The sequence below is a fragment of the Sesamum indicum genome, linkage group LG5 (assembly GCF_026168435.1).
Source record: "Sesamum indicum cultivar Baizhima isolate 11 linkage group LG5, ASM2616843v1, whole genome shotgun sequence".
NCBI lineage: Eukaryota > Viridiplantae > Streptophyta > Magnoliopsida > Lamiales > Pedaliaceae > Sesamum > Sesamum indicum.
Genome location: NC_142661.1, coordinates 2,747,330 through 2,869,703, shown reverse-complemented (window position 1 = coordinate 2,869,703; position 122,374 = coordinate 2,747,330). Strand labels below are relative to the sequence as shown.

General features: G+C 44.3%; 3 protein-coding genes, 2 long non-coding RNA genes and 10 pseudogenes across 9 annotated transcripts; 7 read left to right on the top strand and 8 right to left on the bottom strand.

Moving 5' to 3' along the window:
* Positions 1-7,381: 7,381 nt before the first annotated feature.
* On the top strand, positions 7,382-7,882 carry LOC148788007 (uncharacterized). The gene has a single exon (XM_088880705.1). The coding sequence runs from the start codon at positions 7,382-7,384 to the stop codon at positions 7,880-7,882; it is 501 nt and encodes a 166-aa protein (XP_088736831.1).
* An 8,577-nt stretch (positions 7,883-16,459) lies between these two features.
* On the bottom strand, positions 16,460-17,206 carry LOC148788006 (25S ribosomal RNA; annotated as a pseudogene; the record flags this gene model as incomplete).
* Positions 17,207-31,306: 14,100 nt separating this feature from the next.
* LOC148788005 (uncharacterized) lies at positions 31,307-34,796 on the bottom strand. Its single transcript, XR_016065505.1, has 3 exons — positions 33,081-34,796; positions 32,349-32,415; positions 31,307-31,611 (listed from the first exon to the last, which is right to left on the bottom strand). It is a non-coding gene; the product is annotated as an uncharacterized LOC148788005 (long non-coding RNA).
* A 3,908-nt stretch (positions 34,797-38,704) lies between these two features.
* Positions 38,705-40,129, bottom strand: LOC148788004 (25S ribosomal RNA; annotated as a pseudogene).
* LOC148788003 (uncharacterized) lies at positions 39,200-43,651 on the top strand (annotated as a pseudogene).
* A 352-nt stretch (positions 43,652-44,003) lies between these two features.
* Positions 44,004-45,494, top strand: LOC148788002 (protein ROOT PRIMORDIUM DEFECTIVE 1-like; annotated as a pseudogene).
* Positions 45,495-46,902: 1,408 nt separating this feature from the next.
* LOC148788001 (protein ROOT PRIMORDIUM DEFECTIVE 1-like) lies at positions 46,903-50,833 on the bottom strand (annotated as a pseudogene). The gene is made up of 2 exons (XR_016065504.1): positions 50,544-50,833; positions 46,903-48,605 (listed from the first exon to the last, which is right to left on the bottom strand). The product of XR_016065504.1 is annotated as a protein ROOT PRIMORDIUM DEFECTIVE 1-like (transcript).
* Positions 50,834-60,237: 9,404 nt separating this feature from the next.
* Positions 60,238-66,848, top strand: LOC105178954 (protein ROOT PRIMORDIUM DEFECTIVE 1-like). Of its 2 annotated transcripts, XM_088880593.1 has the most exons (5): positions 60,238-60,529; positions 62,468-63,874; positions 63,957-64,286; positions 64,593-65,563; positions 66,336-66,848. In XM_088880593.1, exon 2 carries the CDS (start codon positions 62,476-62,478, stop codon positions 63,676-63,678), a length of 1,203 nt encoding a protein of 400 aa, XP_088736719.1. In that variant the 5' UTR covers positions 60,238-60,529; positions 62,468-62,475; the 3' UTR covers positions 63,679-63,874; positions 63,957-64,286; positions 64,593-65,563; positions 66,336-66,848. The 2 variants fall into 2 exon arrangements, with proteins under 2 accessions (XP_088736719.1, XP_088736718.1); XM_088880592.1 differs by having other exon boundaries at positions 64,593-66,848.
* An 8,366-nt stretch (positions 66,849-75,214) lies between these two features.
* LOC148788000 (uncharacterized) lies at positions 75,215-75,715 on the top strand. The gene has a single exon (XM_088880704.1). The coding sequence runs from the start codon at positions 75,215-75,217 to the stop codon at positions 75,713-75,715; it is 501 nt and encodes a 166-aa protein (XP_088736830.1).
* An 8,577-nt stretch (positions 75,716-84,292) lies between these two features.
* On the bottom strand, positions 84,293-85,040 carry LOC148787999 (25S ribosomal RNA; annotated as a pseudogene; the record flags this gene model as incomplete).
* A 14,166-nt stretch (positions 85,041-99,206) lies between these two features.
* On the bottom strand, positions 99,207-102,628 carry LOC148787998 (uncharacterized). 2 transcript variants are annotated; one of them, XR_016065509.1, is made up of 3 exons: positions 100,913-102,628; positions 100,181-100,247; positions 99,207-99,443 (listed from the first exon to the last, which is right to left on the bottom strand). It is a non-coding gene; the product is annotated as an uncharacterized LOC148787998 (long non-coding RNA). The 2 variants fall into 2 exon arrangements; XR_016065508.1 differs by lacking the exon at positions 100,913-102,628 and having other exon boundaries at positions 100,181-100,876.
* A 3,908-nt stretch (positions 102,629-106,536) lies between these two features.
* LOC148787997 (25S ribosomal RNA) lies at positions 106,537-107,961 on the bottom strand (annotated as a pseudogene).
* Positions 107,032-111,483, top strand: LOC148787996 (uncharacterized; annotated as a pseudogene).
* Positions 111,484-111,829: 346 nt separating this feature from the next.
* Positions 111,830-113,325, top strand: LOC148787995 (protein ROOT PRIMORDIUM DEFECTIVE 1-like; annotated as a pseudogene).
* Positions 113,326-114,733: 1,408 nt separating this feature from the next.
* Positions 114,734-118,664, bottom strand: LOC148787994 (protein ROOT PRIMORDIUM DEFECTIVE 1-like; annotated as a pseudogene). The gene is made up of 2 exons (XR_016065507.1): positions 118,375-118,664; positions 114,734-116,436 (listed from the first exon to the last, which is right to left on the bottom strand). The product of XR_016065507.1 is annotated as a protein ROOT PRIMORDIUM DEFECTIVE 1-like (transcript).
* Between the last annotated feature and the right edge of the window lie 3,710 nt (positions 118,665-122,374).

The window sequence follows — 122,374 nt, the reverse complement described above, 5'->3', positions numbered from 1 at the left end:
ATGCGTGCGGTCTTGATTGATGAGAAGGGCCCTACACTGGTTTTTTCGAATACGGAGACCGAAACCCTTGCAGCTCCTTTCCGATTGGCACTGGTTGGGAAATTGTGACGTCTATAGAATTTTTCACGTAATTGGGAGACTAATTGATAATTATTAGGAATTTAAATTTAATTAATAAATAAATTATAGATTGAATTTGGGATATAATAAAATTTGAACGGATTAAATTGGAGTTCGTGATAATATTTGGGGACAAATTATATTAGGAGGGACGTGAAAGGTATTTTAGAAAAAGTTTAAAACTAAATATAATAATAATAATAATAACAATAATAATAATAATAATAATAATAATAATATGTAAATATATGTACATAATATATAAAAGAGGGGGGGGGGGGGGAGGTGGCACCGCCTCAACCCCCCCACTTAAAAAAATATATACATGTGTGTGTGTGAATTCATATTCACACACATACTTTTGCATAACCAGCTCTGCAATATTTCCGCAATATTTCAGGTATGAAATATTGATTTTAATTTATATTAATTATGTAATTATATTATTTAATTAGTTCATTTATTAAATGTTGATTATATATCAAATCGAATATAAAAATGATATCGTTGGTTAATTAGATTATTAAATTTATTAGATTTGAATGTTGCTATAGCCAATTTATATAATTCCATCGGAATTGTTAACCAAATACGCAATTCTACGTATTGTTATTTAATTAAATTATATAATAGCGAGAAATTGATAACAAATTCGTAGGAATATTCTGAAAACTATACTTAAGATATAATATATTGTTAAAGAGGAAGAATGATGTTTTAATGATAATTTAATTTAAGGATGTTATTAAAAATGATAGTTATAAATGTATAAGGGGTTACGTTAAATAAATTCCTATGAATCACTTGATAAATTATAAATATTTTTATGAAGCCTATAGTGTCTAGTTATTGAGAAGAACTAGAACGAAGATTTATATTTCGATAGAAGTGGAATATTAAAGAATTATTGAAAATCGTACGAATAAGATTTAATATTATATTTAAAAGAAATTACGATATTCTCGATATATTAATGGTATGTGGTATAACTCATTATAGGATATGGGGGTGAGGTGAAAGGACTGACAATTAGCGATTGAGTAGAAAGAAACGTTGTGAGGTTGAGGTAAGTAAATAATTAGTATTATCTATATATGTTCCATTTATTTGTGATATTACTGTTATATAAATTTGTGGTTCATGCTGATGTTGGTTTATCTGAAAATATATGAATAGTGAATGATTTAATTTGATTGACGATATTGTGTACGTGGAATGCGAAGACACGTTGAAATATTATGTTTGTTGTATGATGTGTTGTGGGTGTCTGAAAATGAGAATATAATGATATATTATTTTACGTTACTAGTTGCTTACAAAAATGGTGATATGTGGATATGATGGAGTGGTGGAAATTGAATATAATTGTGGCGTGAATAACCCTTGATGTGTTGAAAAGCCTATAAGGCGAAATGAAATGAAAAGAGCTTTAATGCGATATGAGAAAGAAATGAAATGAAAAGAGATTTGATGCGATATGAAAAAGATGTGATGTGAAAAGAGCTATGATGCGAAATAAAAGAGCTATGATGCGAAATGAGATTGATGAGCCAGCTGTCAAGGGGATTCACTTAAATTTATATAACGGTGAGACTGAGTTAACGGGAAAAACACGATATCACCTTCTGGTAAACAAATTAGGAAAAAAGAGGTTTAATTGATTATTTTATTGTGAGATAGCTATGTGGTGTACTACAATTATATTGGAGTTAAATTGACTGTAATTCATGCATGTTGCCTACTTGTCTTGTTTGGGCTGTGTTTGATATACATATATAGATAGGGCTGATTATTTACCTACTAAGTGGCAGACACATCCCTCTGTTCACATTTTCTTTCAGGAGTAGACTTTGAGGTGTCTGATAGTTGAAGAATAGGTCTACGCACTATACTCAGGCATGTCGGGCCAGTATGCTGTTTTCTCCTCTTGTCAGCTAGAGTACAAATCTTATTTTGTTTGTATAAAGAGAACATAGACGTAGCGATCAACTGTGGTGGATCACCTGTGGTGTTTGATTTGTATATATGTGATTTTGTGGGTTGACTATGTCGTTATGATGTTGTGACTACGTATGCATATTGATAGATGATTATGTGCATATATATATATAAACACAGGGATTATTATAAGTATGACGTTTAGGATAGATATAGCCCTTGTAGCGAAGGGGGTGCTACGTAAATTCTCTCATGAAAAACCTCAATTCCGACACCTGCATCGCCTTATTGCCGGACTGGGAGTCAAAGGCGCATTTACCGTCAGTATGCTTAATGCCAAGCATGTACTTATTCGTCTCTCCAACGAATCCGACTTCTCCTATCTTTGGCTGAGAAGAATTTGACACATTCAAGGATTTTCGATGCGCATTTTCAAATGGACACCATCATTCACACCGGCTCAGGAATCCTCTATTATTCCGGTTTGGGTACGTTTTCCTGAACTCCCAACTCATTTGTTTCATAAGGATGCTCTATTTGCGGTAGCAAACATGATAGGAATACCACTTCAAATCGACGACTGCACGTTGAATCAATCCAAGCTCTCTAATGCTACATTGAGATTGATCTTACCAAACCACTTGTGGAGGGTTTTAACCTACAAATCAATGGAGCCACAATTCATCAGAAAGTGGAATATGAGCAACTTCCAAAATATTGCAACCTTTGTAAACACGTCGGTCACGACAACTTGGAGTGTTACACAATGGGCAATGCTCCCCGCCCTCCTCCACGAGCCAAGAAGTCAAATGGAAAGGAGACAATGGGAACGGAGGAACAGGTGGTGCCTGGGAAAGCTAAGGCACTCGAGAGGGGTGAATGCTCCAAAAGCAGGTACTCTACTAACCTCTCTAATGACAATGTTGATAGTGGTAAACATGGTAAGCATGATGAGCATGATGATAATATTGTGGAGAATGATGAGCATGTGGATAATGATAACTATACTGCACACGGTGAAAACATTATGGAGACTGATCTGCTTGCCGATAATCTTGCTGTTGGTGCTGTGTATTGTCCTATTGGGGGATGAAAATCCAAACGAGGAAGCAATGGATTAACCTCAAACAGGCCTCTAAACTCTTCAAAGGTCTTAAAACTTTTGGAGTAATTGTTCGACAACTGAATGTTTGGGATGACACGGATGAATCAGAAGGGGAAGACGATGATGTCGACCCGAGTAGCCCACGGCCGGTGAAGATTCAGGATCCAGTGTGCTCGCTGAACCTTAATCCGGCTGAGACAGACGATGGAGAGCAGTTCCTTGTTCTCTCTCCAACTCCGCCTGAAAGAAACAGACGTCGCATCAGGCAATTTTGATGCTATGCCACTGCAACCGCATTACTCCTTTTAACTTTTTCTTGTATCACAATGTAAAGGAGTAGTACCCCTCCTTTTATATTTTGCTGCTTTTACTTTGTAATGCTGCTTGTTTTTTTTTCTAAATGAAGATGGGACGGAGACCACGAAAAGCCTCCCCCACCCTCGGGTGTTTATCCAAATAAAAAAAAAAAACCCTAAACCCTAAACCAAACCAACCACACTTTGCCAAATTCTCTCAACATCTCACTACAAGTGTGTGAGATTTAACACACTAATTCTTCCACCACCAACCACCACCAAACCACCACTTGTTCAGCCTCACCACCACCTCCAACAGACAGCCAACATCCTCCTCCACCGCGGCGTCACCGCCGCCGGCCGGTCGCCGAAAATTTCCGACGGTGAGTGAAGCCACACGCGCACCACCATTGGATGCGTCTCATGAAACCCGTCACAATGGTGCTGGTTGTGCAGTGATTGGACTCCGGACGCCGCCGGACGCGCCTTCCAAAGCTGCCTGAATCGCGCCATTTTCGCCCTTGATTCGCCGGCGACTTCTCTTTAAAATACCAGCCGTTTTTCGGCGAGTTGCCGGACGTACCATACACCATTTTGCTCGCCTTGATGAGCTCTACAATTCCCCTCGATCAATTTCACGATTCCTCCACGCATGAAGATGGGCTTCGACCTCGACCGCCGCTAGCCTCCGCCGTCGATTCGCCGTCGTCAGGGCCACCCACGGTCGCGGACCACTAGCGTTCGAATCCTCTTTTCAGTGCGAGTCGTTTGAGACTAGGCTCGCCCAATTTCATGGCCGGAGTGAAGAAATCTTGCAATTCCCGTCCGTGCGTCGTCGCTAACGATCGGGCCGCCGTATCTCCGCCGTCCGACGTCGTTTCAGTGGCGGACCACCACCATTGGCCTCGCCTGGTCACGGCGCAGCCAATCGTCCGGTCAGAAACAGCCACCGGAGAACGGACAGAAGCTCCTCCACCGGCTGTTGACCCGCCGTTGACCGAGTTGACTCGGTCAACCCAGTCAACCCAACAAATCCAGCAGTCTGCTTCCTCGATCCCGACGCTGATCCTTCCGAAGAAATCATTTGCTGAAGTTGTGGCGCCTCCACTGGCCTCAAAAACTGCAAAATCAGCACATCACAAATATTTCCCTACGGACTCGCCACCGGCCGCTTTCGGAATAGTTTTGACAGGAGACAATGGTCCAACATTGCAGTTTACAGATGCCGAGATTGAAATCCTTGCAACTCAATTCAGATTCGCGCTCGTCGGAAAATTTTCGCATGGAGCACCCTCGTACAGCATGCTGCACAAACTGATCGCGGGAACTGACATAAAAAACAAATTCACGGTTAGTATGCTGAACAACAGACATGTCTTAATTTCCTTATCTTGTGAAGCAGATTATACTCGTCTGTGGTTGCGGCGCATTTGGTATATCCAGGGGTACCTGATGCGCATCTTCAAGTGGACTCCTACTTTCACTCCGTCTCAGGAGTCATCAATTGTACCTGTTTGGGTTAGTTTCCCGAGCTGCCAGCACATCTGTTCCGCAAGGAAGTTCTATTCACGGTGGCGAGCATGATTGGAACTCCTCTGCAGATTGACGATGCCACACTCAATCAGTCCAAGCTCTCCAAGGCAAGGGCATGCATTGAATTGGATCTTCTCGAACCGCGCCTTGAGGATTTTCAAATCCAGATTTGTGGGGCAACTATTGTTCAGCGTATTGAGTACGAGGATATCCCAAACTTCTACTCCTTATGCAAACATGTTGGACATCGGGATTCAGACTGCTATTCAGAAGGCGATGCTCCCAAGCCACCTCCCCGGAAGCAGAGGAAGAGGGTTGCTGTGGAAGTGGAGCGGGGCAAAGCAGTTGTTCAGGAAGTTGGTGAGAGTTCAAAGACGAGGGACCAGTCAGAACAGCTTCAGCTTGCTAAGGACACCAGGTACCACACTGAGCACCAAACTGAAACTTTGACTAGCGTCAATGAACTTTCTGTTCCTGCTGATGAAGTTAATATTCCCTGTGAGGCTGGAAAAATGGGTGATTTGCCTGCAGATAATCTTGTTGTTAGTTTTGTGGAAAACATTATGGAGACTAATTTGCCTTCCGATAATCTGGTTATTGGTGCTGTGTATCCTCCGATTGGGGGGTGGAAATCCAAAGGAGGAAGAAACGGGTTAACCTTTCACAGGCCTCTGAAGTGTTCAGAAATCTGAAACTTTTTGGAATGACTACTCCACCACTAGAGGAATGGGATGAAACTGATGAATCAGAAGGGGAAGACGATGATGTTAACCCGGGTAGCCCACGGCCGGTGAAGATCCAGGATCCAGTTTGCTCGCTGAACCTTAATCCGGCTGAGATCGAGGAAGGAGAACAGTTCTTTGCTTCTCCAACCCCGCCACGAAAATACAGACATCGTTGCACGCACTGGATCACTACAACCACTACAACCACTTAGAAACTTTTAACTATATTCTGTTTCACAATGTTAAGGAGTAGTACTCCTCTGGTTTCTTAAGTGTTTTGTAAGACATCTGTTATTTCCTTTTTAATGAAGATGGGATGGGGACCCCGATAAGCATCCTCCACCTTTGGGTGTTTTAACTAAAAAAAAAAAAACACTAAACCCTAAACCCAAAATCCAAAACCCAAAACCCTAAACCCTAAACCCTAAACCCTAAACCTTAACCCTAAACCAAAACCAAACCCTAAACCCTAAACCAATTCTCTCAACTTCTCACTACAAGTATGTGAGATTTAACACACTAAACCTTCCACCCCCAACCACCACCAAACCACCAACCTTTCAGCCTCACCACCACCACCAACAGACAGCCCACCTCTTCCTCCACCGCGGCGTCGCCGCCGCCGGCCGATCGCCGGAAATATTCACCGACGCGTAGAGCCACACGCGCACCACCACCAGATGCGCCGTTGGAAGACCGTCACAACCATGGTGGTATCGCACTGAACGGCCACCAGATGCCGCCGTACGCGCCCTCCAAAGTTGCCTGAATCGTGCCCAAATCGCCCCAGATTCGCCGTCTCCTTATCTCTAAACATTCGGCCGTTTCCTGGAGAGTTTCCGGTCGTGCCATACACCGATAGACTCGCCTTGATGACTAGAAGCTTTTCCCTCAAGCAATTTCAGGTTTCATCCATTGTAGACGATGCGCTAAGTCCAAGACTGCCGCCTCGTTTTTCCGTCAATTCGCCGCCGGTGAGCTGACCCACGGTCGCGGACTGCCACCTTCCACTTCCTCTCCTCAATGCGAATCTTTTGAGACCTATCTCGTCAAATTTCATCACCGGTACGAGAAGATCTTGCAATTCTCCCGTTTCCGCCATGGCCGGCCTTCGGACCGCCGTAGCGCCGCCGTCACACCTCCGTTCGCCGGCGGACCACCACCGTTCGCCTCGCCTCGTCATGGCGCATCCACCTATCCGCTCTGTTTTAGCCATCGGAGCCACGCCTGAAACGCCTCTTCCGGCCAACGGCGACAGTTAACCTGAGCTGTTGACTGAGTTGACTCGGTCAACCCCTCATTTGATCGGGTCAACTCGGTCAACTCAGTCAACCGAACAGCTTCAGCAGCCGCCTTCATCAATTCCGACGCCGAACCTCTCGAAAAAATCATTCGCTGAAGTGGTTGCACCGTCTCGGGCTTCGAAAACCGCAAATACGACACCTCATAAATACTTTTTTGCGGACTCGCCACCGACCGCTGTCGGTACAATTTTGGCTGGCGACAAAGGTCCAACATTGCTGTTTACAGATGCCGAGACCGAAGTCCTCGCAGCTCCATTTAGATTTGCACTAGTAGGAAAATTTTCGCATGGAGCACCCTCGTACAGCATGCTGCACAAACTGATCGCGGGAACTGGCATAAAAAATAAATTCACGGTTAGTATGCTAAATAACAGGCATGTCTTAATTTCCTTATCTTGTGAAGCAGATTATACTCGCTTGTGGCTGCGGCGTATTTGGTATATCCAGGGGTACCCAATGCGCGTCTTCAAGTGGACTCCTACTTTCACACCGTCTAAGGAGTCATCAATTGTACCGGTGTGGGTTAGTTTTTCGGAGCTACCAGCACATCTGTTCCGCAAGGAAGTTCTATTCATGGTGGCGAGCATGATTGGAACTCCTCTGCAAATTGATGATGCGACACTCAATCAGTCCAAGCTCTCCAAGGCAAGGGCATGCATTGAATTGGATCTTCTCAAACCGCGCCTTGAAGACTTTCAAATCCAGATTTGTGGGGCTACTATTGTGCAGCGTATTGAGTACGAGGATATCCCACACTATTACTCGTTGTGCAAACATGTTGGGCATCGAGACTCAGACTGCTATACGGAAGGGGATGCTCCCAAACCACCCCCAGAAGCCGAGCAATCGGGCTGTCACTGAGAAAATGAAAGGAAAGAAAGTTGCTGAAGAGGTCGGGCGGGACAAAGCAGTAGCAAAGGAACAGGTTGCGATTGAGACAGCCAAGGCATTTGAGAGAGGTGAATCAAGCAGGTACCCTACTAATCCCTCTAATGATGATGTTGATAGTGATAAACGTGGTACTGATATTGCTGATATCGAGACGTCGGATGTTAACTATGACTCGAATATGGAAAATGAAATGCATGTTGATAATGCTAACTGGTCAGCACACGAGCCTGCCGATAATCTTGTTGTGGGTGAGAACCACGTGGTTGTGCATGATAACATTGTGTCTGTTTTATCGCTAACACTACCTACGATGATGGAAAAATGGGTGAGGAGAATTCGGAAAATAAAATGGCTGAAGGAAATTGGATATAAGTGGGAAATGCGACCATGCTTTTACAACAGAATTCAGATAAGGTGGAGACTTTGGTTAGTGATGCGACACCATTAAAGATCTGTGAACCACCTTGCTTGACCAATTGCAACCCTGCAGACTCGATTGAGCAGCTGTTACTGGAGCTGGCATCCCCGGACAAACTGCCTAGAAATGATTTCATCGTAGAGAGGTTACCGGAATACTTGGTCAAAAATACATCGTTGAAATTTCGAGTGATGAAACAGAGGAGTACCCCATGCGGTCCAATTTATTTTCAATGAAGAAGGGATGGAGACCCCGAAAAGTTTCCCCCACCTTCAGGTGTTTATCTATAAAAAAAAAAAAACCCTAAACCCTTAACCCTAACTACCAACCACGACCAAACCACCACTTGTTCAGCCTCACCACCACCTCCAACAGACAGCCCACCTCCTCCTCCACCGCGGCGTCACCGCCGCGCCGCCGTCGGCCGGTCGCTGGAAATTTCCACCGACGAGTGAAGCCACACGCGCACCACCATTGGATGCGTCTCGTAAAACCTGTCACAATGGTGCTGGTTGTGCAGTGATCGAACTCCGGACGCCGCCGGATGCGCCTTCCAAAGCTGCCTGAATCGCGCCATTTTCGCCCTTGATTCGCCGGCGACTTCTCTCTAAAATTTCGGCCGTTTTCCGGCAAGTTGCCGGCCGTACCATACACCATTTTGCTCGCCTTGACGAGCTCTACAATTCCTCTCCATCAATTTCACGATTCCTCCACGCATGAAGATGGGCTTCGACCTCGACCGCCGCTAGCCTCCGCCGTCGATTCGCCGTCGTCAGGGCGACCCACGGTCGAGGACCACCAGCGTTCGAATCCTCTTCTCAGTGCGAGTTGTTTGAAACTAGGCTCGCCCAATTTCATGGCCAGAGTGAAGAGATCTTACAATTCCCGTCCGTGCGCCGTCGCCAACGATCGGGCCGCCGTATCTCCGCCGTCCGACGTCGTTTCAATGGCGGACCACCACCATTGGCCTCGCCTGTCAAGGCGCAGCCAACCGTCCGGTCAGAAACAGCCACCGGAGAACGGCCAGAAGCTCCTCCACCAGCTGTTGACCGAGTTGACTCGGTCAACCCAATCAACCCAACAAATCCAACAGCCTGCTTCCTCGATCCCGACGCCGATCCTTCCGAAGAAATCATTTGCTGAAGTTGTGGCGCCTCCAAAGGCCTCGAAAACTGCAAAATCGGCACATCACAAATATTTCCCTACGGACTCGCCACCGGCCTCTTTCGGAACAGTTTTAACAGGAGACAATGGTCCAACATTGCAGTTTACAGAAGCCGAGACCGAAATCCTTGCAGCTCCAATCAGATTCGCGCTCGTCGGAAAATTTTCGCATGGAGCACACTCGTACAGCATGCTGCACAAACTGATCACGGGAACTGGCATAAAAAAATAAATTCACGGTTAGTATGCTGAACAACAGACATGTCTTAGTTTCCTTATCTTGTGAAGTAGATTATACTCGTCTGTGGTTGCGGCGCATTTGGTATATCCAGGGGTACCTGATGCGCATCTTCAAGTGGACTCCTACTTTCACTCCGTCTCAAGAGTCATCAATTGTACCGGTTTGGGTTAGTTTCCCGGAGCTGCCAGCACATCTGTTCCGCAAGGAAGTTCTATTCACGGTGGCGAGCATGATTGGAACTCCTCTGCAGATTGACGATGCCACACTCAATCAGTCCAAGCTCTCCAAGGCAAGGGCATCCATTGAATTGGATCTTCTCAAACCACGCCTTGAGGATTTTCAAATCCAGATTTGTGGGGCAACTATTGTTCAGCGTATTGCGTACGAGGATATCCCAAACTTCTGCTCCTTATGCAAACATGTTGGACACCGGGATTCAGACTGTTATTTAAAAGGCGATGCTCCCAAGCCACCTCCTCGGAAGCAGAGGAAGAGGGCTGCTGTGGAAGTGGAGCGGGGCAAAGCAGTTGTTCAGGAAGTTGGTGAGAGTTCAAAGACGAGGGACCAACCAGAACAACTTCAGCCTGCTAAGGACACCAGGTACCATACTGAGCACCAAACTGAAACTATGACTAGCGTCAATGAACTTTCTGTTCTTGCTGATGAAGTTAATATTCCCTGTGAGGCTGGAAAAATGGGTGATTTGCCTGCAGATAATCTTGTTGTTAGTTTTGTGGAAAACATTGTGGAGACTAATTTGCCTTCCGATAATTTGGTTATTGGTGCTGTGTATACTCTTATTGGGGGGGTGGAAATCCAAAGGAGGAAGAAACGGGTTAACCCAGGTAGCCCACGGCCAGTGAAGATCCAGGATCCAGTTTGCTCGTTGAACCTTAATCCGTCTGAGATCGAGGAAGGAGAACAGTTCTTTGCTTCTCCAACCCCGCCACGAAAATACAGACATCGTTGCACGCACTGGATCACTACAACCACTACAACCACTTAGAAACTTTTAAATATATTCTGTTTCACAATGTTAAGGAGTAGTACTCCTCTGGTTTCTTAAATATTTTGTAAGACATCTGTTATTTATTTTTTAATGAAGATGGGATGGGGACCCCGATAAGCATCCCCCACCTTGGGGTGTTTTGACTAAAAAAACAAAAAACCCTAAACCGTAAACCCTAAACCGACAGTCACATTCTCCATTCATTCAGCAGCTTCACGCAAGAGGCCGATGCCGTCGTAGCTTACCAGTGAACCAGAAGATATGGCGATAGTACCTGCCGTAAACGAGGGAGAAAAGGTTCACAACGCTGTGTTGCTTTTCAACCGCTGGTCCTACGATGAAGTTCAGATTAGTGATATCTCAGTGGAAGACTACATCACTGCTACGGGAGCCAAGCATCCAACATAGATGCCTCACACAGCTGGGAGGTACCAAGCAAAGCGATTCAGGAAGGCTCAATGCCCAATTGTTGAGAGGTTGACCAACTCCCTGATGATGCATGGGAGGAACAATGGGAAGAAGCTCATGGCAGTTCGAATTGTTAAGCATGCCATGGAGATAATTCATTTGTTTACTGACTTGAGCCCCATTCAAGTCATTGTTGATGCTGTTATCAATAGTGGGCTAAGGGAAGACAGTGATGGCCCCTAACACGATTGACTTTCCTACACTCAAAGCTTCATTGGGCTGAGTCAACTCAGCTGAGTCAACTCGCTCGTCTGACAAGAAGCAACCCTCAGTTGCTGAAGCACAAACACCTCCACCATCTACCAAATCATTTGCTGAAGCACTCGCAAACCCCTCTCTACACCGCACCCGTGTCTCTACTGCGGCGGACCTGCACAAGTATTTTCTTGCCAACTCGACTCCAGCGAACGTTGGGAAGCAAGCCACACTTGAGGGGCGACAGACTCTCATTTTCTCTGATACTGAGACACTTTCATTTGTAGCGGCCTATCGTTTTGCTCTTGTTGGTAAATTCTCATATGGAGCACCGCAATATCGCAACCTTCACCGACTGGTGGCTGGGCTTGGAATCCATGGTGCTTTTACGGTTAGTATGATCAATGCTAAGCATGTTCTCATATCCATGTCAAATGAAACAGATTTCTCACGTCTCTGGTTAAGACGAATTTGGTACATACAAGGATATCCGATGCGGGTATTCAAATGGACCCCGACATTTACTCCTGCTCAAGAATCCTCTGTTGTTCCAATCTGGGTTAGCTTCCCCGAACTCCCAGCTCACTTATTCCATAAAGATGCTCTTTATGCAGTTGCTAGTATGATTGGAACACCACTGCAAATTGATGACTTCACTTTCAACCAGTCCAAGCTTTCAAAAGCAAGAGTCTGCATTGAAATCGATCTGCTTACACCGCTCATTCAGAAATTTGATATCCAAATCAATGGTATTTCGATTGTACAGAAAGTCGAGTATGAACAAGTGCCGGAATGCTGCACTTTATGTAAACATGTTGGCCACCAGGACTTGGAATGCTACTCCAAAGGGAACAACCCGAAACCAGCACCTCGTCGTTGAAATGAGGAGAGGAAGGAGCCTACTGCTGCAACGAAGAAAGGCAAGGAAAAAAAAGGGAAAGAAGCTACCAACACACCTACCAAAGCACTTGATGGAAAGGCAGAAAAGAGTAGCAGACGGACTGAGAGAGGTGAATGTTCGTATACCCAGGTACCGAATGCTGAACCCCAATCTTTTGCTATCAACGATATTAATTTACATGTTCATAATGATGAGATATTAACTGTTGGTAATGATACTATTGATAATATGCCTGTGGTTTGTGATAGAAATGCATCAAGTATGTATAATGTGCATGAGTTAAATTCTATTGTTGAGGAATTGAGAGATGATGATATTGTTGGGCATTGTGAGGGGGTAGCAAAGGAGGCTCCCCTCCAATGTGTTGCTCTTATTCCCTTTTCCCCAACCCATTTGCTATGCTTATTAAGAAGAATGAGGAGCAAGTGCTCAAAATGAATCAACCTGATCAACAACAAGGTGATGACGATCAGAGAATCTCTAGAAATCAGCAACAGACCTATACCCTTAACCAAGCTGCTAACGAACTTCCCTCACCGCCTGAGAATTACTATGATTTTGAAATTGAACTCGTTGAAGAAAAGGAAGAGGAATCAGCGCATATGGAGCAGATTCAAGATGGAAAATGCAAAACCGATTGGAACGCCATTGGGAAATCAGTTCAAACTATCCAACAGTGATTCGCCCAGACTGACTCCGAACGTGCAAAGATGAGAGTCACACCGTATGCCTCAGTAATTGGGAGCCTGATGTATGCTATGATCTGTACTCGACCGGATATAGCACATGCAGTGGGAGTAGTTAGCCGTTTTATGAGCAATCCAGGAGTGATGCACTGGGAAGCTGTGAAATGGATTTTTAGGTACCTAAGGGGTACTAAGGACCGAGCATTGGTGTTTGGTAAGGGCAAGCTTACCTTGTTTGGGTTTGTTGACGCTGATTTTGCAGGGAGTGACTATGACAGAAGGAGGAGCACTACAGGGTACGTGTTCACATATGACGGTACAGCCGTATCCTGGGTCTCAAAGCTGCAGAAGGTTGTCACACTGTCCACAACGGAAGCTGAGTACGTGGCAGTTACTGAGGCGGCTAAGGAGCTCATTTGGCTGCAACACTTCTTGGTGAATTAGGGAAACCTCAGGCAGATGTGATTCTTCATAGCGATAGCCAGAGTGCGATCCATCTAGCAAAGAATCCCGCGTTCCATTCGCGGACAAAGCACATCGAGATTGAATACCATTTCATCCGACAACTTCTGGAGAAGAAGGCACTGCAGTTGGAGAAGATCCAAGGAGAAAAGAACCCTGCGGACATGCTGACCAAGGCGGTTGCTATGGAGAAGTTGAAGCTGTGTACGGCTTCGACTAGCCTTGATGACTAGAGTGGACAAACCCGGCGGTACCAAGAAAGAAGTGGAGAAAAGCTAATCAATCTTCAAGTGGGAGATTGTTAAGTTGTGAAGATTGATTTGGAGAAGGAGAAGGATAACCCAATTCAACTTAGAAATCCCAAGTTGAGTTGGAGAAGGATAACCCGATTCAACTTAGAAATCCCAAGTTGAGTTGGAAAAGGATAAGTCATGGCTATAAATACTACTCTTATTGGCATTGTTTTGAAAAGCAGAGTAGAGAGAAAAGAAAGAGTTAGACGAGAGTGAGTGTTGTCTTTCACATGTGGTGAAGACTTACATACTGGTGTGTGTTGTACTCCTAAATTTTCCTCCTTTTTGAGTGTTTTCTCCTAGCTTGGTATCGCCCCCAGACGTAGGATTTATATCTGAACTGGGTTAACAAATTCGTGTCTTTTATCGCCTTCATATTCCAGCTGTTGTGCATCTTGACCCGATCTATTTCCTAACAGTTGTCGTAACCCGAGCAGGGATCCAACATGCCAAGACACGCCAATCACCACTCACGCGCCCATTACGTACGCAATGCCCGAGTACACAAACCAACGCCCGCCGTCCCACGACGCTTTCAAGCGTCGCGGCAGGCGAACTGCAGCAAGCACGCCCAAACACGCCCCGGTAGGCACAAAGATTCGGGATGAAACACGAGTTGGGAACCGAGGAGCACAAACCTAGGGACCTGAGCGGCTTGCTTGTGCGGACCGTCGTCGCCTGCCCCTCAACGCCTCCACTTCCGCAGGCGACGGGCTACTAGCAAGCGCACTCAAAAGCATACCCCAGCTCCCGAGCGGGAGCCTTGCAAGCTGGGATTGTCGACGTTTGCCCACCACAAGCTACTAATTTCAGCGTTGCAAGCCACAAGCGGCGACAAGCACCCCCGACCGTCGGATCCCGAAAACACCCACATCGGTCCGCTTATGCGAGGGGAGGCCGACCAACCTTGCTTGGACGGAGCTCGTGTTGGCCATGTTTTAGCAAATCGCAATCGAAGCTCACCCCCAACGATTTGCCGTTGCTGACGTGATGGCGTTCGGCGCACACGATACAAATGGGCATCGGCCGCACGCAACACCATAGATTCCCGCTCGAGCGCCCCGCCGGAAAAGCTCGCTGGACTCTTGCCGCCAAAATAGGGCCAACACAAGCCACACCCAAGCCATGAGGGCGGCCAAGGCTTAGGGGCTGCGGGGTGGCCGCCTTGCCCCTGCCCGTCCCCAGCGCCGAGACCCCCCTCAAACACCCTCCTCCCCCTATAATAGGCTTAAAAAAAAAGCTTTGTGACACGACTAGACATTGAAAAAGATGAGGAAGGCACTTTTTTGCCATTTTTGAATCATTTTACCGTATTTTTGCATGAAAATTTGCATGTCACCCTAAAATCACATGATTAATTCATTTTTCTTCAAATAATTTATTTTTAAGTTATGAAAATATTTATTTAATTATTAAAAAAATAATAAATAAAAGAAAAAAATTGAAAAAAATATGAAGACACATTCGACAAGTGAGAGAAATATGTGGAATAATATTTTTATTTTTTATTCACATATTCTTATCGCGAAATATTTACTTTATTATCGATCGGTCATATTATGCGTCCAAAAAGTTTGAAAAAGATTCGGAAAAAATTGGAGGGTGCACTTTCAAATTCCTTGTTTTCCAATAAAATCATTATGTATACATAAGCAGTGCGTCTTCACGAGCACTTCCGTGCAAGTTATCAGATGGAGCAACATCGATGTTTTTCCGGAATGCACTTTCAATTGTCTTCCCACAATCATCAACATCGGACAAACAAGCTTCGGGATGTCTCGAGACCTGACAAATAAGTCGTGGGCAAGATGTCTTTACATTCTAATGTCATCGTCGGAAGTGATCGAAGGCGACGGCCACGAGAGCAGTGCCGGACGGCAGCAGACGCGCCAGCGCCCACAGGCCGATGGCAGCAGACAGTGCAGACAACGCCTGCTGATGTGCGCGGGTGCAGGCAGACGAAAGCAGATGGTGTAGGCAGCCCCTGCTGACGTGCGCGCGTGTAGGAGGACGGCAGCACACGCGACCTGGCCGACCACTACCGACATGCGCGCGTGCGCCTGGAGCCTCTGTTATCAATGTGCGCGCGCGCCTGTGCACACACTGACGACGCGTGCACTCAGACAGACGTCAGTAGGCGGGCGCCTATGCAGGAAGCCCCTGCCGACCTGCGCGGGGGCGCCTGGAGGCTCTGTTGCCGACGTGTGCGCGCGCCTAAAGCCTCTGCTGTCGACTTACGAGCGCGCCTGTGGGGATAGTGCCGACATGCGTGCGCAGGCAGACGGCAGCAGACGGGCGCCCGTGCAGGCAGCCCTTGTTGGCCTGCGCGCGCACCTGCCCGGCCACTACCGACGTGCGGGCAGGCCTGGGCAGACCCCTGCAGTCTCCCGCCCGCGAGCAGGCAGACGGCAGTAGATGGGCGTGTGCGCAGGCCTTGCCAACCACTGCCAAAGTGCGTGAGCGCCTCGAGCCTCTACACTGCCGACGAGCGCGCGCGCCTGGGCCGGCCCCTGCCGATGTCTCTGGACTCCCTAACGTTGCCGTCAACTGCCGCGTCCCAGTTCAGGAAATTTAACCCGATTCCCTCTTGGAGCACGCGCTGAACGCACTGTCTGTCGGGCTTCCCCCGACCCTTAGGATTGACTAACTCATGTGCAAGTGTCGTTCATATGGAACCTTTCCTATCTTCGGCCTTCCAACCTAGCGACCGCCACGATCGCCGCGCCCTCCTACTCATCGGGGCCTGGGCCTTGCCCCGACGGTCGAGTATAGGTCGCGCGCATGAACGCCATCCATTTTTGGGACTAGTTGATTCGGCAGGTGAGTTGTTACACACTCCTTAGCGGATTTTGACTTCCATGACCACCGTCCTGCTATCTTAATTGACCAACACCCTTTGTGGGATATAGGTTAGCGCGCAGTTGGGTACCGTAACTCGGCTTTCGGTTCATCCTGCATCGCCAGTTCTACTGATAAAAAATGGCCCACTTGGAGCTCTCGATTCCCTGGCACGGCTCAACAGAGCAACCGTGCCATCCTACTTATTTAACGTTTGAGAATAGGTCGAGGGCATTGCCCCTCCCCCCCCCCCCCGATGCCTCTAATCATTGGCTTTACCCGATAGAACTCGCGCTCGAGCTCCAGCTATCCTGAGGGAAACTTTAGAGGGAATCAGCTACTAGATGGTTTGATTAGTCTTTATCCCCTATACCCAAGTCAGACGAACGATTTGCACGTCAGTATTGCTGCGGGCTTCCACCAGAGTTTCCTCTGGCTTCGCCGCGCTCAGGCATAGTTCACCATCTTTCGGGTCCCGACAAGTATGCTCACTCGAACCCTTCTCAGAAGATCAAGGTCGGTCGGCGTTGCACCCCTCGGGGGAAATCACGCCGGTCAGCTTCCTTACGCCTTACGGATTTGCTCGCCCGTTGACTCTCACACATCTCAGACTCCCTGGTTCGTCTTTCAAGATGGGTTGAATAGGGACCCCGCTGGCCAGCACCAGGAGTGCGCAATTGTCGAAGCACGCCGGAGGCGCCCACTGTACGCCGCTATCGGGGCGACGGCATTCCGCGGGTATATCGACTGCCCGGGCTTTGGCCGCCGCCTCAATTCGCGCTGGTCCGCACCCCGAGTCGATCGACGGATCGGCTCTCGCCGTTCCACATCCGACCAGGGCACATCGCTGGCCCCCATCCGCTTCTCTCTCGACAATTTCAAGCACTCTTTGACTCTCTTTTCAAAGTCCTTTTCATCCCTCACGGTACTTGTTCGCTATCTATCTCTTGCCCGTATTTAGCCACGGACATAATTTACAGCCCGATTAGGGTTGCATTCCCAAACAACCCAACTCGCTGACAACGCCTCGTGGTGCGACAGGGTCCAGGCACGACGGCGCTCTCACCCTCTCCGACGCCCCTTTCCAGGGGACTTGGGCCCGGTCCGCCGCTGAGGACGCTTCTCTAGACTACAATTCCGACAGGGAAGCCGCCCGATTCTCAAGTTGGGCTATTCCCGGTTTGCTCGTTGTTACTAGGGGAATCCTTGTAAGTTTCTTTTCCTCCGCTTATTGATATGCTTAAACTCATAGGGGATGTTGTCACTGCCCGAGCAGGGATCCAACATGCCCATACACGCCAATAACCACACACGGGCCCATTACGTATGCAATGATCGCCATCCCACGACGCATTCAAGCGTCTCGGCAGGTGAACGGCAGCAAGCACGCCCAAGCATGCCCCGATAGGCACGAAGATTCGGGACGAAACATGACTTGGGAACCGAGCACAAACCTAGGGACCGGAGCGACTAGCTTATTTGGGCAATCGTCGGCTGCTTCCCGACGCCTCCACTTTCGCAGGCAACGGGCTACTAGCAAGCGCACCCAAAAGCATACCCAGCTCCCGAGCGGGAGCCTTGCATGTCGGGATTTCTGACTTTGGCCACCCACATGCTACTGATTTCGGGGTCGCGGTGTCACGGGCTGCCCGCACACTAGGCCCCCGTGACGCGCACTTCGGCCACTCAACCGTTCTACATGGCCGACCACTCAGCCTTCATCGACAGACGACGGACACCCAACTGTGTTAGAGTCTTAGGTGTAGGCCTTTTATTGCTTTGTTATTGCTTTGTTATTTGCTTTATGTTGTTTAGATTCCTCAAGGGGACGTTACGCCTCTTGAGTTGCAAATTTCAGCTTTCCTAGTGTCTAGTGTAGGCAATAGGATTTATTTTTTTAAGCCTATTATAGGGGGGAATGAGTTCAAGAAGCTTGGTTTAGTGACGTGTTGGAGTCCCCCTCAAGGCGAACCCCTTGCTCTAGCATCGTTGATCATTGTATACGCATTTTCAGTTCAATGCAATTTGGTTTTCTGAATCCGCGTGCGCAATTTACTGTTTTGTGATTGTTCCTCCCGACTCTGATATATTCGGCGCGCTGCATTAGTGCCGAGCGGAGGTATTGGCGGACGTAGTCAGCGGACTACTAGCCACACGACGCGTTGTGTGATAGGCGCCTCGTGAGAGGTGGTATCAGAGCCTCGTGCCACGATGGGGCCGAGGCGGACCGCTACTGTTGCGAGGGCATCGGGGCAAGATCCGGAAAGCCCGCGACATGCCGCAGCTTCAACCAGCGAGAGAGCTGAGAACCCGGAGGACGGACACTCCCGGTTGGTGGAATTGGAGACGAAGGTCTCTTCTCTAGAATCTGAGATCACGGTGCTGAATTCGGAGTTGGACGAGTGTCGGCACGTGATTCAGGAGATGGCTGGCGTATTCGGAAACGACAGCATTGCCGATATGCGGCGTGACATGGAGCAGATGTCCATTCAGATTGGACTGCTCCAGCGTGCAGTGGGTAGCACGCCTATGGTTGCTCACGACCCCGGTGCTAGGCTTCGAATACCAGAACCGAAGGCCTATAGCGGTGAGCGTGATGCGAAGGAGGTCGAGAACTTCCTCTTTGACATGGAACAGTACTTCCTTGCGGCAGACGTGCGGGACGAGGCAAGGAAGGTTGCGACTGCGACCATGTACCTGACTGGTGACGCAAAGCTGTGGTGGCGGACCAAGTTTGCGGAAATCCAGGCTCATCAAATACAGCTCGACACGTGGGCTCTTCTACGGGAGGCGATCAGAGAGCAGTTCTTCCCCGAGAATGTGGAGTACAATGCCAGGAGGGCATTGCGAAAGCTTGAACATACAGGTTCCGTGCGGGAATATGTCAAAGCTTTCTCAGCGCTGATGCTGAACATCCGAGACATGTCGGAGGCAGACAAGCTGTTCACTTTCATGGAAGGCTTGAAACAGTGGGCGAGAAACGAGTTGCAGAGGCAACGAGTGACTGATTTGAGTTCGGCTATCATCGCGGCCGAACGCCTGGCAGATTTCAACCAAGAGACTCGGAAGGATAGGCAGGCGACGCCTGGTCCTGCACAGAATAAGTCGAATGGGATGAAATCGTTCAGGAATATCTTCAACAGAGGTGGGGGAGACCAGAAACCCCACGCTCAGAATGGCTCGCAGGGCGGTTCAGACAGGAACAGGCCCCAAGAGAACAAGCAGGGAGCACCCGAGAGGAGGAGAGGGTGTTTCTTCTGCGATGGTCCGCATGGGTATCGGGATTGCCCGAAGAGACGGGTGTTGAATGCATTGGCAACGACCTTTGCCGACAATGCGTCATCCTCAAAGAGTGTGGAGCCACAAGCAGAGGCAGGTGGTGAGAAAGACACGGAGGAGGATGAGGACAACTTGGGGGCCGTATCCCAATGGTGCAACACAGTCTCTATGGTGGCGGCGAAGAGAGTTGTGCCACCCCTTGCGAAAAAGACTGTCCCGGCTCTTACTGTGGAACAGCCGGAACTGAAAGAAGAAGAAGTTCAGCCCCGGATTCCTAGGAAGAAAGGGTTGATGTTCGTTGATGTGAAGATTCATGGCAAGCCGATTCGAGCCATGATCGACACTGGAGCCTCTCACAACTACCTTGCGAGCGCCGAAGTGGCGAGACTCGGGCTCGTGCTGGAGAAGGGAGTTGGGCGTGTGAAGGCGATCAACTCGGCTGCACAACCCATTGCCGGTGTAGCCAAGTCTGTGCAGATTAAGGTTGGTGCTTATGAAGGAAAGACCAATCTTTCGGTTGTGGTAATGGACGATTTCAAGCTTATCCTCGGGCTTGAATTTCTACGGGATACACGCACAGCTGTTCTACCCCATGTCGACTCGCTGATGATGATGGGAGCGAAACCGTGTGTCATCCCTACCTTGGCCGGACGTACTGGAGAGAGGAATTTGTCGGCCATGCAGTTTGAGAAGGGTCGCAAGCGGAATGAACCATCCTACTTGTGCACTCTTTGCCTTGATGAAATAGAAGAGGTGTCAGGGCCCATCCCGGGCGGCATTAAGAAACTGTTGATGGAGTTTGAAGACGTGATGCCAGGCGAGCTGCCTCGGAAGCTACCGTCGAAGAGGGCAGTGGATCACGAGATTGAGTTGGTGCCTGGCACGAGGCCGCCCGCCAGGGCACCGTACAGAATGTCGCAACCTGAGCTTGTGGAGCTTAGGAAGCAGTTGAAGGATATGTTGGAGAGCGGAATCATCAAACCCGCGAAGTCACCGTATGGAGCGCCGGTCCTGTTTCAGAAGAAGGCCGACGGCTCCCTACGCCTGTGTTGTGACTATCGGGCACTGAACAAGATCACTGTGAAGAACAAGTACCCGATACCGTTGGTGGCAGACTGCTTCGACCGTTTGAGTGGAGCGAACTACTTCACGAAGATAGACTTGAGGTCGGGCTATTGGCAGGTCCGAGTCAAGGAGGGTGATGAGGCGAAGACGACAGTTGTCACGAGGTACGGAGCTTTCGAGTTTCTTGTCATGCCTTTCGGCCTAACTAATGCTCCCGCAACCTTCAGCACCTTGATGAACCAGGTACTTCACGGTTTTCTTGATGAGTTTGTGGTGGTGTACCTGGACGACATTGTGATATACAGCAGAACCTTGGCCGAGCACGAGGACCATTTGCGGCAGGTTCTGACGAGACTCCGCGAGCACGAGCTGTACGTGAAGGTGTCGAAGTGCTCGTTTGCTCGGGAGACTATCAGTTTCTTGGGACACATCGTGGAGAGAGGACGCATTCGGATGGATCCCAAGAAAGTACAGGCTATCGAGGAGTGGAGACCGCCGAGCGATGTTCATGACTTGCGCTCATTTCTTGGCTTGGCGAACTATTATCGGCGTTTCGTGAAGGACTACTCCACGATCGCACGGCCTTTGACAGACTTACTGAAGAAGACGGAGACTTGGAATTGGACACCCCAATGCCAAGTAGCCTTCGATGATTTGAAGAGAGCGATGATGACAGATCCTGTGTTGGCCTTACCAGATATGTCAAAGCCATTCTTGGTGGAGACAGACGCTTCAGACTTTGCTTTAGGAGGAGTTCTGATGCAAGATGGCCATCCAGTTGCCTTTGAGAGCAGAAAGTTGAAGGATGCTGAACGACGTTATTCAGTGCACGAGAAGGAGTTGTTGGCCGTAGTTCATTGCGTTCGACTATGGCGACACTATTTGTTAGGCTCTCCCTTCGTGGTCAGGACGGATAACACTGCAGTGAGTCATTTCATGTCGCAGCCGAAGCTGACCAGTAGGCAGGCACGTTGGCAGGAGTTGTTGTCAGAGTTTCACTTCGTGTTGGAGTACCGGGCCGGCTCCAGCAACCACGCAGCTGACGCCTTGAGCCGCAGGGCGGACTTGGCGAACTTGGAGTCGATAGCAGCGCTCTCCTCTAGCGCGGCTGCTATCTCTGTGAAGGATCAGGTGCGGGAGTTACTACCGAGGGATCCCGCAGCGCAAGGCCTGATTCGGCTTGTCGAGCAGGGCAAGGCTCGACACTTTTGGATCGAGGATGGATTGTTGATGACCAAGGGAAACCGCGTATATATTCCGAGAGGCGGGGACCTACGGAAATCACTTCTTTCCGAATGCCACGACACACTTTGGGCGGGACACCAAGGACAGGAGCGCACGTTTGCCTTGGTGAAGAGGGCCTACTATTGGCCACAACTGCGGGACGATGTCGAGACGTATGTCCGCACTTGCTTGATTTGTCAGCAGGACAAGGCAGACCATCAGAAGAAGGCTGGTTTGCTACAACCACTTCCCATCCCAAAGCGTCCATGGGAGAGCGTCTCCATGGATTACATCTCTGGATTGCCTAAAGTCGGGGACTTAGGCTCTATTATTGTCGTGGTCGATCGTTTGTCAAAATATGCTACATTCATCGCAGCACCCAAACACGTTACAGCAGAAGGGACGGCTCATCTCTTCTTCAAGCACATCGTCAAACATTGGGGACTGCCAAAAGATATTGTCAGTGATCGTGACTCCCGTTTCACTGGCGTCTTCTGGACCGAGTTGTTCAAACTCCTCGGGTCCACACTTTCCATGAGCTCGAGCTATCATCCACAGTCCGATGGTCAGACAGAACGCTTTAATTCTATGTTGGAGGACTACCTTCGGCACTTTGTGCGAGGTACGCAGAAGGATTGGGTGAAGCTCCTGGATGTCGCTCAGCTGTGTTTCAATGCTCAAAAGAGCTCTTCGACTAACAAGAGCGCTTTTGAAATCGTCACTGGGCAGCAGCCGCTCCTTCCTCACACTCTTGACATCCCACAAAGTGTGAGATCCCCTCTTGCTCGAAGTTTCTCCCAGGAGTGGAAGCAGAATGTTGATATCGCTAAAAGTTGCCTGGAGACAGCTCAGAAGCGGATGAAGAAGTATGCAGATCAGAATCGCCGCTTCGTTGAGTTCAATGCGGGAGACCTGGTGCTGGTGAAGGTCCCGGATCCGAGATTGTCAAAGTCATCAAGGGGGAGAGATCCTCGGTTGATGCAGAAATATGTTGGTCCTTTGCCGGTCCTTAGGCGTATTGGGACGGTAGCATACAAGGTGGAGCTGCCGCCGTGGTGGAAGATCCACAACGTCTTCCATGTCAGCCAATTGAAGAAGTACTCAGCAGACAGGGAAGACGATACCCGCAATCAACCCAGCCGCCCACAACTCGAATTGAAGAAGATGAAGGAGAAGGTGGCTGAAGCGATCCTAGATCACCGAGTGACGAGTACCGCGAAGAAAGACCACACAGAGTACTTGGTGAAATGGAGGGGATGCAGCAGCGAGGAGAACACTTGGGAGCGAGTGACGAACCTAAAGGCGTTTCTACCCCTTGTCGAAGCGTACCGTGCTTCCGTAGCGCCGGGGACGTCGCTATCTCAGGTGGGGGAGAATGTCACGGGCTGCCCGCACACTAGGCCCCCGTGACGCGCACTTCGGCCACTCAACCGTTCTACATGGCCGACCACTCAGCCTTCATCGACAGACGACGGACACCCAACTGTGTTAGAGTCTTAGGTGTAGGCCTTTTATTGCTTTGTTACTGCTTTGTTATTTGCTTTATGTTGTTTAGATTCCTCAAGGGGACGTTACGCCTCTTGAGTTGCAAATTTCAGCTTTCCTAGTGTCTAGTGTATGCAATAGGATTTATTTTTTTAAGCCTATTATAGGGGGGAATGAGTTCAAGAAGCTTGGTTTAGTGACGTGTTGGAGTCCCCCTCAAGGCGAACCCCTTGCTCTAGCATCGTTGATCATTGTATACGCATTTTCAGTTCAATGCAATTTGGTTTTCTGAATCCGCGTGCGCAATTTACTGTTTTGTGATTGTTCCTCCCGACTCTGATATATTCGGCGCGCTGCATTAGTGCCGAGCGGAGGTATTGGCGGACGTAGTCAGCGGACTACTAGCCACACGACGCGTTGTGTGATAGGCGCCTCGTGAGACGCGGGCAACAGACAACGACAAGCACACCCAAGCTGTGTGGGTGCTACCGGAAGTCGACAGGCGGGGGTGCAAGCCGTCGCCGGCCGCCCTTGACGCCTCAATTTTTGCAGGCAACGGGCTACTAGCAAGCGCACCCAAAAGCATACCCCAGCTCCTGAGCGGGAGCCTTGCATGCCGGGATTTCCGACGTTTGCACACCACAAGCTACTAATTTCAACGTCACAAGCCACAAGCGGCGACAAGCACCCCCGATCGTCGGATCCCGACTGCACCCACATCGGTCTGCTTATGCGAGGGGAGGCCGACAAGCATTAGCGGACTGACCAACCTTGCTTGGACGGAGCTCGTGTTGGCCATGTTTTAGCAAATCGCAATGGAAGCTCGCCCCAGACGGTTTGCCGTTGCGGACGTGATGGCGTTCGGCGCACACAATGCAAATGGGCATTGGCCGCTCACAACACCGTACACCGGAAAAGCTCGTCGGACTCTCGCCGCCAAAACAAGGCCAACACAAGCCACGCACAAGTCATGAGGGCGGCCGAGGCTTGGGGGCTGCGGGGGGGCGCCTTGCCCCTGCCCGCCCCCAGCGCCCAGACCCCCCTCAAGCACCCTCCTCCCCCTATAATAGGCTTAAAAAAAAAAGTCTTGTGACAAGACTAGACATTGAAAAGGCTGATGAAGGCACTTTTTTGCCCTTTTTGAAGCATTTTAGCGTATTTTTGTATGAAACTTTGCACATCACCTCAAAATCACATGATTAATTCATTTTTGTTGAAATAATTTAATTTTGACTTATAAAAATATTTATTTAATTATTTTATTTATTAAAAAATAATAAATAAAAGGGAAAAATGGGAAACATATGAAGACACATGTGACAAGTGAGAAATATGTGGAATAATATTTTTATTTTTTATGCATCGTATTTGTATCGCGAAATATTTATTTTATTATATTCAGTTATATTATGTGTCCCAAAAGTTTGAAAAAGCAGCGAAAAAAATTTGAGGGTTCACATTCAAATCCCTTGTTGTCCAACAAAAATATTATGTATACATGAGCATTGCGTCTTCATGAGCACTTCCATACGAGTTATCAGATGGAGCAACATCGATGTTTTTCGGGAACACCCTGTCAATTGTCTTCCCACAATCATCAAAATCGGACAAATAAGCTTCGGGATATTTCGAGACCTGACAAATAATCGATGGGCAAGATGTCTTTACATTCTAATGTCATCATTGGGATGAGTGTTGCAAAGGTTTATGAAAAACAGCATGATGGAAGGCGATGAGCACGAGAGCAGTGCCGGACAGGAGCAGACGCCCCAACGCTCACTGGCCGACGGCAGTAGACGGTGTACGCAGCCGCTGCCAACGTCTTACAGGCTTGCTCTTCTTTCTCGCAGCGGAATGTAATTCTGATATACTTTTCCCCTGTGCGGCCTCAAAAGTGACGCCTTACCTTTGATAGGTCTTCGCACATATCAGAGTATAGGCACAGTCCGTCGCGTGTCTTTGACACTGAAACTCGCTAGCGCAACATCTGAACGCCTCCCATTGCTGCACCGCGTGCCCTTGCGCTCGTCTATCCAGAATGCCCATACTCGCTGAGGCTCTCGGCACTCGTGCCTTAACATACAATCTCGAAACCTGTCGACGTATTGCTTAATGGGAAGGAGCATCCTCGCTCCGCCTCGGCATTATGGCACTACGCTTGCGCCGGCGACGCCCATCTCATGCCCAATACTCACTTGGTTCATCCTAGGCGCTCGCCCTCGTCATGGCCGCCTTCCATGCGTTGCCCAAGTAGGACCGGATCATAAGTCCGAGGCGCAATCGCTATGCCGACATCTTGCCATTATCTCGCACGGCATGCCCAACATGCCTCCTTGCCTTTCAGCTTTGGCTTCATAATATGCCCACAGTGCGGCATCATCCCACGATCGCTCATCTTTAGCTAAAGGACCCCCATGGACTGCTTGAACTTAATAGCGCATTCCATGAGTTGGATCACGAGGTCTTCGAATGATTGCCTCGATCACCCATTCGCACCTGATCTATCGCAGCCTGCGGGGCAACCTTTCACATCACACGAGCCTCTCGGCAGTCTCGGCGCCCAACATAAGCCATCCTGGCCCTACGTTGCCAGTCAGGTTTCCAAGCCCTACGGGGACTCTAGCGTTCCTCTCATGAGCTGCCTAGAGCCGGCTCTTGAAGGCCCCCATCATGCCCCCAAGAGATGCTCATTTATTGCAGACGTCTTCTAAAGCTACTGCCGTCGTGCACGGGTAGGGCTGGCTGGAGCTCACCACTACATGCCCCCCCTTATAATAGGCTTAAGAAAATAATCTCTTGTTCCAAGAGTAGAACACTCAAAAGGCTGAGGAGTGCACTTTTCCAGCATCTCCAAGGATAAAGCACTCTGTTTCACACATTAAGCTCCTACTCGCGCCTAAGGTTGCGCTCCATCATTGCTGCGTGCTGGCTGACATCCCCTAGTCACCTGCACGTCCGCCACAAGTGTTACAGCCAACCTCTAGCACAAGGTGCGGCCTGTGACACCCTCACCCACTCGTTCTGTTGACATCCTCGTCAACACATACACGAAGGATTGATGTGTATGCGGTGCCCAATACTCTCTCTCAGTATCTCGCGACACCAGACCGACCTCCTGCTCTTTCGAGCGCTCCATCGTGAAGTGCCTCTCCAGCACAACACGTTATCTCCCACAACGATGCCTCTGCTGCACTCGAGGTGATCAACTCAACCCAAACGAAAGTCTGTGTGCTCGTCTACACCTTCGTCCTAAATCGGTTGCTAAGCTCCCCCACAAAACATAGTGTCTCTCATGCACTCATTTAATACTAAAATTGAACGGAAGTATGCGCTTCTCTCTGCACTCTCTTCCAAAGGTGGCAGGTAACTCTCAACAAACAATGCCTCAGATACACTGCCTGATAGCCTCAAGCAGGTAGTCTGTGTACTCGTCTACACTCTCTTCCACAATATCGCTCACATTAGAAGTTTGTGCCTTTCTCTAGACTCACTTCTCAATGTAACTTGCTGAAGTCGGAAGTTCGTGCCTCGCTCTACACTCTCTTCCCAACCGTCGCTCACATTACAAGTCTGTGCCTTTCTCTACAGTCTCTTCTCAATGTAGCCTGCTGAAGTCGGAAGTCTGTGCCTGGCTCTACGCTGTCTTCGGAAGTCTATGCCTCTCTACACTCTTTAGAAGTCTGTGCCTAGCTCTACACTCTCTTCCCAATTCTCTCAACTATGCTCAAAATCTTGTGAAGTGCGCCTCTGAAATATCCGATGCTCCTCAAGATACTGCCTCCAATACATTCGAATTGATCTGGAATGAAAGGAGTGTCTGATGTTCCTCAAGATAGTGCCTCATATACACTCGAATTAATATGGAATGACGTGCGAAGTGGGAGTCTATGTGCACTCTTCGCACTCCCTCACCCACACGAGGTGTTGCCGCCCTCGGCAAACACGCAAACCCGCCCCTTTGGTAGACCACACTTAGACACTTGCAAACACCTAATGGGCCAAATGCCCAACTGTCGGGACCGCGCCGCTCGTAGACCGAACGTCTCTACAAAGGGTTCTCGCTCAACCCAATGTGAAAATGAGACCCCTGCCCCGAGTCTGGTTGACGACCAAGCTCAAATCCTACTCGACCGCAAAACTCAATCTCATTGCCTTGGCCCAAGCGCTTGACTGCAACTGCAAGGATAGGATCTATGAATTCCCATCTAGCAGTAAACTCCAAACGCTAGTCTCGCATCTGTCCAATCACTAACAAGAATGGGATGTTCAACTCCTGTCTCGACTGCACTAACAAGGTTGGGGTTTCTCGCTCCCAATCCCTGCCCTAATATCACGTTCAAATCTGGCTTGCGCGAAAGTCAAACTCAAGCGCCTCAAACTCAAATTTAACTCTAAGCCCGACCGACCCGGCCGCACCATGCCGTACATGGTGCCGATGGAGCTTGATGCTCCCCTCGCGATTCTCAACTCGGTAATCCCCGTCGAAAATCCTTAGACCAAAGAGCCCAAAATATGGTGTCAGAATCCCGTCGAGGAACCTTCTCAATTCAGCTCAAACTCGTGCTCCTGGCGAGCACCCAACACATGGATTAGTGGGCTGCTCCCACTCAAACTCCACACAAGTTATCTTTCTCACTTAACTGATGCCTATGCTCCTTGGTTCTTGAAGCGTGCCGTCTCTCTCTCTAGACGCACCCTCACCTACCACAATAGCACTTCATCACATAATTCTCGGCCACACACGGCTCGCACTGAATACTGCCCACAACGAAAAGGGTCTCAACGTCCACTCCTCGCAACCCCAAGGGTGGCTTGTTCCACGCACCTCATGTGCAACTGTGATTCGGCTCCTGCATATTCAGCACATCCTCCTCTGCTAGAAACTCTTCATACTAATGAGAAGGTGGCCCTTCATCCACCACTCTCAACTCAAGGTGGTATCTCGCCCACCAAAATGGCCTCGTTGCAACGACCGCCTCCTGGCTTACGGCAATCAGCACACATGGTTGCTACACTCACTCACAAACATGGCTCTCGCAGTCAACCCAACTCATTGGCATGTCCCGCTCTCGCTCAGGGAAGTCAAGTGAACTCTGAAATCTGAATATCAATCTGCCGAAAAGCTTTGAACCACGGTTGACAGCTCGCCCAACACATCTGCGGCACCCACACACCTGCCAACTAACAACAATGAAGTTGGACCGTAGCCACTTGCTCTCTGAAGCAACCTAAATGCGCATAAAGGACTCTACCCAACATGATCTCTGGAGTAAACGTCCCCCAAAATCATATGATGTCTCTCAGAATCACAACGATATGATTTTGTCTCAACTGATGGTCTCAACTGATGCCAACTCGCCTCTACCTGACGTAGAGCTCATATGCCATTCATCAACCGGGAGGTCTCGTCCTCCAGGCTCGAAATTCACCTTGGCCCATGAAGGCAACGAGGCTCTGATACCAAGTCTCACAGGCGTGCTCTTCTTTCTCGCAACGGAATGTAATTTTAATATATTTTTCGCCTGTGCAGCCTCAAAGGTGACGCCTAACCTTCGACCGACCTTCGCACATATCAGAGTATAGCGACAGTCAGTCGCGTGTCCTCGACACTGAAACTCGCTAGCACGACATCTGAACGCCTCCCAGCGCTGAACCGCGTGCTCTTGCGCTCGCCTATCCAGAATGCCCATACTCGTTGAGGCTCTCGACACTAGTACCTTAGCGTCTCGCCCACAATCTCGGAACCTGCCGACGCACTGCTTAATGGCAAGGAGCATCCCCGCTCCACCTCTGCATTACGGCACTACGCTTGCGCCCGCAACGCCTATCTCATGCCCAACACTCACTCGGTACATCCTACGCGCTCGCCCTCATCATGACCGCTTTCCATGCCTTGCCCGAGTAGGACCGCATCATAAGTCCGAGGCGCAATCGCTATGGCGACATCTTGCCGTTATCTCGCACGGCATGCCCAACAGCCTTTCAGCTTTGGTTTCATAATATGCCCACAATGTGGTGATCAGCCTTTCAGCCATGGACTGCTTGAACTTAATAGCGCATTCCATGAGTTGGATCACGAGGTCTTCGAATGATTGCCTCGATCACCCATTCGCACCTGATCTATCGCAGCCTGCGGGGCAACCTTTCACATCACACGAGCCTCTTGGCAGTCTCGGCAGTCTCGGCGCCCAACATAGGCCATCTTGGCCCTACGTTGCCAGTCAGGTTTCCAAGCCCTACGGGGACTCTAGCGCTCCTCTCATGAGCTGCCTAGAGCCAGCTCTTGAAGGCCCCCATCATGCCCCCAAGAGATGCTCATTTAGTGCAGACATCTTCTAAAGCTACTGTCGTCGTGCACGGGGAGGCCTGGGTGGAGCTCACCACTACATGCCCCCTCTTATAATAGGCTTAAGAAAATAATCTCTTTTCCAAGAGTAGAACACTTAAAAGGCTGAGGAGTGCACTTTTCCCGCATCTCCAAGGATAAAGCACTCTGCTTCACACATAAAGCTCCTACTCGCGCCCAAGGTTGCGCTCCATCATCGCTGCGTGCTGGCTGACATTCCCTAGTCGCCCGCACGTTCGCCACAAGTGTTACAGCCGACCTCTAGTCCAAGGTGCAGCCTGTGACACCCTCACCCACTCGTTCTGTTGACGTCCTCGTCAACACATACACGAAGGATTGATGTGTATGCGGTGCCCAATACTCTCTCTCAGTATCTTGCGACACCAGACCGACCTCCTGCTCTTTCGAGCGCTCCATCGTGAAGTACCTCTCCAGCACAACACGTTATTTCCCACAACGATGCCTCTGCTGCACCCGAGGTGATCAACTCAACCCAAATGGAAGTATGTGTGCTCGTCTACACCTTCGTCCTAAATCGGTTGCTAGGCTCCCCCACAAAATATAATGTCTCTCATGTACTCATTCAACACTAAAATAGAACGGAAGTCTGCGCCTCTCTCTGCACTCTCTTCCAAAGGTGGCGGGTAACTCTCAACAAACAGTGCCTCAGATACACTGCCTGATCGCCTCAAGCAGGAAGTATGTGTACTCGTCTACACTTTCTTCCCCAATGTCGCTCACATTAGAAGTCTGTGCCTTTCCCTAGACTCTCTTCTCAATGTAGCTTGCTGAAGTCGGAAGTTTGTGCCTCGCTTTACACTCTCTTCCCAACAGTCGCTCACATTAGAAGTCTGTGCCTTTCTCTACACTCTCTTCTCAATGTAGCCTGCTGAAGTCGGAAGTCTGTGCCTCGCTCTACACTCTCTTCCCGACTGTTGTTCACTGAAGTTGAAAGTTTGTGCCTGGCTCTACACTCTCTTTGGAAGTCTGTGCCTCTCTACACTATCTTCGGAAGTCTGTGCCTCTCTACGCTCTCTTCGGAAATCTATGCCTGGCTCTACACTCTCTTCCCGATTCTCTCAACTGTGTTCCAAGTCTTGTGAAGTGCGCCTCTGAAATCTCCGATGCTCCTCGCAACCCCAAGGGTGGCTTGTTGCACGCACCTCATGTGCAACTGTGCTTCGGCTCCTGAATATTCAGCAGATCCTCCTCTGCTAGAAGGTCTTCAGACTAATGAGAAGGTGGCCCTTCATCCACCACTCTCAACTCAAGGTGGTATTGTAGCACCCCCTTTGCTACAAGGGCTATACCTACCCTAAACGTCATACTTATTGTAATCCCTGTGTTTATATATATAAATGCACATAATAATTTAATCCATGTGTATACGTAACCCCAACGTCATAATAGGTATTATCAACCCACAACATTATATATATATATACATATCACACACCACAAGGTGATTCGTCACAAGTAATCCGTACGCTTATATTCTCTCTGTACAAGCAAAATGTAGTTTGTACTCTAACTGACAAAGAGGAGAAAACTGCATACTGGCCCGACCTGCCTGGGTATAGCGCGTTGACCTATTCTTCAACAGTCAGATACCTCAAAGTCTATTCCTGAAAGAAAATGTCAGCAGGGAAATGAGCCTGTCACTCAGTAAGCAAATAACCAGTCCTATCTATATATGCATGTCAACCATAGCCCAAACAAGATAAACAAGCAACACGAATGGAATACAATCAATTTAATTCCAACATAATCAACTTTATTATACCACATAACTATCTCATAATGAGACAACTAACCAAACTCCATTTTTCCTAGTTTGCTTACCAGAAGGTGATATTGTGTTTTTCCCACCAACTCAATCTCACCGTTATATAAATTTAAGTGAATCCCCTTGACAGCCGGCTCATCAATCTCATTTCGCACATAGCATTTTCATTTTGCATCAAAGCTCTTTCATTGCGCACATAGCTTTTTCTTTTCGCACATAGCACTTTCTTTTCGCACATAGCATTTTCAACACGTCAAGGGGTATTCACACCACAATTATATTCAATTTCCACCACTCCCTCATTTCCACATATCACCATTCTTGTAAGCAACTAGCAATGTAAAACCATATATCAATACATTCTCATTCTCAGACACTCACAACACATCAAACAACAAACATAATATTTCAACGTACTTTCTCATTCCACGTACACATTATCGTCAATCAAATTACATCATTCACCACTCATATATATTTTCAGATAAATCAAAGTCAGCTTAAACCAAAAAATCATATAACAGTAATACCACAAATAAAGAGGACATATATAGATAATACTAATTATTTACTTACCTCGACCTTACAACGTTTCTTTCTACTCAATCGCTAATTGTCAGTCCTTTCACTTCACCACCGTAGCCTATAATGAGTTATACCATATACAATTAATATATCGAGAATATCATAATTTCTTTTAAATATAATATTAAATCTCTTTTGTACGATTTCCAATAATTCTTTAATACTCCACTTTTATCAAAATATAAATCTTCGTCCTAGTTCTCAATAACTAGACACTATAGGCTTCATAAAAATATTTATAATTTATCAAGTGATTCATAGAAATTTATTTAACGAAACCCCTTATATATTTATAGCTATCATTTTTAATAACATCCGTAAATTATATTACCACTGAAACCCCATTTTCTCTCTTTCACAACATAATATTCTTTAAGTATAACTTTTCGAAACATTTCTATGAATTTTCTGTCAATTTATTGTTGCTATACAATTTAATTAAGCAATAATACATAGAATTACATATTTGGTTAATCATTTCGATGGAATTGTGTAAATTAGCTATAATAATAATTAAAGCTAACAAATCTAATATTTTAATTACCCAACTATATCATTTTTATAGCAATTGTGATATTTAATACGATACTAATTTAAATAGCCAAACTCGTAAAATACTCCAATTAAATAGTACATCACTTAGTATAAATAATATTTAATGAATGAACTAATTAAATAATATAATTATATAAATTAATAAAAATTAAAATTATATTTTCGTACCTCGGTTTCTCTCTTCGGTTTTCGGCCGAACAATTGCAATTTCCACTACTTGTATTGTGTGTGTGTGTAATGTGTATGCGTGTAGTGTATGTATTTTAAAATGAAATTGGGTGAAGAGAGAGGCCCCACCGCCTCCATTTCAAACTCTCTCTCTCCTCACTTATTACACACAGATATATATACTATTTATATATATAAAGTATTATTATTATTATTATATATATTTAATTAAACTTTTCTTAAAATACCAATCACGTCCTTTTTAATTTTCTTAATTACTATAATTTGTTCTCAAATGTTATAACGAGCTCCAATTTAATTCATTCAAGTGTTATTATATTCCAATTATGGCCCATAATTTATTTACTAATTAACTAAGTTTTATAAAAAATTACCAATTAATCTCCCAACTATATATTATAATTTTTGGGGCGTCACAGGTATCTCGCCCATCAAAACAGCCTCGTTGGGACGACAGCCTCCTGGCTTGCGGCAATCCGCACACATGGTTGCTACACTCACTCACAAACATGGCTCTCGCAGTCCACCCGACGATCGGCATGTCCCCCTCTCGCTCAGGGAAGCCAAGTGAACTCTGAAATCTGAATATCAATCTGCCGAAAAGCTTTGAACCACGGTTGACAGCTCGCCCGACACATGTACGGCACCCACACACCTGCCAACCAATAACAATGAAGTTGGGCGGTAGCCACTTGCTCTCCAAAGCAGCCTAAATGCGCACAAAGGATTCTACCCAACATGATCTCTGCAGTAGACGTCCCCCAAAATCATATGATGTCTCTCAAAATCACAACGATATGATTTTGTCTCAACTGATGCCAACTCGCCTCAACCTAACGTAGAGCTCATATGCCATTCGTCAACCGGGAGGTCTCGTCCTCCAAGCTCGCAATTACCTCGCCCCATGTAGGGAACGAGGCTTTGATACGAACTCGCACAGGCGTGCTCTTCTTTCTCGCAGCGGAATGTAATTCTCATATATTTTTCACCTGTGCGGCCTTAAAGGTAACGCCTAACCTTCGACCGGCCTTCGCACATATCAGTATAGCGACAGTCCGTCGCGTGTCCTCGACACTGAAACTCGCTAGAGCGATATCTGAACACCTCCTAGCACTGCACCGCTTGCCCTTGCGCTCGCCTATCCAGAATGCCCATACTCGCTAAGGCTCTCGGCACTCGTGCCTTAGCGTCTCTCCCACAATCTCGGAACCTGACGACGCATTGCTTAATGGCAAGGAGCATCCTCGCTCCGTCTCGGCATTACGACACTACGCATGCGCCCGCAACGCCCATCTCATGCCCAACACTCACTCGGTACATCCTAGGCCCTCGCACTCATCATGGCCACCTTCCATGCCTCGCCCAAGTAGGACCGCATCATAAGTCCGAAGCCCAATCGCTATGCTGACATCTTGCCATTGTCTCGCACGGCATTCCTGACATGCCTTCTTGCCTTTCCGCTTTGGCTTCACAATATGCCCACAGTGCGGCGTCGTCCCAACCCCGCTCATCTTTAGGCAATGGACCCCCATTGACGGTTAGAAATCGATAGCGCATTCCATGAGTTGGATCACGAGGTTTTCGAATGATTGGCTCGATTACCCATTCGCACGAGAGGTGCTGCCCCTGATATCTCGCAGCCCAAGGGCAACCCTGCACATCACATAAAACTTCTCGGCCGTCTCGGCGCCCAACGTAGGCCATCCTGGCCCTACGCTGCTCGTCAGGTTTCCAAGCCCTTCGGGGACTCTAGCGCTCCTCTCATGAGCTGCTTAGAGCTGGCTCTTGAAGGCTCCCCATCATACCCACAAGAGATGCTCATTTACTGTAGACGTCTTCTCAAGCTACTGCCGTCGTGCACAAGGAGGGCTGGATGGAGCTCACCACTGCATGCCCCGCTTATAATAGGCTTAACGCTAAGGAGTGCACTTTTCTCGCATCTCCAAGGATAAAGCACTCTCCTTCACACATTAAGCTCTTACTCGCGCCCAAGGTTGCGCTCCATCGTCGCTGCGTGCTGGCCGACATCCCCTAGTTGCCCGCTCATGTTACAACCGACCTTTAGCCCAAGGTGCAGCCTGTGACACGACGACAGTACACGGTGCGGACAGCCCCTGCCGACATGCACGCGTGCAGGCAGACGGCAGCCGACGCCACCTGGCCGACCACTGCCAACGTGCACGCGCGCGACTGTGCACACACTGCCGACGCGCGCGCGCAAGTAGACGGCAGCAGACGGGCGCCCGTTCATGACGTCTGCACTAAATGAGCATCTCTTAGGGGCATGATGGGGGCCCTCAAGAGCCAGCTCTAGGCAGCTCATGAGAGGAGCGTTAGAGTCCCCGAAGGGCTTGGAGACCTGACGGGCAGCGTAGGGCCAGGATGGCCTACGTTGGGCTCCGAGACTGCAGAGAGGCTCCGTGTGACGTGTAAGGTTGCCCTGCGGGCTGCGAGATATCTGGGGCAACGCCTCTCGTGCGAATGGGTGATCGAGGCAAGCATTACAAGACTTCGTGATCCAACTAATGAATGGGTGACCTACAACTGAAGCGGCTTGGGGGGATGTTGTCGTTGCCCGAGCAGGGATCCAACATGCCCACAAACGCCAATCACCACTGACGCGCCCATTACGTACGCAATGCCCGAGCACACAAGCCAATGCCTGCCGTCCCACGATGCATTTAAGCGTCGCGGCAGGCGAACGATAGCAAGCACGCCCAAGCATGCCGCTGTAGGCACGAAGATTCGGGACGATTCACGAGTTGGGAACCGAGGAGCACAAATATAGGGACCGGAGCGGCTTGCTTGTGCGGGCCGTCTCTGGCTGCCCCCGACGCCTCCATTTTCGCAGGCAACGGGCTACTAGCAATCGCACCCAAAAGCATACCCCAGCTCCCGAGTGGGAGCCTTGCATGCCGGGATTGCCGACGTTTGCCCACCACAAGCTACTAATTTTAGCATCGCAAGCCACAGGTGGCGCCAAGCACCCCCGACCGTGGGATTCCGACGGCACCCACATCGCTCTGCTTATGCGAGGGGAGGCCCACCCCTCGCATAAGCGGACCGACCAACCTTGCTTCGATGGAGCTCGTGTGCGATATGTTCTAGCAAATCGCAATTGAAGCTCACCCCCGACGGTTTGCCATTGTGGACGTGATGGCGTTCGGCGCACATGATGCAAATGGGCATCGGCCGTTCGCAATACCGTAGACCCCTGCTCAAGCGCCCCGCCGGAAAAGCTCGTCGGACTCTCGCCGCCAAAACAAGTCCAACACAAGCCATACCCAAGCGATGAGGGCAGCCGAGACTTGGGGGCTGCGGGGGGGCCGCCTTACCCCTGCCCGCCCCCAGCGCCCAGACCCCCCTCAAGCACCCACCTCCCCCTATAAGAGGCTTAAAAAAAAAGCCTTGTGACAGGACTAGACATTGAAAAGGCTGAGTAAGGCACTTTTTTGCCGTTTTTTTAAGCTTTCTACCGTATTTTTGCATGAAAATTTGCATGTCACCCCAAAATCACATGATTAATTTAATTTTCTTGAAATAATTTATTTTTGAGTAATGAAAATATTTATTTAATTATTTTAATTATTAAAAAAATTATAAATAAAAGGAAAAAATGGGAAAAATATGAAGACACATTGGACAAGTGAGAAAAATATGTGGGATAATATTTTTATTTTTAATGCTCATATTTGTATCGCGAAATATTTACTTTAATATCGATCAGTCATATTATACGTCCCAAAAGTTTGAAAAAGCATCGGAAAAAATTAGATGAGTCACTTTCAAATCCCTTGTTTTCCAACAAAAACATTATGTATACATGAGAATTGCCTCTTCATGAGCACTTCCGTGCTAGTTATCAGATGGAGCAACATCGATGTTTTTGGATAATGCACTGTCAATTGTCTTCCCACAATCATCAAAATCAGACAAACAAGCTTCAGGATGTTTCGAGACCTGACAAATAAGCCGTGGGCAAGATGTCTTTACATTCTAATGTCATAATTAGAATGAGTGTTGCAAAGGTTGCCAAAAAACGGAGTGATAGAAGGCGACGGCCACGATAGCAGTGTTGGACGGCAGCAGACGGTGCAGACAACACCTGCCAACGTGCGTGTGTGCAGGCGGACGGTAGCGGATAATGCAGGCAGCCCCTGCCGAAGTGCGCGCATGTGCCCCAGGCCAACCACTGCCGACGTGCGCGCGCATGCCTAGAGCCTCTACTACACTGCCGACGTGCGCGTGCAGGCAAACGAGAGCCCGTGTAGGAAGCCCCTGCCGACCTACGCGTGCGCACCTGGCTGACCACTACCGACATGCGCGTGCCCCTGTGCAGACAGTGCCGACCCGCGCGTACAGGCAGACGGGTGCTCGTGCGAGTAGCCCCTGCCGGGCTGTGCAGACACAGCCGACGGGCGCGCACAAGTAGAGGACTGCAAACGGGCGCCCGCACAAGCAGCCCCTACCGGCCCTTCCCACGGGCGCGTTCAAGCAAACGACAGCAGATGGGCGCTCGTGCAGACAGCCCCCGCCGGCCTGCCACTGCCGTCGTGCGCGCAGGCCTGGCCGACTACTGCCGAACGTGTGCACAAGCTTGGGCCAACCAGTGCCGACGTGCGCACAGCGCGCAGGCCTGGCCTACCACTGCCGACATGCGCGCGCGCGCCTTGGCCGACCATTGTCGACTTGCGCGTGCGCCTGGAGCCTCTGCACTCCATTGTCGACGTTCGGCAGTTGTAGCCAAGGACAACGCCTATTTCCACTGGGCTATAGGGCACATTCTCGGGGACGCAGACGGCGAGCAAGGGAACGGGCAGGCACGCCCGTGAGCAGGTAGACGGGCGCGCGCGCAGGCAGCCCCTGCCGACCTGAGCGCGCGCTCCTTGGCCGACCACTGCCGACGTGCGCGCAGGCCTGGGCAGACCGCTGCCTACGCAAGCTCGCGAGCGGGCAGGCGGCATCAGACGGGCGCGCGCCTGGGCCGATCACTGCCAACGTGCGCGCAGGCCTGGCCGACCACTGCCGATGCACGCGTAGGCCTGGGCCGACCACTGCCGACGTGCGCGGAAGCTTGGTCGACCACTGCCGACATGCGCGGAGGCCTGGCCGACCACTGCCGACGTGCGCACAGGCTTGAGTAGGCCCCTGCCGACGTGGGCACGTTGGGGCGGACGGCAGCAGGCGCCGCAGCGCTTGCGGGCAACGTCCGGCCGACCTACGGCCGTGCACTTGACGTTCGGCGGCTGTAGCCTTGGACAACGCCCGTTTCCACCGGGCTGTCCGGCACATTCTCGGGGACGCGGACGGCGAGCAAGGCCACGGGCACGGATGACATGCGCCACACGCCGAAGGACATGGACGACCCGATCGATGCGCACGTGTTGGATTTTCGTTATTTCACGCAAGGTACCATCTCTTTCGTGCGGAAGCGCGCACACGCTCGCCCTGTGGGGGTCGAGCGACGGTCCAGTTTTGATCCGGGACTTGGCCATTTTTTCAGGACTCAGGCGAAACAAGGCACACGAGCCGGGGGTAGCCTCCTGGCTGTCTCGGGCAAAAGAATGAGGATTAGAGGGGACATGGAGGAGGGGGGGAGGGACGAATCGAAACGACAAATGGCTGAATCTCAGCAGATCGTGGCAGCAAGGGCACTCTGCCGCTTACAATACCCCGTCGCGTATTTAAGTCATCTGCAAAGGATTCTACCCGCCGCTCGATGGGAATTGTACTTCAAAGCGGCCAGCGCGGCTCGTCCGCCGCGATGGCTTGGCCAACGACACGTACCCTTGGGGGCCCGGGGGCCCCTACTGCGGGTCGGCAAGCGAATGGCGGGCGTACGCATCGCTTCTAGCCCGGATTCTGACTTAGAGGCGTTCAGTCATAATCCAGTGCACGGTAGCTTCGCGCCACTGGCTTTTCAACCAAGCACGATGACCAATTGTGCGAATCAACGGTTCCTCTCGTACTAGGTTGAATTACTATTGCGATACTGTCATAAGTAGGGTAAAACTAACCTGTCTCACGACGGTCTAAACCCAGCTCACGTCCCCTATTGGTGGGTGAACAATCCAACACTTGGTGAATTCTGCTTCACAATGATAGGAAGAGCCGACATCGAAGGATAAAAAAGCAACGTCGCTGTGAACGCTTGGCTGCCACAAGCCAGTTATCCCTATGGTAACTTTTCTGACACCTCTAGCTTCAAATTCTGAAGGTCTAAAGGATCGTTAGGCCACGCTTTCACGGTTCATATTCGTACCAGAAATCATAATCAAATGAGCTTTTACCCTTTTGTTCCATACGAGATTTCTGTTCTCGTTGATCTCATCTTAGGACACCTGCGTTATCTTTTAACATATGTGCCGCCCCAGCCAAACTCCCCACCTGACAATGATCGGCCCGCCGGAGCGCGCTTTGTGTCCAAAAAGAGGGGCGTGCCCCACCTCCAATTCACGGAATAAGTAAAATAACGTTAAAAGTAGTGGTATTTTACTTTCGCCTTTCGGCTCCCACTTATCCTACATCTCACAAGTAATTTCACAAAGTCGGACTAGAGTCAAGCTTAACAGGGTCTTCTTTCCCCGTTGATTCCGCCAAGCCCGTCCCCTTGGCTGTGGTTTCGCTGGATAGTAGACAGAGACAGTGGGAATCTCGTTAATCCATTCATGCGCGTCACTAATTAGATGATGAGGTATTTGGCTACCTTAAGAGAGTCATAGTTACTCCCACCGTTTACCCGCGCTTGGTTGAATTTCTTCACTTTGACATTCAGACCACCGGGTAGTTATCACATTGCATGAGAATCCGTAGGGACCATACAGTCGGATTCCCCTTGTCCATACCAGTTTTGAGTCGGTTGTTCGACGCCCGGGGAAGGCGTCCGAGGGAGCCGTTCCCAATGTGGATCCATGTGGATAGTCCCTATGTGGATCCATTTCATAGTAATAGTTACTTCTTCTCTAAGCTTACTCAATTCTTCAAGAATTTCTTCTTTAGGAATTAATTGCATCTCCATCACATTACCAGTAAGTTTCATAGGTATAGCAAACTCACCTGAACTTACTTTGTAGATTGTGTGATGCTTCCTTTGGCCAGTCCTATCTGGTTCAGGACTTTCCTAATTCCTCCAATCCTAAATACATCGTATGGGCTGAGGTTGGAATCCTGCCGCATGATTCTTTCCATGATTTTGTTTGACATCATCATTTTGGAAAAGAATCCTGATAGGCTTTTAGAAGTTTAAAGCCTATCTCCTTCGTTGTAATTATTCTAACTCGGTTGAAGATCTATCAGAATCAGTCTCTATTTCTTCTTCATAAACGCTTTCGTCTGAAGGAAGATCTTCGAATTGATAGATAGGTACCAAATCGCCATAGTATATTGCATCTAAGATATCATCTGTGGCTTCAGATTTTCTCGATTCACCACATTTCTGCGGGCAATCGGGAGATATATGTCCTTTTGCTCCACAAGTCCAGCAATTGCAATTTTTGAAACTTTCATTGGCTCAGCTATGGGCCTGTCTGAAACTTTCAGTGGATCTTGCATCGGTTTGTCTAGATCCTTGGGATGAAACCCTTGTTGGTCCTATTTTCTGTCCAGATTTGTATGTTCTGGCTTTGGACTTAGACCACCATGATCTCTGCTGGGAAAAGGTTCTTCTGGAACTCCTAGAGTAGGAGTCACTATTATGTTTCCTCCTTTTCCTTGGCTCACTTGATTCTCCTATAATAGTTGAAAAATCATTGTTATCACAACAAAGAGGGGTTCGCTTGATTTTACCTCTCAGTCTTTTTATATTGTTCTGGATGGATGTTTTATAACACCAATCCTTCAGTTTGTCTTTAAGGAAAGACATTCTTTACGCCACTGAATCTAGCTGTCCTTCAGGTACTTTGTATGACTGGATCAACATTTTCCTCCATGGAATGCATATCTTTGCGAAGAACATTGGAGCTGCTACTTCCGTTGCTACTCCTCTCTGGAAGAAATACTTACGAAACCAATAGATGTATTCATCTACTGCGCAAATACTTCTAAGTTCAAAGCTGAAGAGAGCCTGTGCATATTCTCTAGCCTTTTCTGCTCTACTTCCTTCTAAGTATCCATCTCCGATGAAGTGTATCTTGATAAATCTTCCTAGCCGGGTCTACTATGGCACCTTTTGAATCTCTGGCAAGGATGCTGGCTTTGGTATCTTCTGAGGTATTATCCCATCTGATCTTTACAGATCCCTCTAAGCTCAACTCCACAAGCTTTATGAAGTTTTCTTTGTCAAGCTCTAGGGTAGTTGATGTTATCTTGATTGTCGTAACCCATTCGTCTATCAATTTCTTGGTATTTCAGAAATCGATAATATCCAGATTCAATATAGCGCCATATGGATGTAAAGGCTGCAGCATGGTCCTTGCCCAAGGTGTATTCTCCGTCACTCTTTTTGGATTTCTTCCTGGATTTTCCTTTAGCCTAGTTCCCACAAACGTTGGAGTGGCATTAGTGTGGAAACTCGCACTTTCTCTCATCGATTGATCCTGTGGAGGATCATTAGAACATGTACTTCCCTCCGGCGGTGGTAGTGTTGGAGTGATTTCATTTGTCTGGATATTAACTAAATCCACAATTCCCAGTTGGAAAAAGAATTCTGCCAATTCTTATAGATCTGATAGATCCGCTCTTGTTACCTCCATTATTTTATTGATCTGATAGATGCGATAATCAGACCTTCTCTGGACTTCGACTTTGGAATCTCAGAGGCCTTCCCCTTTTTGTGTAGAAGAGGTATTGTTCCAAGGGCGTCCCTGATTCGCTCCTGTCTGGATCTAGATGTCTCAGGGCTCTCCGTTGATTTCTTTTCATATCTGTAAGACCCTTATGTAGATCGGGAAGGATCTTAAAGACCTCGTCCACCTTTCGGCTTAAAGATTCTATTTTCATAGGTATATATATTAACCTATGTCCATAGTCTTGAACCGTCTTTTGTATCTCTCTCAGACCTTGAGAGATCTTTGATGTATCCGGCTCGAGTTTCTTCCAATCAGTCATAATTTTTATCACTGAAATTATGTAGGAATTTACCCATTCCCCTTCTCCTGGTGGGGATTCTACCATGGACTTCAGTGGTGTGTAGACGCCTCACTGCATTTCCTGGTAGCACTTGTCGGACTTCGAAATTTCTCAGCCATTCTTTTTCCTCTTCCGGAGTGAGAAGTCTTGGATCAATCCTCTTGGGACTGCTGTAACACTTGTCAAGAATTTCCATAAGAAATTTTGTTCTCTGTACCAAAATCTGAAAATATTCCCTATTTTCAGAGTAACTCGAACTTTCGTTCGGTTCCATTTCTCTCAAAGAGTCTCCTCCATTAGTGGATTGATAATATCAAAATATAATATAATCATATATTTTTTCAATAAATCTAGGCTCTGATACCATTCTAGGCGAGCATGGGTAAAAAATGCATAAACATGCAAGAATAGTGAATAATGGACTAAAATTCGCTCTTGAAAGTAGTTCAGGGGTAAAATGGTCCAAAATTTAGCCCAGCTCCGCGCATATTCCTTTTAGATTCTGTCGGGGGACCAAATTGAGTGGTTTTGAAAAGTTACGGGACTAAAATGAGAACGCAAAAGTTAAAGGACTAAAACGAGTAGCCAAAGTTAGGGGACTATTTTTGTCTTTAATCCTAATATTTATGTAATGATAATTACCATGCTTTAAGTCCATGAGTTACATGTAATTATGTGATAAGGATTAAGAATATTTAGTGTGAAGAGTGTAACTATTTTTGTTGATGGGAGGAAACAATAAAGACAAAGGAATATGAGAGATCCCTAGCCTAGAGTTGTATATATATGTGAGTTTGTGAAGGATATTTCCATCATACAGAGTACAAGCATAAGAGTCTCTTAGGTTATAAAACACTCTTGAAAAATAAGAAAAATAAGTGAAGGACAAACAAGTGGTGTTAAAGACTCTCTTTCTCAAGAGTTGTCAAATAATAATAAAACTTGAACAAATATGATCGGAGTTAATATTCTATGTAATTTTTTTATACATCCATATAGTAGTTTTATGCTTGCTAGATGATGTATTGCTCCTCAGAGGATTGTAGTTGCTAATTTTGCGAGTGTGTTTTGCCCCACTAATCACCTGAATTTTGGATTTGAAATGAGTAGCACTAGTGTAGACACACTCCATTCCAGTAGCATGTCCATACACGGAGTTTGAAAAATACACAAATTCTGGGGTGTGTTGGTAAAAGTGCAAGACTAATTTGACCCATGATGTTTTAACTTTGATGTGTCTAGCCTTGATGATATTAAAAGACTAATTGGTTTCTTGGTTTTGTTGAAAGTAAATACTAGAATTCCATGCATGTATTTTGTTGGTTTCATTAAAAAGGGTTAAAGTCTTTTATTTTATGGATATATGTTTTTAGTCTAGATTTATTTATGTATTTCGTCCCACCTTTTATATGACTTAACTCGTTTTTAGGATTGAATGAGAAGGAAGAAAGAACATGTTAGTTTTGCCAAATCACTACAAAACACACCAAACATTGAGTTTTTATTAATAGTAACACTATTGATTTTAGTAATTAAAAGACTTTTCTTGAAGGTCCCATTTCTAATTTATTTACTTTAATTATAAAGTTTCATTTGATTAACTATTATTTGTATAAAAATTAATTTCTCTGTTAAAACTATTTCATTAAAAATTTAAATGCACATGTTTCTTATTATCTATACTAATTATAAAAAGAAAGCATCTTTCGTGTCTAGAATGGAAGTTCTTTTAGGTATTTTATAAAATTTAGCCTTCGCTTTTGCATAATTTGTTTCTATATTTCTTTCTACAAAGTGAAATCTATAATTTGTGGAGGGCAAAAATAGAAATTCAATATAATAGTGGTAGTTCTCACATTATCTAATTATTTACGTGTCGAGAATAATTTGGTATCATGATTTATTAATAGGTTAATATTTGACTTCTAAGAGAGTATTATAATATATTTATATATAATCATAATACATAAAATTTTATTTATTTATGAAGGCATAGGATTATTTTTGTCCATAAAGAAACAACACTGAAATTTGAACCCCTGCAGGCTGTGCTATGGCGGCCCACATCTTTAAGAAAATCCGCCCGGCCGGCGCCACCGCCGTCCTCCGCCGCACTAAAACCACCTCAGCCCAATATGTGGACTCAAGATTCCGGGACCCTACATTCGAAAAGTTGATGGAGAAATACAAAAATCTGCTAAAAGTCATATCCATACAAGACCTCATCCTCGCCTCAAACTCCACTCCACCTTCCGTCTCCCTCGACTTTCTCCACCGCGTCTCCCAGAGGCTCCACCTGAACCGCGGCCCCGCCGCCTTCCTCCGCAAGTATCCCCACATATTCAATCACCCCGTCAAGCTCCAACCCTTCTGCACCCTCACCCTTGCCGCCCTCAAAATCGTCCGCCAAGAATCCATGCTATAGATAACTCGCTGCCACTTGTAGTAACCCGATTGGTCAAGCTTCTATCGATGTTCGTCTCCAAGAAGTTGCCGCTTCGAGCCATTTTCAAGGTCTGGAGAGAATTGGGACTGCCAGATAACTTCGAGGACTATGTTATTTCAAGCAATTCTGACATTTTCTTGCTTCAAGATGGAAATGAACCCAATACTCATTTTTTGGTGCTCAATGATGGTGAAGCATTTAAGGATTGTTTGATTCATGCGGTTGAGAATTGGAGGATCGTGGAGTGTTGTAAGGAGGATTGCAGTGTGGATAGGACCGACCTCAGGTATAGCTTTAAGCAGGGGTTTCCACCGGGGATGCGATTAAAGAAGAATTTCAAGGCGAAAGTTAAGTAATGGCAGAGATTGCCATATGTTGGACCGTATGAGGAGCTGGGGCTGGAGGAAATGAGGAGGACTAAGAGTAGGATGATGAGAATGGAGTAAAGGGCAGTGGGGATTGTCTATGAGTTTTTTAGCTTGACTGTGGAGAAGATGGTGGAGGTGGAGAAGATGGTGGAGGTGGAGAAGATTAGTCATTTTAGGAAGTGGTTTGGAATTGATTTGAATGTGAGGGATTTGTTCTTGGACCATCCAGGGATGTTTTATCTGTCAACCAAAGGAAAGAAGCACGCAGTGTTTTTTAGGGAGGCATATGAGAGAGGATGCTTGATCGAGTCAAATCCGATTTATGAGGCTCGGAGGAAGCTTCTTGATCTTGTTCTTCTGGGCTGTCGTGGGTTGGAAAGAGGTGATGATAACTCCAATAGTGTGGATCAGAGTGAAGAAAATGAAGTGGAAGAGATGTACAAAGATTGAGGTGTGTTGTCGGGTTAAGCTCTTCCTCACTGTGGCGTTGCAAAGTTGGGAGGTAGAATTAAGTTGAGGTTCGCAGATCATATCTAGAAAGTACATTAAGCACAATGCAACATGTATTGGAATGAATGCTTCTGGTGTTGTTTGCTAGTTATGAATCATCCGTAGCTTAAACATTCAAGTGGAGAGTTCACACAAGGTAACTATGTCTCTACTTCATCACGTCACCTCCATATTGTTGGAATATATGACATTGTTATATGCTTGTTTGCTTGCTTAGATGATTGATGTTGTCGTTAAAAATTGCACAGAGGGAATAGAATATGATGACAAGAGATTAAGACTTGAAAATTGACAAATTAAGTTATTCGAAACTCAAACTAAAAGATTTTGTCTTCATTCGTAAGTGCTTGAGTGGCTTGATGATGTAGTCAAATATTCGTGTTTTCTTTGTACACAAGAGGACATATTCATGTTTTCCTTGATGTGAATAAATTTGCATTTTGATACACTTATATTTCTTCCTCTGGACCTAATCTTTTAGGCAAATGGATATACATTGAAGTGATGAGTAAAGGACTTAATTTCTTTAATTACGCAAAGTAGTAACAGAGTTATAGTAGATTAAGTTGTTCAATGTGATAAGCTTTTCTCAAGACTGTTTCTTTACTTCAATGCTCTTTCTTCTCATGATTTATAATTTGCTAAAATTGAGTGGTTCATATAGCTTGAGTTGCATATCAAGGGATAATGTGATAAGCTTTTTTGTTGCGGCAGGCGAACGGCAGCAAGCACGCCCAAGCATGCCCCGGTAGGCACGAAGATTGGGGACGAAGCACGAGTTGGGAACTGAGGAGCACAAACCTAGGGACCGGAGCGGCTTGCCTGTGCGGGTCGTCGTCGGCTGCCCCCCGACGCCTCCACTTTCGCAGGCGACGGGCTACTAGCAATCCCAGCATGCAAGGCTCCCGCTCGGGAGCTGGGGTATGCTTATGCAAGGCTCCCGCTCGGGAGCTGGGGTATGCTTTTGGGTCCGCTTGCTAGTAGCCCGTCGCCTGCGAACATGGAGGCGTCGGGGGGCGGCCAAGGGCTTCCCGCACAGGCAAGCCGCTCCGATCCCTAGGTTTGTGCTCCTCAGTTCCCAACTCGTGCCTTGTCCCCAATCTTCGTGCCTACCGGGGCATGCTTGGGCGTGCTTGCTGCCGTTCGCCTGCCGCAACAAAAAAGCTTATCACATTATCCCTTGATATGCAACTCAAGCTATGTGAACCACTCAATTTTAGCAAATTATAAACCATGAGAAGAAAGAGCATTGAAGTAAAGAAACAGTCTTGAGAAAAGCTTATCACATTGAACAACTTAATCTACTATAACTCTGTTACTACTTTGCGTAATTAAAGAAATTAAGTCCTTTACTCATCACTTCAATGTATATCCATTTGCCTAAAAGATTAGGTCCAGAGGAAGAAATATAAGTGTATCAAAATGCAAATTTATTCACATCAAGGAAAACATGAATATGTCCTCTTGTGTACAAAGAAAACACGAATATTTGACATCATCAAGCCACTCAAGCACTTACAAAATGAAAACAAAATCTTTTACTTTGAGTTTCGAATAACTTAATTTGTCAATTTTCAAGTCTCCATCTCTTGTCATCATATTCTATTCCCTCTGTGCAATTTCTAGCGACAACATCAATAATCTAAGCAAACAAACAAACATATAACAATGTCATATATTCCAACAATATGGAGGTGACGTGATGAAGTAGAGACATAGTTACCTTGTTTGAACTCTCCACTTGAATGTTTAAGCTACGGATGATTCATAACCAGCAAACAACACCAGAAGCATTCATTCCAATACATGTTGCATTGTACATAATGTACTTTCTAGATATGATCTGCGAACCTCAACTTAATTCTACCTCCCAACTTTGCAACGCCACAGTGAGGAAGAGCTTAACCCGACAACACACCTCAATCTTTGTACATCTCTTCCACTTCATTTTCTTCACTCTGATCCACACTATTGGAGTTATCATCACCTCTTCCCAACCCACGACAGCCCAGAAGAACAAGATCAAGAAGCTTCCTCCGAGCCTCATAAATCGGATTTGACTCGATCAAGCATCCTCTCTCATATGCCTCCCTCAAAAACACTGTGTGCTTCTTTCCTTTGGTTGACAGATAAAACATCCCTGGATGGTCCAAGAACAAATCCCTCACATTCAAATCAATTCCAAACCACTTCCTAAAATGACTAATCTTCTCCACCTCCACCATCTTCTCCACAGTCAAGCTCAAAAACTCATGGACAATCCCCTTTGCCCTTTTCTCCATTCTCATCATCCTACTCTTAGTCCTCCTCATTTCCTCCAGCTCCACCTCCTCATACGGTCCAACATATGGCAATCTCTGCCATTCCTTAACTTTCGCCTTGAAATTCTTCTTTAATCGCATCCCCGGTGGAAACCCCTGCTTAAAGCTATATCTGAGGTCGGTCCTATCCACACTGCAATCCTTCTTACAACACTCCATGATCCTCCAATTCTCAACAGCAGGAATCAAACAATCCTTAAATGCTTCACCATCATTGAGCACCAAAAATGGAGTATTGGGTTCATATCCAAGCAAGAAAATGTCAGAATTGCTTGAAATAACATAGTCCTCGAAGTTATCTGGCAGTCCCAATTCTCTCCAGACCTTGAAAATGGCTCGAAGCGGCAACTTCCTGGAGACGGACATCGATAGAAGCTTGACCAATCGGGTTACTACAAGTGGCAGCGAGTTATCTATAGCATGGATTCTTGGCGGACGATTTTGAGGGCGGCAAGGGTGAGGGTGCAGAAGGGTTGGAGCTTGACGGGGTGATTGAATATGTGGGGATACTTGCGGAGGAAGGCGGCGGGGCCGCGGTTCAGGTGGAGCCTCTGGGAGACGCGGTGGAGAAAGTCGAGGGAGACGGAAGGTGGAGTGGAGTTTGAGGCGAGGATGAGGTCTTGTATGGATATGACTTTTAGCAGATTTTTGTATTTCTCCATCAACTTTTCGAATGTAGGGTCCCGAAATCTTGAGTCCACATATTGGGCTGAGGTGGTTTTAGTGCGGCGGAGGACGGCGGTGGCGCCGGCCGGGCGGATTTTCTTGAAGATGTGGGCCGCCATAGCACAGCCTGCAGGGGTTCAAATTTCAGTGTTGTTTCTTTATGGACAAAAATAACCCTATGCCTTCATAAATAAATAAAATTTTATGTATTATGATTATATATAAATATATTATAATACTCTCTTAGAAGTCAAATATTAACCTATTAATAAATCATGATAACAAATTATTCTCGACACGTAAATAATTAGATAATGTGAGAACTACCACTATTATATTGAATTTCTATTTTTGCCCTCCACAAATTACAGATTTCACTTTGTAGAAAGAAATATAGAAACAAATTATGCAAAAGCGAAGGCTAAATTTTATAAAATACCTAAAAGAACTTCCATTCTAGACACGAAAGATGCTTTCTTTTTATAATTAGTATAGATAATAAGAAACATGTGCATTTAAATTTTTAATGAAATAGTTTTAACAGAGAAATTAATTTTTATACAAATAATAGTTAATCAAATGAAACTTTATAATTAAAGTAAATAAATTAGAAATGGGACCTTCAAGAAAAGTCTTTTAATTACTAAAATCAATAGTGTTACTATTAATAAAAACTCAATGTTTGGTGTGTTTTGTAGTGCTTTGGCAAAACTAACATGTTCTTTCTTCCTTCTCATTCAATACTAAAAACGAGTTAAGTCATATAAAAGGTGGGACGAAATACATAAATAAATCTAGACTAAAAACATATATCCATAAAATAAAAGACTTTAACCCTTTTTAACGAAACCAACAAAATACATGCATGGAATTCTAGTGCATGGACCTTCAACAAAATACATGCATGGAATTTTTATACAAATAATAGTTAATCAAAGTTTTATCAAAACACACATATTGATCTTCAATTGCCTTTAGAAAGTCTTTTACTTTAGTGCATTTTGGATTAAACCTCAACTACCTTTGTTGATATGCTTCTTTATGAGCATCAAACTTAAACCGTTAGACCACTCCCACTGCTCATAAGAAGCTGTCTCAGTAGGCGTAATTTTGAAGATCAAGATTTTTTTTCTACTGATATAAGAAATAGGAATAAATGATCTCAGATTAGGCCTAATTATAACATTTAAATAGTTTACTAAAATCATTCTCCCACTAAATGTAATAAAATCATTCACTGTGTTCGTGTTGTGACAGTGAAAATATAAAATTAAGTATTACTTCACTTTCAATTAAGATTAGGTATCATCACTCAATTTAATTAAAACTTAGACATTTGGACAACTATTTGTATACGTAGATATATTATCTCCTTCCTTTGTCTTTTCCAAAACCTTTTAAATTGCCTTCCAATTTTTAAACACATTCAAATATGGAAATCAACATTGTGACCACACCTACACTCAAATTTGTGTTGGTAAGACAATTGTGCCAACTGAAACTTGACCCCAATCTATTCTCATAATTCCAATTGATAGAGAATGAGAACCAGCCTGCTATGTTTAAGGGTCCAAGCCTAACAAATTACCATTACTTCTGGACTGTACAACCGCCTCACCACCATGTACACCTCTTGCTTCATACACACAGAATCACACACACACACTGCTCTCCCACAACCCATCACGCCTTCAACTGTTGTATTTTTGACTAACACAAAGCACACGCACTCCCACCCACTTATTTTCACTGTCACAACACGAAACATCAGCTCCACTTCACTCAAACCCCAATTTCTCATCATTAACCTCAAGAACAACAATTACACAACGACTAAAATTGCAGAAATTGCAGAAATTTCACACAGAGGGAGGGAAATTGCAGAAATTTCACACAACGACTAGAATTTTTCAGAAATTGCAGAAATTTTCCAGAAATTACAACATTACATACAACATTAGATACAAAATTTTTCAGAAATTTTGCTGAAAACAAGATGCTAAAAACACACCCAAACCCAAAAAAAAGAAGAATAAGTAAAATGCAACAAAGAAATAAGGATTACCTGGAGAATCCTCGCTCTTCGCCTTCCTCGTTGCCGATTTACCGTCCTTGTTGCCGTGAGTTTAGGGCTAGGGTTCTAAGAGATGGGTTTGTAGAAAAAATGAGAGGAGAAAGATGGAAGCCGTCCTCGTCCCCGTCCTCGTTGCCGACCTGCCTCCTTGTTGCCGTGAGTTTGGAGTTAGGGTTCTAAGACATGGGTTTGAGGAAGAAATGGAGATGGGTTTGGGGAAGAAATGAGAGAGGAGAAGGAATGGAAAAGAAAGACAAGTGAGAAAGAACAAGGAAGAAAAACGATAAGAGAGAGAAAGAGATGAGTTTTTTATTTTTAACTTTTTGTATAATTATTATTATTATTAATATATTATTATTATTATTATTATTAGTATTATTAGTATTTGTATTATTATTAGTATTTGTATTATTATTATTGTTACTGTTGTTATTATTATTATTATTATTATTATTATGAAATACTTTTTAAATATAAAAAATTAAATAATAAATGTACACTTACTAAATCTATACATAAAATAAATGAAAAAATTTTAATGGCAACCAAATAAATGAATTTTAGATTGTATCCTAAAATTTGTAAATCTTTTCTTTTGAATAAAGACAAATAATTTTACACTTATACATATTTTAATATAAATATTTTCTTATATGGTAAAATAAATTACAAAGAGACATGAGAGAATTGTGTTTCAAAAAATTAAATAAATTAAATGTTATAATGTAACAATGACCAATTGATAAAAAATAAAATTTTATATGATAAAATAAATATTAATGGATATAAAAGTAAATTTCTTGGAGGGCCTCAATATTTATATATTATTATATATATAGACCAGCAACGGCAACAGTTACATGCAGTCTCTGCGCGTATTACTCAACTGAACGCAACTTAAAATTACTCTCAATTTTCCGACTGTCCATATTTTATAATTAATTAGAAAATAAGACAACATATTAATGTTTGGATGTATACTAAAGCATATATATAATTCATTTTTATACACAAATTGCACCATTGTCTAACAATGGTATTACGTAAAACAAATAATATTCCAATTTATATCAAGTCAAATAGTAAATACTATAAAAAAGAAAATTAGTACCATTCAAAATAAAAAAAAAATATTTATATCTTAAATAAAATCAAAATTTATAATGTTAATTTTATAATATAAGACGTAGGAATTATGAATAGGACTCAAGCGGCCATGACAGAGTAAGCATTTGTGCCCTTAAAATGTGGTTGAGGCTAAGAAAGAGGTCCCATAAACAAGTTCGAAGCCATAGATTTAAGTCCCATTAAATGTATGTGTGTTTATTCACTTTATGTATGTTACCATAATTTTTATTAGTCATCCTGATATATTGGTTGAATCAATATAATCTATTAATTATTATTCTTAGTCATATTAATATAATGACTGAATTAATATATCACCCCCCCCCCCCAAAAAAATCCCTTTTCTTTATGTAAAGTGATTTAATTTTCTTGAGTAAAAAATACAATTTAGTCCCACGTGATATTGCAAATATCCAAATTATCCCCTATAAAAAGATTAGCAATTTATCCCCTTGTATTTTTTAAAATGTAGCAATTTACCCCTTTATGTTTTTTCAAATTAAGTAATTTACCTCCCTAGATAGGGGGATAAATTAGTATTATTTTTTTATAAAGGGATAATTTTCTCATTTGTAATATCACAGAATAAATTGTATTAAACCCATTCAATTCGTTGACGTGTCGGACATATTTCTATCAATCTCAGTCAATTTTAGATGGGACAAAATAATAAAATAATTTAAGAGAATCAATGAAAATCTATTAAGCGTCGAAAATTCCGTATTAAGAAAATTATTAACTCATAATTTCAACATGTCTTTTATTTGCAAATAAAATACACATAAGACATATTAAGACAAAATAATTATTTATTTTTGGACTATTTTGATATTTTTGTTTTCAAGTAGTTGTAATCTTCTTACATTTCCTCTTTCTGTCTCCAAACTACAAGAAAATTTAATTTATTACCAACAATATAATTAATTATGATCAAATAAAATTAAATTAAAAAATTTAACTTCTTTTCATAATTGATCAATATTTATCATGATTTTTAGTTGTATATGATCAAAACATTAACTATGATTTTAACTATGAATAGTATTTGTTTCATTTGCAAAAATACGATTAATAGCCATCGTGCAGTCATAGGTAATTTTATTTGCCATGATTTTTTTTAATTATAATAATTAATTATAATGAAAATTCATATGATTTTTGGTGCCAATTTTAAATTTTATTTTTCGTACAAAATTTTAATACTAGGTGATAAAATGCTTAAAAAAGGAGAAAATTGTAATTTCGGTTCCAAAATATTAGGATAATTTACAAAATTAGTCACATACTTTTTAAAATACCCAACATTAGTCACACACTTTAAAAAATATTACAAAGTTAGTCCTATATTTTGTAATATTAGTTCCACATTTTGAGAAAATATATAAAAATTAGTTCCACACTTTAGAAAAATATTGCAAAGTTAGTTCCAATTATTAATTTTTCAACGTTTTTCCTAAAATATGGGACTAATTTTGCCATATTTTTTTAAAGTGTGGGACTAATATTGCAAACCACTTTATATTTTAGAACCAGAATTGCAATTTTCTCGCTAACAGAGTGTTGGAAAGTTGATCAGGGGGAAATCGCTCCAACAAAAACATTTCAAGGGGCAATAGTGCATTTTCTTACTTTGTAGGGGGCTGGAGTAATTATCAAAATATAATTTCTTGAGGGAGTTAAGTGCAATTCGCAGTATTATTTTATATACTTTAGCACCGCCCCCCGACGCCGCGCCACCGTCATCAGCATCATCACTTCCGAGAAACGTTCCAGTATATCTGCAATCTCCGGCGCCACCTCTCAAGTTCCGTCCCATTCTAATCCAACAATCCGACGGTGCAGAATCAAAACGAGTCCTCCGCACATGTGCATGCCTTTAGATTTACGTTTTCAGCCCAACATAAATCAGATTTTAAAATGCGATTTTCTTACGTGGATGGATTGAAATGCTTTTAAGTAGACTTATTTATTTCAATAAATAATCATTTTTAAATAATTAAAAATTTATCGATATTTTTTTTTCATGCATTTTTGGGGAAATAATGTCATATAATAAAATTAAAATTAATTACTATTTTATAAAATATAATTCAAAATCATAATTAAAAAATTATATAAATAAATTTAAATAATTGGAAACATTTCACTCCCTTCCCTGATATAATTACGTGTAAACTACTTGTGGTTAGAAAAATTATATATAGTACCCACGAGGTTTGCTTTCATCTAATTAATATGTCACTCGTTAGTCAAAATTTATTGAATTTGTCAATATTAATAAAAAAATTGAAAGACAATTGATTTTCACCTTGATTGATTTATTACTAACTTATTGCAGGTCAAATAATTTATTTTTACTAAACTACCCTTAACGTGTGAAGGGTATAAGGGTAATTTGATCATAAAAATATCTATTTGATTTGCAATAAATCAGTAACAAATCAATTAAGGATAAGTATGAATTTTTATCAAGTATTATTGTTAATTTTAACTAATTCGGTGAACTTTGGCTAATTGGGGAACTAATTTTAACAATTTTCTCATTTTTTTAGCATTTTATCACCTAGTATTAAAATTTTGTACGAAAAATAAATTTAAAATTGGCACCAAAAATCATATGAATTTTCACTATAATTAATTATTATAATTAAAAAAAATTATGGCAAATAAAATTACCTATGACTGCACGATGGCTATTAATCGTATTTTTGCAAATAAAACAAATACTATTCATAGTTAAAATCATAGTTAATGTTTTGACCATATACAGCTAAAAATCATAATAAATATGATCGAAAAAAAGTTAAAATTTTTAATTTAATTTTATTTGATCATAATTAATTATATTGTTGGTAATAAATTAAATTTTCTTGTAGTGTGGAGACAGAAAGAGGAAATGTAAGAAGATTACAACTACTTAAAAACAAAAAATATCAAAATAGTCCTAAAATAAATAATTATTTGTCTTAATATGTCTTATGTGTATTTTATTTGCAAATAAAAGACATGTTGAAATTATGAGTTAATGATTTTCTTAATACGGAATTTTCGAGGCTTAATAGATTTTCATTGATTCTCTTAAATTTCCACAAAGGGATAAATTGCTAAAATCCTTTTTATAAAGGATAATTTGGACATTTGCAATATCACATGGGACTAAATTGTATTTTTTCTCCACGAAAATTAAGTCATTTTACATAAAAAAAAAAGGGATTTTTTTTTGGGGGGGGGAGTAATATATTAATTCAGTCATTATATTAATATGACTAAGAATAATAATTAAAATAATAATTAATATTACTACCAATTGCCTTGTTAATTTCTCTGGAGAAAAAGTTCAAATACCATAAACCAACATAATTAAAATGTTTCTTTTGAGACTTAACTCCACACATACTTTTTTCGGTTAAGGAAGGAATAACAATTCTTATTGTAGGAAATATTGAAATTAATAGAAGAAATAATTTGTTCTTGTTGTCTTATGCTACTATTTAATTTAAATTTCATTCTGGTCAACTTATAAGTTTTTCGAAACATCTTATAAGACGTTGTAAAGCCTTCGATAATTTCTCTATAAAACGAACTTGTAAGATCAATAAATAAGATGTCAGAAGCTTTTAAGCGTAAAAGTAAGGAATAAACGTGTTTGGCCCGTTATTAGCCTGCTCCAAGTGAATCGGTGTACGACCAAAAAATGGAGCCATGGAAATGTTAGAGAATATTTTTTCAATACTTAGAAAAACATATATATATTGCAATACTTGAGAATTGAATATTTTTATTTTTAACAAAGTAGGATAATTATATAAATAGTTGTTGAGATTTAATTATGTAATCTTCTGGGCTTTTGAAATTACAGACAAACATGTCTATTAATCTTGTGCAGTTCAAAGATTCCTCCTATCAAATTTTCCAAATCAAAATCTGTTCATGTCAGCCCAAAAAAAAGACAGAAGGTATATTTTTGTTAATTAATTTCTTTATTTTTTGCTTTTTTGAAAGATTATAATTTATTTTTAACCATTGTTATTAAGATTTAATAATGTAAATAATAATTTATTAACTCAGTGCATACGTATTTAGTTTTTAAAAAATATATGTTTCTATCTATAAATAGGATGATTTTTAATTTATAACTAATTTTTAATTAACTAATTATTTAAAAATAACTCAGTAATTAATGGACTATTTTATTTTATTTTAAACTAAAATAAATAGATAATATATATATATATATATATATTTTTTTTGTCTTCTTCCTCATTATTTCTCTCCCCAACTCACCTACCTATCATCCTTAAACATAAATGCAACGGTCCCTTGTTTGAGTTCTACAATTAAATTATTGTGAGTTCAATTTCTACAAACATAGCTATTTACTAAACATAAATATAATAAAATTTTTGGATTTTTTGTTTGAAAAATAATGAATACCGTTTGTTGTTTAAAAAAAATATAAAAATTCCTTAAATAAAAAATAATTGTACAATCTTTATACGGTGAGGTGGAAATTAATACTTTACTGTTATTGAATTTTTCTTTTCTCTTAAAAAAATATGAAAATAAGTAAAGTAAAAGTATATTACTTTACAAAAAGATATTTTAAAAATTTTAAATTATATAAAATTAAAATTCATAATTTAAAAATATATTTTAATTAATTTATTTAAAAATTAAATAAAAACTAATAAAGTTTAATTATTAGGATATTGGAATAGACCTCCATCATCCTTCCCTTTTGAGGCCCACTGCAGAAACCTACGGCAGAAGTTGTCGGGTGACTCTCCCTCTTACAGAACACAGTACATAGTACAGACATATCAAGGACAAAAATAAATATATGACGTGTTAATGCATACAATGAATGCCTCCATCTTGATGTGACACTTGAAAAATTATATCTAATACTCTTGAAATTTATTTTTATACAGCAAATAAGTTTATCTATTAGTCAAAATTTATTAAATTTGTTAATATTAACAAAAAAGACATGAATTAAAATTAGTATTTACCTTCGATTTACTTATTGCAGGTCAAGCAAATTTTTTTATAACTAAATTATCCTTAAAACTGTGAAGGTATACTTCACGTGCATTAATGCGTGAAGATGTATAATGGTAATAATTTGATCATAAAAAGATTTATTTAACTTGCAATAAGTCAATCGGCGATAAATACGAATTTTTATCCGATTTCTTTCGTTAATATCATCGAATTTGATGAATTTTAACTAATTGAGAAATTTATCTGATAGACAGAAGCAAACCTCGTGGATATTAAATATAATTTTTCAGACCACATGGGGTCTACGTAAAACTACATCAAACCTAATGAGAGGAGAGTGTAATTACCCCTTAGAAATAATAATTTCAAATTTCGAATTACAAGTTAATTAGGAATAATTGCACTCTCTTTCCTCCAAGTTTGATGTTATTAAAATCTACATCTTTTGAGGTTTGAAAAATTAAATTTAGTATTTTTTTAAGTTTGCTTTCATTTAACAAATAAGTCTCTTATTAACCAAAGTTCACCGAATTAGTTAAAATTAACAATAATATTTGATAAAAATTCATACTTACCCTTAATTGATTTGTTACTGATTTATTGCAAATCAAATAGATATTTTTATGATCAAATTACCCTTATACCCTTCATACGTTAATGCATGTAGAAGTATATTTTCACCTTTATAAGGGTAGTTTAGTAAAAATAAATTATTTGACCTGCAATAAGTTAGTAATAAATCAATCAAGGTGAAAATCAATTGTCTTTCAATTTTTTTATTAATATTGATAAATTCAATAAATTTTAACTAACGAGTGACATAATAGTTAAATGAAAGCAAATCTCGTGAGTACTATATGTAATTTTTCTAACCACAAGTAGTTTACATGTAATTATATTAGGGAAGGGAGTGAAAATTTTCCAATTATTTAAATTTATTTATATAATTTTTTAATTATGATTTTGAATTATATTTTATAAAAGAGTAATTAATTTTAATTTTATTATATGACATTATTTCCCCAAAAATGCATGAAAAAAAATATCGATAAATTTTTAATTATTTAAAAATGATTATTTATTGAAATAAATAAGTCTACTTAAAAGCATTTCAATCCATCCACGTAAGAAAATCGCATTTTAAAATCTGATTTATGTTGGGCTGAAAACGTATATCTAAAGGCATGCACATGTGCGGAGGACTCGTTTTGATTCTGCACCGTCGGATTGTTGGATTAGATTGGGACGGAACTTGAGAGGTGGCGCCGGAGATTGCAGATATACTGGAACGTTTCTCGGAAGTGATGATGCTGATGACGGTGGCGCGGCGTCGGGGGGCGGTGCTAAAGTATATAAAATAATACTGCGAATTGCATTTAACACCCTCAAGAAATTATATTTTGATAATTAGTCCAGCCCCACAAAGTAAGAAAATGCACTATTGCCCCTTGAAATGTTTTTGTTGGAGCGATTTCCCCCTGATCAACTTTCCAACACTCTGTTAGCGAGAAAATTGCAATTCTGGTTCTAAAATATAAAGTGGTTTGCAATATTAGTCCCACACTTTAAAAAAATATGGCAAGTAGTCCCATATTTTAGGAAAAACGTTGAAAAATTAATGATTGAAACTAACTTTGGAACATTTTTCTAAAGTGTGGAACTAATTTTTTTATATTTTCTCAAAGTGTGGAACTAATATTATAAAATATAGGACTAACTTTGTAATATTTTTTAAAGTGTGTGACTAATGTTGGGTATTTTAAAAAGTATGTGACTAATTTTGTAAATTATCCTATATTTTGGAACCGAAATTACAATTTTCTCATTTTTTTAGCATTTTATCACCTAGTATTAAAATTTTGTACGAAAAATAAAATTTAAAATTGGCACCAAAAATCATATGAATTTTCACTATAATTAATTATTATAATTAAAAAAAATTATGGCAAATAAAATTACCTATGACTGCACGATGGCTATTAATCGTATTTTTGCAAATAAAACAAATACTATTCATAATTAAAATCATAGTTAATATTTTGACCATATACAGCTAAAAATCATAATAAATATGATTGAAAAAAAGTTAAAATTTTTAATTTAATTTTATTTTATCATAATTAATTATATTGTTGGTAATAAATTAAATTTTCTTGTAGTGTGGAGACAGAAAGAGGAAATGTAAGAAGATTACAACTACTTGAAAACAAAAAATATCAAAATAGTCCTAAAATAAATAATTATTTTGTCTTAATATGTCTTATGTGTATTTTATTTGCAAATAAAAGACATGTTGAAATTATGAGTTAATGATTTTCTTAATACGGAATTTTCGACGCTTAATAGATTTTCATTGATTCTCTTAAATTATTTTATTATTTTGTCCCATCTAAAATTGACTGAGATTGATAGAAATATGTCCGACACGTCAACGAATTGAATGGGTTTAATACAATTTATTCTGTGATATTACAAATGAGAAAATAATCCCTTTATAAAAAAATAATACTAATTTATCCCCCTATCTAGGGAGGTAAATTACTTAATTTGAAAAAACATAAAGGGGTAAATTGCTTCATTTTAAAAAATACAAGGTGATAAATTGCTAATCTTTTTATAGGGGATAATTTGGATATTTGCAATATCACATGGGGTTAAATTGTATTTTTTACTCAAGAAAATTAAATCACTTTACATAAAGAAAAGGGATTTTTTTTTTTGGGGGGGGGAGTAATATCTCTCACAAGCTTCCGGATCAATTTAAAATCCAATCGAACTCCTGCAATCCATGAGACATAAACAGCTATTTGTATCAGATTTTCTTCTTCTCCATTCAAAACATAAAAATTAAACGAAATCAGACGTAGCCACAGACAGATTAGAGATGGAAAAAACGTGCAAGAAGCCGAGCTCCAACTCACTCTAGATAATGACAAATGCATGCAATGCAATAAATGTATTTGCTCGTCCGAACAAGATGCTTGTGTGCGTGTGTGTGTGTTTATGACACATAGAGAGAGAGAGAGAGAGAGAGAGAGAGATTCATACGAGCTTTCAGTGGCTGAAATTGGTGGAAGGCTAAAGGAACAGGGGAAGCTGTTTGATTGATCTCTCCAAGGTATACGAATCAGACCTATCGCTGTTATTTGCTCCTTCATCCTTCTAGTTTACGTAAATTATACTTTTGCCCCATTATTGTTATATATAGATATATACTACTATATTATATTATAAACTAGTTAGTACCATGTGTCCAGATATGGGATAACTGTATTTTTTAAATATACTTAAATAAATTATAAACACTTTTTCAATATAAAAAAAGTAATAAATAAATTAAAATTAAATTAATCAATAAGTATAAAAACTACAAAAATATATTTATAATATTTTACTAACTATTTACCTAAAAAAGTGAGTGAATCTTTTGGACAGAAACAAACAAATAATTATACAAATACAAATACTAATAATAATAATAATATATTAATAATAATAATAATTATACAAAAAGTCAAAAATCAAAAACTCATCTCTTTCTCTCTCTTCTTATCGTTTTTCTTCCTTGTTGTTCCTCACTTGTCTTTCTTTTCCATTCCTTCTCCTCTCTCATTTCTTCCCCAAACCCATCTCCATTTCTTCCTCAAACCCATGTCTTAGAACCCTAACTCCAAACTCACGGCAACAAGGAGGCAGGTCGGCAACGAGGACGGGGACGAGGACGGCTTCCATCTTTCTCCTCTCATTTTTTCTACAAACCCATCTCTTAGAACCCTAGCCCTAAACTCACGGCAACAAGGACGGTAAATCGGCAACGAGGAAGGCGAAGAGCGAGGATTCTCCAGGTAATCCTTATTTCTTTGTTGCATTTTACTTATTCTTCTTTTTTTTGGGTTTGGGTGTGTTTTTAGCATCTTGTTTTCAGCAAAATTTCTGAAAAATTTTGTATCTAATGTTGTATGTAATGTTGTAATTTCTGGAAAATTTCTGCAATTTCTGAAAAATTCTAGTCGTTGTGTGAAATTTCTGCAATTTCCCTCCCTCTGTGTGAAATTTCTGCAATTTCTGCAATTTTAGTCGTTGTGTAATTGTTGTTCTTGAGGTTAATGATGAGAAATTGGGGTTTGAGTGAAGTGGAGCTGATGTTTCGTGTTGTGACAGTGAAAATAAGTGGGTGGGAGTGCGTGTGCTTTGTGTTAGTCAAAAATACAACAGTTGAAGGCGTGATGGGTTGTGGGAGAGCAGTGTGTGTGTGTGATTCTGTGTGTATGAAGCAAGAGGTGTACATGGTGGTGAGGCGGTTGTACAGTCCAGAAGTAATGGTAATTTGTTAGGCTTGGACCCTTAAACATAGCAGGCTGGTTCTCATTCTCTATCAATTGGAATTATGAGAATAGATTGGGGTCAAGTTTCAGTTGGCACAATTGTCTTACCAACACAAATTTGAGTGTAGGTGTGGTCACAATGTTGATTTCCATATTTGAATGTGTTTAAAAATTGGAAGGCAATTTAAAAGGTTTTGGAAAAGACAAAGGAAGGAGATAATATATCTACGTATACAAATAGTTGTCCAAATGTCTAAGTTTTAATTAAATTGAGTGATGATACCTAATCTTAATTGAAAGTGAAGTAATACTTAATTTTATATTTTCACTGTCACAACACGAACACAGTGAATGATTTTATTACATTTAGTGGGAGAATGATTTTAGTAAACTATTTAAATGTTATAATTAGGCCTAATCTGAGATCATTTATTCCTATTTCTTATATCAGTAGAAAAAAAATCTTGATCTTCAAAATTACGCCTACTGAGACAGCTTCTTATGAGCAGTGGGAGTGGTCTAACGGTTTAAGTTTGATGCTCATAAAGAAGCATATCAACAAAGGTAGTTGAGGTTTAATCCAAAATGCACTAAAGTAAAAGACTTTCTAAAGGCAATTGAAGATCAATATGTGTGTTTTGATAAAACTTTGATTAACTATTATTTGTATAAAAATTCCATGCATGTATTTTGTTGAAGGTCCATGCACTAGAATTCCATGCATGTATTTTGTTGGTTTCGTTAAAAAGGGTTAAAGTCTTTTATTTTATGGATATATGTTTTTAGTCTAGATTTATTTATGTATTTCGTCCCACCTTTTATATGACTTAACTCGTTTTTAGTATTGAATGAGAAGGAAGAAAGAACATGTTAGTTTTGCCAAAGCACTACAAAACACACCAAACATTGAGTTTTTATTAATAGTAACACTATTGATTTTAGTAATTAAAAGACTTTTCTTGAAGGTCCCATTTCTAATTTATTTACTTTAATTATAAAGTTTCATTTGATTAACTATTATTTGTATAAAAATTAATTTCTCTGTTAAAACTATTTCATTAAAAATTTAAATGCACATGTTTCTTATTATCTATACTAATTATAAAAAGAAAGCATCTTTCGTGTCTAGAATGGAAGTTCTTTTAGGTATTTTATAAAATTTAGCCTTCGCTTTTGCATAATTTGTTTCTATATTTCTTTCTACAAAGTGAAATCTGTAATTTGTGGAGGGCAAAAATAGAAATTCAATATAATAGTGGTAGTTCTCACATTATCTAATTATTTACGTGTCGAGAATAATTTGTTATCATGATTTATTAATAGGTTAATATTTGACTTCTAAGAGAGTATTATAATATATTTATATATAATCATAATACATAAAATTTTATTTATTTATGAAGGCATAGGGTTATTTTTGTCCATAAAGAAACAACACTGAAATTTGAACCCCTGCAGGCTGTGCTATGGCGGCCCACATCTTCAAGAAAATCCGCCCGGCCGGCGCCACCGCCGTCCTCCGCCGCACAAAAACCACCTCAGCCCAATATGTGGACTCAAGATTTCGGGACCCTACATTCGAAAAGTTGATGGAGAAATACAAAAATCTGCTAAAAGTCATATCCATACAAGACCTCATCCTCGCCTCAAACTCCACTCCACCTTCCGTCTCCCTCGACTTTCTCCACCGCGTCTCCCAGAGGCTCCACCTGAACCGCGGCCCCGCCGCCTTCCTCCGCAAGTATCCCCACATATTCCACATTTTCAATCACCCCGTCAAGCTCCAACCCTTCTGCACCCTCACCCCGGCCGCCCTCAAAATCGTCCGCCAAGAATCCATGGCTATAGATAACTCGCTGCCACTTGTAGTAACCCGATTGGTCAAGCTTCTATCGATGTCCGTCTCCAGGAAGTTGCCGCTTCGAGCCATTTTCAAGGTCTGGAGAGAATTGGGACTGCCAGATAACTTCGAGGACTATGTTATTTCAAGCAATTCTGACATTTTCTTGCTTCAAGATGGAAATGAACCCAATACTCATTTTTTGGTGCTCAATGATGGTGAAGCATTTAAGGATTGTTTGATTCCTGCTGTTGAGAATTGGAGGATCGTGGAGTGTTGTAAGGAGGATTGCAGTGTGGATAGGACCGACCTCAGGTATAGCTTTAAGCAGGGGTTTCCACCGGGGATGCGAGTAAAGAAGAATTTCAAGGCGAAAGTTAAGGAATGGCAGAGATTGCCATATGTTGGACCGTATGAGGAGCTGTGGCTGGAGGAAATGAGGAGGACTAAGAGTAGGATGATGAGAATGGAGAAAAGGGCAGTGGGGATTGTCCATGAGTTTTTGAGCTTGACTGTGGAGAAGATGGTGGAGGTGGAGAAGATTAGTCATTTTAGGAAGTGGTTTGGAATTGATTTGAATGTGAGGGATTTGTTCTTGGACCATCCAGGGATGTTTTATCTGTCAACCAAAGGAAAGAAGCACACAGTGTTTTTGAGGGAGGCATATGAGAGAGGATGCTTGATCGAGTCAAATCCGATTTATGAGGCTCGGAGGAAGCTTCTTGATCTTGTTCTTCTGGGCTGTCGTGGGTTGGGAAGAGGTGATGATAACTCCAATAGTGTGGATCAGAGTGAAGAAAATGAAGTGGAAGAGATGTACAAAGATTGAGGTGTGTTGTCGGGTTAAGCTCTTCCTCACTGTGGCGTTGCAAAGTTGGGAGGTAGAATTAAGTTGAGGTTCGTTGATCTTAGCTGGAAAGTACATTATGCACAATGCAACATGTATTGGAATGAATGCTTCTGGTGTTGTTTGCTGGTTATGAATCATCCGTAGCTTAAACATTCAAGTGGAGAGTTCACACAAGGTAACTATGTCTCTACTTCGTCACGTCACCTCCATATTGTTGGGATATATGACATTGATTATATGCTTGTTTGCTTGCTTAGATGATTGATGTTGTCGGTATACTATAAGAACAATACTACTATCAGGGGGGTGGAAACCCAAATAAGGAAGAAACGGATTAACCTCCAACAGGCATCTAAACTCTTCAAAAGCTTGAAATGTTTTGGAGTGGTTGCTCGACAACTAAGGGATTGGGATGACACCGATGAATCAGAAGGGGAAGACGATGATGGCAATCCGGTTAGCCCACAACCATTGAAGATTCAGGACCCTATTTGCTCGCAGAACAGTAATCCAACCGACACAGAGGAAAGAGAGCAGTTCCTAGTTCCCGCTCCTACCCCGCCAGACAAAAACAGACGTCGCTACAGGCAATTCTGATACTGTTCTTTTAAACCTTTTGTTGTTTATTAATGTAAAGGAGTAGTATTCCTCCCTTTATGCTTTCCTGTTTTATTTGTAATGTTAACTATTGCTCTTTTTATGAAGATGGGATGGGGACCCCGATAAGCCTCCCCCACCTTCGGGTGTTTTGATAAAAAAAAATAAAAAATAAAAAATAAAACCCTAAACCCTAAACCCTAAACCCTAAAGGTCACTGGACACTACAACACATGCTATTTCATATCAACCTATTCCTAAAGCAAGTGGAGTTTCGGATTACTCATATCTATCAGGAAGGAAATATGGCGGCAGACCACTTGGCCAACCTTGCTTGTACAACCAAATCAGCTGAAGTTTACCGGGGGGATGAACTACATGGACACATTACTGGTATCATTAAATGCGACGGCTTGGGAATCCCATATATTCGAGCAAAATGAGAAAGAGTCTGCCGTATCAATGTCTGCAGCTGCTGCTGTTATTACTGTTGCTGATGCCGTCTCTTTGGTGTAGCATGAACAACAGGACAGAATTTTCAGGGAGTATCCTTGTCTATTGTGAATTCAAATATTTTTTAACAGTTGCTTGTCTCAGTTCCTTGCTACAGCAGCAGACGGTGCACGAAGGAGTCCCACAGCCTCTCTGCTGCTGCTGCTGCTGTCCTTCTCTGCTGCAGCGCTTCCGTCGCTGCTGCTTTTTGCTCCAGACAATCACCTCCTGCTGCTGCAAGTTCCGTACTGAAGCAGCACTCTGTTTGCTGCTCTGCTGCAAGGCTTCGTTGGCTGCAGAGTAGCAGCTGTTTCTTTGCTGCTATTGCTGCTGTTATGCTGCTACTGCTGCTGTGCTTCGCTGCTGCTGTTATGCTGCTACTGCTTTGCTGCTGTGCTTCGCCGCTGTTGCATCACTGCGCTGCTACTGCTGCTGTCTTTTGCTGCTGTTGCTGTGCTGTTCATCCACACTGCAGCTGTTCTTTGGCTCTGTGGCAGCAGCTGTTGGTGTGGCTGCAGCAAGCAATTTCAAGGGGCAATTATGCGAGGATTATTGATCTCACTTCAGGGAGTTTTCTTAACCTCTCCTATCATCTTGCTAGGCTATCAATTAACTCTGCTTTTCTGTTGCAGAACCATGGCACTGTGACAGCAGCTGCTTTTTGCTGCAACGACCTTGCTTTTACTGCTGCCATGCCACTTGTTGTTGTGGCTGCAGCAAGCAACTTCAGGGGGCATTTATGCAAAGATGATTCATCTCACTTCAGGAATTCATGGTAATAACTCTGTTGCTGCAGATACTGCTTTTGATTTTTGGAACCAATATGCACATCCCCAGCCCTTGATCAACCTTGATGTACTCACCTCTCGTACACTCAAGTGTTTCTTTGGCCTCTTCTCATTCCTTGAACAACTGAAAGGTTTGCTCTTGTGCAATCTGTCATCCAAAAAGCTGGGGTCTTGGAACGTTTGCCTCCTTCCCTCACATCTCTTCACTTCATCTTTCAACTTACACAACCTTGAACTAACTCTCCTAATTATCAACGAGCACGCCTTGCTTCACTTGCACAATCACTTGAGCACTAACCATTTTTTGTCTTATTGTGACCACCACTCAAAGTACATAATTTTCCTCCACACCCCCTTTTGTTTCTTGGCAACAAACTGTCTCATTGAAGTTTCTCGGCTCTTCATAGTCCTTGGTGCAAAATTCATTTTGTGTTGGTTTCAATTAGTTGAAGTGTTTCAACCCCGTTTCAACTTCTCAAAATTAGCACGTCTTTCCTTTGATGCTTTTGGTTTTTCAATTGTTGGTCTTGTGTACTTGTGTTCTTATCTTTTAGAGCGTCTTTTCCCCTCACTTATTTGGGAGATTGAATAGGGATTTTTCCTTGTAGGCTTGATTTTGTATGCATTTCTTTTCCTCATTTTTCAATTCTCTAAAATTTGGGCTGATTTTATTTTGTTTCATTTTTTGGATTGTGTCTATTTTTCATTCATAGACTTGGGCTTGTTTTGTTTTGTTGAATTGGGTTGAACACTCTTCAGTTTTTTGGACTCAACTCCCTTGGACCGTCCAAGCTGGAAACCCATTCCTTTGGGTGCACCTAACTCCAGACTGTTTCTTTTGGGCCTAAAATTCTCGCTGGGCCGAAACTCTCAACTGGACCGTCCAACTCTTTGGTCTGCACCACCTGATTGTATACTTGCTGGACTATGCATTGCAAGTGGGCTGCGCTCAGACTGGGCTGCACGCATTCTGGACTGAGGAGGCAGACTGGCCTCACTGGGCTGCACTGCTACTGGTCTGTGAGACTGGGCTGAACCAAGGACTGCTGCATTGGGCTCTTTCTGGACCACCTCGCGGGCTACCTCTGCTGGACATTAAACCCGGGCCTCCGATCCAATTGGGCAATTTGACATTGAAATTTCATTTTGCAGCTGCCAAGATTTTTGGGCTTCTTTTTGTATAGCCCAAACACTATTTTTTGGGGTTCTTTCTTGATATTTTTTGTGGGTTTGAATTTTATGTACAAAACGTTAAGTACATTTTAATTGTTATCTAGAAGGGATGGGGATCCCGACAATTCCCCTATTTCTTAAAAACAAAAAAAAAACCCTAAACCCTAAACCCTAAACCTTGGCCATTTTTTCTCCACATCTCACTACAATTGTGTGAGATTTTCACACACTTGCACTTCCACCTCTCACCACCACCAAACCACCACTCTTTCAGCCTCACCACCACCACCGATAGACAGCCCATCTCCAGCTCTGTCGCGGCGGCGGCGCCGTGCCATCACTGGTCGCCGGTCGGAAAATCTCGCCGGCGCGTTCGAGGTCACGGCCACCACCGTCAGGCTCGCCTCGTCGAGTACTGTCCAACCATGGTGCGTGTGGCCTGAACGGAGCACGGACGCGCCCTCACCGGCCGATCGAAAATTGCAGATTCGCCCTCAAAGTCGCCGGAATCTTCTCTCTAAGATTCTGGCGCCGTCTCGTCGAATTACCGGCCGTGCTATATACCAAAAGAATCGCCTTGATGAGTAGAGTATTTCCCCCCAAACAATTTGAAGTTTCGTGCACTTGGGACGATGGGCTAACTCCTCCACCGCTGAACGCTTCCACCGTCGTTTCGTCGCCGGTGAGCCGACCCACGGTCACGGACCAGTACCGTCGTCTTCCTCTCTTCATGGCGAATCGTTTGGGACCAATCTCGTCCAATTTCATTGCCTGTACGAAAAGATCTTTTTCTTCTCCTACTCGCGCCGTCGCCGCCACTCGTCGTGCTGTTCCGCCGCCGTCCGGCCACCGTTCGCAAGCGGACCACCACCACTTGACTCGCGCTGGGATGACGAAGCCGACCATCCGTTCAGATCATGGTTCCGTTCAGTCGCCGGAATCTCCAACTCCGGCGGTAGGTGGCGGTCAAATGGGTTTGACCGAGTTGACTCCAAAAAGAACGTTCACTGAAGTCATTGCACCCTCAAAAGTGCCACAAACAGCTTCGTAGAAATTTTTCTTTGCAAATTCGCCACCGCCCTCCATCGATGCGTGCGGTCTTGATTGATGAGAAGGGCCCTACACTGGTTTTTTCGAATACGGAGACCGAAACCCTTGCAGCTCCTTTCCGATTGGCACTGGTTGGGAAATTGTGACGTCTATAGAATTTTTCACGTAATTGGGAGACTAATTGATAATTATTAGGAATTTAAATTTAATTAATAAATAAATTATAGATTGAATTTGGGATATAATAAAATTTGAACGGATTAAATTGGAGTTCGTGATAATATTTGGGGACAAATTATATTAGGAGGGACGTGAAAGGTATTTTAGAAAAAGTTTAAAACTAAATATAATAATAATAATAATAACAATAATAATAATAATAATAATAATAATATGTAAATATATGTACATAATATATAAAAGAGGGGGGGGGGGGGAGGTGGCACCGCCTCAACCCCCCCACTTAAAAAAATATATACATGTGTGTGTGTGAATTCATATTCACACACATACTTTTGCATAACCAGCTCTGCAATATTTCCGCAATATTTCAGGTATGAAATATTGATTTTAATTTATATTAATTATGTAATTATATTATTTAATTAGTTCATTTATTAAATGTTGATTATATATCAAATCGAATATAAAAATGATATCGTTGGTTAATTAGATTATTAAATTTATTAGATTTGAATGTTGCTATAGCCAATTTATATAATTCCATCGGAATTGTTAACCAAATACGCAATTCTACGTATTGTTATTTAATTAAATTATATAATAGCGAGAAATTGATAACAAATTCGTAGGAATATTCTGAAAACTATACTTAAGATATAATATATTGTTAAAGAGGAAGAATGATGTTTTAATGATAATTTAATTTAAGGATGTTATTAAAAATGATAGTTATAAATGTATAAGGGGTTACGTTAAATAAATTCCTATGAATCACTTGATAAATTATAAATATTTTTATGAAGCCTATAGTGTCTAGTTATTGAGAAGAACTAGAACGAAGATTTATATTTCGATAGAAGTGGAATATTAAAGAATTATTGAAAATCGTACGAATAAGATTTAATATTATATTTAAAAGAAATTACGATATTCTCGATATATTAATGGTATGTGGTATAACTCATTATAGGATATGGGGGTGAGGTGAAAGGACTGACAATTAGCGATTGAGTAGAAAGAAACGTTGTGAGGTTGAGGTAAGTAAATAATTAGTATTATCTATATATGTTCCATTTATTTGTGATATTACTGTTATATAAATTTGTGGTTCATGCTGATGTTGGTTTATCTGAAAATATATGAATAGTGAATGATTTAATTTGATTGACGATATTGTGTACGTGGAATGCGAAGACACGTTGAAATATTATGTTTGTTGTATGATGTGTTGTGGGTGTCTGAAAATGAGAATATAATGATATATTATTTTACGTTACTAGTTGCTTACAAAAATGGTGATATGTGGATATGATGGAGTGGTGGAAATTGAATATAATTGTGGCGTGAATAACCCTTGATGTGTTGAAAAGCCTATAAGGCGAAATGAAATGAAAAGAGCTTTAATGCGATATGAGAAAGAAATGAAATGAAAAGAGATTTGATGCGATATGAAAAAGATGTGATGTGAAAAGAGCTATGATGCGAAATAAAAGAGCTATGATGCGAAATGAGATTGATGAGCCAGCTGTCAAGGGGATTCACTTAAATTTATATAACGGTGAGACTGAGTTAACGGGAAAAACACGATATCACCTTCTGGTAAACAAATTAGGAAAAAAGAGGTTTAATTGATTATTTTATTGTGAGATAGCTATGTGGTGTACTACAATTATATTGGAGTTAAATTGACTGTAATTCATGCATGTTGCCTACTTGTCTTGTTTGGGCTGTGTTTGATATACATATATAGATAGGGCTGATTATTTACCTACTAAGTGGCAGACACATCCCTCTGTTCACATTTTCTTTCAGGAGTAGACTTTGAGGTGTCTGATAGTTGAAGAATAGGTCTACGCACTATACTCAGGCATGTCGGGCCAGTATGCTGTTTTCTCCTCTTGTCAGCTAGAGTACAAATCTTATTTTGTTTGTATAAAGAGAACATAGGCGTAGCGATCAACTGTGGTGGATCACCTGTGGTGTTTGATTTGTATATATGTGATTTTGTGGGTTGACTATGTCGTTATGATGTTGTGACTACGTATGCATATTGATAGATGATTATGTGCATATATATATATAAACACAGGGATTATTATAAGTATGACGTTTAGGATAGATATAGCCCTTGTAGCGAAGGGGGTGCTACGTAAATTCTCTCATGAAAAACCTCAATTCCGACACCTGCATCGCCTTATTGCCGGACTGGGAGTCAAAGGCGCATTTACCGTCAGTATGCTTAATGCCAAGCATGTACTTATTCGTCTCTCCAACGAATCCGACTTCTCCTATCTTTGGCTGAGAAGAATTTGACACATTCAAGGATTTTCGATGCGCATTTTCAAATGGACACCATCATTCACACCGGCTCAGGAATCCTCTATTATTTCGGTTTGGGTACGTTTTCCTGAACTCCCAACTCATTTGTTTCATAAGGATGCTCTATTTGCGGTAGCAAACATGATAGGAATACCACTTCAAATCGACGACTGCACGTTGAATCAATCCAAGCTCTCTAATGCTACATTGAGATTGATCTTACCAAACCACTTGTGGAGGGTTTTAACCTACAAATCAATGGAGCCACAATTCATCAGAAAGTGGAATATGAGCAACTTCCAAAATATTGCAACCTTTGTAAACACGTCGGTCACGACAACTTGGAGTGTTACACAATGGGCAATGCTCCCCGCCCTCCTCCACGAGCCAAGAAGTCAAATGGAAAGGAGACAATGGGAACGGAGGAACAGGTGGTGCCTGGGAAAGCTAAGGCACTCGAGAGGGGTGAATGCTCCAAAAGCAGGTACTCTACTAACCTCTCTAATGACAATGTTGATAGTGGTAAACATGGTAAGCATGATGAGCATGATGATAATATTGTGGAGAATGATGAGCATGTGGATAATGATAACTATACTGCACACGGTGAAAACATTATGGAGACTGATCTGCTTGCCGATAATCTTGCTGTTGGTGCTGTGTATTGTCCTATTGGGGGATGAAAATCCAAACGAGGAAGCAATGGATTAACCTCAAACAGGCCTCTAAACTCTTCAAAGGTCTTAAAACTTTTGGAGTAATTGTTCGACAACTGAATGTTTGGGATGACACGGATGAATCAGAAGGGGAAGACGATGATGTCGACCCGAGTAGCCCACGGCCGGTGAAGATTCAGGATCCAGTGTGCTCGCTGAACCTTAATCCGGCTGAGACAGACGATGGAGAGCAGTTCCTTGTTCTCTCTCCAACTCCGCCTGAAAGAAACAGACGTCGCATCAGGCAATTTTGATGCTATGCCACTGCAACCGCATTACTCCTTTTAACTTTTTCTTGTATCACAATGTAAAGGAGTAGTACCCCTCCTTTTATATTTTGCTGCTTTTACTTTGTAATGCTGCTTGTTTTTTTTTTTAAATGAAGATGGGACGGAGACCACGAAAAGCCTCCCCCACCCTCGGGTGTTTATCCAAATAAAAAAAAAAAACCCTAAACCCTAAACCAAACCAACCACACTTTGCCAAATTCTCTCAACATCTCACTACAAGTGTGTGAGATTTAACACACTAATTCTTCCACCACCAACCACCACCAAACCACCACTTGTTCAGCCTCACCACCACCTCCAACAGACAGCCAACATCCTCCTCCACCGCGGCGTCACCGCCGCCGGCCGGTCGCCGAAAATTTCCGACGGTGAGTGAAGCCACACGCGCACCACCATTGGATGCGTCTCATGAAACCCGTCACAATGGTGCTGGTTGTGCAGTGATTGGACTCCGGACGCCGCCGGACGCGCCTTCCAAAGCTGCCTGAATCGCGCCATTTTCGCCCTTGATTCGCCGGCGACTTCTCTTTAAAATACCAGCCGTTTTTCGGCGAGTTGCCGGACGTACCATACACCATTTTGCTCGCCTTGATGAGCTCTACAATTCCCCTCGATCAATTTCACGATTCCTCCACGCATGAAGATGGGCTTCGACCTCGACCGCCGCTAGCCTCCGCCGTCGATTCGCCGTCGTCAGGGCCACCCACGGTCGCGGACCACTAGCGTTCGAATCCTCTTTTCAGTGCGAGTCGTTTGAGACTAGGCTCGCCCAATTTCATGGCCGGAGTGAAGAAATCTTGCAATTCCCGTCCGTGCGTCGTCGCTAACGATCGGGCCGCCGTATCTCCGCCGTCCGACGTCGTTTCAGTGGCGGACCACCACCATTGGCCTCGCCTGGTCACGGCGCAGCCAATCGTCCGGTCAGAAACAGCCACCGGAGAACGGACAGAAGCTCCTCCACCGGCTGTTGACCCGCCGTTGACCGAGTTGACTCGGTCAACCCAGTCAACCCAACAAATCCAGCAGTCTGCTTCCTCGATCCCGACGCTGATCCTTCCGAAGAAATCATTTGCTGAAGTTGTGGCGCCTCCACTGGCCTCAAAAACTGCAAAATCAGCACATCACAAATATTTCCCTACGGACTCGCCACCGGCCGCTTTCGGAATAGTTTTGACAGGAGACAATGGTCCAACATTGCAGTTTACAGATGCCGAGATTGAAATCCTTGCAACTCAATTCAGATTCGCGCTCGTCGGAAAATTTTCGCATGGAGCACCCTCGTACAGCATGCTGCACAAACTGATCGCGGGAACTGACATAAAAAACAAATTCACGGTTAGTATGCTGAACAACAGACATGTCTTAATTTCCTTATCTTGTGAAGCAGATTATACTCGTCTGTGGTTGCGGCGCATTTGGTATATCCAGGGGTACCTGATGCGCATCTTCAAGTGGACTCCTACTTTCACTCCGTCTCAGGAGTCATCAATTGTACCTGTTTGGGTTAGTTTCCCGAGCTGCCAGCACATCTGTTCCACAAGGAAGTTCTATTCACGGTGGCGAGCATGATTGGAACTCCTCTGCAGATTGACGATGCCACACTCAATCAGTCCAAGCTCTCCAAGGCAAGGGCATGCATTGAATTGGATCTTCTCGAACCGCGCCTTGAGGATTTTCAAATCCAGATTTGTGGGGCAACTATTGTTCAGCGTATTGAGTACGAGGATATCCCAAACTTCTACTCCTTATGCAAACATGTTGGACATCGGGATTCAGACTGCTATTCAGAAGGCGATGCTCCCAAGCCACCTCCCCGGAAGCAGAGGAAGAGGGTTGCTGTGGAAGTGGAGCGGGGCAAAGCAGTTGTTCAGGAAGTTGGTGAGAGTTCAAAGACGAGGGACCAGTCAGAACAGCTTCAGCTTGCTAAGGACACCAGGTACCACACTGAGCACCAAACTAAAACTTTGACTAGCGTCAATGAACTTTCTGTTCCTGCTGATGAAGTTAATATTCCCTGTGAGGCTGGAAAAATGGGTGATTTGCCTGCAGATAATCTTGTTGTTAGTTTTGTGGAAAACATTATGGAGACTAATTTGCCTTCCGATAATCTGGTTATTGGTGCTGTGTATCCTCCGATTGGGGGGTGGAAATCCAAAGGAGGAAGAAACGGGTTAACCTTTCACAGGCCTCTGAAGTGTTCAGAAATCTGAAACTTTTTGGAATGACTACTCCACCACTAGAGGAATGGGATGAAACTGATGAATCAGAAGGGGAAGACGATGATGTTAACCCGGGTAGCCCACGGCCGGTGAAGATCCAGGATCCAGTTTGCTCGCTGAACCTTAATCCGGCTGAGATCGAGGAAGGAGAACAGTTCTTTGCTTCTCCAACCCCGCCACGAAAATACAGACATCGTTGCACGCACTGGATCACTACAACCACTACAACCACTTAGAAACTTTTAACTATATTCTGTTTCACAATGTTAAGGAGTAGTACTCCTCTGGTTTCTTAAGTGTTTTGTAAGACATCTGTTATTTCCTTTTTAATGAAGATGGGATGGGGACCCCGATAAGCATCCTCCACCTTTGGGTGTTTTAACTAAAAAAAAAAAAACACTAAACCCTAAACCCAAAATCCAAAACCCAAAACCCTAAACCCTAAACCCTAAACCCTAAACCTTAACCCTAAACCAAAACCAAACCCTAAACCCTAAACCAATTCTCTCAACTTCTCACTACAAGTATGTGAGATTTAACACACTAAACCTTCCACCCCCAACCACCACCAAACCACCAACCTTTCAGCCTCACCACCACCACCAACAGACAGCCCACCTCTTCCTCCACCGCGGCGTCGCCGCCGCCGGCCGATCGCCGGAAATATTCACCGACGCGTAGAGCCACACGCGCACCACCACCAGATGCGCCGTTGGAAGACCGTCACAACCATGGTGGTATCGCACTGAACGGCCACCAGATGCCGCCGTACGCGCCCTCCAAAGTTGCCTGAATCGTGCCCAAATCGCCCCAGATTCGCCGTCTCCTTATCTCTAAACATTCGGCCGTTTCCTGGAGAGTTTCCGGTCGTGCCATACACCGATAGACTCGCCTTGATGACTAGAAGCTTTTCCCTCAAGCAATTTCAGGTTTCATCCATTGTAGACGATGCGCTAAGTCCAAGACTGCCGCCTCGTTTTTCCGTCAATTCGCCGCCGGTGAGCTGACCCACGGTCGCGGACTGCCACCTTCCACTTCCTCTCCTCAATGCGAATCTTTTGAGACCTATCTCGTCAAATTTCATCACCGGTACGAGAAGATCTTGCAATTCTCCCGTTTCCGCCATGGCCGGCCTTCGGACCGCCGTAGCGCCGCCGTCACACCTCCGTTCGCCGGCGGACCACCACCGTTCGCCTCGCCTCGTCATGGCGCATCCACCTATCCGCTCTGTTTTAGCCATCGGAGCCACGCCTGAAACGCCTCTTCCGGCCAACGGCGACAGTTAACCTGAGCTGTTGACTGAGTTGACTCGGTCAACCCCTCATTTGATCGGGTCAACTCGGTCAACTCAGTCAACCGAACAGCTTCAGCAGCCGCCTTCATCAATTCCGACGCCGAACCTCTCGAAAAAATCATTCGCTGAAGTGGTTGCACCGTCTCGGGCTTCGAAAACCGCAAATACGACACCTCATAAATACTTTTTTGCGGACTCGCCACCGACCGCTGTCGGTACAATTTTGGCTGGCGACAAAGGTCCAACATTGCTGTTTACAGATGCCGAGACCGAAGTCCTCGCAGCTCCATTTAGATTTGCACTAGTAGGAAAATTTTCGCATGGAGCACCCTCGTACAGCATGCTGCACAAACTGATCGCGGGAACTGGCATAAAAAATAAATTCACGGTTAGTATGCTAAATAACAGGCATGTCTTAATTTCCTTATCTTGTGAAGCAGATTATACTCGCTTGTGGCTGCGGCGTATTTGGTATATCCAGGGGTACCCAATGCGCGTCTTCAAGTGGACTCCTACTTTCACACCGTCTAAGGAGTCATCAATTGTACCGGTGTGGGTTAGTTTTTCGGAGCTACCAGCACATCTGTTCCGCAAGGAAGTTCTATTCATGGTGGCGAGCATGATTGGAACTCCTCTGCAAATTGATGATGCGACACTCAATCAGTCCAAGCTCTCCAAGGCAAGGGCATGCATTGAATTGGATCTTCTCAAACCGCGCCTTGAAGACTTTCAAATCCAGATTTGTGGGGCTACTATTGTGCAGCGTATTGAGTACGAGGATATCCCACACTATTACTCGTTGTGCAAACATGTTGGGCATCGAGACTCAGACTGCTATACGGAAGGGGATGCTCCCAAACCACCCCCAGAAGCCGAGCAATCGGGCTGTCACTGAGAAAATGAAAGGAAAGAAAGTTGCTGAAGAGGTCGGGCGGGACAAAGCAGTAGCAAAGGAACAGGTTGCGATTGAGACAGCCAAGGCATTTGAGAGAGGTGAATCAAGCAGGTACCCTACTAATCCCTCTAATGATGATGTTGATAGTGATAAACGTGGTACTGATATTGCTGATATCGAGACATCGGATGTTAACTATGACTCGAATATGGAAAATGAAATGCATGTTGATAATGCTAACTGGTCAGCACACGAGCCTGCCGATAATCTTGTTGTGGGTGAGAACCACGTGGTTGTGCATGATAACATTGTGTCTGTTTTATCGCTAACACTACCTGCGATGATGGAAAAATGGGTGAGGAGAATTCGGAAAATAAAATGGCTGAAGGAAATTGGATATAAGTGGGAAATGCGACCATGCTTTTACAACAGAATTCAGATAAGGTGGAGACTTTGGTTAGTGATGCGACACCATTAAAGATCTGTGAACCACCTTGCTTGACCAATTGCAACCCTGCAGACTCGATTGAGCAGCTGTTACTGGAGCTGGCATCCCCGGACAAACTGCCTAGAAATGATTTCATCGTAGAGAGGTTACCGGAATACTTGGTCAAAAATACATCGTTGAAATTTCGAGTGATGAAACAGAGGAGTACCCCATGCGGTCCAATTTATTTTCAATGAAGAAGGGATGGAGACCCCGAAAAGTTTCCCCCACCTTCAGGTGTTTATCTATAAAAAAAAAAAAACCCTAAACCCTTAACCCTAACTACCAACCACGACCAAACCACCACTTGTTCAGCCTCACCACCACCTCCAACAGACAGCCCACCTCCTCCTCCACCGCGGCGTCACCGCCGCGCCGCCGTCGGCCGGTCGCTGGAAATTTCCACCGACGAGTGAAGCCACACGCGCACCACCATTGGATGCGTCTCGTAAAACCTGTCACAATGGTGCTGGTTGTGCAGTGATCGAACTCCGGACGCCGCCGGATGCGCCTTCCAAAGCTGCCTGAATCGCGCCATTTTCGCCCTTGATTCGCCGGCGACTTCTCTCTAAAATTTCGGCCGTTTTCCGGCAAGTTGCCGGCCGTACCATACACCATTTTGCTCGCCTTGACGAGCTCTACAATTCCTCTCCATCAATTTCACGATTCCTCCACGCATGAAGATGGGCTTCGACCTCGACCGCCGCTAGCCTCCGCCGTCGATTCGCCGTCGTCAGGGCGACCCACGGTCGAGGACCACCAGCGTTCGAATCCTCTTCTCAGTGCGAGTTGTTTGAAACTAGGCTCGCCCAATTTCATGGCCAGAGTGAAGAGATCTTACAATTCCCGTCCGTGCGCCGTCGCCAACGATCGGGCCGCCGTATCTCCGCCGTCCGACGTCGTTTCAATGGCGGACCACCACCATTGGCCTCGCCTGTCAAGGCGCAGCCAACCGTCCGGTCAGAAACAGCCACCGGAGAACGGCCAGAAGCTCCTCCACCAGCTGTTGACCGAGTTGACTCGGTCAACCCAATCAACCCAACAAATCCAACAGCCTGCTTCCTCGATCCCGACGCCGATCCTTCCGAAGAAATCATTTGCTGAAGTTGTGGCGCCTCCAAAGGCCTCGAAAACTGCAAAATCGGCACATCACAAATATTTCCCTACGGACTCGCCACCGGCCTCTTTCGGAACAGTTTTAACAGGAGACAATGGTCCAACATTGCAGTTTACAGAAGCCGAGACCGAAATCCTTGCAGCTCCAATCAGATTCGCGCTCGTCGGAAAATTTTCGCATGGAGCACACTCGTACAGCATGCTGCACAAACTGATCACGGGAACTGGCATAAAAAAATAAATTCACGGTTAGTATGCTGAACAACAGACATGTCTTAGTTTCCTTATCTTGTGAAGTAGATTATACTCGTCTGTGGTTGCGGCGCATTTGGTATATCCAGGGGTACCTGATGCGCATCTTCAAGTGGACTCCTACTTTCACTCCGTCTCAAGAGTCATCAATTGTACCGGTTTGGGTTAGTTTCCCGGAGCTGCCAGCACATCTGTTCCGCAAGGAAGTTCTATTCACGGTGGCGAGCATGATTGGAACTCCTCTGCAGATTGACGATGCCACACTCAATCAGTCCAAGCTCTCCAAGGCAAGGGCATCCATTGAATTGGATCTTCTCAAACCACGCCTTGAGGATTTTCAAATCCAGATTTGTGGGGCAACTATTGTTCAGCGTATTGCGTACGAGGATATCCCAAACTTCTGCTCCTTATGCAAACATGTTGGACACCGGGATTCAGACTGTTATTTAAAAGGCGATGCTCCCAAGCCACCTCCTCGGAAGCAGAGGAAGAGGGCTGCTGTGGAAGTGGAGCGGGGCAAAGCAGTTGTTCAGGAAGTTGGTGAGAGTTCAAAGACGAGGGACCAACCAGAACAACTTCAGCCTGCTAAGGACACCAGGTACCATACTGAGCACCAAACTGAAACTATGACTAGCGTCAATGAACTTTCTGTTCTTGCTGATGAAGTTAATATTCCCTGTGAGGCTGGAAAAATGGGTGATTTGCCTGCAGATAATCTTGTTGTTAGTTTTGTGGAAAACATTGTGGAGACTAATTTGCCTTCCGATAATTTGGTTATTGGTGCTGTGTATACTCTTATTGGGGGGGTGGAAATCCAAAGGAGGAAGAAACGGGTTAACCCAGGTAGCCCACGGCCAGTGAAGATCCAGGATCCAGTTTGCTCGTTGAACCTTAATCCGTCTGAGATCGAGGAAGGAGAACAGTTCTTTGCTTCTCCAACCCCGCCACGAAAATACAGACATCGTTGCACGCACTGGATCACTACAACCACTACAACCACTTAGAAACTTTTAAATATATTCTGTTTCACAATGTTAAGGAGTAGTACTCCTCTGGTTTCTTAAATGTTTTGTAAGACATCTGTTATTTATTTTTTAATGAAGATGGGATGGGGACCCCGATAAGCATCCCCCACCTTGGGGTGTTTTGACTAAAAAAACAAAAAACCCTAAACCGTAAACCCTAAACCGACAGTCACATTCTCCATTCATTCAGCAGCTTCACGCAAGAGGCCGATGCCGTCGTAGCTTACCAGTGAACCAGAAGATATGGCGATAGTACCTGCCGTAAACGAGGGAGAAAAGGTTCACAACGCTGTGTTGCTTTTCAACCGCTGGTCCTACGATGAAGTTCAGATTAGTGATATCTCAGTGGAAGACTACATCACTGCTACGGGAGCCAAGCATCCAACATAGATGCCTCACACAGCTGGGAGGTACCAAGCAAAGCGATTCAGGAAGGCTCAATGCCCAATTGTTGAGAGGTTGACCAACTCCCTGATGATGCATGGGAGGAACAATGGGAAGAAGCTCATGGCAGTTCGAATTGTTAAGCATGCCATGGAGATAATTCATTTGTTTACTGACTTGAGCCCCATTCAAGTCATTGTTGATGCTGTTATCAATAGTGGGCTAAGGGAAGACAGTGATGGCCCCTAACACGATTGACTTTCCTACACTCAAAGCTTCATTGGGCTGAGTCAACTCAGCTGAGTCAACTCGCTCGTCTGACAAGAAGCAACCCTCAGTTGCTGAAGCACAAACACCTCCACCATCTACCAAATCATTTGCTGAAGCACTCGCAAACCCCTCTCTACACCGCACCCGTGTCTCTACTGCGGCGGACCTGCACAAGTATTTTCTTGCCAACTCGACTCCAGCGAACGTTGGGAAGCAAGCCACACTTGAGGGGCGACAGACTCTCATTTTCTCTGATACTGAGACACTTTCATTTGTAGCGGCCTATCGTTTTGCTCTTGTTGGTAAATTCTCATATGGAGCACCGCAATATCGCAACCTTCACCGACTGGTGGCTGGGCTTGGAATCCATGGTGCTTTTACGGTTAGTATGATCAATGCTAAGCATGTTCTCATATCCATGTCAAATGAAACAGATTTCTCACGTCTCTGGTTAAGACGAATTTGGTACATACAAGGATATCCGATGCGGGTATTCAAATGGACCCCGACATTTACTCCTGCTCAAGAATCCTCTGTTGTTCCAATCTGGGTTAGCTTCCCCGAACTCCCAGCTCACTTATTCCATAAAGATGCTCTTTATGCAGTTGCTAGTATGATTGGAACACCACTGCAAATTGATGACTTCACTTTCAACCAGTCCAAGCTTTCAAAAGCAAGAGTCTGCATTGAAATCGATCTGCTTACACCGCTCATTCAGAAATTTGATATCCAAATCAATGGTATTTCGATTGTACAGAAAGTCGAGTATGAACAAGTGCCGGAATGCTGCACTTTATGTAAACATGTTGGCCACCAGGACTTGGAATGCTACTCCAAAGGGAACAACCCGAAACCAGCACCTCGTCGTTGAAATGAGGAGAGGAAGGAGCCTACTGCTGCAACGAAGAAAGGCAAGGAAAAAAAAGGGAAAGAAGCTACCAACACACCTACCAAAGCACTTGATGGAAAGGCAGAAAAGAGTAGCAGACGGACTGAGAGAGGTGAATGTTCGTATACCCAGGTACCGAATGCTGAACCCCAATCTTTTGCTATCAACGATATTAATTTACATGTTCATAATGATGAGATATTAACTGTTGGTAATGATACTATTGATAATATGCCTGTGGTTTGTGATAGAAATGCATCAAGTATGTATAATGTGCATGAGTTAAATTCTATTGTTGAGGAATTGAGAGATGATGATATTGTTGGGCATTGTGAGGGGGTAGCAAAGGAGGCTCCCCTCCAATGTGTTGCTCTTATTCCCTTTTCCCCAACCCATTTGCTATGCTTATTAAGAAGAATGAGGAGCAAGTGCTCAAAATGAATCAACCTGATCAACAACAAGGTGATGACGATCAGAGAATCTCTAGAAATCAGCAACAGACCTATACCCTTAACCAAGCTGCTAACGAACTTCCCTCACCGCCTGAGAATTACTATGATTTTGAAATTGAACTCGTTGAAGAAAAGGAAGAGGAATCAGCGCATATGGAGCAGATTCAAGATGGAAAATGCAAAACCGATTGGAACGCCATTGGGAAATCAGTTCAAACTATCCAACAGTGATTCGCCCAGACTGACTCCGAACGTGCAAAGATGAGAGTCACACCGTATGCCTCAGTAATTGGGAGCCTGATGTATGCTATGATCTGTACTCGACCGGATATAGCACATGCAGTGGGAGTAGTTAGCCGTTTTATGAGCAATCCAGGAGTGATGCACTGGGAAGCTGTGAAATGGATTTTTAGGTACCTAAGGGGTACTAAGGACCGAGCATTGGTGTTTGGTAAGGGCAAGCTTACCTTGTTTGGGTTTGTTGACGCTGATTTTGCAGGGAGTGACTATGACAGAAGGAGGAGCACTACAGGGTACGTGTTCACATATGACGGTACAGCCGTATCCTGGGTCTCAAAGCTGCAGAAGGTTGTCACACTGTCCACAACGGAAGCTGAGTACGTGGCAGTTACTGAGGCGGCTAAGGAGCTCATTTGGCTGCAACACTTCTTGGTGAATTAGGGAAACCTCAGGCAGATGTGATTCTTCATAGCGATAGCCAGAGTGCGATCCATCTAGCAAAGAATCCCGCGTTCCATTCGCGGACAAAGCACATCGAGATTGAATACCATTTCATCCGACAACTTCTGGAGAAGAAGGCACTGCAGTTGGAGAAGATCCAAGGAGAAAAGAACCCTGCGGACATGCTGACCAAGGCGGTTGCTATGGAGAAGTTGAAGCTGTGTACGGCTTCGACTAGCCTTGATGACTAGAGTGGACAAACCCGGCGGTACCAAGAAAGAAGTGGAGAAAAGCTAATCAATCTTCAAGTGGGAGATTGTTAAGTTGTGAAGATTGATTTGGAGAAGGAGAAGGATAACCCAATTCAACTTAGAAATCCCAAGTTGAGTTGGAGAAGGATAACCCGATTCAACTTAGAAATCCCAAGTTGAGTTGGAAAAGGATAAGTCATGGCTATAAATACTACTCTTATTGGCATTGTTTTGAAAAGCAGAGTAGAGAGAAAAGAAAGAGTTAGACGAGAGTGAGTGTTGTCTTTCACATGTGGTGAAGACTTACATACTGGTGTGTGTTGTACTCCTAAATTTTCCTCCTTTTTGAGTGTTTTCTCCTAGCTTGGTATCGCCCCCAGACGTAGGATTTATATCTGAACTGGGTTAACAAATTCGTGTCTTTTATCGCCTTCATATTCCAGCTGTTGTGCATCTTGACCCGATCTATTTCCTAACAGTTGTCGTAACCCGAGCAGGGATCCAACATGCCAAGACACGCCAATCACCACTCACGCGCCCATTACGTACGCAATGCCCGAGTACACAAACCAACGCCCGCCGTCCCACGACGCTTTCAAGCGTCGCGGCAGGCGAACTGCAGCAAGCACGCCCAAACACGCCCCGGTAGGCACAAAGATTCGGGATGAAACACGAGTTGGGAACCGAGGAGCACAAACCTAGGGACCTGAGCGGCTTGCTTGTGCGGACCGTCGTCGCCTGCCCCTCAACGCCTCCACTTCCGCAGGCGGCGGGCTACTAGCAAGCGCACTCAAAAGCATACCCCAGCTCCCGAGCGGGAGCCTTGCAAGCTGGGATTGTCGACGTTTGCCCACCACAAGCTACTAATTTCAGCGTTGCAAGCCACAAGCGGCGACAAGCACCCCCGACCGTCGGATCCCGAAAACACCCACATCGGTCCGCTTATGCGAGGGGAGGCCGACCAACCTTGCTTGGACGGAGCTCGTGTTGGCCATGTTTTAGCAAATCGCAATCGAAGCTCACCCCCAACGATTTGCCGTTGCTGACGTGATGGCGTTCGGCGCACACGATACAAATGGGCATCGGCCGCACGCAACACCATAGATTCCCGCTCGAGCGCCCCGCCGGAAAAGCTCGCTGGACTCTTGCCGCCAAAATAGGGCCAACACAAGCCACACCCAAGCCATGAGGGCGGCCAAGGCTTAGGGGCTGCGGGGTGGCCGCCTTGCCCCTGCCCGTCCCCAGCGCCGAGACCCCCCTCAAACACCCTCCTCCCCCTATAATAGGCTTAAAAAAAAAGCTTTGTGACACGACTAGACATTGAAAAAGATGAGGAAGGCACTTTTTTGCCATTTTTGAATCATTTTACCGTATTTTTGCATGAAAATTTGCATGTCACCCTAAAATCACATGATTAATTCATTTTTCTTCAAATAATTTATTTTTAAGTTATGAAAATATTTATTTAATTATTAAAAAAATAATAAATAAAAGAAAAAAATTGAAAAAAATATGAAGACACATTCGACAAGTGAGAGAAATATGTGGAATAATATTTTTATTTTTTATTCACATATTCTTATCGCGAAATATTTACTTTATTATCGATCGGTCATATTATGCGTCCAAAAAGTTTGAAAAAGATTCGGAAAAAATTGGAGGGTGCACTTTCAAATTCCTTGTTTTCCAATAAAATCATTATGTATACATAAGCAGTGCGTCTTCACGAGCACTTCCGTGCAAGTTATCAGATGGAGCAACATCGATGTTTTTCCGGAATGCACTTTCAATTGTCTTCCCACAATCATCAACATCGGACAAACAAGCTTCGGGATGTCTCGAGACCTGACAAATAAGTCGTGGGCAAGATGTCTTTACATTCTAATGTCATCGTCGGAAGTGATCGAAGGCGACGACCACGAGAGCAGTGCCGGACGGCAGCAGACGCGCCAGCGCCCACAGGCCGATGGCAGCAGACAGTGCAGACAGCGCCTGCTGATGTGCGCGGGTGCAGGCAGACGAAAGCAGATGGTGTAGGCAGCCCCTGCTGACGTGCGCGCGTGTAGGAGGACGGCAGCACACGCGACCTGGCCGACCACTACCGACATGCGCGCGTGCGCCTGGAGCCTCTGTTATCAATGTGCGCGCGCGCCTGTGCACACACTGACGACGCGTGCACTCAGACAGACGTCAGTAGGCGGGCGCCTATGCAGGAAGCCCCTGCCGACCTGCGCGGGGGCGCCTGGAGGCTCTGTTGCCGACGTGTGCGCGCGCCTAAAGCCTCTGCTGTCGACTTACGAGCGCGCCTGTGGGGATAGTGCCGACATGCGTGCGCAGGCAGACGGCAGCAGACGGGCGCCCGTGCAGGCAGCCCTTGTTGGCCTGCGCGCGCACCTGCCCGGCCACTACCGACGTGCGGGCAGGCCTGGGCAGACCCCTGCAGTCTCCCGCCCGCGAGCAGGCAAACGGCAGTAGATGGGCGTGTGCGCAGGCCTTGCCAACCACTGCCAAAGTGCGTGAGCGCCTCGAGCCTCTACACTGCCGACGAGCGCGTGCGCCTGGGCCGGCCCCTGCCGATGTCTCTGGACTCCCTAACGTTGCCGTCAACTGCCGCGTCCCAGTTCAGGAAATTTAACCCGATTCCCTCTTGGAGCACGCGCTGAACGCACTGTCTGTCGGGCTTCCCCCGACCCTTAGGATTGACTAACTCATGTGCAAGTGTCGTTCATATGGAACCTTTCCTATCTTCGGCCTTCCAACCTAGCGACCGCCACGATCGCCGCGCCCTCCTACTCATCGGGGCCTGGGCCTTGCCCCGACGGTCGAGTATAGGTCGCGCGCATGAACGCCATCCATTTTTGGGACTAGTTGATTCGGCAGGTGAGTTGTTACACACTCCTTAGCGGATTTTGACTTCCATGACCACCGTCCTGCTATCTTAATTGACCAACACCCTTTGTGGGATATAGGTTAGCGCGCAGTTGGGTACCGTAACTCGGCTTTCGGTTCATCCTGCATCGCCAGTTCTACTGATAAAAAATGGCCCACTTGGAGCTCTCGATTCCCTGGCACGGCTCAACAGAGCAACCGTGCCATCCTACTTATTTAACGTTTGAGAATAGGTCGAGGGCATTGCCCCTCCCCCCCCCCCCCCGATGCCTCTAATCATTGGCTTTACCCGATAGAACTCGCGCTCGAGCTCCAGCTATCCTGAGGGAAACTTTAGAGGGAATCAGCTACTAGATGGTTTGATTAGTCTTTATCCCCTATACCCAAGTCAGACGAACGATTTGCACGTCAGTATTGCTGCGGGCTTCCACCAGAGTTTCCTCTGGCTTCGCCGCGCTCAGGCATAGTTCACCATCTTTCGGGTCCCGACAAGTATGCTCACTCGAACCCTTCTCAGAAGATCAAGGTCGGTCGGCGTTGCACCCCTCGGGGGAAATCACGCCGGTCAGCTTCCTTACGCCTTACGGATTTGCTCGCCCGTTGACTCTCACACATCTCAGACTCCCTGGTTCGTCTTTCAAGATGGGTTGAATAGGGACCCCGCTGGCCAGCACCAGGAGTGCGCAATTGTCGAAGCACGCCGGAGGCGCCCACTGTACGCCGCTATCGGGGCGACGGCATTCCGCGGGTATATCGACTGCCCGGGCTTTGGCCGCCGCCTCAATTCGCGCTGGTCCGCACCCCGAGTCGATCGACGGATCGGCTCTCGCCGTTCCACATCCGACCAGGGCACATCGCCGGCCCCCATCCGCTTCTCTCTCGACAATTTCAAGCACTCTTTGACTCTCTTTTCAAAGTCCTTTTCATCCCTCACGGTACTTGTTCGCTATCTATCTCTTGCCCGTATTTAGCCACGGACATAATTTACAGCCCGATTAGGGTTGCATTCCCAAACAACCCAACTCGCTGACAACGCCTCGTGGTGCGACAGGGTCCAGGCACGACGGCGCTCTCACCCTCTCCGACGCCCCTTTCCAGGGGACTTGGGCCCGGTCCGCCGCTGAGGACGCTTCTCTAGACTACAATTCCGACAGGGAAGCCGCCCGATTCTCAAGTTGGGCTATTCCCGGTTTGCTCGTTGTTACTAGGGGAATCCTTGTAAGTTTCTTTTCCTCCGCTTATTGATATGCTTAAACTCATAGGGGATGTTGTCACTGCCCGAGCAGGGATCCAACATGCCCATACACGCCAATAACCACACACGGGCCCATTACGTATGCAATGATCGCCATCCCACGACGCATTCAAGCGTCTCGGCAGGTGAACGGCAGCAAGCACGCCCAAGCATGCCCCGATAGGCACGAAGATTCGGGACGAAACATGACTTGGGAACCGAGCACAAACCTAGGGACCAGAGCGACTAGCTTATTTGGGCAATCGTCGGCTGCTTCCCGACGCCTCCACTTTCGCAGGCAACGGGCTACTAGCAAGCGCACCCAAAAGCATACCCAGCTCCCGAGCGGGAGCCTTGCATGTCGGGATTTCTGACTTTGGCCACCCACATGCTACTGATTTCGGGGTCGCGGTGTCACGGGCTGCCCGCACACTAGGCCCCCGTGACGCGCACTTCGGCCACTCAACCGTTCTACATGGCCGACCACTCAGCCTTCATCGACAGACGACGGACACCCAACTGTGTTAGAGTCTTAGGTGTAGGCCTTTTATTGCTTTGTTACTGCTTTGTTATTTGCTTTATGTTGTTTAGATTCCTCAAGGGGACGTTACGCCTCTTGAGTTGCAAATTTCAGCTTTCCTAGTGTCTAGTGTAGGCAATAGGATTTATTTTTTTAAGCCTATTATAGGGGGGAATGAGTTCAAGAAGCTTGGTTTAGTGACGTGTTGGAGTCCCCCTCAAGGCGAACCCCTTGCTCTAGCATCGTTGATCATTGTATACGCATTTTCAGTTCAATGCAATTTGGTTTTCTGAATCCGCGTGCGCAATTTACTGTTTTGTGATTGTTCCTCCCGACTCTGATATATTCGGCGCGCTGCATTAGTGCCGAGCGGAGGTATTGGCGGACGTAGTCAGCGGACTACTAGCCACACGACGCGTTGTGTGATAGGCGCCTCGTGAGAGGTGGTATCAGAGCCTCGTGCCACGATGGGGCCGAGGCGGACCGCTACTGCTGCGAGGGCATCGGGGCAAGATCCGGAAAGCCCGCGACATGCCGCAGCTTCAACCAGCGAGAGAGCTGAGAACCCGGAGGACGGACACTCCCGGTTGGTGGAATTGGAGACGAAGGTCTCTTCTCTAGAATCTGAGATCACGGTGCTGAATTCGGAGTTGGACGAGTGTCGGCACGTGATTCAGGAGATGGCTGGCGTATTCGGAAACGACAGCATTGCCGATATGCGGCGTGACATGGAGCAGATGTCCATTCAGATTGGACTGCTCCAGCGTGCAGTGGGTAGCACGCCTATGGTTGCTCACGACCCCGGTGCTAGGCTTCGAATACCAGAACCGAAGGCCTATAGCGGTGAGCGTGATGCGAAGGAGGTCGAGAACTTCCTCTTTGACATGGAACAGTACTTCCTTGCGGCAGACGTGCGGGACGAGGCAAGGAAGGTTGCGACTGCGACCATGTACCTGACTGGTGACGCAAAGCTGTGGTGGCGGACCAAGTTTGCGGAAATCCAGGCTCATCAAATACAGCTCGACACGTGGGCTCTTCTACGGGAGGCGATCAGAGAGCAGTTCTTCCCCGAGAATGTGGAGTACAATGCCAGGAGGGCATTGCGAAAGCTTGAACATACAGGTTCCGTGCGGGAATATGTCAAAGCTTTCTCAGCGCTGATGCTGAACATCCGAGACATGTCGGAGGCAGACAAGCTGTTCACTTTCATGGAAGGCTTGAAACAGTGGGCGAGAAACGAGTTGCAGAGGCAACGAGTGACTGATTTGAGTTCGGCTATCATCGCGGCCGAACGCCTGACAGATTTCAACCAAGAGACTCGGAAGGATAGGCAGGCGACGCCTGGTCCTGCACAGAATAAGTCGAATGGGATGAAATCGTTCAGGAATATCTTCAACAGAGGTGGGGGAGACCAGAAACCCCACGCTCAGAATGGCTCGCAGGGCGGTTCAGACAGGAACAGGCCCCAAGAGAACAAGCAGGGAGCACCCGAGAGGAGGAGAGGGTGTTTCTTCTGCGATGGTCCGCATGGGTATCGGGATTGCCCGAAGAGACGGGTGTTGAATGCATTGGCAACGACCTTTGCCGACAATGCGTCATCCTCAAAGAGTGTGGAGCCACAAGCAGAGGCAGGTGGTGAGAATGACACGGAGGAGGATGAGGACAACTTGGGGGCCGTATCCCAATGGTGCAACACAGTCTCTATGGTGGCGGCGAAGAGAGTTGTGCCACCCCTTGCGAAAAAGACTGTCCCGGCTCTTACTGTGGAACAGCCGGAACTGAAAGAAGAAGAAGTTCAGCCCCGGATTCCTAGGAAGAAAGGGTTGATGTTCGTTGATGTGAAGATTCATGGCAAGCCGATTCGAGCCATGATCGACACTGGAGCCTCTCACAACTACCTTGCGAGCGCCGAAGTGGCAAGACTCGGGCTCGTGCTGGAGAAGGGAGTTGGGCGTGTGAAGGCGATCAACTCGGCTGCACAACCCATTGCCGGTGTAGCCAAGTCTGTGCAGATTAAGGTTGGTGCTTATGAAGGAAAGACCAATCTTTCGGTTGTGGTAATGGACGATTTCAAGCTTATCCTCGGGCTTGAATTTCTACGGGATACACGCACAGCTGTTCTACCCCATGTCGACTCGCTGATGATGATGGGAGCGAAACCGTGTGTCATCCCTACCTTGGCCGGACGTACTGGAGAGAGGAATTTGTCGGCCATGCAGTTTGAGAAGGGTCGCAAGCGGAATGAACCATCCTACTTGTGCACTCTTTGCCTTGATGAAATAGAAGAGGTGTCAGGGCCCATCCCGGGCGGCATTAAGAAACTGTTGATGGAGTTTGAAGACGTGATGCCAGGCGAGCTGCCTCGGAAGCTACCGCCGAAGAGGGCAGTGGATCACGAGATTGAGTTGGTGCCTGGCACGAGGCCGCCCGCCAGGGCACCGTACAGAATGTCGCAACCTGAGCTTGTGGAGCTTAGGAAGCAGTTGAAGGATATGTTGGAGAGCGGAATCATCAAACCCGCGAAGTCACCGTATGGAGCGCCGGTCCTGTTTCAGAAGAAGGCCGACGGCTCCCTACGCCTGTGTTGTGACTATCGGGCACTGAACAAGATCACTGTGAAGAACAAGTACCCGATACCGTTGGTGGCAGACTGCTTCGACCGTTTGAGTGGAGCGAACTACTTCACGAAGATAGACTTGAGGTCGGGCTATTGGCAGGTCCGAGTCAAGGAGGGTGATGAGGCGAAGACGACAGTTGTCACGAGGTACGGAGCTTTCGAGTTTCTTGTCATGCCTTTCGGCCTAACTAATGCTCCCGCAACCTTCAGCACCTTGATGAACCAGGTACTTCACGGTTTTCTTGATGAGTTTGTGGTGGTGTACCTGGACGACATTGTGATATACAGCAGAACCTTGGCCGAGCACGAGGACCATTTGCGGCAGGTTCTGACGAGACTCCGCGAGCACGAGCTGTACGTGAAGGTGTCGAAGTGCTCGTTTGCTCGGGAGACTATCAGTTTCTTGGGACACATCGTGGAGAGAGGACGCATTCGGATGGATCCCAAGAGAGTACAGGCTATCGAGGAGTGGAGACCGCCGAGCGATGTTCATGACTTGCGCTCATTTCTTGGCTTGGCGAACTATTATCGGCGTTTCGTGAAGGACTACTCCACGATCGCACGGCCTTTGACAGACTTACTGAAGAAGACGGAGACTTGGAATTGGACACCCCAATGCCAAGTAGCCTTCGATGATTTGAAGAGAGCGATGATGACAGATCCTGTGTTGGCCTTACCAGATATGTCAAAGCCATTCTTGGTGGAGACAGACGCTTCAGACTTTGCTTTAGGAGGAGTTCTGATGCAAGATGGCCATCCAGTTGCCTTTGAGAGCAGAAAGTTGAAGGATGCTGAACGACGTTATTCAGTGCACGAGAAGGAGTTGTTGGCCGTAGTTCATTGCGTTCGACTATGGCGACACTATTTGTTAGGCTCTCCCTTCGTGGTCAGGACGGATAACACTGCAGTGAGTCATTTCATGTCGCAGCCGAAGCTGACCAGTAGGCAGGCACGTTGGCAGGAGTTGTTGTCAGAGTTTCACTTCGTGTTGGAGTACCGGGCCGGCTCCAGCAACCACGCAGCTGACGCCTTGAGCCGCAGGGCGGACTTGGCGAACTTGGAGTCGATAGCAGCGCTCTCCTCTAGCGCGGCTGCTATCTCTGTGAAGGATCAGGTGCGGGAGTTACTACCGAGGGATCCCGCAGCGCAAGGCCTGATTCGGCTTGTCGAGCAGGGCAAGGCTCGACACTTTTGGATCGAGGATGGATTGTTGATGACCAAGGGAAACCGCGTATATATTCCGAGAGGCGGGGACCTACGGAAATCACTTCTTTCCGAATGCCACGACACACTTTGGGCGGGACACCAAGGACAGGAGCGCACGTTTGCCTTGGTGAAGAGGGCCTACTATTGGCCACAACTGCGGGACGATGTCGAGACGTATGTCCGCACTTGCTTGATTTGTCAGCAGGACAAGGCAGACCATCAGAAGAAGGCTGGTTTGCTACAACCACTTCCCATCCCAAAGCGTCCATGGGAGAGCGTCTCCATGGATTACATCTCTGGATTGCCTAAAGTCGGGGACTTAGGCTCTATTATTGTCGTGGTCGATCGTTTGTCAAAATATGCTACATTCATCGCAGCACCCAAACACGTTACAGCAGAAGGGACGGCTCATCTCTTCTTCAAGCACATCGTCAAACATTGGGGACTGCCAAAAGATATTGTCAGTGATCGTGACTCCCGTTTCACTGGCGTCTTCTGGACCGAGTTGTTCAAACTCCTCGGGTCCACACTTTCCATGAGCTCGAGCTATCATCCACAGTCCGATGGTCAGACAGAACGCTTTAATTCTATGTTGGAGGACTACCTTCGGCACTTTGTGCGAGGTACGCAGAAGGATTGGGTGAAGCTCCTGGATGTCGCTCAGCTGTGTTTCAATGCTCAAAAGAGCTCTTCGACTAACAAGAGCGCTTTTGAAATCGTCACTGGGCAGCAGCCGCTCCTTCCTCACACTCTTGACATCCCACAAAGTGTGAGATCCCCTCTTGCTCGAAGTTTCTCCCAGGAGTGGAAGCAGAATGTTGATATCGCTAAAAGTTGCCTGGAGACAGCTCAGAAGCGGATGAAGAAGTATGCAGATCAGAATCGCCGCTTCGTTGAGTTCAATGCGGGAGACCTGGTGCTGGTGAAGGTCCCGGATCCGAGATTGTCAAAGTCATCAAGGGGGAGAGATCCTCGGTTGATGCAGAAATATGTTGGTCCTTTGCCGGTCCTTAGGCGTATTGGGACGGTAGCATACAAGGTGGAGCTGCCGCCGTGGTGGAAGATCCACAACGTCTTCCATGTCAGCCAATTGAAGAAGTACTCAGCAGACAGGGAAGACGATACCCGCAATCAACCCAGCCGCCCACAACTCGAATTGAAGAAGATGAAGGAGAAGGTGGCTGAAGCGATCCTAGATCACCGAGTGACGAGTACCGCGAAGAAAGACCACACAGAGTACTTGGTGAAATGGAGGGGATGCAGCAGCGAGGAGAACACTTGGGAGCGAGTGACGAACCTAAAGGCGTTTCTACCCCTTGTCGAAGCGTACCGTGCTTCCGTAGCGCCGGGGACGTCGCTATCTCAGGTGGGGGAGAATGTCACGGGCTGCCCGCACACTAGGCCCCCGTGACGCGCACTTCGGCCACTCAACCGTTCTACATGGCCGACCACTCAGCCTTCATCGACAGACGACGGACACCCAACTGTGTTAGAGTCTTAGGTGTAGGCCTTTTATTGCTTTGTTACTGCTTTGTTATTTGCTTTATGTTGTTTAGATTCCTCAAGGGGACGTTACGCCTCTTGAGTTGCAAATTTCAGCTTTCCTAGTGTCTAGTGTAGGCAATAGGATTTATTTTTTTAAGCCTATTATAGGGGGGAATGAGTTCAAGAAGCTTGGTTTAGTGACGTGTTGGAGTCCCCCTCAAGGCGAACCCCTTGCTCTAGCATCGTTGATCATTGTATACGCATTTTCAGTTCAATGCAATTTGGTTTTCTGAATCCGCGTGCGCAATTTACTGTTTTGTGATTGTTCCTCCCGACTCTGATATATTCGGCGCGCTGCATTAGTGCCGAGCGGAGGTATTGGCGGACGTAGTCAGCGGACTACTAGCCACACGACGCGTTGTGTGATAGGCGCCTCGTGAGACGCGGGCAACAGACAACGACAAGCACACCCAAGCTGTGTGGGTGCTACCGGAAGTCGACAGGCGGGGGTGCAAGCCGTCGCCGGCCGCCCTTGACGCCTCAATTTTTGCAGGCAACGGGCTACTAGCAAGCGCACCCAAAAGCATACCCCAGCTCCTGAGCGGGAGCCTTGCATGCCGGGATTTCCGACGTTTGCACACCACAAGCTACTAATTTCAACGTCACAAGCCACAAGCGGCGACAAGCACCCCCGATCGTCGGATCCCGACTGCACCCACATCGGTCTGCTTATGCGAGGGGAGGCCGACAAGCATTAGCGGACTGACCAACCTTGCTTGGACGGAGCTCGTGTTGGCCATGTTTTAGCAAATCGCAATGGAAGCTCGCCCCAGACGGTTTGCCGTTGCGGACGTGATGGCGTTCGGCGCACACAATGCAAATGGGCATTGGCCGCTCACAACACCGTACACCGGAAAAGCTCGTCGGACTCTCGCCGCCAAAACAAGGCCAACACAAGCCACGCACAAGTCATGAGGGCGGCCGAGGCTTGGGGGCTGCGGGGGGGCGCCTTGCCCCTGCCCGCCCCCAGCGCCCAGACCCCCCTCAAGCACCCTCCTCCCCCTATAATAGGCTTAAAAAAAAAAGTCTTGTGACAAGACTAGACATTGAAAAGGCTGATGAAGGCACTTTTTTGCCCTTTTTGAAGCATTTTAGCGTATTTTTGTATGAAACTTTGCACATCACCTCAAAATCACATGATTAATTCATTTTTGTTGAAATAATTTAATTTTGACTTATAAAAATATTTATTTAATTATTTTATTTATTAAAAAATAATAAATAAAAGGGAAAAATGGGAAACATATGAAGACACATGTGACAAGTGAGAAATATGTGGAATAATATTTTTATTTTTTATGCATCGTATTTGTATCGCGAAATATTTATTTTATTATATTCAGTTATATTATGTGTCCCAAAAGTTTGAAAAAGCAGCGAAAAAAATTTGAGGGTTCACATTCAAATCCCTTGTTGTCCAACAAAAATATTATGTATACATGAGCATTGCGTCTTCATGAGCACTTCCATACGAGTTATCAGATGGAGCAACATCGATGTTTTTCGGGAACACCCTGTCAATTGTCTTCCCACAATCATCAAAATCGGACAAATAAGCTTCGGGATATTTCGAGACCTGACAAATAATCGATGGGCAAGATGTCTTTACATTCTAATGTCATCATTGGGATGAGTGTTGCAAAGGTTTATGAAAAACAGCATGATGGAAGGCGATGAGCACGAGAGCAGTGCCGGACAGGAGCAGACGCCCCAACGCTCACTGGCCGACGGCAGTAGACGGTGTACGCAGCCGCTGCCAACGTCTTACAGGCTTGCTCTTCTTTCTCGCAGCGGAATGTAATTCTGATATACTTTTCCCCTGTGCGGCCTCAAAAGTGACGCCTTACCTTTGATAGGTCTTCGCACATATCAGAGTATAGGCACAGTCCGTCGCGTGTCTTTGACACTGAAACTCGCTAGCGCAACATCTGAACGCCTCCCATTGCTGCACCGCGTGCCCTTGCGCTCGTCTATCCAGAATGCCCATACTCGCTGAGGCTCTCGGCACTCGTGCCTTAACATACAATCTCGAAACCTGTCGACGTATTGCTTAATGGGAAGGAGCATCCTCGCTCCGCCTCGGCATTATGGCACTACGCTTGCGCCGGCGACGCCCATCTCATGCCCAATACTCACTTGGTTCATCCTAGGCGCTCGCCCTCGTCATGGCCGCCTTCCATGCGTTGCCCAAGTAGGACCGGATCATAAGTCCGAGGCGCAATCGCTATGCCGACATCTTGCCATTATCTCGCACGGCATGCCCAACATGCCTCCTTGCCTTTCAGCTTTGGCTTCATAATATGCCCACAGTGCGGCATCATCCCACGATCGCTCATCTTTAGCTAAAGGACCCCCATGGACTGCTTGAACTTAATAGCGCATTCCATGAGTTGGATCACGAGGTCTTCGAATGATTGCCTCGATCACCCATTCGCACCTGATCTATCGCAGCCTGCGGGGCAACCTTTCACATCACACGAGCCTCTCGGCAGTCTCGGCGCCCAACATAAGCCATCCTGGCCCTACGTTGCCAGTCAGGTTTCCAAGCCCTACGGGGACTCTAGCGTTCCTCTCATGAGCTGCCTAGAGCCGGCTCTTGAAGGCCCCCATCATGCCCCCAAGAGATGCTCATTTATTGCAGACGTCTTCTAAAGCTACTGCCGTCGTGCACGGGTAGGGCTGGCTGGAGCTCACCACTACATGCCCCCCCTTATAATAGGCTTAAGAAAATAATCTCTTGTTCCAAGAGTAGAACACTCAAAAGGCTGAGGAGTGCACTTTTCCAGCATCTCCAAGGATAAAGCACTCTGTTTCACACATTAAGCTCCTACTCGCGCCTAAGGTTGCGCTCCATCATTGCTGCGTGCTGGCTGACATCCCCTAGTCACCTGCACGTCCGCCACAAGTGTTACAGCCAACCTCTAGCACAAGGTGCGGCCTGTGACACCCTCACCCACTCGTTCTGTTGACATCCTCGTCAACACATACACGAAGGATTGATGTGTATGCGGTGCCCAATACTCTCTCTCAGTATCTCGCGACACCAGACCGACCTCCTGCTCTTTCGAGCGCTCCATCGTGAAGTGCCTCTCCAGCACAACACGTTATCTCCCACAACGATGCCTCTGCTGCACTCGAGGTGATCAACTCAACCCAAACGAAAGTCTGTGTGCTCGTCTACACCTTCGTCCTAAATCGGTTGCTAAGCTCCCCCACAAAACATAGTGTCTCTCATGCACTCATTTAATACTAAAATTGAACGGAAGTATGCGCTTCTCTCTGCACTCTCTTCCAAAGGTGGCAGGTAACTCTCAACAAACAATGCCTCAGATACACTGCCTGATAGCCTCAAGCAGGTAGTCTGTGTACTCGTCTACACTCTCTTCCACAATATCGCTCACATTAGAAGTTTGTGCCTTTCTCTAGACTCACTTCTCAATGTAACTTGCTGAAGTCGGAAGTTCGTGCCTCGCTCTACACTCTCTTCCCAACCGTCGCTCACATTACAAGTCTGTGCCTTTCTCTACAGTCTCTTCTCAATGTAGCCTGCTGAAGTCGGAAGTCTGTGCCTGGCTCTACGCTGTCTTCGGAAGTCTATGCCTCTCTACACTCTTTAGAAGTCTGTGCCTAGCTCTACACTCTCTTCCCAATTCTCTCAACTATGCTCAAAATCTTGTGAAGTGCGCCTCTGAAATATCCGATGCTCCTCAAGATACTGCCTCCAATACATTCGAATTGATCTGGAATGAAAGGAGTGTCTGATGTTCCTCAAGATAGTGCCTCATATACACTCGAATTAATATGGAATGACGTGCGAAGTGGGAGTCTATGTGCACTCTTCGCACTCCCTCACCCACACGAGGTGTTGCCGCCCTCGGCAAACACGCAAACCCGCCCCTTTGGTAGACCACACTTAGACACTTGCAAACACCTAATGGGCCAAATGCCCAACTGTCGGGACCGCGCCGCTCGTAGACCGAACGTCTCTACAAAGGGTTCTCGCTCAACCCAATGTGAAAATGAGACCCCTGCCCCGAGTCTGGTTGACGACCAAGCTCAAATCCTACTCGACCGCAAAACTCAATCTCATTGCCTTGGCCCAAGCGCTTGACTGCAACTGCAAGGATAGGATCTATGAATTCCCATCTAGCAGTAAACTCCAAACGCTAGTCTCGCATCTGTCCAATCACTAACAAGAATGGGATGTTCAACTCCTGTCTCGACTGCACTAACAAGGTTGGGGTTTCTCGCTCCCAATCCCTGCCCTAATATCACGTTCAAATCTGGCTTGCGCGAAAGTCAAACTCAAGCGCCTCAAACTCAAATTCAACTCTAAGCCCGACCGACCCGGCCGCACCATGCCGTACATGGTGCCGATGGAGCTTGATGCTCCCCTCGCGATTCTCAACTCGGTAATCCCCGTCGAAAATCCTTAGACCAAAGAGCCCAAAATATGGTGTCAGAATCCCGTCGAGGAACCTTCTCAATTCAGCTCAAACTCGTGCTCCTGGCGAGCACCCAACACATGGATTAGTGGGCTGCTCCCACTCAAACTCCACACAAGTTATCTTTCTCACTTAACTGATGCCTATGCTCCTTGGTTCTTGAAGCGTGCCGTCTCTCTCTCTAGACGCACCCTCACCTACCACAATAGCACTTCATCACATAATTCTCGGCCACACACGGCTCGCACTGAATACTGCCCACAACGAAAAGGGTCTCAACGTCCACTCCTCGCAACCCCAAGGGTGGCTTGTTCCACGCACCTCATGTGCAACTGTGATTCGGCTCCTGCATATTCAGCACATCCTCCTCTGCTAGAAACTCTTCATACTAATGAGAAGGTGGCCCTTCATCCACCACTCTCAACTCAAGGTGGTATCTCGCCCACCAAAATGGCCTCGTTGCAACGACCGCCTCCTGGCTTACGGCAATCAGCACACATGGTTGCTACACTCACTCACAAACATGGCTCTCGCAGTCAACCCAACTCATTGGCATGTCCCGCTCTCGCTCAGGGAAGTCAAGTGAACTCTGAAATCTGAATATCAATCTGCCGAAAAGCTTTGAACCACGGTTGACAGCTCGCCCAACACATCTGCGGCACCCACACACCTGCCAACTAACAACAATGAAGTTGGACCGTAGCCACTTGCTCTCTGAAGCAACCTAAATGCGCATAAAGGACTCTACCCAACATGATCTCTGGAGTAAACGTCCCCCAAAATCATATGATGTCTCTCAGAATCACAACGATATGATTTTGTCTCAACTGATGGTCTCAACTGATGCCAACTCGCCTCTACCTGACGTAGAGCTCATATGCCATTCATCAACCGGGAGGTCTCGTCCTCCAGGCTCGAAATTCACCTTGGCCCATGAAGGCAACGAGGCTCTGATACCAAGTCTCACAGGCGTGCTCTTCTTTCTCGCAACGGAATGTAATTTTAATATATTTTTCGCCTGTGCAGCCTCAAAGGTGACGCCTAACCTTCGACCGACCTTCGCACATATCAGAGTATAGCGACAGTCAGTCGCGTGTCCTCGACACTGAAACTCGCTAGCACGACATCTGAACGCCTCCCAGCGCTGAACCGCGTGCTCTTGCGCTCGCCTATCCAGAATGCCCATACTCGTTGAGGCTCTCGACACTAGTACCTTAGCGTCTCGCCCACAATCTCGGAACCTGCCGACGCACTGCTTAATGGCAAGGAGCATCCCCGCTCCACCTCTGCATTACGGCACTACGCTTGCGCCCGCAACGCCTATCTCATGCCCAACACTCACTCGGTACATCCTACGCGCTCGCCCTCATCATGACCGCTTTCCATGCCTTGCCCGAGTAGGACCGCATCATAAGTCCGAGGCGCAATCGCTATGGCGACATCTTGCCGTTATCTCGCACGGCATGCCCAACAGCCTTTCAGCTTTGGTTTCATAATATGCCCACAATGTGGTGATCAGCCTTTCAGCCATGGACTGCTTGAACTTAATAGCGCATTCCATGAGTTGGATCACGAGGTCTTCGAATGATTGCCTCGATCACCCATTCGCACCTGATCTATCGCAGCCTGCGGGGCAACCTTTCACATCACACGAGCCTCTTGGCAGTCTCGGCAGTCTCGGCGCCCAACATAGGCCATCTTGGCCCTACGTTGCCAGTCAGGTTTCCAAGCCCTACGGGGACTCTAGCGCTCCTCTCATGAGCTGCCTAGAGCCAGCTCTTGAAGGCCCCCATCATGCCCCCAAGAGATGCTCATTTAGTGCAGACATCTTCTAAAGCTACTGTCGTCGTGCACGGGGAGGCCTGGGTGGAGCTCACCACTACATGCCCCCTCTTATAATAGGCTTAAGAAAATAATCTCTTTTCCAAGAGTAGAACACTTAAAAGGCTGAGGAGTGCACTTTTCCCGCATCTCCAAGGATAAAGCACTCTGCTTCACACATAAAGCTCCTACTCGCGCCCAAGGTTGCGCTCCATCATCGCTGCGTGCTGGCTGACATTCCCTAGTCGCCCGCACGTTCGCCACAAGTGTTACAGCCGACCTCTAGTCCAAGGTGCAGCCTGTGACACCCTCACCCACTCGTTCTGTTGACGTCCTCGTCAACACATACACGAAGGATTGATGTGTATGCGGTGCCCAATACTCTCTCTCAGTATCTTGCGACACCAGACCGACCTCCTGCTCTTTCGAGCGCTCCATCGTGAAGTACCTCTCCAGCACAACACGTTATTTCCCACAACGATGCCTCTGCTGCACCCGAGGTGATCAACTCAACCCAAATGGAAGTATGTGTGCTCGTCTACACCTTCGTCCTAAATCGGTTGCTAGGCTCCCCCACAAAATATAATGTCTCTCATGTACTCATTCAACACTAAAATAGAACGGAAGTCTGCGCCTCTCTCTGCACTCTCTTCCAAAGGTGGCGGGTAACTCTCAACAAACAGTGCCTCAGATACACTGCCTGATCGCCTCAAGCAGGAAGTATGTGTACTCGTCTACACTCTCTTCCCCAATGTCGCTCACATTAGAAGTCTGTGCCTTTCCCTAGACTCTCTTCTCAATGTAGCTTGCTGAAGTCGGAAGTTTGTGCCTCGCTTTACACTCTCTTCCCAACAGTCGCTCACATTAGAAGTCTGTGCCTTTCTCTACACTCTCTTCTCAATGTAGCCTGCTGAAGTCGGAAGTCTGTGCCTCGCTCTACACTCTCTTCCCGACTGTTGTTCACTGAAGTTGAAAGTTTGTGCCTGGCTCTACACTCTCTTTGGAAGTCTGTGCCTCTCTACACTATCTTCTGAAGTCTGTGCCTCTCTACGCTCTCTTCGGAAATCTATGCCTGGCTCTACACTCTCTTCCCGATTCTCTCAACTGTGTTCCAAGTCTTGTGAAGTGCGCCTCTGAAATCTCCGATGCTCCTCGCAACCCCAAGGGTGGCTTGTTGCACGCACCTCATGTGCAACTGTGCTTCGGCTCCTGAATATTCAGCAGATCCTCCTCTGCTAGAAGGTCTTCAGACTAATGAGAAGGTGGCCCTTCATCCACCACTCTCAACTCAAGGTGGTATTGTAGCACCCCCTTTGCTACAAGGGCTATACCTACCCTAAACGTCATACTTATTGTAATCCCTGTGTTTATATATATAAATGCACATAATAATTTAATCCATGTGTATACGTAACCCCAACGTCATAATAGGTATTATCAACCCACAACATTATATATATATACATATCACACACCACAAGGTGATTCGTCACAAGTAATCCGTACGCTTATATTCTCTCTGTACAAGCAAAATGTAGTTTGTACTCTAACTGACAAAGAGGAGAAAACTGCATACTGGCCCGACCTGCCTGGGTATAGCGCGTTGACCTATTCTTCAACAGTCAGATACCTCAAAGTCTATTCCTGAAAGAAAATGTCAGCAGGGAAATGAGCCTGTCACTCAGTAAGCAAATAACCAGTCCTATCTATATATGCATGTCAACCATAGCCCAAACAAGATAAACAAGCAACACGAATGGAATACAATCAATTTAATTCCAACATAATCAACTTTATTATACCACATAACTATCTCATAATGAGACAACTAACCAAACTCCATTTTTCCTAGTTTGCTTACCAGAAGGTGATATTGTGTTTTTCCCACCAACTCAATCTCACCGTTATATAAATTTAAGTGAATCCCCTTGACAGCCGGCTCATCAATCTCATTTCGCACATAGCATTTTCATTTTGCATCAAAGCTCTTTCATTGCGCACATAGCTTTTTCTTTTCGCACATAGCACTTTCTTTTCGCACATAGCATTTTCAACACGTCAAGGGGTATTCACACCACAATTATATTCAATTTCCACCACTCCCTCATTTCCACATATCACCATTCTTGTAAGCAACTAGCAATGTAAAACCATATATCAATACATTCTCATTCTCAGACACTCACAACACATCAAACAACAAACATAATATTTCAACGTACTTTCTCATTCCACGTACACATTATCGTCAATCAAATTACATCATTCACCACTCATATATATTTTCAGATAAATCAAAGTCAGCTTAAACCAAAAAATCATATAACAGTAATACCACAAATAAAGAGGACATATATAGATAATACTAATTATTTACTTACCTCGACCTTACAACGTTTCTTTCTACTCAATCGCTAATTGTCAGTCCTTTCACTTCACCACCGTAGCCTATAATGAGTTATACCATATACAATTAATATATCGAGAATATCATAATTTCTTTTAAATATAATATTAAATCTCTTTTGTACGATTTCCAATAATTCTTTAATACTCCACTTTTATCAAAATATAAATCTTCGTCCTAGTTCTCAATAACTAGACACTATAGGCTTCATAAAAATATTTATAATTTATCAAGTGATTCATAGAAATTTATTTAACGAAACCCCTTATATATTTATAGCTATCATTTTTAATAACATCCGTAAATTATATTACCACTGAAACCCCATTTTCTCTCTTTCACAACATAATATTCTTTAAGTATAACTTTTCGAAACATTTCTATGAATTTTCTGTCAATTTATTGTTGCTATACAATTTAATTAAGCAATAATACATAGAATTACATATTTGGTTAATCATTTCGATGGAATTGTGTAAATTAGCTATAATAATAATTAAAGCTAACAAATCTAATATTTTAATTACCCAACTATATCATTTTTATAGCAATTGTGATATTTAATACGATACTAATTTAAATAGCCAAACTCGTAAAATACTCCAATTAAATAGTACATCACTTAGTATAAATAATATTTAATGAATGAACTAATTAAATAATATAATTATATAAATTAATAAAAATTAAAATTATATTTTCGTACCTCGGTTTCTCTCTTCGGTTTTCGGCCGAACAATTGCAATTTCCACTACTTGTATTGTGTGTGTGTGTAATGTGTATGCGTGTAGTGTATGTATTTTAAAATGAAATTGGGTGAAGAGAGAGGCCCCACCGCCTCCATTTCAAACTCTCTCTCTCCTCACTTATTACACACAGATATATATACTATTTATATATATAAAGTATTATTATTATTATTATATATATTTAATTAAACTTTTCTTAAAATACCAATCACGTCCTTTTTAATTTTCTTAATTACTATAATTTGTTCTCAAATGTTATAACGAGCTCCAATTTAATTCATTCAAGTGTTATTATATTCCAATTATGGCCCATAATTTATTTACTAATTAACTAAGTTTTATAAAAAATTACCAATTAATCTCCCAACTATATATTATAATTTTTGGGGCGTCACAGGTATCTCGCCCATCAAAACAGCCTCGTTGGGACGACAGCCTCCTGGCTTGCGGCAATCCGCACACATGGTTGCTACACTCACTCACAAACATGGCTCTCGCAGTCCACCCGACGATCGGCATGTCCCCCTCTCGCTCAGGGAAGCCAAGTGAACTCTGAAATCTGAATATCAATCTGCCGAAAAGCTTTGAACCACGGTTGACAGCTCGCCCGACACATGTACGGCACCCACACACCTGCCAACCAATAACAATGAAGTTGGGCGGTAGCCACTTGCTCTCCAAAGCAGCCTAAATGCGCACAAAGGATTCTACCCAACATGATCTCTGCAGTAGACGTCCCCCAAAATCATATGATGTCTCTCAAAATCACAACGATATGATTTTGTCTCAACTGATGCCAACTCGCCTCAACCTAACGTAGAGCTCATATGCCATTCGTCAACCGGGAGGTCTCGTCCTCCAAGCTCGCAATTACCTCGCCCCATGTAGGGAACGAGGCTTTGATACGAACTCGCACAGGCGTGCTCTTCTTTCTCGCAGCGGAATGTAATTCTCATATATTTTTCACCTGTGCGGCCTTAAAGGTAACGCCTAACCTTCGACCGGCCTTCGCACATATCAGTATAGCGACAGTCCGTCGCGTGTCCTCGACACTGAAACTCGCTAGAGCGATATCTGAACACCTCCTAGCACTGCACCGCTTGCCCTTGCGCTCGCCTATCCAGAATGCCCATACTCGCTAAGGCTCTCGGCACTCGTGCCTTAGCGTCTCTCCCACAATCTCGGAACCTGACGACGCATTGCTTAATGGCAAGGAGCATCCTCGCTCCGTCTCGGCATTACGACACTACGCATGCGCCCGCAACGCCCATCTCATGCCCAACACTCACTCGGTACATCCTAGGCCCTCGCACTCATCATGGCCACCTTCCATGCCTCGCCCAAGTAGGACCGCATCATAAGTCCGAAGCCCAATCGCTATGCTGACATCTTGCCATTGTCTCGCACGGCATTCCTGACATGCCTTCTTGCCTTTCCGCTTTGGCTTCACAATATGCCCACAGTGCGGCGTCGTCCCAACCCCGCTCATCTTTAGGCAATGGACCCCCATTGACGGTTAGAAATCGATAGCGCATTCCATGAGTTGGATCACGAGGTTTTCGAATGATTGGCTCGATTACCCATTCGCACGAGAGGTGCTGCCCCTGATATCTCGCAGCCCAAGGGCAACCCTGCACATCACATAAAACTTCTCGGCCGTCTCGGCGCCCAACGTAGGCCATCCTGGCCCTACGCTGCTCGTCAGGTTTCCAAGCCCTTCGGGGACTCTAGCGCTCCTCTCATGAGCTGCTTAGAGCTGGCTCTTGAAGGCTCCCCATCATACCCACAAGAGATGCTCATTTACTGTAGACGTCTTCTCAAGCTACTGCCGTCGTGCACAAGGAGGGCTGGATGGAGCTCACCACTGCATGCCCCGCTTATAATAGGCTTAACGCTAAGGAGTGCACTTTTCTCGCATCTCCAAGGATAAAGCACTCTCCTTCACACATTAAGCTCTTACTCGCGCCCAAGGTTGCGCTCCATCGTCGCTGCGTGCTGGCCGACATCCCCTAGTTGCCCGCTCATGTTACAACCGACCTTTAGCCCAAGGTGCAGCCTGTGACACGACGACAGTACACGGTGCGGACAGCCCCTGCCGACATGCACGCGTGCAGGCGGACGGCAGCCGACGCCACCTGGCCGACCACTGCCAACGTGCACGCGCGCGACTGTGCACACACTGCCGACGCGCGCGCGCAAGTAGACGGCAGCAGACGGGCGCCCGTTCATGACGTCTGCACTAAATGAGCATCTCTTAGGGGCATGATGGGGGCCCTCAAGAGCCAGCTCTAGGCAGCTCATGAGAGGAGCGTTAGAGTCCCCGAAGGGCTTGGAGACCTGACGGGCAGCGTAGGGCCAGGATGGCCTACGTTGGGCTCCGAGACTGCAGAGAGGCTCCGTGTGACGTGTAAGGTTGCCCTGCGGGCTGCGAGATATCTGGGGCAACGCCTCTCGTGCGAATGGGTGATCGAGGCAAGCATTACAAGACTTCGTGATCCAACTAATGAATGGGTGACCTACAACTGAAGCGGCTTGGGGGGATGTTGTCGTTGCCCGAGCAGGGATCCAACATGCCCACAAACGCCAATCACCACTGACGCGCCCATTACGTACGCAATGCCCGAGCACACAAGCCAATGCCTGCCGTCCCACGATGCATTTAAGCGTCGCGGCAGGCGAACGATAGCAAGCACGCCCAAGCATGCCGCTGTAGGCACGAAGATTCGGGACGATTCACGAGTTGGGAACCGAGGAGCACAAATATAGGGACCGGAGCGGCTTGCTTGTGCGGGCCGTCTCTGGCTGCCCCCGACGCCTCCATTTTCGCAGGCAACGGGCTACTAGCAATCGCACCCAAAAGCATACCCCAGCTCCCGAGTGGGAGCCTTGCATGCCGGGATTGCCGACGTTTGCCCACCACAAGCTACTAATTTTAGCATCGCAAGCCACAGGTGGCGCCAAGCACCCCCGACCGTGGGATTCCGACGGCACCCACATCGCTCTGCTTATGCGAGGGGAGGCCCACCCCTCGCATAAGCGGACCGACCAACCTTGCTTCGATGGAGCTCGTGTGCGATATGTTCTAGCAAATCGCAATTGAAGCTCACCCCCGACGGTTTGCCATTGTGGACGTGATGGCGTTCGGCGCACATGATGCAAATGGGCATCGGCCGTTCGCAATACCGTAGACCCCTGCTCAAGCGCCCCGCCGGAAAAGCTCGTCGGACTCTCGCCGCCAAAACAAGTCCAACACAAGCCATACCCAAGCGATGAGGGCAGCCGAGACTTGGGGGCTGCGGGGGGGCCGCCTTACCCCTGCCCGCCCCCAGCGCCTAGACCCCCCTCAAGCACCCACCTCCCCCTATAAGAGGCTTAAAAAAAAAGCCTTGTGACAGGACTAGACATTGAAAAGGCTGAGTAAGGCACTTTTTTGCCGTTTTTTTAAGCTTTCTACCGTATTTTTGCATGAAAATTTGCATGTCACCCCAAAATCACATGATTAATTTAATTTTCTTGAAATAATTTATTTTTGAGTAATGAAAATATTTATTTAATTATTTTAATTATTAAAAAAATTATAAATAAAAGGAAAAAATGGGAAAAATATGAAGACACATTGGACAAGTGAGAAAAATATGTGGGATAATATTTTTATTTTTAATGCTCATATTTGTATCGCGAAATATTTACTTTAATATCGATCAGTCATATTATACGTCCCAAAAGTTTGAAAAAGCATCGGAAAAAATTAGATGAGTCACTTTCAAATCCCTTGTTTTCCAACAAAAACATTATGTATACATGAGAATTGCCTCTTCATGAGCACTTCCGTGCTAGTTATCAGATGGAGCAACATCGATGTTTTTGGATAATGCACTGTCAATTGTCTTCCCACAATCATCAAAATCAGACAAACAAGCTTCAGGATGTTTCGAGACCTGACAAATAAGCCGTGGGCAAGATGTCTTTACATTCTAATGTCATAATTAGAATGAGTGTTGCAAAGGTTGCCAAAAAACGGAGTGATAGAAGGCGACGGCCACGATAGCAGTGTTGGACGGCAGCAGACGGTGCAGACAACACCTGCCAACGTGCGTGTGTGCAGGCGGACGGTAGCGGATAATGCAGGCAGCCCCTGCCGAAGTGCGCGCATGTGCCCCAGGCCAACCACTGCCGACGTGCGCGCGCATGCCTAGAGCCTCTACTACACTGCCGACGTGCGCGTGCAGGCAAACGAGAGCCCGTGTAGGAAGCCCCTGCCGACCTACGCGTGCGCACCTGGCTGACCACTACCGACATGCGCGTGCCCCTGTGCAGACAGTGCCGACCCGCGCGTACAGGCAGACGGGTGCTCGTGCGAGTAGCCCCTGCCGGGCTGTGCAGACACAGCCGACGGGCGCGCACAAGTAGAGGACTGCAAACGGGCGCCCGCACAAGCAGCCCCTACCGGCCCTTCCCACGGGCGCGTTCAAGCAAACGACAGCAGATGGGCGCTCGTGCAGACAGCCCCCGCCGGCCTGCCACTGCCGTCGTGCGCGCAGGCCTGGCCGACTACTGCCGAACGTGTGCACAAGCTTGGGCCAACCAGTGCCGACGTGCGCACAGCGCGCAGGCCTGGCCTACCACTGCCGACATGCGCGCGCGCGCCTTGGCCGACCATTGTCGACTTGCGCGTGCGCCTGGAGCCTCTGCACTCCATTGTCGACGTTCGGCAGTTGTAGCCAAGGACAACGCCTATTTCCACTGGGCTATAGGGCACATTCTCGGGGACGCAGACGGCGAGCAAGGGAACGGGCAGGCACGCCCGTGAGCAGGTAGACGGGCGCGCGCGCAGGCAGCCCCTGCCGACCTGAGCGCGCGCTCCTTGGCCGACCACTGCCGACATGCGCGCAGGCCTGGGCAGACCGCTGCCTACGCAAGCTCGCGAGCGGGCAGGCGGCATCAGACGGGCGCGCGCCTGGGCCGATCACTGCCAACGTGCGCGCAGGCCTGGCCGACCACTGCCGATGCACGCGTAGGCCTGGGCCGACCACTGCCGACGTGCGCGGAAGCTTGGTCGACCACTGCCGACATGCGCGGAGGCCTGGCCGACCACTGCCGACGTGCGCACAGGCTTGAGTAGGCCCCTGCCGACGTGGGCACGTTGGGGCGGACGGCAGCAGGCGCCGCAGCGCTTGCGGGCAACGTCCGGCCGACCTACGGCCGTGCACTTGACGTTCGGCGGCTGTAGCCTTGGACAACGCCCGTTTCCACCGGGCTGTCCGGCACATTCTCGGGGACGCGGACGGCGAGCAAGGCCACGGGCACGGATGACATGCGCCACACGCCGAAGGACATGGACGACCCGATCGATGCGCACGTGTTGGATTTTCGTTATTTCACGCAAGGTACCATCTCTTTCGTGCGGAAGCGCGCACACGCTCGCCCTGTGGGGGTCGAGCGACGGTCCAGTTTTGATCCGGGACTTGGCCATTTTTTCAGGACTCAGGCGAAACAAGGCACACGAGCCGGGGGTAGCCTCCTGGCTGTCTCGGGCAAAAGAATGAGGATTAGAGGGGACATGGAGGAGGGGGGGAGGGACGAATCGAAACGACAAATGGCTGAATCTCAGCAGATCGTGGCAGCAAGGGCACTCTGCCGCTTACAATACCCCGTCGCGTATTTAAGTCATCTGCAAAGGATTCTACCCGCCGCTCGATGGGAATTGTACTTCAAAGCGGCCAGCGCGGCTCGTCCGCCGCGATGGCTTGGCCAACGACACGTACCCTTGGGGGCCCGGGGGCCCCTACTGCGGGTCGGCAAGCAAATGGCGGGCGTACGCATCGCTTCTAGCCCGGATTCTGACTTAGAGGCGTTCAGTCATAATCCAGTGCACGGTAGCTTCGCGCCACTGGCTTTTCAACCAAGCACGATGACCAATTGTGCGAATCAACGGTTCCTCTCGTACTAGGTTGAATTACTATTGCGATACTGTCATAAGTAGGGTAAAACTAACCTGTCTCACGACGGTCTAAACCCAGCTCACGTCCCCTATTGGTGGGTGAACAATCCAACACTTGGTGAATTCTGCTTCACAATGATAGGAAGAGCCGACATCGAAGGATAAAAAAGCAACGTCGCTGTGAACGCTTGGCTGCCACAAGCCAGTTATCCCTATGGTAACTTTTCTGACACCTCTAGCTTCAAATTCTGAAGGTCTAAAGGATCGTTAGGCCACGCTTTCACGGTTCATATTCGTACCAGAAATCATAATCAAATGAGCTTTTACCCTTTTGTTCCATACGAGATTTCTGTTCTCGTTGATCTCATCTTAGGACACCTGCGTTATCTTTTAACATATGTGCCGCCCCAGCCAAACTCCCCACCTGACAATGATCGGCCCGCCGGAGCGCGCTTTGTGTCCAAAAAGAGGGGCGTGCCCCACCTCCAATTCACGGAATAAGTAAAATAACGTTAAAAGTAGTGGTATTTTACTTTCGCCTTTCGGCTCCCACTTATCCTACATCTCACAAGTAATTTCACAAAGTCGGACTAGAGTCAAGCTTAACAGGGTCTTCTTTCCCCGTTGATTCCGCCAAGCCCGTCCCCTTGGCTGTGGTTTCGCTGGATAGTAGACAGAGACAGTGGGAATCTCGTTAATCCATTCATGCGCGTCACTAATTAGATGATGAGGTATTTGGCTACCTTAAGAGAGTCATAGTTACTCCCACCGTTTACCCGCGCTTGGTTGAATTTCTTCACTTTGACATTCAGACCACCGGGTAGTTATCACATTGCATGAGAATCCGTAGGGACCATACAGTCGGATTCCCCTTGTCCATACCAGTTTTGAGTCGGTTGTTCGACGCCCGGGGAAGGCGTCCGAGGGAGCCGTTCCCAATGTGGATCCATGTGGATAGTCCCTATGTGGATCCATTTCATAGTAATAGTTACTTCTTCTCTAAGCTTACTCAATTCTTCAAGAATTTCTTCTTTAGGAATTAATTGCATCTCCATCACATTACCAGTAAGTTTCATAGGTATAGCAAACTCACCTGAACTTACTTTGTAGATTGTGTGATGCTTCCTTTGGCCAGTCCTATCTGGTTCAGGACTTTCCTAATTCCTCCAATCCTAAATACATCGTATGGGCTGAGGTTGGAATCCTGCCGCATGATTCTTTCCATGATTTTGTTTGACATCATCATTTTGGAAAAGAATCCTGATAGGCTTTTAGAAGTTTAAAGCCTATCTCCTTCGTTGTAATTATTCTAACTCGGTTGAAGATCTATCAGAATCAGTCTCTATTTCTTCTTCATAAACGCTTTCGTCTGAAGGAAGATCTTCGAATTGATAGATAGGTACCAAATCGCCATAGTATATTGCATCTAAGATATCATCTGTGGCTTCAGATTTTCTCGATTCACCACATTTCTGCGGGCAATCGGGAGATATATGTCCTTTTGCTCCACAAGTCCAGCAATTGCAATTTTTGAAACTTTCATTGGCTCAGCTATGGGCCTGTCTGAAACTTTCAGTGGATCTTGCATCGGTTTGTCTAGATCCTTGGGATGAAACCCTTGTTGGTCCTATTTTCTGTCCAGATTTGTATGTTCTGGCTTTGGACTTAGACCACCATGATCTCTGCTGGGAAAAGGTTCTTCTGGAACTCCTAGAGTAGGAGTCACTATTATGTTTCCTCCTTTTCCTTGGCTCACTTGATTCTCCTATAATAGTTGAAAAATCATTGTTATCACAACAAAGAGGGGTTCGCTTGATTTTACCTCTCAGTCTTTTTATATTGTTCTGGATGGATGTTTTATAACACCAATCCTTCAGTTTGTCTTTAAGGAAAGACATTCTTTACGCCACTGAATCTAGCTGTCCTTCAGGTACTTTGTATGACTGGATCAACATTTTCCTCCATGGAATGCATATCTTTGCGAAGAACATTGGAGCTGCTACTTCCGTTGCTACTCCTCTCTGGAAGAAATACTTACGAAACCAATAGATGTATTCATCTACTGCGCAAATACTTCTAAGTTCAAAGCTGAAGAGAGCCTGTGCATATTCTCTAGCCTTTTCTGCTCTACTTCCTTCTAAGTATCCATCTCCGATGAAGTGTATCTTGATAAATCTTCCTAGCCGGGTCTACTATGGCACCTTTTGAATCTCTGGCAAGGATGCTGGCTTTGGTATCTTCTGAGGTATTATCCCATCTGATCTTTACAGATCCCTCTAAGCTCAACTCCACAAGCTTTATGAAGTTTTCTTTGTCAAGCTCTAGGGTAGTTGATGTTATCTTGATTGTCGTAACCCATTCGTCTATCAATTTCTTGGTATTTCAGAAATCGATAATATCCAGATTCAATATAGCGCCATATGGATGTAAAGGCTGCAGCATGGTCCTTGCCCAAGGTGTATTCTCCGTCACTCTTTTTGGATTTCTTCCTGGATTTTCCTTTAGCCTAGTTCCCACAAACGTTGGAGTGGCATTAGTGTGGAAACTCGCACTTTCTCTCATCGATTGATCCTGTGGAGGATCATTAGAACATGTACTTCCCTCCGGCGGTGGTAGTGTTGGAGTGATTTCATTTGTCTGGATATTAACTAAATCCACAATTCCCAGTTGGAAAAAGAATTCTGCCAATTCTTATAGATCTGATAGATCCGCTCTTGTTACCTCCATTATTTTATTGATCTGATAGATGCGATAATCAGACCTTCTCTGGACTTCGACTTTGGAATCTCAGAGGCCTTCCCCTTTTTGTGTAGAAGAGGTATTGTTCCAAGGGCGTCCCTGATTCGCTCCTGTCTGGATCTAGATGTCTCAGGGCTCTCCGTTGATTTCTTTTCATATCTGTAAGACCCTTATGTAGATCGGGAAGGATCTTAAAGACCTCGTCCACCTTTCGGCTTAAAGATTCTATTTTCATAGGTATATATATTAACCTATGTCCATAGTCTTGAACCGTCTTTTGTATCTCTCTCAGACCTTGAGAGATCTTTGATGTATCCGGCTCGAGTTTCTTCCAATCAGTCATAATTTTTATCACTGAAATTATGTAGGAATTTACCCATTCCCCTTCTCCTGGTGGGGATTCTACCATGGACTTCAGTGGTGTGTAGACGCCTCACTGCATTTCCTGGTAGCACTTGTCGGACTTCGAAATTTCTCAGCCATTCTTTTTCCTCTTCCGGAGTGAGAAGTCTTGGATCAATCCTCTTGGGACTGCTGTAACACTTGTCAAGAATTTCCATAAGAAATTTTGTTCTCTGTACCAAAATCTGAAAATATTCCCTATTTTCAGAGTAACTCGAACTTTCGTTCGGTTCCATTTCTCTCAAAGAGTCTCCTCCATTAGTGGATTGATAATATCAAAATATAATATAATCATATATTTTTTCAATAAATCTAGGCTCTGATACCATTCTAGGCGAGCATGGGTAAAAAATGCATAAACATGCAAGAATAGTGAATAATGGACTAAAATTCGCTCTTGAAAGTAGTTCAGGGGTAAAATGGTCCAAAATTTAGCCCAGCTCCGCGCATATTCCTTTTAGATTCTGTCGGGGGACCAAATTGAGTGGTTTTGAAAAGTTACGGGACTAAAATGAGAACGCAAAAGTTAAAGGACTAAAACGAGTAGCCAAAGTTAGGGGACTATTTTTGTCTTTAATCCTAATATTTATGTAATGATAATTACCATGCTTTAAGTCCATGAGTTACATGTAATTATGTGATAAGGATTAAGAATATTTAGTGTGAAGAGTGTAACTATTTTTGTTGATGGGAGGAAACAATAAAGACAAAGGAATATGAGAGATCCCTAGCCTAGAGTTGTATATATATGTGAGTTTGTGAAGGATATTTCCATCATACAGAGTACAAGCATAAGAGTCTCTTAGGTTATAAAACACTCTTGAAAAATAAGAAAAATAAGTGAAGGACAAACAAGTGGTGTTAAAGACTCTCTTTCTCAAGAGTTGTCAAATAATAATAAAACTTGAACAAATATGATCGGAGTTAATATTCTATGTAATTTTTTTATACATCCATATAGTAGTTTTATGCTTGCTAGATGATGTATTGCTCCTCAGAGGATTGTAGTTGCTAATTTTGCGAGTGTGTTTTGCCCCACTAATCACCTGAATTTTGGATTTGAAATGAGTAGCACTAGTGTAGACACACTCCATTCCAGTAGCATGTCCATACACGGAGTTTGAAAAATACACAAATTCTGGGGTGTGTTGGTAAAAGTGCAAGACTAATTTGACCCATGATGTTTTAACTTTGATGTGTCTAGCCTTGATGATATTAAAAGACTAATTGGTTTCTTGGTTTTGTTGAAAGTAAATACTAGAATTCCATGCATGTATTTTGTTGGTTTCATTAAAAAGGGTTAAAGTCTTTTATTTTATGGATATATGTTTTTAGTCTAGATTTATTTATGTATTTCGTCCCACCTTTTATATGACTTAACTCGTTTTTAGGATTGAATGAGAAGGAAGAAAGAACATGTTAGTTTTGCCAAATCACTACAAAACACACCAAACATTGAGTTTTTATTAATAGTAACACTATTGATTTTAGTAATTAAAAGACTTTTCTTGAAGGTCCCATTTCTAATTTATTTACTTTAATTATAAAGTTTCATTTGATTAACTATTATTTGTATAAAAATTAATTTCTCTGTTAAAACTATTTCATTAAAAATTTAAATGCACATGTTTCTTATTATCTATACTAATTATAAAAAGAAAGCATCTTTCGTGTCTAGAATGGAAGTTCTTTTAGGTATTTTATAAAATTTAGCCTTCGCTTTTGCATAATTTGTTTCTATATTTCTTTCTACAAAGTGAAATCTATAATTTGTGGAGGGCAAAATAGAAATTCAATATAATAGTGGTAGTTCTCACATTATCTAATTATTTACGTGTCGAGAATAATTTGGTATCATGATTTATTAATAGGTTAATATTTGACTTCTAAGAGAGTATTATAATATATTTATATATAATCATAATACATAAAATTTTATTTATTTATGAAGGCATAGGATTATTTTTGTCCATAAAGAAACAACACTGAAATTTGAACCCCTGCAGGCTGTGCTATGGCGGCCCACATCTTTAAGAAAATCCGCCCGGCCGGCGCCACCGCCGTCCTCCGCCGCACTAAAACCACCTCAGCCCAATATGTGGACTCAAGATTCCGGGACCCTACATTCGAAAAGTTGATGGAGAAATACAAAAATCTGCTAAAAGTCATATCCATACAAGACCTCATCCTCGCCTCAAACTCCACTCCACCTTCCGTCTCCCTCGACTTTCTCCACCGCGTCTCCCAGAGGCTCCACCTGAACCGCGGCCCCGCCGCCTTCCTCCGCAAGTATCCCCACATATTCAATCACCCCGTCAAGCTCCAACCCTTCTGCACCCTCACCCTTGCCGCCCTCAAAATCGTCCGCCAAGAATCCATGCTATAGATAACTCGCTGCCACTTGTAGTAACCCGATTGGTCAAGCTTCTATCGATGTTCGTCTCCAAGAAGTTGCCGCTTCGAGCCATTTTCAAGGTCTGGAGAGAATTGGGACTGCCAGATAACTTCGAGGACTATGTTATTTCAAGCAATTCTGACATTTTCTTGCTTCAAGATGGAAATGAACCCAATACTCATTTTTTGGTGCTCAATGATGGTGAAGCATTTAAGGATTGTTTGATTCATGCGGTTGAGAATTGGAGGATCGTGGAGTGTTGTAAGGAGGATTGCAGTGTGGATAGGACCGACCTCAGGTATAGCTTTAAGCAGGGGTTTCCACCGGGGATGCGATTAAAGAAGAATTTCAAGGCGAAAGTTAAGTAATGGCAGAGATTGCCATATGTTGGACCGTATGAGGAGCTGGGGCTGGAGGAAATGAGGAGGACTAAGAGTAGGATGATGAGAATGGAGTAAAGGGCAGTGGGGATTGTCTATGAGTTTTTTAGCTTGACTGTGGAGAAGATGGTGGAGGTGGAGAAGATGGTGGAGGTGGAGAAGATTAGTCATTTTAGGAAGTGGTTTGGAATTGATTTGAATGTGAGGGATTTGTTCTTGGACCATCCAGGGATGTTTTATCTGTCAACCAAAGGAAAGAAGCACGCAGTGTTTTTTAGGGAGGCATATGAGAGAGGATGCTTGATCGAGTCAAATCCGATTTATGAGGCTCGGAGGAAGCTTCTTGATCTTGTTCTTCTGGGCTGTCGTGGGTTGGAAAGAGGTGATGATAACTCCAATAGTGTGGATCAGAGTGAAGAAAATGAAGTGGAAGAGATGTACAAAGATTGAGGTGTGTTGTCGGGTTAAGCTCTTCCTCACTGTGGCGTTGCAAAGTTGGGAGGTAGAATTAAGTTGAGGTTCGCAGATCATATCTAGAAAGTACATTAAGCACAATGCAACATGTATTGGAATGAATGCTTCTGGTGTTGTTTGCTAGTTATGAATCATCCGTAGCTTAAACATTCAAGTGGAGAGTTCACACAAGGTAACTATGTCTCTACTTCATCACGTCACCTCCATATTGTTGGAATATATGACATTGTTATATGCTTGTTTGCTTGCTTAGATGATTGATGTTGTCGTTAAAAATTGCACAGAGGGAATAGAATATGATGACAAGAGATTAAGACTTGAAAATTGACAAATTAAGTTATTCGAAACTCAAACTAAAAGATTTTGTCTTCATTCGTAAGTGCTTGAGTGGCTTGATGATGTAGTCAAATATTCGTGTTTTCTTTGTACACAAGAGGACATATTCATGTTTTCCTTGATGTGAATAAATTTGCATTTTGATACACTTATATTTCTTCCTCTGGACCTAATCTTTTAGGCAAATGGATATACATTGAAGTGATGAGTAAAGGACTTAATTTCTTTAATTACACAAAGTAGTAACAGAGTTATAGTAGATTAAGTTGTTCAATGTGATAAGCTTTTCTCAAGACTGTTTCTTTACTTCAATGCTCTTTCTTCTCATGATTTATAATTTGCTAAAATTGAGTGGTTCATATAGCTTGAGTTGCATATCAAGGGATAATGTGATAAGCTTTTTTGTTGCGGCAGGCGAACGGCAGCAAGCACGCCCAAGCATGCCCCGGTAGGCACGAAGATTGGGGACGAAGCACGAGTTGGGAACTGAGGAGCACAAACCTAGGGACCGGAGCGGCTTGCCTGTGCGGGTCGTCGTCGGCTGCCCCCCGACGCCTCCACTTTCGCAGGCGACGGGCTACTAGCAATCCCAGCATGCAAGGCTCCCGCTCGGGAGCTGGGGTATGCTTATGCAAGGCTCCCGCTCGGGAGCTGGGGTATGCTTTTGGGTCCGCTTGCTAGTAGCCCGTCGCCTGCGAACATGGAGGCGTCGGGGGGCGGCCAAGGGCTTCCCGCACAGGCAAGCCGCTCCGATCCCTAGGTTTGTGCTCCTCAGTTCCCAACTCGTGCCTTGTCCCCAATCTTCGTGCCTACCGGGGCATGCTTGGGCGTGCTTGCTGCCGTTCGCCTGCCGCAACAAAAAAGCTTATCACATTATCCCTTGATATGCAACTCAAGCTATGTGAACCACTCAATTTTAGCAAATTATAAACCATGAGAAGAAAGAGCATTGAAGTAAAGAAACAGTCTTGAGAAAAGCTTATCACATTGAACAACTTAATCTACTATAACTCTGTTACTACTTTGCGTAATTAAAGAAATTAAGTCCTTTACTCATCACTTCAATGTATATCCATTTGCCTAAAAGATTAGGTCCAGAGGAAGAAATATAAGTGTATCAAAATGCAAATTTATTCACATCAAGGAAAACATGAATATGTCCTCTTGTGTACAAAGAAAACACGAATATTTGACATCATCAAGCCACTCAAGCACTTACAAAATGAAAACAAAATCTTTTACTTTGAGTTTCGAATAACTTAATTTGTCAATTTTCAAGTCTCCATCTCTTGTCATCATATTCTATTCCCTCTGTGCAATTTCTAGCGACAACATCAATAATCTAAGCAAACAAACAAACATATAACAATGTCATATATTCCAACAATATGGAGGTGACGTGATGAAGTAGAGACATAGTTACCTTGTGTGAACTCTCCACTTGAATGTTTAAGCTACGGATGATTCATAACCAGCAAACAACACCAGAAGCATTCATTCCAATACATGTTGCATTGTACATAATGTACTTTCTAGATATGATCTGCGAACCTCAACTTAATTCTACCTCCCAACTTTGCAACGCCACAGTGAGGAAGAGCTTAACCCGACAACACACCTCAATCTTTGTACATCTCTTCCACTTCATTTTCTTCACTCTGATCCACACTATTGGAGTTATCATCACCTCTTCCCAACCCACGACAGCCCAGAAGAACAAGATCAAGAAGCTTCCTCCGAGCCTCATAAATCGGATTTGACTCGATCAAGCATCCTCTCTCATATGCCTCCCTCAAAAACACTGTGTGCTTCTTTCCTTTGGTTGACAGATAAAACATCCCTGGATGGTCCAAGAACAAATCCCTCACATTCAAATCAATTCCAAACCACTTCCTAAAATGACTAATCTTCTCCACCTCCACCATCTTCTCCACAGTCAAGCTCAAAAACTCATGGACAATCCCCTTTGCCCTTTTCTCCATTCTCATCATCCTACTCTTAGTCCTCCTCATTTCCTCCAGCTCCACCTCCTCATACGGTCCAACATATGGCAATCTCTGCCATTCCTTAACTTTCGCCTTGAAATTCTTCTTTAATCGCATCCCCGGTGGAAACCCCTGCTTAAAGCTATATCTGAGGTCGGTCCTATCCACACTGCAATCCTTCTTACAACACTCCATGATCCTCCAATTCTCAACAGCAGGAATCAAACAATCCTTAAATGCTTCACCATCATTGAGCACCAAAAATGGAGTATTGGGTTCATATCCAAGCAAGAAAATGTCAGAATTGCTTGAAATAACATAGTCCTCGAAGTTATCTGGCAGTCCCAATTCTCTCCAGACCTTGAAAATGGCTCGAAGCGGCAACTTCCTGGAGACGGACATCGATAGAAGCTTGACCAATCGGGTTACTACAAGTGGCAGCGAGTTATCTATAGCATGGATTCTTGGCGGACGATTTTGAGGGCGGCAAGGGTGAGGGTGCAGAAGGGTTGGAGCTTGACGGGGTGATTGAATATGTGGGGATACTTGCGGAGGAAGGCGGCGGGGCCGCGGTTCAGGTGGAGCCTCTGGGAGACGCGGTGGAGAAAGTCGAGGGAGACGGAAGGTGGAGTGGAGTTTGAGGCGAGGATGAGGTCTTGTATGGATATGACTTTTAGCAGATTTTTGTATTTCTCCATCAACTTTTCGAATGTAGGGTCCCGAAATCTTGAGTCCACATATTGGGCTGAGGTGGTTTTAGTGCGGCGGAGGACGGCGGTGGCGCCGGCCGGGCGGATTTTCTTGAAGATGTGGGCCGCCATAGCACAGCCTGCAGGGGTTCAAATTTCAGTGTTGTTTCTTTATGGACAAAAATAACCCTATGCCTTCATAAATAAATAAAATTTTATGTATTATGATTATATATAAATATATTATAATACTCTCTTAGAAGTCAAATATTAACCTATTAATAAATCATGATAACAAATTATTCTCGACACGTAAATAATTAGATAATGTGAGAACTACCACTATTATATTGAATTTCTATTTTTGCCCTCCACAAATTACAGATTTCACTTTGTAGAAAGAAATATAGAAACAAATTATGCAAAAGCGAAGGCTAAATTTTATAAAATACCTAAAAGAACTTCCATTCTAGACACGAAAGATGCTTTCTTTTTATAATTAGTATAGATAATAAGAAACATGTGCATTTAAATTTTTAATGAAATAGTTTTAACAGAGAAATTAATTTTTATACAAATAATAGTTAATCAAATGAAACTTTATAATTAAAGTAAATAAATTAGAAATGGGACCTTCAAGAAAAGTCTTTTAATTACTAAAATCAATAGTGTTACTATTAATAAAAACTCAATGTTTGGTGTGTTTTGTAGTGCTTTGGCAAAACTAACATGTTCTTTCTTCCTTCTCATTCAATACTAAAAACGAGTTAAGTCATATAAAAGGTGGGACGAAATACATAAATAAATCTAGACTAAAAACATATATCCATAAAATAAAAGACTTTAACCCTTTTTAACGAAACCAACAAAATACATGCATGGAATTCTAGTGCATGGACCTTCAACAAAATACATGCATGGAATTTTTATACAAATAATAGTTAATCAAAGTTTTATCAAAACACACATATTGATCTTCAATTGCCTTTAGAAAGTCTTTTACTTTAGTGCATTTTGGATTAAACCTCAACTACCTTTGTTGATATGCTTCTTTATGAGCATCAAACTTAAACCGTTAGACCACTCCCACTGCTCATAAGAAGCTGTCTCAGTAGGCGTAATTTTGAAGATCAAGATTTTTTTTCTACTGATATAAGAAATAGGAATAAATGATCTCAGATTAGGCCTAATTATAACATTTAAATAGTTTACTAAAATCATTCTCCCACTAAATGTAATAAAATCATTCACTGTGTTCGTGTTGTGACAGTGAAAATATAAAATTAAGTATTACTTCACTTTCAATTAAGATTAGGTATCATCACTCAATTTAATTAAAACTTAGACATTTGGACAACTATTTGTATACGTAGATATATTATCTCCTTCCTTTGTCTTTTCCAAAACCTTTTAAATTGCCTTCCAATTTTTAAACACATTCAAATATGGAAATCAACATTGTGACCACACCTACACTCAAATTTGTGTTGGTAAGACAATTGTGCCAACTGAAACTTGACCCCAATCTATTCTCATAATTCCAATTGATAGAGAATGAGAACCAGCCTGCTATGTTTAAGGGTCCAAGCCTAACAAATTACCATTACTTCTGGACTGTACAACCGCCTCACCACCATGTACACCTCTTGCTTCATACACACAGAATCACACACACACACTGCTCTCCCACAACCCATCACGCCTTCAACTGTTGTATTTTTGACTAACACAAAGCACACGCACTCCCACCCACTTATTTTCACTGTCACAACACGAAACATCAGCTCCACTTCACTCAAACCCCAATTTCTCATCATTAACCTCAAGAACAACAATTACACAACGACTAAAATTGCAGAAATTGCAGAAATTTCACACAGAGGGAGGGAAATTGCAGAAATTTCACACAACGACTAGAATTTTTCAGAAATTGCAGAAATTTTCCAGAAATTACAACATTACATACAACATTAGATACAAAATTTTTCAGAAATTTTGCTGAAAACAAGATGCTAAAAACACACCCAAACCCAAAAAAAAGAAGAATAAGTAAAATGCAACAAAGAAATAAGGATTACCTGGAGAATCCTCGCTCTTCGCCTTCCTCGTTGCCGATTTACCGTCCTTGTTGCCGTGAGTTTAGGGCTAGGGTTCTAAGAGATGGGTTTGTAGAAAAAATGAGAGGAGAAAGATGGAAGCCGTCCTCGTCCCCGTCCTCGTTGCCGACCTGCCTCCTTGTTGCCGTGAGTTTGGAGTTAGGGTTCTAAGACATGGGTTTGAGGAAGAAATGGAGATGGGTTTGGGGAAGAAATGAGAGAGGAGAAGGAATGGAAAAGAAAGACAAGTGAGAAAGAACAAGGAAGAAAAACGATAAGAGAGAGAAAGAGATGAGTTTTTTATTTTTAACTTTTTGTATAATTATTATTATTATTAATATATTATTATTATTATTATTATTAGTATTATTAGTATTTGTATTATTATTAGTATTTGTATTATTATTATTGTTACTGTTGTTATTATTATTATTATTATTATTATTATGAAATACTTTTTAAATATAAAAAATTAAATAATAAATGTACACTTACTAAATCTATACATAAAATAAATGAAAAAATTTTAATGGCAACCAAATAAATGAATTTTAGATTGTATCCTAAAATTTGTAAATCTTTTCTTTTGAATAAAGACAAATAATTTTACACTTATACATATTTTAATATAAATATTTTCTTATATGGTAAAATAAATTACAAAGAGACATGAGAGAATTGTGTTTCAAAAAATTAAATAAATTAAATGTTATAATGTAACAATGACCAATTGATAAAAAATAAAATTTTATATGATAAAATAAATATTAATGGATATAAAAGTAAATTTCTTGGAGGGCCTCAATATTTATATATTATTATATATATAGACCAGCAACGGCAACAGTTACATGCAGTCTCTGCGCGTATTACTCAACTGAACGCAACTTAAAATTACTCTCAATTTTCCGACTGTCCATATTTTATAATTAATTAGAAAATAAGACAACATATTAATGTTTGGATGTATACTAAAGCATATATATAATTCATTTTTATACACAAATTGCACCATTGTCTAACAATGGTATTACGTAAAACAAATAATATTCCAATTTATATCAAGTCAAATAGTAAATACTATAAAAAAGAAAATTAGTACCATTCAAAATAAAAAAAAAAATATTTATATCTTAAATAAAATCAAAATTTATAATGTTAATTTTATAATATAAGACGTAGGAATTATGAATAGGACTCAAGCGGCCATGACAGAGTAAGCATTTGTGCCCTTAAAATGTGGTTGAGGCTAAGAAAGAGGTCCCATAAACAAGTTCGAAGCCATAGATTTAAGTCCCATTAAATGTATGTGTGTTTATTCACTTTATGTATGTTACCATAATTTTTATTAGTCATCCTGATATATTGGTTGAATCAATATAATCTATTAATTATTATTCTTAGTCATATTAATATAATGACTGAATTAATATATCACCCCCCCCCCCCAAAAAAATCCCTTTTCTTTATGTAAAGTGATTTAATTTTCTTGAGTAAAAAATACAATTTAGTCCCACGTGATATTGCAAATATCCAAATTATCCCCTATAAAAAGATTAGCAATTTATCCCCTTGTATTTTTTAAAATGTAGCAATTTACCCCTTTATGTTTTTTCAAATTAAGTAATTTACCTCCCTAGATAGGGGGATAAATTAGTATTATTTTTTTATAAAGGGATAATTTTCTCATTTGTAATATCACAGAATAAATTGTATTAAACCCATTCAATTCGTTGACGTGTCGGACATATTTCTATCAATCTCAGTCAATTTTAGATGGGACAAAATAATAAAATAATTTAAGAGAATCAATGAAAATCTATTAAGCGTCGAAAATTCCGTATTAAGAAAATTATTAACTCATAATTTCAACATGTCTTTTATTTGCAAATAAAATACACATAAGACATATTAAGACAAAATAATTATTTATTTTTGGACTATTTTGATATTTTTGTTTTCAAGTAGTTGTAATCTTCTTACATTTCCTCTTTCTGTCTCCAAACTACAAGAAAATTTAATTTATTACCAACAATATAATTAATTATGATCAAATAAAATTAAATTAAAAAATTTAACTTCTTTTCATAATTGATCAATATTTATCATGATTTTTAGTTGTATATGATCAAAACATTAACTATGATTTTAACTATGAATAGTATTTGTTTCATTTGCAAAAATACGATTAATAGCCATCGTGCAGTCATAGGTAATTTTATTTGCCATGATTTTTTTTAATTATAATAATTAATTATAATGAAAATTCATATGATTTTTGGTGCCAATTTTAAATTTTATTTTTCGTACAAAATTTTAATACTAGGTGATAAAATGCTTAAAAAAGGAGAAAATTGTAATTTCGGTTCCAAAATATTAGGATAATTTACAAAATTAGTCACATACTTTTTAAAATACCCAACATTAGTCACACACTTTAAAAAATATTACAAAGTTAGTCCTATATTTTGTAATATTAGTTCCACATTTTGAGAAAATATATAAAAATTAGTTCCACACTTTAGAAAAATATTGCAAAGTTAGTTCCAATTATTAATTTTTCAACGTTTTTCCTAAAATATGGGACTAATTTTGCCATATTTTTTTAAAGTGTGGGACTAATATTGCAAACCACTTTATATTTTAGAACCAGAATTGCAATTTTCTCGCTAACAGAGTGTTGGAAAGTTGATCAGGGGGAAATCGCTCCAACAAAAACATTTCAAGGGGCAATAGTGCATTTTCTTACTTTGTAGGGGGCTGGAGTAATTATCAAAATATAATTTCTTGAGGGAGTTAAGTGCAATTCGCAGTATTATTTTATATACTTTAGCACCGCCCCCCGACGCCGCGCCACCGTCATCAGCATCATCACTTCCGAGAAACGTTCCAGTATATCTGCAATCTCCGGCGCCACCTCTCAAGTTCCGTCCCATTCTAATCCAACAATCCGACGGTGCAGAATCAAAACGAGTCCTCCGCACATGTGCATGCCTTTAGATTTACGTTTTCAGCCCAACATAAATCAGATTTTAAAATGCGATTTTCTTACGTGGATGGATTGAAATGCTTTTAAGTAGACTTATTTATTTCAATAAATAATCATTTTTAAATAATTAAAAATTTATCGATATTTTTTTTTCATGCATTTTTGGGGAAATAATGTCATATAATAAAATTAAAATTAATTACTATTTTATAAAATATAATTCAAAATCATAATTAAAAAATTATATAAATAAATTTAAATAATTGGAAACATTTCACTCCCTTCCCTGATATAATTACGTGTAAACTACTTGTGGTTAGAAAAATTATATATAGTACCCACGAGGTTTGCTTTCATCTAATTAATATGTCACTCGTTAGTCAAAATTTATTGAATTTGTCAATATTAATAAAAAAATTGAAAGACAATTGATTTTCACCTTGATTGATTTATTACTAACTTATTGCAGGTCAAATAATTTATTTTTACTAAACTACCCTTAACGTGTGAAGGGTATAAGGGTAATTTGATCATAAAAATATCTATTTGATTTGCAATAAATCAGTAACAAATCAATTAAGGATAAGTATGAATTTTTATCAAGTATTATTGTTAATTTTAACTAATTCGGTGAACTTTGGCTAATTGGGGAACTAATTTTAACAATTTTCTCATTTTTTTAGCATTTTATCACCTAGTATTAAAATTTTGTACGAAAAATAAATTTAAAATTGGCACCAAAAATCATATGAATTTTCACTATAATTAATTATTATAATTAAAAAAAATTATGGCAAATAAAATTACCTATGACTGCACGATGGCTATTAATCGTATTTTTGCAAATAAAACAAATACTATTCATAGTTAAAATCATAGTTAATGTTTTGACCATATACAGCTAAAAATCATAATAAATATGATCGAAAAAAAGTTAAAATTTTTAATTTAATTTTATTTGATCATAATTAATTATATTGTTGGTAATAAATT

What these genes read in the sequence shown, in the direction of transcription:
- LOC148788007 (XM_088880705.1), top strand. Translation starts at nt 7,382, where the DNA reads ATGCTAAATAACAGGCATGTCTTAATTTCCTTATCTTGTGAAGCAGAT.
- LOC105178954 (XM_088880593.1), top strand. Translation starts at nt 62,476, where the DNA reads ATGGCGGCCCACATCTTCAAGAAAATCCGCCCGGCCGGCGCCACCGCC.
- LOC148788000 (XM_088880704.1), top strand. Translation starts at nt 75,215, where the DNA reads ATGCTAAATAACAGGCATGTCTTAATTTCCTTATCTTGTGAAGCAGAT.